Here is a 133,889-nt window from a genome sequence, read left to right on the forward strand (position 1 = left end):
CAGCTCAGAATCAGCGATCAGCTCAAAATCAGGATCATAGGATCATTTCAGCAACCCAAAGAACCATTCCTTCTGGTTACTGAACAGACACCATCTATAAACAAATAAGTTTGCATACAGACATGGCTATTTCCATGGGCTCCTTGGAAACAAAGGTACCATCTTTAAACTGCATTTAGGTTGGAGATACAAATGATTACTCTATACAGCCCAAAGATAAATGCTGCTTGAGTTTTCTAAAGGATGAACTGGTACTCAATCAATATCCTTGCAATGAATTCCAGTAAAAAAAAAAAAACAACCTCCATTAAATATAAACCTATAAATATAAATTTAAATTCCGTATGCAAACAAAATGCACAAAAATCAACGGGGATACCATTTCCTCCAGGGAATTGTGCTAAACCTCTGTTTACAAAAACAGTAGTACTTTAGAGCCCCCTCTTAAAAGCACCATCTCTCTGTTCCAAGGAAGTCATTCCTCTACTTTTTCAGTTTGGTGTGAATCTATAATGTCATAACAATGTTATATAATTCAAATACCCTCCCCCCTTCCCTCTTCCCCATTTTCAAGTCACCTAAACTGGCCCCTTTAAGGAAATTAAGCCTTCTCAGATTGTGCTCAAATGCAAAATTATTAGGCCTTGGAAAAAAACGTCCCCCAAAAGATAGGCCAACCTGAACTGTTCTAAAAGAGTAAGTCAAGTATAAGAACTCATTTCCAAATGACTTAAGAGGACCCCATTAGTAATTTCCTAAGACTGACCCAGCTGAGAGTTTGTCCCCTAAGAGCTGAACCTCTGAGGCCAAGAAGTAGGCAGCTGACCTCCCCCATCATAAAGCTAAATCCTGTTTTAATTCAAACTTCTCAAGAGGAGCTGATGGAATCTGTCTCCTGATGAATTATTTCTTCCCTTACTGAATTTTTAAAACAAAAAGATTGCATCAATTTGGAACACTCTCATTGGTTCTTCCACCAAAGCTGCTTTGTCAGGAAAAACAGTGGTACCAGCAATCTTGGTTTGATTTCCATGCATAGAACTCTACATGCAGAGTATTTCAGAAGATGAGGCTGAGCGAGTAATTCAGACCACAAAAATCGCAGCCAGCCCCATCTTTCTTCATTCATGGGTGAAATATTAAACCTTGATTTGCAATAACCACCCAAGGCAAGGCTTCCTCCTCCAGCCAGGCAGATAGAGCCATACTGCCTGAGGACCAGCCATTTGGGCACTGCTTCAAAAGGCACATTTACTCCAGTGGCAACTGAATTAAGGAGAATAAAGATGAAAAACAGTCAAGGTGGGATTTGTACAGCTCTCTCCAAGCAAAACCTGAATGAGTGAGAGGATGTCCAGCCTTGGGGTTATTTACCCAAACCCCAACATACTTGGATCAGATTCCCTATGAGGGAATAATAATTCACAGCTATATCATCACACCTCCACGGGGTCCTCAAGAAAAACACTGTATAAAACAGGCAGCCAGTTAGTCAATTTGCCTTCCAACCACCCAGTTCCAGTGTATGTAATGCAGAAGAGCTGAGATTTCAAAATAACAATTATCCTCCTGTTCCCCCAAAAAAGAAAAAAAAATTCAAGTGCTTAATCTGAAAATATTTCCACAGGATTTGATTTAAAAAAAACATTTGAAATAATCATTGTGCATATATATTATATGTAGATATATAATATATATTACTATTTAAATAATTCAACAACACATTGAAATAATTAAACTTATGTTCACATTTCCATGCATTTTCTAGCAGGTTAAAACATCATGATTAAGTTACTGGGCTTCCAATTCTTCTTAGAGAGCCCAAGAGCGTGGAAGCAGCAGTGGGCTTTAAAATGATTATCATTAACCCTCTTTCACTTGGGGGGAGGGGAGGGCGCAATCCAGGGGGATAGTTGTCCTAAAAGCAAGTAGTTGTGCGTTTAAAGAAAAGATAAAATCCCGCTGATTACCCCCTTCCCCCAAATCACAAGGCTGTCCTCTGTGTTTTTTCTCTTTTTTCTGAACCATATAACATGAACATTTCTCCCCCCCCCCCCCCCCCAGTGGCTTGATTGCTTCCCGGTCAGTAAAGGGCCATGCAAAGGCTTAGGTGGGGGGAATTGGGGTCCGATGCTGGGTGGGAGTAATCTCGCCCCCTACCCCCTGCGATTTTGCAGCATCCATTCCAGGGGAGAGAGGAAAACCAACGAAGCCAAACCTGCCAGATCAAGAAGCCCCACCCGGGAACTCCCATCATGGAGCCAGGAGGGTTGACCATGTGGCCGCCTGGCCCCCACCTCTCCTTTTCCTTTGGTCCATCTCCTCCTTTGTGCAGCCTCAGTCCTCCTTGCACAGATCGGCCACGTTTAGGAACTTCCTGATGACCAGGCCCAGGCAGAGCACGAGGAGGATCATGTAGCCCACCGTGCCCGAGAAGGTGGGCGAGGCGGGTGGGGCCTCGAGGAACTGGCGCAGCCCCTCCTCCACGTAGTGCATCTGGTCGTAGATGCTGAGGAAGGTGAATATGTGGAAAAGTTGGTGGCTGTGGCCAATGATGTCGAAGAGCCCCGGCTGGATGCGCTCGGGGATCTTGCTCACATTGAAGAAGGCGGCCACCACAAGCCAGAAGTAGCGGCGGTAGAAGTGCACGAAGAGCGTGGGGTTTTCTCCACGCAGGTCGAAGAGCCAGCTCTCCAGCATGATGGGGCAGGCCATGCTGAGTGGCATGACGAACACGAAGGTGCGCAGTGCGAAGGGGTACGTGCACCAGTCGCTGCGGCTCTTGCAGCATGCCACGGTGCACGCTACGGCCAGCACGAAGGCCACGGGCAGCACGAGCGCTCGGTATGCTGCGATGAGCCGCGTGCAGTCCACATGCCAGCCCAGGCGCTGCTGCACGTAGGGTGTCATGACGCTGGCATCGAGCAGGCTGAGGCCCGGCAGCAGGTAGTAGTAGTAGGCCACAGTGCTGCCGAAGCCGTAGTAGCTGATGGAGGCGTAATCCAGGTAGAAGAAGGTGGCACGCAGCCGCAACGACAGGCAGCTGAACACATGGGCCGTGCAGCTCATGGCGAAGGTCAGCAGAACGCCCGACGCGTAGCACCACAGGGGCAGCAGCCACGGGTGGTGGAAGGGCAGGTCGTCGCGGCCGCTCAGGAAGAAGAGGCGGCAGAATTTGCTCAGGAACAGCAGCAGCGGGATGAAGTGCGTCCAGAAGTTGAGCGTCTCGTTGGTGGGCTTGAGCACCGACGCCACACACTCCTGCGCTGTGCAAGGCAACCGCCGGTAGCCTGACAGTATAAAGCATTCCACGAAGTCGTCGGGCACCTCGTCCCAGCGCAGCAGCGGCTTCGGTCCGGGGAGGGTCGGGGAAGGGGAAGCCGCCGTCAGCGCCGGGGCGGACGAAGAGGACGCCGCGGCCGCAGGGTTCTTTGTCCCCGCACCCCGGGGCTGGAGCCGCAGAGGCATACTGCTGGCCCCTCGAGCGCGGCGGCGCCTCCTCTCCGCCTTCCCGCCCGGGGGCCTCCCGGCCCCAGCCGTCTCTGCTACCGCAGGTGAACAATACCTGAGCCTCCCGGTGGCCGCGCCGATCCAGAGCCGCAGCCGTGGGAGCCGCAGCAGCCCAGCTCCGCTCCTCTCCCCCCGGCTGCTATTGTCGTCTGCGGGGGCTGACGGCGACGGCGGGAGCTTTGAGGGAGTGGGGAGGGGTGGGGTGGGGGAGGGGAGGGCCGCCGCGCTGCGGGGGATTTATCTCTTCTCTGCCTTCAGCATCCTTCCTAGTGGCCGGCTCCCGCCGCCGCCGCGCAGCCTTTTGCTGCTTCTGCTAATGCTAAGGCTGCTGATGCTTTTCTACAGCGCTGCGACTGAGCATCGCGGTAACTGCAAGTAGAGAGAGGAAGGGAGGGAGGGAGGGAGGGAGGAGGAGGAGAAAAAGAAGGAGGGGGAGGGATGGGGAGGTGCAGGAGGGAGCCTCCCCGGCTAAAGTTTCACATCCCCTGGAGATAGAGTTTTCTCTTTTCTCGGATTCCGCCCCCCCCCCCCGTGCCCCCGAAGCGCATGCCCGACGGAGTTCGTTAATGATTCATGCCGAGAGAGCAAAGGGTGCCCCCCACCCCCTTGGGAGGAGGGGGCGAGGGTCAGACTCAGGTGTCTAAAACCAACAGCCACGCTGGAGTTCCACGGAGACAGTTTGGGTCATCGGTCATTGATGGAGGAGGGCTGATAAAAAGCGCTGCCCGTTCAAGGATAAAGCCCTGGCAGAAATTTGGGTCCAGTGCCCTCGGCAGTCATAACTGGAATGAATGAATTCTGAGAGATAAGAGAGAAGGGATCAGGCTCTGTGGAATTGGGGTGAGGTGGGCAGGGGCGGGGGAGGGGCAGCGGAGAGGAGATGCTTTAAAAGAGCAAATAATCAGGCCCGTGTCACAATTTAGAAAACAATGAAAACCAGGGACTTCAACATTTGTGACCTTGTCGCTGACCCTAGTTGTCCGTCTGTCACTCATCTGTGGTATCCATTATTCGGGACTGGAAGCTCAAAAGCGGCAAGAGAAGCTTTTGGCTTTTGTTTGACATTTTGGTTTTTTTTTTTTTTTTTTTTAGTATATTATTAATACCTATTCCATACTTTCAAGACCCTCCTGGAAATTTATCTCCTGATTAGCCCTTTCTGTAATTTATATCATTTATTGGTCCTTGTTCTTAGTATAGAGTCACAGAACACTAGAACTAGAAAGGACTTTATTTAGTTTGGTATTACAAAAGTGAAATTACAAATTACAAAACAAAAGTGAAATTGAGTTTGCTTTGGTCTTGTTTTTAAAACATATAAGACATAAAGACTCGGGGAATATTAGAAATGGAAAGGATTTTATTTGGTCCAGTAGCTTTAAATTACAAAGCTAAAGTGAAATTTAGCTTGGTTCAGTCTGGTTTTTAAAAAATATACAGACTCAGATTATTAGAAATGGAAAGGACTTTCTTTGGTCCCCTGCCATTTGAATTACAAAACAAAAGTGAAATTGGACTTTGTTTGGTCTTGTTCTTCATATAGATTCACAGAATATTAGAAATGAAAAAGACTATTTGGTCCAGTACCATTTAAACAATAAAAAGGGAAATGGAGCTTGATGGTTTCTAAAGTCCTTTTCTGAAATGAGATAGAAGGATCATAAATCTTAGGAACCTCAGAGGTCCACTGGGATTCAACACCAAGTCTTTTTTACTTTAAATCCACTGCACCATTTGATCCTTTATGTAAATAAATATGACACTAACTGCATTCATAAACAGAGCATTCTCCTCTTCCCACCTTTTTTGTTTTTATCCTACACCATAAAAGGCCAGTAAGGAGAGCAATTTTGATTAGGGTCTTGAAAGTATTGTTCACATACCTTAAAGTTTGGAAAGCATCTATTACCTTGGGGTGGGGGGGAGTATATAGTAAAGACATTTTATAAACATCTAACCCCCCCCCCCCACTAAAACCCTACACTTGGCATGGAGGTGATAGGTTCTTAAAAGCAATGTTTGCAGATGATAAGCCTTGGCAGGTCCTACAGAATGAAAAAGATTATGTCTGCTGTCCAAAGATCAGCCCAGCCAAGTCCGGGAGAAACTCCTTTACTGGTTGGCTGCATGATGATGAATTCTTTGGCAAGAGCAATTCTTAAAGACCATCTAAATGATTGTGGGTTCGTGATCTCTATTAGGGGATTGACAATCCAGTGATGAAATTACAGATACTATGTTATTGTTAGCTATGGTTACTTGGAAGTTTTGCCAAAACAAACATTGATTAAGGGTGGGCAATTCTCTGTTCTGGGAACTTGGGGGAAAATAAAGCATAAACTCAAAAAAACATGAGTGCAGATTCTATCAGATAAGGGAGATGTTACTTCAAAGGCCAGGAATCAGGAAGTCTAAGTCTTGGGACTTAACCATGGTCCACTTGCTTTGGACCTTGAAGAATGGGTACATCTGGAAGATAAAAGGTGGAGACAAGAACAAGGACGAGGGATGGCATTCCAGGTGAGCAAAGGAACGGAAAGGGGAAATCGTGGAGCAAAGAGAAGTACCTTGCCAGAAGTAAGGGTCAGTAAAGTGGGTTCAGGAAGACCAACCTGGCTGCACTGTATAGGATCACTGTGAAAATAATGAAAGCCCAAATTATCTCAGCTGGGAACATAAGGAGAAATTTGTTAGATAATTAGAAAATAGAATTGATTAAATTTGGCACGAGGAATGGAGGAGGAACCACAAACAATTCTATGTTTGTGGTCATGGGTATTTGAATGAATGGTATGATGGCTGATAGAGCTGAGGGATGGGGGGGGGGGGAGCAAGACCAAGAGGAATATGGCAAGGGCCATTTTAATCACTAATTTCAGTCAAAGAAAGTTTAAAATTTTAATGAAAGTTAAAATTTTAAATGTTAAAGGAAGTTTAAAATGAGTCTGAATTTTAAATAGAGATTTAAAGTGGGCGTGAATTAGTGGAGGGGATGTTATTTCTTCTGGGAGAAATCATAGGAAATATGCAAGAGTAAATCAAGAATATAGGAGACAATAGGTATAGGACAAATTGAAGTCGAAGGACCCATTAATTCATTTAACACGCATTTAATGAAGTACCTATTGTGTAGAAATCACCCAGTTTATGTAGTAGAGAAGATGCAGAGTCAAATGAAAATTTGTCTCTATGCTTTTGTAGGAAGGAAACAAGCAATTATTAAGCATTGTGTGCTAGGCATTGTGCAAAGCACTTTACAAATATCAATCCTGGATTGTGATATTCAGCAATCCTGGAAGGTGATATTGTCCCTATTTTATAGTTGAGGAAACAATGATTAAGTGACATATACGGTCACTTAGCTATTATGTGTGAGGTCAGATTTGAAATGAAGTCTTCCTGCCTCTGGGCCCAGCATTCTATTCAATGTTTTAGCTTAGCTGTTTTGTAGTTTTGAAAGGAGAAAATATTGACACGCACAAAAGATTAAAAAATATGAGTTATACTGTAGGGATATAGAGGGAATATAAAGTGCAATGAGAATATATAGGAAGGCAACAGAAAAAGGAGGAAGGTAGGAAAGAAGGGCAACGGGGAGTAATAAGACTGAATAACTGAATTCAGTTCAACAAGCATTTTTTGAGCATCAATGTGTTGGGCACTAACTGGAGGTGCTAGGGATGCAAAGAAAAAAAACTAAGTCTGCCTTCAAGAAGCTTAGAATCAGAGGGAAGGGAAGAGGCATTACAATGACAATACAAATTAAAATACAACAGTGCTTAAAGGAGATCCAAAGGAGTGGAGATTTGGAAGAGATGGAGGATGGCTTCACAGATGGTGGCCTGAGCTGGCCTTTGAAGGGAAAAGATTTCTGCAGATGGGGATGGCTATATTTGAAGTAATGATGTGCAAGTAAATATTTTAACAACTTGATGGGGGGAGGGGATGTATGCAGAATACACTTAAAAGAAAACAAAACCCTTACTTTTTGACTCAGTAACAACTCTAAGAAGGGCAAGGGCTAGGTAAATAGAGTTAAATAACTTGCCCATGGTCACACACCTGGGAAGTGTCTAGGACCAGATTGAAACCCAGCTCCTCTAGACTCCAGGGCCTGTACTGATGTCCCCAGAATACACTTTTTAGTTTAAACTGCATTATTACTTTCACCATTTCTTAAGTTTATATAATCCACAAAACAATAAGCCTTGGTTTGTAGCATTCACCCATTCCCAAAGCGTAAATGAAGTGAAATTTTAACATTATCCCTTCTGATTAGAGGCTGGTTCCTGGTTTTTGGTCTGAATGCATCTGATGGAGCCTTGTGTGAGAGCAGCCAGGTAGCCTTGGTCATGGAATAGCAAGTAGATTAATCTGGCTAGAAAATTGAAGGATAAAGGGAATAGTATGTGATAAATCTATAAAGACAGGTTAGATTCAGAAGTGAAAATGCCGAGATAAGCTTTATTCAGAAAGCACTTACTGGAGAGCTACTCCAGAAATTGTTTTCAGCAGAGGAAGAACACACTCTGATGCCTTTGTATATTTGAACAACAACAACAAAAAAAAATGCAAGAGCAAACCAAAAAGATGGAGAAGACAATAGATAATAAAGGACAAATTAATTAACCTGTCTATTAGAAAGATTCCTTTGATAGTTGAAGGATGAATTATAAGAGAGAATGGAAACAGGGAGACCACTTCGGAGGCTGTTGTAATAGTCCAGCTCTGGCGTATGGTGCTGAGGAACTAATCTAGTGTGGTTGTAGCAAACATAGGAAAGAAAGACACAAAACAGAAAGATGGCAGAGGCTGGATAGATGGGGACCTTGCAGTTGATCTTATTGGTAGGGAAGATGTGGAGGAGAAGAATGAGTCAATGATGACTCAGGTTTTGAGCCTCCGTGTCTGGGAAGTACAGTAATGCCATCAATAGAAATATCAATAATTGCAAAGCAACTGGTGAGTCCCAAGTGTTATGAGCCATCAAAAAACTTAATCATGCTATGAAATTTTCTCATCCTATTGGCACTGAGAAACCCTAGTATCAGAAATACTTGGGTGTGGATTCAAATCTGGCCTCTGACATGTAACAACAAATTGGGTGATCCCTGGATAAATGGCTTAGTCTCTAGGTACTCTAAGCCAACTCAAGAAGGCTTGCAAATTACATAAGAGTTGCTGAAGGGACTATCTATACCCAGGAGTACTTCACACAATGAAATTACAGGTCTGGACCCCATTGCCCCCATCCCCAATAAAAGTTATAGGAAATTGTCTTTGTATCTCTAGTGTGCTTAATAAATGCTTATTGAATGAAATGAGTTCATTATTACCCTGATTGAGATGATGGTGATTTAAGATGCTATAAATACAAGTGTGTCTCGGTTGTCTGAAGATACAGTATAATAAAATTTCTGCAGTTCAGACTAACAAAGCAGGTGGTATTGGAATGAGGCTAGGTTTACCTTTCTGACACTCATATATCCAGTTCCATATAGTAACTAGAACTAGGCTAACTGTGTGTTACTTCATAGAGGATCTTAAGGGACATCTTTAATGAATATATACGAAATTATTTGTAATTAACAGTGACTTTTGAGGTAGATAAATGGTTCTGAATTATAGTCATTCTCATAATTAGTTTAAACACGCTCCCAGAAATCTGTGCTCTTAATTGGCTTAGCAAACTAGCTCCAACAAGTAAAGCCAACTTCCTAGTGCAGAGGTAGAGTACAGCCCATATTCTCAACATGGACAAATTGGTGAACTCCTTAATAAGACCTTTTAAAAAAATTTTATTAGTACCTTGTGTTCTGTTGTCTGCAGCCTAATTCTTTTTGAACCAAACCTAATTTCTTTTGATCTCTGGACCTAAGGGTCTGAGCTAATTTGTAAAAGGGATTTAAGACTCGGGCATTACTAAGGCTTGCTTAGAAAAAGTAAACCAGAATCTAGCAAGTACGAAGAGAATATGAGCCTGGGCATTTGTTTTTAATACTCCTTGGCCAAGCACATAGTTATGTTTCTCTGGATAATACATTGGCCGTTTGATAAAGCCTGTATTTATCAACATAACAGTTATATTATCAGTATGCTTAGACAAAAAGGACAAAATGATAGGAAACACATTAAAATTATTTTTATTGATTGTAAAAAAAGGAAAACAATTATTGGAATCAAGAAAATAGTGCTATTGAGAGCTTAGATCAATTGTAACTGTGACCCTTTTATGATTTTTTAAAATTATGCATACTACCTTGGAAAAATCAAACTTCTTGCATAGCATTCTGGCAAGTTGGAAAATTGACTGATTCGAGCTTTGCCTCTTTTCTTCAAATACTTTCTTTTTTGTGTTTTAACCCAGTCCCTGGGAGAATAAAAATAATCAACAACTGCATTCTGGTCGTGGATGCCCTCTGGTGCCAAGCTCTATCAATTGCCATTGTTGTTATACTAAGCAAAGAAAGAGAAATCCATTGCAGTCTTTTGTTGTCCTTTTTTAAAGAAGGACAATCTCCTTTGCCATTGTTCCTGAGCTTCCTGTGTATAGTATCTTTCACCCTCCATTGACTTAAAAAAATGGGTTTCCCAAACCTCCATGATTTTACAAAAGTTAACTCAGTTGCCAATTAGGACTGTGTCTTTCTTCCTTCCCATTATCAATTAGGCAGGTGTCGATGAAACAGATAGAAACCACAGACTGATTTCCATTCCCTGGATGGTACGTTGGGAGATAAGGTATCCCTAAGTAAGGTAAACCAAGAACCAACTACACAGGACTTCACTGAGAAAATCACTTTTTGTTACATCGAGAAGCTAGTGCAGACCCTTAGCAATCCATTTTGGCCAGATCTCCAGTCAAAACATGATCAAAACAGAGCTTTACAATTGGGTTGTGTTTACATCAGTGTGGTTCCCTAGTTAGTCTCTAAATATTTGTGTCTCTGGGGCCCTTATCACCAAATGCAATCATTGGAAACTGTGACAAACTGGGCCAATTTATTTTGTAACCTGATGGTTTGGGGCCATTTCCCTATAAAGACAGCCACTGGTAAGGTAATAAACCTTTGCTTCACAAGCAAGTGGAAAAGTATTATTTGTAAAAATCCCCGAGAAGTTGGTGCTTCTCAAATAAGGTTAGTGAATAGTTATAGATAAAGCCCGCAGAAAACATTGTGTCATTTTTTGTTAACTAAGCCCCAAGAAGTCTACTGCACCCTGGTCTGTAAAGCTTTTGTAAATCACTGTTAAAAAATGTACTCCAAATCTTAGTTGCATGTAGTGAGGAACTGACCACTGTAAAAAGAAAACTACATTAGCTCTTAGACCCTTCCCCGGTGGGAGTTTGTTATCTACAGGGTATATTTCCCTTTGGTAATTGGGAAACAGCCACAACTCTAACCAAGAGTTTGGAGTCACCAGATGCCAAATTAGAGGTCTCTGTTTTGTAAGAGTGGAAAGCAACAACCCAGTCAGTGTTCCCAGGGAGAAGAACCTTGTAGCAGCATCACATGTCACCATGGCAACCCCTAGGGAAGCCTCCAGGAGGGATGCTCCTTTCTGAGACCAGGAGGAGAGAGGGCTGGGAATTGGCAGCAAAGCCTTTGGAGTTAAAATTCTCATCTGAGACTATTCTTATCCTTACCTGTCTCCCTGCTGGTGATATTCTGTTTTGCTCATCATGATTTGCTGAGTGTGTTTTTTCCCTTCAAGAACAGTATTCTTCCCCAGCCAAACTGAAAGCTCCTCTGACCAGTTTCTCCATAGCTGTTATAGGTTAACTTTCTGCTACTTAGTTCCTCTAGAGATTATATTTCTTGGGTTCTTTCTTTTTTTTAAGCCCTTAATTTCTGTGTATTGGCTCCTAGGTGGAAGAGTGGTAAGGGTAGGCAATGGAGGTCCAAGTGACTTGCCCAGGGTCACACAGCTGGGAAGTGTCTGAGGCCGGATTTGAACTTAGGACCTCCCGTCTCTAGGCCTGACCACGGAGCTACCCAGCTGCCCCTATTTCTTGGGTTCTTGATTTTTTCTTACTATTTTTCCCTCTCTGGCAGACTCTTCCATCTTGTCTGTTGTGTCCCAGGACACAGATCAAATACATAACAAATATTGTACTAGTGGGTGGAATTCCAGGGTACTAGCTACATCTAGAGTAAATTGCAAAATATAGTCAGCCAGTCAGAAAACATTGAGTGCTTACTATGAATCAGGCACTACGAACTAAGGAATTCATGCTCTAATGGGGAAGATGACCTGCAAAGAAGATATCGACAGAACAAACAGGAAATAAAGGAAAGGCACTAGGAAGTTAGCTTGGCATTAGTTTAAAGCCTCAGAAGAAACAGTACTTTTCAAGTTTGTCAGTATTCCTTAAGACCCAGTGTGGTATAATATGGAGAACACTGAGTCCAGAGCAAGCCTGGGGTTGTATTCTGCTCCTGGCTGACTATCTGTATATCCAAAGACATCCTTAACCTTTCTGGATTTCAATTCTTGCAACTATGAAATGTGATTTCATACCAACTGCCTCACAGGGTTGTTAAGAGAATTAAGTAAGATAATGTCTCTCATTTGGTTTTGGAGATGGAAGAGACCTTAGGGGCCAATCCATTCCAGAAAAAAGCATTATTATTGGGGTAGTGGGGGGCTAGATGGCTCAGTGGATAGAGTGCCAGCCTGGAAAGGAGAGGTTTTGAGTTCAAATCTGGTCTCAAACATTCCTAACTGTGTGATCCAGGGAAAGTCCCTTAACCCCAGCTTTCTAAGCGTTTGGTTCTTGGCTTCTGTGTTTGTTCTTTTCCACTTTAGGTCAATAAAGAGTGGGTTTCCAGGCTTCCACAGTGTCTGACTTTTGGCAGCCATTACCACATTGGTACCTAGAAGAGCAAGAAGTGACCCTCAGTGGTGACCTTTGTGGCCCAACCCAGTGGTAACAGCAATTTTCGGATAGGAATTTGTGCCAAATCTCAGCTATGTTTATATTTTTGTACTTGCTATACATTTGAAATAAATATCCCTTTTGTAAAAGATAATTGATGTTAAGTTGTCAATGGAAGTGAAGTGACTGGGAATGGGGAACAGATGGTGGGAGCTCAAGCCAATGGCAATAGAGAAACCACAATGCCAATCCTTCTTGGTGCCTTAGAATGCCAAAAGGCAGTTGTAGTTGGTCTGGGTCTAGGAGAGTGGGATGTATTGGCTATATTTCAAAAAGTATAAAATCTATTATGATTAATCATCAGGCCTCTCTCTTGTACATCTATTGGGATATGGGGAATTCTTGCTAGTCAAAGGCATTTCAGCCTTAAACCTAACCTTAGCTTTCTTTTCTATTACTTTGGGGAAGCAGTATCTTTTCCTGGTTAGGCTTCAGCATCACCTCAGTGGAGCTCGAGATCAAAATTATTGTCCTACTACAGGCCTAACTTCCCGTGCTTAACTAGCATGCTTCTGGACTGTGTTCATAGGAGATGCCTGACTATCTGTTCTCCAGGTTATCTACCCTTAGCTTCTTGCTCATTTTCTCTAAGATGAATACCTATTTTCATCAGCACTTTCTGAACGATGTTATTCTCAGCTCTAATCTTCTCTTTGCTTCCTGCCTCTTCGGGCTTGGTCATTCGCCCAAGCTCCTTCAAGTAGACTGTGAATCCAAGTTTATCCATTTTATTTCCACTCATCCTGCATTCTCTTGAGTCCTTCTCTAAAACCGTAGTTTCACTTAGTTGTTAGTCCCTGTTATCATGAACTTAGGTAGAACACATTAGAATAGTAAAGGCAACGGTCCCTAATTGTCTTCTTCTAAAGCATAATAAAATACTGAATTCTATACATTTAGTGTATCTTAACCATCTAGCAGTCTGGGGAAAGAGGGAATAACTGACAATCAGGTGCTATTTGATTGTAGCTGAGAAGTTTTGAAAGATTTGGATTATCTTTAGAAAGAGTAATCATAATATTTAGGTGTACATAATTCTTTTAGCATAGTGACTTTGATATAGTAGACACAGACATGGCATTTGAAAGTTTGAAGGTAGATTTGTATGTGTGTGTATATGAAATATTTTGGAAATTAGAATTGTTTTTTATTTATAAAGAACATGTTGAAAATGGAAAAGTCACTCAGTTTGTGGTCCTCCCTACTTGAAAATCAAAAGAGATAAATTATGTATTATAAATTAATAACATGCATATAATAAAATGAATATACAAAAATATAATTTGCGTTATAGGAAGTAGAGATGAGGACTCCATCTGAGGTGGCTTCCAAGAAGAGTGAGATCAGGAGCTCAGGTGACCCTGAAATGTGATTGATTAGGTTTAGACAGAATTTTACTTAACAGCTTCCTCTTTCCAAGAAAATTGAACCTGCTGTCACGGCAAGGACAAGGTCTCATCAAGATCACTAAGTAGGTCAAAAGTAAGCAGTCTTATTTGGAACTTCTGTGTTCTCAGCAGTATTTGAATGAGTGCCGTGATTGATTACCATGGGGGAGAAAAAAGCAGATTGTTATATCCCTGTATTTTCAATGGTATGGTGGGACTATTGACCTACAGCAAATATATTGGATGGCCAATGGTTGGTTTTAATTAAAATAGCCTATTATTGGAGCCACTTAATACTGTTGCAATTTTGATTATCTTCAAGGTTTGATATTTAACCATTTAATATTTATCAAAGGTCTGTGATCACCTAGGAGCGGATTATGAAACTAATATTAAAGCTAGCTATCACATGCTTTACCTAGTCCAAATTGTCAGGTGAGCATATGTCTCTGGTTGTCTTTCGATAAGCTTCTTTCTACATCAGCTGTCTTTCATGTGAGAGTCAGGAGAATTTCCTGTTAGCTCTACTAGTTTTTTCTCTACACTTGGATATGCTGAATAATTATAATATGAGTAATAAATAATTCATGTGGAAATATCATTTCTTAGTTTGCAGAGGGCTCTGTAAACACGATCTAATTTGATCCTCATATCAATTCCATGAGGTTAGTAGTGTAAGTACACTTGTGCCCATTTTATGGCATACTCAAAGGATGAGTTGAGGAAACTGAGGCTCAAAAAATTACATGACAATAATAATAATAGAGTGCTTTTAGGTTTGCATAGCATTTTACACTTGCATTAATCCTAACAATAACCCTGTAACAGAAATAATATTATCATTTCTACTTTTCAGATGAAGAAACTGAGCTGAGACAGAGGTTTAAGTGACTTGCCCTGAGACACAGCTAAGTGTCTGAGGCAGGATTAGAACTCAGGACTTCTGGATCTAATCTGGCACTCTATCCACTACCAACTAACTGACTTACTCAAGGCCACAAGACTATTGGTAGATGCACCCAAAACTTTTGAAAATCAGTGCCTTCCCTCAAAACTTCCTAATTTTAGAAATTTCAGCATTAACTCAGGACCCTATTTTGAAATGGGCAACAATATATTTTGCTTGAGTTTATGTAGACTTTTCTCTAATTAGTTGCTTCCCAGAGGCCGGCAGTCCCTAATAAAACAGCTCCCATCAAGACACTAAATCTAAATGGATAAGGAAATAATCCAAACCTTTAAAACAGCTCTGCAATTATGTGAGACTAACTTTTTTGAAAATCTTTTTTTTTAATCCTTGATTACATACATACACACCTATATGTACCTATCTGCATGTATATGAAGAAAGATTCAGCATATAACCTAGCACCTGATGATAGGAAAGGGTGACAGAGCTATAATTGTCATTTGAAAGGTCATTTCTAACAAAGTAGTTTGTATCAAAGAGAATTCCTAAATTCTCTTCTATTAATAGCACCATTTAGCCATGCTGCAACCCAAAGGAGACTGCTCCAGAGGCTCTCACACTACAGTTTTCACCTTTCCTGAAAATGTCAGCAAAAAATGGAATTCCTCAAAGCAATAAAAAATTCAGAGCCTTTTTTTCTAGCCTATAATGTGTTAAAATTTTAACCAAGGTCATTCTCCCTAAAGATTTGCTTTTGATCTTCTAAAGCAAAGTCCCCTCTGAATTTTGCGAATGTCAGGAATGTACTTTTTTTCTTTTGAAGGACATTGAGCCCTCACCTTTGCCCCACAGAGTACATGCTGCTGAGGGAAGCTCTGAGTTCACACAGAGGTTGGACAGTGAGTGATTCCCAGCCTATTTCCTAGTATTTGCAGGTGTTGTCATTTTGTGGGTGAGTGTATCCTCAGAGACACAAAAAAAGGACTAGGTTGGCACTGCTCACACTTGGATATTTACCTGTACACAGTGGAAATATCACTCACTGGTCTTGCCCTCTCTGCAGCCTTTGACACTGACCATCACCTCTTTTCCTTGATAATCTTCTCTCTTTTGGTTTTGGGGACACCTCTCTTCTGATTTTTCTATTTGTATGACAGATCTTTAGTCTCCTTTGCTAGATTTTTATCTGGGTCATGCCCATAGTCATGGATGTCCCATAGGGCTTTCCCCTGGGCCTTTTTCTCCCCCTCCCCCTACTATTTTACTTGGTGATCTCCTCTGGATTTAATTCTCATCTCTATGCTGATGATGCTCAAATCTACCCATCCAGCTTTTACCTCTCTGCTGACCTGCCTTTCAGACATCTCAAATTGGATGTCCGGTTGGGCATCTTAATCTCAACATGTCTTAAATTGAACTCATCTTTGCCCCTAAATATTTCCTGCTTCCCCACTTTCCTCTCAATGCTGAGATCAAGATCAATTCTTTCAGACCTTCAAGCTCCCAACCTGGGCAACATCCTGGTCTCCACTATCTATCACCCCACCCCACCCCCATCACTGTAGCCAAGGGCCATCGGATTTCAAAGTTGCAGTATCTCTTCTATGTCCCTTTCTTCCAATCCTGCCAGCTCTCTGGTGCAGACCTTCCTCGCTTCCTACCTGGACTATTGCATTAGCTTCTGGTGGGTCTGTCTGCCTCATGTCTCTCTCCACTCCAATTAATCTTCCTTAGATGCCAAAGTGATTTTCAAAACTTAAGTCCCACCATGTCATCAACCTCACAACCTCAGCAAACTCTAGTGGCTTCCTTTCTCCTCCAGGATCAAATACAAAATCCTTTATTTGGCATTTAAGGCCCTTCTTGACCTAGTCCATCCATCCTATCTTTCCAGGCTTCTTACACTTTACTGTTTTTTTCTGCCCAATCCTCTCTGTGTAGTCTTTGACCTGGTAGTCACTGGATTCCATGTTTCCTTACATAAGACACACCATCTCTGGGCTCTGGGCATTTTATTTGGCTGTTACCCAAGCCTAGATCTATGCTTTCCTTCCTCTACCTCCTGGCTTCAAGTCCTAGCTAAAATCCCACCTTCTATAGGAAGTCTTCCCCAATCCCTCTTAGTTCTAGTGTCTTGATCAATTCATATTATTTTAAACCCTTACTTTAGAATCAATATTGTGTATTGGTTCCAAGGCAGAAGAATGGTAAAGGCTAGGCATTGGGCGGTTAATTGACTTGACCAGTCACACAGCTAAGACATGTCTGAGGCCAGATTTGAACCGGGGACCGAATTCATCTCTAGACCTGGCTTTCAATCCACTGAGCCACCTTGCAGCCTCCTACTCTATTGATTATTTTCTATTTATTCTGCATATATCTTGTTTATACATATTCGTTTGCTTATTGTCTCCTCTTGGACTGTGAGGTACTTGAAAGGAAAGATCATCTTTTTCCTTTCTTTGTCCCTTCAGATTTTAGCACAGTACCTGGCACATAGCAAGTAAGTTTCTGAGGCAAGATTTGAATTCAGGATTTCATGACTTTAAGCCCATCACTATCCACCTAGCAGCCTCAGCCAGTTCTGGATGCACCTAACTATAAGCTAGGGCACACAATTTAATCTCATCCATCATGATGGTATGAGACTTCATCAGATGCTTTGCTCAAATCAAATAAGCTATGCTATAACATAAAACATAATTCAACTAACTCAATCCAATAAATTTTTATTAAATGTGTAAGACTGGAGATACAAAGACAGAAATGAAACAGTCCTTGCCCTCAAGCAGCTTACATTCTTGGGGAAGGAAGGAAGACAACATATTCAAAGGTAAGCAAATACAAGTTAATTGTAGGGAGGAGAGAACAGCCCAAACTGGAGGAATAGGAGACCCAGTAAGGAAAGTTTTTCTGTAAGAAACAGCATCTGAACTGAACCTTGAAGGGGAGTGAAGGCTTCTAAGAGGTGGAAAAGTAGAGGCTGAATGGCCATTTGTCAGGACTATTATAGAAGGAATTCCTACACTGGGCTAGAAGTTACATTAGAATTATATGCCAAACCTGAGACTAAGCTTCTCCACTGTCTCTTGCCCATCCTTATGCATGCTTGTGAAGAAAGGAGAACAAAACTAATATAGCCATTATCCAGAAGAACGGATACGGCATTCCCAGGCAGAGACTTCAGCAAAATGGAGAAGGTAAAGCAAAACTTTCCTTTGGTGCCCTTCTATCTTTCCTTTAGGCTTCTCCATTCCCTCTGGATGACTCCTTTTCCCTACCATGGTTTTTTGTTTGTTTGTTTGTTTTTCCAACATCCTAACTCTCATGTCGCTAGATTATCAACTAACACAGCTAAGGTGCTTAAAGATATTTCTCATTAATAACTTATTGTAATAGGACAATCCTGAAAATGAAAAGCCTCTAGGACTCAAAGGAACTTTGTAAGGGGAATCTAGGCAGCTCAGTGGACAGAAAGCCAAACCTGAGATGGGAGGTCCTTGGTTCAAATTTGGCCTCAGATATTTCTGACCTGTGTGACCCTGGGCAAGTCACTTAACCCTAATTGCCTAGCCCTTATCTCTCTTCTGCCTTAGAATGGATACTTAGTATTGATTCTAAGACTAAGGTAAGAATTTTTTAAAACTCTTCAATCTAAGAAATGACCAGTGATTGAGGTAAATTTTGGAGAACAAAGGGCTTTTCTCCACCTCACCACATGGGGTAATCCATTCCTACAGATAAAAATCACCATGACACTATCTCTACCAAGATATTATACATGTCCTAGTTAATAATTAGTCTTATGTAAATGTAGGAGAGGCATTTCAAAAATTAAATTTACAGGAAAAAGAAGTACATGATGGACATTGGATTCTAAACTATTTACATTATTACTCCAAATTCTCTTGATCTTTCTTAGCATGTAAGCATCCAAACATAATTTTGTATATATACTCATTTTCCTATGTCATTGGATATTATCTCATCTTCATGTGTTGACACAGAACACATATGCTTCATTTTAAATTTCTAGACAGTGTAGTACTCATCCTGGTTGTGTCATTTCATTGGTCTGAGGAGTTCCAGTGAACAAGCTCTGCCTATCAATGCAGATCTGCACTAGCTCTGAAACTCCTGGTCTTCATGAGTAGCCTAGGACTCCAGGAAGTTAAATACTTTCTGCTGACCTCTGGTCCTGAATCTCCAACTGCCTTGCAGACATCTAGAACTGGATGTCCAGTGGATACAGTAAACTCACAATATCCAAAACAGAACTTATCATCATTCCCCCTGATCCTCCCCATCTCCTACCTCTCCTCTTACTGTTCAGGGCAGCAGCCTCCTCCCAGTCCCTGTCTCTCACATCTTAGATCCAAGTGATTAACAAGACCTCAGCAATATTTCTCTGTCTCCCCTTCTCTGACCCTGTCAATACTCTGTTCCACAAATACATTCCCCTTTCATCCACAAAGAAAATTTCCAAAAAGTACAGGTAGGAACATACTGCACCCCGCCCTCTTAGCAATATAATAAAGTGGAATCGACATGAAATAATGAGGACTACCAAAGAAGCAAAGATAAGAGTCTTTAATTGGGGCAAAGGAATTGTAATTTGGGGTCATCACATAGCACCTGAACAAATTAGGGCTGGGAAGTTTTCTCAGCCCAGTAGCTCCCTTCCTCCCCAGAGCTATTCAATATAAATATATTATATCATATCATATCATATCATATCATATTATATTATATTATATTTATAAATACGCTAGGGAGGGGGGCTTTGCTTTTAAGTTATAACATAAGAAAATATGTATTTCATGACAACACTGTTATAAACTATATCAGACCATTTATTACCACATAGGGGAGGAGTGAAGGATGGAGAGAATCTGAATTGCAATTGTTTCGACATATTAATGACAAAAAAAATGAAAAGACAGAACTCCATGTCAGCTAAATAAGTGTAGGTGGAGCTTACTTCCTAAATTGTAAGTTGATTTGTAAATTTCCCCCAAATTCTTCCACCTCTGAATTGTGCATTTTTATAGCATTATGAAGCTTTATACCATAACCACAGAACTGATGCAGATTTTACGAAATACAGGTTATAAAGAGTTGGTCAAACTTGATGTAAGATATGAGCAAAACCTAGTGCTAAGGTGCAGGATCAGTAGACACCCATCTAACTTAATTTGCTAAGCCTTTAAAGCTTCAAAATTCTTTGATCAATGTTGTAGGCTAGAGATTTCTTCTCTTTGTATGGTTTAGCCCTCATCTAAAATCAAACTACCATACTTAAATGGTTATCAGAGTTGGTAAGATCTTAGGACTCTGCTTTTCACAGATGGGGACATCTTAAGAGATTCCTACTATTCTAAATGCATAGTAAAAACATAAATATATATATATGTATGTGTTTATACATATATATATATATATATTTTTTTTTTACAGTGACCATTTACAGGTAATTTACTGCCAAAAGATTTTTAAAGTGGTAGTCTGAAATTGGGTTTTAATTTACCCTAATCATCCCATTTAAAAGGACATTTAAATTGAACTCAAATATGGGTGTCCTAATGGCAACATTTAAAATACTAGTGGAGCTTTTTAGTTACCAGTCTTTTGCACAAACTTATTGCTATTTTCAGTTTGGTCCTTATTAGGTATCTGCGGAGGCCACGCTGTTTCTCAAACATAAATATACATAACACAAATTGCTTGCCACAAAGACAGACAAAAGTGCAAAACATAGCTGACAGCTGTCCCTTAAGAGGGTCTGCCAGAGTGACCACGTATAGTCCATAATTTCAATTGTTGGATAATTTCTTGAAGGGAGTAGATTTTAGATTCAGATTTATAAATATTAAAAATGATAAAGGCTGGTATAAATATATATATTAGTATTTTAATTAAAGCCATGTTTATAAAGTTATCAGACCACACGCTTGTAAGCATTCAAAACTGCCGCCTCCATTTTGTTTCCTGTCTCTACCTCCCAAATCTGCTGGCCAAGACCCTACTAGTAAAGAGCAAGCCTACTGGCGAAAAAGACCACTCCCTCCTAACCCAGGAGATTTAAACCCTTCCCTGCGTCAAGACGTAAGCCTTCCCAAGCCCAAAAACCGGAAACGGAAACCCGTTGGACCACGGGAAATGTAGTTTGATACATTTCCCAAATTTCACTTTTACAGATTCTCATTTAGATGTCTGAAGGAGTCAGTGGGGGAAAAACCAAAAGGGTGTCCCACTCAGGGCCTTGAATCTCAGGGGTAGCAGAATCAAAAGTCAATTAAAGAGTTGTTTTTGTCATTATTAAAGCATATCCTTTGGAGCCAGTAGTGTTAGGGGTCAGATTTGGTTAAATTCTGCCAATTATCCAAATATTTACAAATACATGGTCCATAATTTGGAAAAAATGTACCCAGCAGCCTTTGCTTTAGGGGAACCTATTGGAGTGGACCTCAGAGATCTTTTGCCTAATTCTAATTTTTTGGGAGTTCTTTTCTTCCTGGAGTTTTTATCTTTCCTTTTCCATTTAACAAATTCTATTTAAATAATTATTTTCATCAATATTTTTGTTTTGTTTTGATTTGTTCCTTGGCCTCCATTTCCATTTTATTCCTTAGGCAGTTTTTTTTTTAATTAAAAAACATTTTTTTTTTAATCCTTAACTTCTGTGTATTGGCTCCTAGGTAGAAGAATGGTAAGGGTGGGCAATGGGGGTCAAGTGACTTGCCCAGGGTCACAAAGCTGGGAAGTGTCTGAGGCTGGATTTGAACCTAGGACATCCTGTCTCTAGGCCTGACTCTCAATCCACTGAGCTACCCAGCTGTCCCCAGTAGTTTTTGTTTTTGTTTTTTTTCAATATATTTTTGTGCCTCTCTTTCCTTTTGGACTATTTTAGTTTTTAGAGAGTTGATTTCTTCAGGGAATTTTTTGCCTCCAGCTGTTGAGTTTTTCCTGTCAATGTTCTTATTATTTGGTTTTTAAGCTTCTTTTCAAATTCTTCCAAGGGTTCTTTCTAAGCCTGACATCCTTTTATACTTTCCTTTGAGACTTCACTTATTTCCTTTTGGGCATTGTTGTGATCTTCTGAATTCATATTTTTGGTCTTACTTGTCACTAAAAAACTATTCTAAGGTCAGGGATTTTTCGTTTTTGTTTTTTGTCTTTTGCTAGTTCCCCCCCACCCCCACCCCCACCCCTTTTACCTTATCTGTTTGTTGAAGTTCTTCTCTATTCCTGGGGTACTCTTCTCTGCTACTTGGGGTAGGACAGGCTGCCCTCACCCCTCCACCACTTCAGACACTCTGCTGCCAAGTGGGTGTAGGTTACTGTAGTTCCCATTCCCCCTCTCTGCTCCCTTATGGCCTCAGGGGCTCCACTGCCACTGAGAGTTTGTGGGTTTCTTGCCTTCTACATCTGTGTGGAGGGGGCTAGGGCTGCCTTGTATTGGTCTGTTCCAAGTTCTGCTGGTTCTCACAGATACTATGGTGCCTGGGCAGCTCTCTCCTTTTTCCTCGTTCCTCTACCTTTCCTTTGATTTGTGGTGATTCACTTTCTTCTTTGATTTTGTGGAGGGATTGGGGGAGAGGAGCATCCTTGACTACACCATCTTAGCGCTCAGTATGAAACTCCACTCAGAGGTTTTTTTAATAAACTTTCAAATCAAAGAGCCAGGAAATCAACCAAAAAGAGATGGGAGTTCAGAGAATTCAAGAGTATGCTTTTTTTTTTAAATTAGTCCCAACAAAAGTTTATCCCAAGGGGCAGCTGGATAGCTCAGTGGAGTGAGAGTCAGGCCTAGAGACAGGAGGTCCTAGGTTCAAACCTGGCCTCAGCCACTTCCCAGCTGTGTGACCCTGGGCAAGTCACTTGACCCCCATTGCCCACCCTTACCAATCTTCCACCTATGAGACAATACACTGAAGTACAAGGGTAAAAAAAAAAAAAAAAAAAAAAGTTTATCCCACTTTCTTATCAATCAACAAGAATTAATCACCAATTATGTGTCAGAGATTGACCAAAGTCAAGTTTATGCTTATTGACCTGTCAGTCAAATCAAGATTAGAACAGAAGGGGTCCCTGCTGGTACTGAGTGTCTAAAGTCAACAGTAGCAGTGATTGATATCTGGCCAGATCACGGGCTCCAGGCATGATGGACATCAGGTCTCACCAACTCTGAGACCTGTTCTATCTCTAGGCGATGCTGCCTTTCCCACTTTATTTTTATGAACACATTCACTTCTATTTCCTCATATAATTGACAGCACAATGTGAACCATTGTGCATTTATCATCCTCATGCTCATGCTCTATTCCTTTAGCACTTACTCTGTGGAAAGTGCTATCTCAGATACTGGAGAAAGTTCCAAGAAATGCAGATGAGTGTGTCCCTTCCCTTTGGGAGTTAAAAAAAATTTTTTTTAATCCAGATTACTTGTAGCCCTCTTTTAATTGTTAACAATGAAAAACATGTTTAATAGACAATGATGAACTCTGCCATTGACGTCAGAGCCCACATTAGGTTGAATCAAAACAGAAGCATCTCAGGTTCTTTCTTCTGGGATGTAACTAAACTGGTTTTCATTAGTCACTTTTAAAAGATCCTCTTGAGATGAGCCTGCATTGCTATCTCAATTGTACCGATGAAGAAATTGATGTAAAAAGGTTGGATAAAAAAATGTTTCTTGACTGTAACTCACAGTTTTATCTCCAAGCTGTTAACTCAGTCTGGCATGACACTAGAATTAATCATTTGACCACCCACCATGTTCTGCTCATGTAGACATTCTTCTTTTCGTGATCCCTTTACACAAATTCAAAAGATCATTTTAGAACAATGAAAAGAATGCTTGACCTTGGATTCCCACGCCCTGAGCTTAAAGGCCAGCTTTCACATCCTATTTGTGGGACCTTGTCAAGTTCTTAACCTCTACAAGCCTCAGTTTCCTCATCTGTAAAACAAGAGGGTTATGCTAGAATGATTACTAAGGTTGGCTTGAACCATCACATCTACTCCCTCCCCACCAGAAAGTTGGACTCCCTGAAACCACCTCTGGCCTTATCTTGCTTGGATTAAGCCTACTTCTTGACACTATCAGTCAGTCATGTCATTACCCTTTTTCAGCTCCCCTTTATGCACTCTGTTGCTCTTTCACAGTCAAGGCTCCTTGGGAGCAGATACTCTTTCATTCTAACTTTGTTTCCCCAGTACCTGATTAGCTGGCTAGTCAGTCAACAAACATTTATTATGTCCTGATATGCCAGACACTGTGATACCTATTAGAACCCAGGACAGTGCCTGGGACATAGTAAGCATTTAATCAATGTTAGATGACTTCAATTACTTGTTGAATTCAGTTAATGAGATCACAGTTCCATTTGAATAGCTGAGTATCCTACCCAGTTAAGACCCAAGTCATGATCCCTTTTCGCAAATTCAAAAGATCATTTTAGAACAATGAAAAGAATGCTTGACCTTGGATTCCCATGACCTGAGCTTAAAGGCCAGCTTTCACATCCTATTTGTGGGACCTTGTCAAGTTCTTAACCTCAACAAGCCAAATCTTTCAGAACCCCTAACAGATGGGTAGTAACAGAGTCTAAAAAAGTCTCCAATTTCTACGTGATGTATAGAAGAGTTCTTTGGAACAATGGCTTCAGTGGAAAGGAAGTCCTTTAGAGCTCCCAGACGCACTGCCATCTTCACATGTAAGCACTCATAGACAAAAACGGAAAGTGATTGCTTTTAAGCTTGACCACAGAAAGCAAGCCCATTAAAAGTCCCATAGAACAAAAAGGCTCAAAGTCACAAGATTTAAAAAAATTCTAACAAAAAGCCACCCCATTTAGTAATGTTAGGGTCCGGATGGATTGCCACCCAAGGAGCACACGGAGACAATGCAATCCAAGCAAAGGGAAATCTTTATTTCTAGTGTGTGCTAGGGGAGCTCAGCAAAAGAGTTCCAGGGGGGGCATAGTCAGAGTGAAGATTATATATGTTTGGGGTTCCGAGCTGGTGCTCAGGAGGTGGCGGGAAACTCAGGGGGTGGTGGGTAAGGTGGTGGGTGTCGGCAGATTCAGGGGCGCCCTGTAGTTCGGAAGTGGAACTTCTATAGCCTTTGTAGTTAGTGGTTTTGGGCTGTCTCCCCAAGCATGTAGGGTTTTTATGTTACATTTGGGAGCCTAATGAACACCCTATTGTTAGTGACTGTGGATTTCTTTAAGACATCCTGACCTGTTAGTAACCTTGGGTTTCTCGGAGCCATCCTGATCTGGGAGTCCCTAGCTTGTGTTTGCTTGTGGTTGCTTAGTTTCTGTGTCATAACTTTGGGGTTCTACACTAATGTCTCCTGTGAGCTGGCATCTAAACTTATAAAGTATTGAGGTGGGTATAAATCATTGACCTCATTTGCTATTTACTCTGAATTTTTCTTTTTAAATTAAGGGGAAGAGAAAGATTCAATCTTCTTGAAGGATAATTTTATAGAAAGTACAAATCCAGTGCCTACCGAGAACTAATGACACACAGTAGTTATTTAATATGTGTTTAGATAACTGATTGGAAAATACTAAACGTATATCAAGAACAATGAAATAGTCTTTAGTAGTAGCAAGTCACTGTATGGAGGGCAAAGTAAAGTTAAACAAAGTCACATAAATAATTGCTGCCCTCAAGGAACTTACATTATACTGGGGGGAGAGAGAAGAGAGAGATACAAAATGTCTGCAGATAGGTAGAATACAAGAAGGGAGTGGTAGGGCAAAGAAGAAATCTAGATAGAGAATCCTAGGAAAATTTGGGGAGAGAAGACACATTTTAATCGCTAAGGCTAATGCTGAAGGTTTCATGGAGAAGATGGCACTTGATCTAAGACTCAAAGGAAGATAAGGAATCATAAAGGTTGTAAAAGGGAATTCTTGGTTATCTTTGAGTTCACACTTGTTCACACTTGTAAAATGGGAATCCTTTGTTCTCTTTGCCTAGTTGGAGTTAACACTTTGGTTGGCAATAACTTTGAATCGACACAAGCTTGAACTAGGTGGGAGAAGCTTGAAAAACACTTAGTGAATTCACACCCTACCTAGTGCTAGGTGAGAAGCCAACAAGATACTTGGAGATTTCTACTCTTTTTTCTGATTCAAACAGTCAGAAATTTGTTCACGTCCTCAGAAAGCGTGAACCTTTTTGATGAGCATTCATACCTCCAGAAGGTGCGAACTAGTTCCCACAAAGACCACCCCCTGGATAGTGCTAGACAATTTGAAGCTGTGATTGGCCCATGTGAAAAGGGGCAGGGACAGGAAACCATCATAAAAGCCCTGAGAGGAAGGCTGGTGAAAGGCTGGTGAGGGCTTCTGGAGAAGGAAGTCTTCTGGCTGAGTCTTCTAGCTTTCCTGGTTCGTGGAGGGGAGTGCTCCCAGTATCTTCTTTGGAATTAAACGTGGTGAGTTTAAAGACTGAATCTTCTTGAACTTCCCTTTAATAAAGACTCTGTGAATGAAGCTCTGCTTCATTCACCTCCAGGCCTCTGGCCCTCTGACTCTCTGCTGAGGGTTAATTAGATCTACCTAGGGGATAGTAGCAATTTACCTACTGTGTTAGATTCCTATGTCCTTATTTCTTCTGCCTCTTCTCAATTGTAAATAAAAGTCAATTTTGAGGGGCAGCTGGGTAGCTCAGTGGATTGAGAGCCAGGCCTGGAGACAAGAGGTCCTAGGTTCAAATCCGGCCTCAGACACTTCCTAGCTGTGTGACCCTGGGCAAGTCACTTGACCCCCATTGCCTACCCTTACCACTCTTCCACCTATAAGTCAATACACAGAAGGGTTTAAAATTAAAAAAAAAAGTCAATTTTGACTTGAGGTTATTCCCTAATTGGGGAAATTTCCCCTGGTGACCACCTTTTAATATATTCAACCAAAAAACCCTGTTTCTCCCTTACAGTGTAGAAATACAAAGAGCGTATTCAAGGCATGAACAAGAGATGGCATTTCCATTTTGGTTAAGCCATCAAATATGTGAAGAAGAGTAATATGAAATAAATTTGGAAAAGTGGGTCAGAATTAGATTGTAGAAAGTAAAATGCCATTGTAAGGAATTCATACTTTCTTCTAGACCAATGAGCAATGCATTTCAGTTTTGAGTAAGATCTTGGTTAGAATCATCCCTTTGGAAGAAACTCTTGCTCCAGAAGTCATTCCTTTGTTCTCACCATCTTCCATCTCTCCCATTCCATTTCCTAATGCTTACAAATGTTCTCAAATCTTCCCAAATTTAAAAGAAAAAGCCTTCCCTTCAACCTCCCATTTCTGTTAGCTAACTATCCAATTTCTTTGGCTTAACTACCAAACTTCTGAAAAATGCTGCCTCATCTTGATGTCCATTTTCACAATGGTAACTTTCTTCAGCTCCTTGGCTCAAGTTTCCATTCTCTCCACTCTACAGAACCTATTCTCTCAAAAATTACTAATGACCTCTTAATTGTCAAATTAATTGGTCTATTTTCAGTACTCATCTTTCTTGACTATTCTATAGCATGCTCTTCAGGCTATTTAACACTTGTTAATGTTGTTCTCCTTCCTAATATTACTGCTACCACAAGACTTCATAATGAATGGAAGAAAAGTGAATGAGTGGAAAAATATTTATTACATGCAAGCACTATAATAAAAGTTAGGTATTCAAATACAAAAGCAAAGGCAGTCCTTATACTCAAAGACCTTACATTCTAGTAGGGGAAACAATATATATAAAGATGTGGTGGTCAACGAATGACCCTTAGGGAGGAGAATACAAGGTGGAAAGTCCTTTAGACTATAATGTCCATTGTGGGCAGCAAGTAGAATTGGTTGGTAAGGAAGCTGTTGGGGAAGTAGCTGGAGAAAACAGACACTCTGTTTAGAGACACCACATTCTTGGATTGGCAGGCTTGGAGTCAGGAAGACCTGAGTGCAAATTCAGCCTCAGATATGTACTACTATTCTCAACATTTTCCCCTAGATTACAAATTTATGCTATCATCATCACCAACAATGAAAAGGGATTTAAATCTTACTATACACTGTACAAATAAGGACAAGGGTTAGGTTAGAATCCTGTCTCTGCCATTTATCAGCATTTATCAGCTAGATAAGTCACTTCCCTTCTGTGGTCCTTATTTTCCTCAACTGAAAAAATGAGAAAGCTGGAAAATAGAATATCTACCATTTATATAATGCTTTAAAGTTGGCAAAGTACTTTCTTAAAACATTACCTCATTTAATACTCATAACCATTCTGTGAGGTAGAGACTATTATTATCACAACTTTATTGATGAGGAAACTGAAGATAAGAGGTTAAATGATTTGCTCTGGGCTACCTAGCTAGCAAATATTCAAACTGAGGTCTTCCTGACTCAAAGTCCATCACTCAATCCACTGTACCACTTGACTATCCATCATTGTGCCCTTTTTGTTCATCTACTGTAGATTCACTAACACTTCTGTTAATTGCTTTTGTATATCTTTCTGACTCTTCTTTGGACTTCAGCCAGACCTAGTTCTTTTTTCTGGATGGCTTTATTTTCCTGAGATATTAACGATCCTTTTATATTCTCAACAACTCAAAATCTGTTTCAGTCAATGCTGTTACCCTAGAAGCCAGTGGTTAGATTTCTGGTCTGCTGGGGCGCATGGAAAGGCCCAAGTTGAGAGTAATTTTCTGCCCTTGGAATTGTAATGATGAAACATGAATGGTTCATGGTTATGCCTTTAGTTAGAGAGAAAAAAAACAAAAAACACAAGGGAGATGGGATTGGAATGCCCAGCCCTGCACTTGACAAGGTACTTTTCTCTTGAAGGACTCCTAGAGCTGCCCCATGCCCTGAGGCCACAAAATAAAGGGACACAAGGAAATGCCAAATAGTGTCAACCTCATATGTTTATGGGAAATAAGATTTGCTCTATCAAATGTAGTCTTTAGTGGAAAAGCTGGGAAAAGGGATGCCAGATGTCCCCAGTGAAAAGAAAACAGGAGAAAGGGATAAAAAATGCCTACACCATATATTTGCCCCAAACAAAAGGCAGTCTTAGCTTTTGCTGCTTGACCTTTCATCTTTAGCCCATTGCCTTTGTTTATATTGACAAAATGACATCATTGGTGAAGAACCACCATTGATGCCATTGTTTCTGCTCAATTGTATTCCTGTTCTGGTAGAGTGGGAGGAGCCCTGATTCGTCTTTTTCTCAGTACCTTCTCTCCTCTCCTTTTTCTCCTGTCCCACTTCTAAACCATGTGACATTTCCTTGCCTTAGGAGATGAGCAAAAAAATCCCCCCAAATTCCAGAAGTCTCTATAAGTCCAGACCATTCTTCTTCACAGGAAATGGAAGTTTGTTTCTTCCCCTCCTTTATCAAGCAATTGGTATCCTTTCTCCTTTTTGAAGCTAAATTGAATCTGGACTCTCAATAGAGTCTTTCCCCTCATTTCTTGGGACCTTTCTTCCTTACTTATCTCTGTTGAACTGAACTTTTTCTCTAGTTCCTGTCTTCTATACTTCTATCACTCTCTTTTATATTTCTCTTTCCTTTCACTGCTACATTTCTAGGAGTGATTTATTCCTACTGAAATCCAGCTGTCAGAGGCCCAGGGGCCTTTCTGCTATTGCTGCCCTGGGAAAAGAGGATGCTTCAGTTAGCATGTGTTCACAGAAGTGGCAGAGTGATGAATCTCTTACAGGTGGATTCTCCTTGTGGAGCACCAGTACCTTGAATCTTTGTGCTATTTTTGTAGCCAGCATAGACATGACTAATGTTAACTCCTGGCTGCCCTTCTCTATAGGGATACCCAATTGAACTAGATAAATCCTTCAGGGAGGCACAGACAAACACTCATGTGCAGATGGGGACCCCTGGGCTTTCAAAGATGCTGCAAAATACCTCTATATCTCATGAGGGAGACCACTTACCTCTCTCTCTCATCTTTAAGCCACGCATGTCTCCTATTGCTATTTAGGAGATGGTAGTAGGGGGTTAATTGTTGTCACTAGCACTGGCCTTCTGCTAGTTCCCCACTGCATTATCTACAAACAATTTTGCCCTCACAAAATGGAATTGCCTGATTTGTGTTCATAGCTGTAAAGCTCCATGCACCTACGTGTTCCCCCGCTACTCTTTCCTCTGGCTTAATGCTTAATAACTAGTTCCCAACATGAGGGTATATACACATACACACACATACCCCGTAGGTATATACAGAGAGCTCTTCCATATTCTGACTTTCCCCATCACAGTTTCAATATGTCACAGGTAGGTATAAGAAATTAAATGGATTTTTGAGGGGAGTTTTGTGGAAGTAGCAGATAATGCAAGATCAGATGACAAAAGGTTTAGAAGCTTAGAAATGCATGAAAGAGATGTATAGTATTGTAGAATATCAACCCATTTTATTTTTTAATATCATAAATATACACAATTTCTTTTTTAAAGTTAAAATAAGTTTTTAAACTTTTTAGTTTAAGTTTGTGAAATGAACACAAAAGCCAACAGACATGAAGACTAGACATGGAGATAACTAAGTTTAGTAACTAATGAATGTGTAAGATTGTATGGAGTTATTTTTTAAAATGTCTTTTGTTATACATGCTCTGTGTTCAGTATTATTCTCAAATTTGTTTCATTTTTAAAGAAATGTTCATATTGATTTTATATTTTAAAATGTCTTTTTCATACGGTATTTTTACTTAACATTGACCTACATATATCTATGACCAAATACTTAATCCAGATTTTACAATAAGGTACTATAAATACCCCATAAAAGAAAAATCTAAAATTCAGAATTCTTCTCTGGTACAAAGGGAAGGCCAAAAATGTTCATGTGGATTTTCCGGTTCATGGGGATGCCACATCTCTGACCTTTAAGATATGAAGGGATACATATACATTTATATGTGTATAAATATGTATGTGTATATATATGTGTGTATACATTCACACAAAAACCTATGCATGTATGCTTATGCATACATAGATGTATATATCCCAGTGATACCACTGTTAGGCATATACCCTTAGAAGGTAGGACACAGAGGGTAACAGCCCATTTATATAAAAAAAAAAATGTACAGCAGAACTTCTTGTGGTAACAAAGAATTAGAAGAAACTGATGTTCAACAAGGCTTTTTAAATTTTACACAACTGTTGCAATCTGATGACTCTCCTCCCCTGTAACATATTAATACAGTCATGAAAAACAATGCAACATATTGACTAGCTCTAAAAATATATGCCTCATCACACCCCTGGGGTCTACCATCTTTTTCCCAAGAGGTGAGCTTCTGTATCATTTACTCCGGTAATAAGCATTCATTTAGCACCTTCTCTATGTCAGGCACTGTGCTAAGTTCTAGAGATACAAATATGAAAAAGAAAAATAATCCTTGCTCCCAAGGAGTTTACAATCTAACAGGGCGGGCTTGGAGGTAGTAACATCACACAAAGGAAGCTGAAAAGTCTGGGGAGTGCCCTGCCCAGGGTCCAGAGTAGTGCAGAGCCAGGTAGGAAACGAGACAGAGTTCTGAAGTTGGTCGGTGTATTGATTAGAGTTCTGAAGTCTTTCATTCCAGTTTTCCTTTCCATTAGTGTAGTCATGGTGTAAATTGTTTCCTTGCTTATCTTTGTTCTGCTTCAATTCTCCATCATCTCAAGCTTCTCTAACTTCCTCATATTCACAATATTTTATTTTCTACATATCATGGCCATGGTTTTCCCCCCACCAGCCATTCCCTTATTGATGAATACCCTTTATGGAATGTCATTTCCTTCCACTTCTTTGCTACTACAAAATTCTACATAAATGGACCTCTATTTCTGTCTCATCTTCTAGGGTTATATACCTAGCAGTGGTATCACTGGGTCAAACTGTTTGTAAAGTGTAGTGCCTTTCTCAGTGTAATTCTAATCTGTCTTCCAGAATGGCTGGACCAGTTCACATATGCCTCTTATTCTCAGAGTGGGTGTAATTTCAAAATCAAATATTTGTACAAAGTCAAGTCATTGGTTAATTGAAACAAAGGTCAAATAAACACAATATTAAGAGAAGTATTAAATATTAAGGATGAGAATAAATGAGTAATTACAGCCCTTCCAACTCGACTTATTTAAGGAAGATTCTGATGTTGGACAGGAAAAAGATACAAGTAAATTAGTCTGCCCTTACCCTCACCATCCCCCATTCTGATAGGAGAAGCAAAAATATAAAAGCAAGCTGAAAAGGTGGAAAAGTCCAAAGAGTCATATCTGAGCTGGGAGAGAAGCATGGCTAACCTGGTTACTTCCTTAAATGGAGGTTCTAAGCAGGAACTCAACAATCAGAAGAGGGAACCCCCCAGCAGTGTGGACATCTCCAAGAATGGAAGACAGCTGAAGTGGAGGTAGAAAAGTTTGGAGTCTTGGGATCAAAGCCAGTATAATAAAAGTTCTTCCTGTGCCTACAAAGTATTCAGAAAGTAATGAGTTTCCCTTTCCATGGAGGTCTTCAAGCAAAGGGTGTTTATTTGTCTGGAATATTGTTGGGGGGGGGGAATTCTTGCTCATGAATAGATTGGAGTAGATGGCCATTTGTGATTTCTCCAATCATCATTCTTGCTAAGTAGATACTCTGCTCAGTAGATGCTTTGGCTCGTGCCCTTCTCTCTTCAAAGCCAAGAGCAAGGCATTGTGTTACTATGGATGATAAAGGCAAATAGCACCTAAGGAGTGTAAGTGCTATATGTGTCCTCTATATTTTGGATATCTATATCTATACTCTGGAGCTATATACTTTGGATATATTTATATCTGTCTGTCTGTCTATCTGTATATATCTATCCATCCATCCATCCATCCTCTGGAGCAAAGCTCCAGTCAGCCCACCTAGGACCATCTCTTCTAGCTTAGCATTTGGCCATCAGTGATCTGACCCCAACCTAGCTTTCCCAGCCATATCTTTCTTGTTACTCTATCTGAATCCTTAATTTTTTTTAGAACCCTTATCTTCCATTCTGGAATTAATGCTGTGTATTGGTCCCAAGGCAGAGGAATGGTAAGGACTAGGCAAGGGGGGTTGTGTGACTCACCCAGAGTCACACAGCTAAGACGTCGGAGGCCAGATTTGAACCCAGAATCTCTTCTTTAGGCCTGGCTCTGTATCCACTGAGCCACCTAGTTGCCTCCTTCTCCATCTGGATCATGCACTCAGTTTCCTGTCCTCTTTGAGTTTCATTTAGTTCAAATTTGTCACTCAGTAAAAAATCCTAATAACTATTTTCTACCAACTCCTGGGATTCTCTTTTTTCTCAATGAGTTTAATGTCTGAATCATAGTCTTTCTATCCATCTCAGTTCCTGCACTCATTTTAGGGTGTCCTCAACTTTCTTAACTTTTCTGCAGGCTTGGACACTTAATCATGTATTGTCTTTGATGCTCTCTCTTCTCTCTGGGGTTTTATAACATTAGCCTATTCATTTCCTACCTGTCTAATTGCATTTGTTTAACTTTCCACTGTTCTCTCTCAAGCCCTTTTCTCCACCTATTCTATTTAATGATCTTGCCATGCCAGACTTCAGCCTTGGATTACTGCCTTTGTTCTTATTCACATGCTCCTGAACAAAGTAAAGAAAATCATGAAACCATGCTAAGTAGGTCCAGCATAAATTGTTGTTATAGAATTTTAACTGGGTCCTCACTGTGATAAAGTAATCCTTTAATATCTCCCTAATTGATTCACTCTGTCACTCTTCTCAGTAGCTTTTCCCAACATTTTTTTACTAATACTTAAATTTCCCATGGTTCACTCCTTTCCATTTTCTTACCTGGGATCCTTGCCTCGTATTTCATTAAAAATATTGAAGCCATTCTCTGTGATCTCTTTCTTTCTTCTCTCCATCTCCTCTTCTAATGTTACTCAAATGCCTTTTGCCACTGTCTCCTCCTTACCTCCACTCTTATGGAGCTGACGTTTCTTCTTGCTGAGGCCAACCCCTCTACCTGCAAAAGTGACATCATTTCATTGTCTTCTCCAGTAGATGTTTCCTTCTATCATTTCCACTCTCATTTATCTTCAATTTTCTCCCTGTCTAGTTGCTCCTTCCTTATTGCCCATAAGTTTGCCCAAGTCTTCCCATTCCTCAAAAAAACTTATTTTGTCTGTTCATCTGTTTGCTATTGTCCCATGTCTCTCCTGTTGGTTTTTTTTTTATATGGCTAAACTCCTTGAGAAGGAATCTATAATCTATGTCTCAACTTCCTTTCCTCCAACTTTCTTCTAAACTCATAGTTAGACTTGTGACTTCATTCAACTGAAAATTCTCTCTCTAAAGTTACTAGTGGTCTCTTAATTGGTGAATCTAATGGCTTTTTTCAGTCCTCATGCTTCTGGTACTCTCTGCAGCATGTGACCCTATTGATTACCCTCTTCTTATTGATACTTTCTTCTCTTTAGATTTTCTAGACACTAGTCTTTTTATTTTTACACCCTTACCTTCCATCTTGGAATCACTGCCAAGTATTGGTTCCAAGGCAGAAGAACAGTAAGGGCTCAGCAATTGGGGGTAAGTGATTTGCTCAGGGACACATAGCTAGGAAGTGTCTTTGGCCATATTTGAACCCACGTCCTTCTGACTCTTAGTCCACTGAGCCACAACTGCCTGGAGATACCACTCTTTCCTGGCTCTCCTCTTCCCTGTCTGATCACTCCTTCTTAAACTCTTTTTCTGAATCTTTCTTTAGGTCATGCCTGCTTTCCAATGGCATCCCCCAAGGGTTGCCCTGTGTCCTCTTCTCTTCTTTATACTATTGCACTTAGTGGTCGTCTCCTAAACCCCCATGAATTCAATGATCATCTCTAAGCTGATGATTCTCACATCTAATTATCCAGCCATAACCTCCCTGATGACCTCCACTCTCCCATCTCTAACCACCTAGTAGCCATTTTGAAGCAGATAGCCTGTAGATATCTTAAACTAACATGTCCAAAACTAAGTTTTTCCTCTAAACCCTCTATCCTTCCAAACTCCCCTATTTCTGTCAAGGGGACCAGGGTCCTTTCAGTCCCCCAGGCTCACAATGTCATCCTTGACTACTCAACTACTCTCTCAAACTCCATATCAATATACTTCTGAGGTCTATTGATTTTAATTTGAAAGTAACATCTCTTACATATTCTCCCTCCTGTCCTCTGATACTGCCACTTATCACCTTACAACCCAATCTATTCCAATAGTCTGCTGCTTGGTCTCCTTACCACAAGCTTCTCCCCATTCTAATTCACTCTCCACTCAGCTATCAAAATGGTCTTAATAAAGAACAGGTCAGAGTCTGACCATCAGACCATATCACCCTCCCCTTCTCATGATTTCCTTTTACTTCCAAGACAGTTATAAAATGGACAGTAGTACTTTGCATACTCTCTCCCTAGCGCATACTCACTCCCTCTACATCTCTGTCCACTAAAATCTTCCTTCACCTTGGACCTTACACACATCAGGTTCAGCCATTTACTATCTATATGATTTTGACAAATTGACTTGCTCACTCTGGGTCTCAGTTTCCTTATCTGTAAAAGATGGGTATTTACTTTCTAAGATTCCTCCCATTTCTAAATCCTATTAACCAATGGACTGAGTTCTAGCACTTGTCAGTAAATCAGAAGAATTATTTCTAAAATTTTATAGTTGAGAAAAATGATTAAAAATTTTTTTCCATTCTTAAACATGGCCTTGATACAATAAACATAGTTTGGAAAATTTCAAAATTCAGCCACACATGTATCATGTATGCCCTCTAGTGATTAAAGAAGACCAATTCCATGCTTCCATAGGTAAACCACTTTGTGATTTCACTTACTATTGTTTCATTTTTTAGGAAGATTAAGGGATTTTGATCAATAAAAAGCATAACCAGGAAGAAAGACTGGTAAGACTGGCAAAAATAGGAAGTAATGGAAGCAATATGGAAGCATCTAAGGTCCTTTGGCTTTTCTCAGCATTTCCTAGAAAGAGCTTCCACTCTCCTCTTGGCTCCACCATTTTAGGTAGTTGGGTGGTAAGGTTTGGCAAGTGAATTATCCAGTCAGATCAATAGTTCAAAGCCCTTATACTAATAGATTCCTCCCCTCCATTCCTCTGTGAGTAGTGCTGCCCCTAAAGTTTGTGGTCAGGAGAACTTCTGTCAGAAGTTTGAGATGCTCTAAGATAGTGGATCCCAAACTTTTTTGGCCTACTACCCCCTTTCCAGAAAAAATATTGCTTAGCCCCCTGGAAATTAATTTTTTAAAAATTTTAATAGCAATTAATAGGAAAGATAAATGCACCTGTGGCCCTCATTGCCCCCCCCCCCCGGATTGCTGCAGTACCCACCAGGGGGTGGTGGCACCCACTTTGGGAATCACTGCTCTAAGACATTGCCTGATGGAGATGTCCTGAAAACCCTGATGATGCTGTGGGGAGGGGGAATAGATCTGGGAATCATCAGCATAGTGATGCTTACTAAAACCCCTTGTAATGGATGAAGTTATAAAAAATATAAAGAGATGGGGTGGCTAGGTGGCTCAATGGATAGAAAATGAGGCCAAGAGACAAGAGGTCCCAGGTTCAAATCTGGCCTTATACACTTCCTGTCTAGACTCTGAGCAAATCACAAAGTTACAATTGCCTAACCCTTACCTCTCTTCTACCTTAGAACTAATACATAGTATTGATGCTGATGGAAGGTAAGAGTTTAAAAAAAAAAACCCCAACAAAAACCTATAAGTAGAAATGGACAGAGCCTTAGGAGACACTCCAAATTAGGAGGCAAGAGATGGACAATGAACTGATGAAAGAAATGGAGGAAGAAAGGTCAAACAGTTAAAAGGAGAATAAGGGGAGGAAAATGTTAGAAAAATCCAAAGAGGGAGAAGCTGGAGAAGATACTCAAGAGTGAAATACTATAGAGAGGTCAAGAATGAATATGGAGAAAAATCTGTCAGATTTAATAATTAAGAGATTGCTGGTAATCTTAGGAGATTGAGATTTAAAACATATTGCAGAAAGGGAAAAAAATGCCTGATTTTAGGGGATTAAGAAGCTAGAGTAGAGGTTAGGAAGTAGAGATAAAGACCTAATTTGTTGTTTTCCATGAATTTGGAAGTGAAAGGGAGGTTAGATATAGGACTATAGCATGGATAGTTAGTGTTTTTAAGAATTCAAGAGATCTGAGTATATTTGTAGATATAGAGAAGGAGAGATTCAAGATGGGGGAGGGATGATTCAAGGAGAAAGCTCCCAGAGAGGATGGGAAGAGAAGGGGTCAAAAACACCAGCTGGCCTTGGGGAGAAGGAGCACTAAGACAGAGATTAGACTCAAAGAGAAGAGAATGAAGGATGACATAAAATGGTATTGGGATGTTGGGGAGAGAGCTTATGACCACAGTCTTTAGTTTCTCAGTAAAGGAGGCAACAAGGTCCTTATATAGAGGGGGGAGAAGAAGGGAGATAATATAAAGGCTTGGGGAAGGTTTTAACTAACTTACTGTGAAAAGTGTGGTAGACAATCGGACAATAAGTAGCCAATAAACATTTATTAAGCATCTACTCTGGACCAAATACTGGATTAAGAGCTGGAAACATAAAGAAGAAAAAGGAATAGACAACCCCTGCCCTCAAAGAGCTTAAAATCTAATATAGAGAATTGAAAAAAATAAAAAGAATGGTCTCAAAGCAGTGAGGAACCATTTGAGATGAGACAAGGTAGTGAGCCCAGTTACCTTTGTCATGGGAATTCCTCCAATGGTAAGACCTGGTGCTTGGTAGAGTCCTGGCCAAGAGAATATGAAGCTGTGGTCCTAAGGCATGGGGAAGCCTACTTTGGGGCACCCATTGATTATGGGAGACTAAAGTCTTGTTGCTATTCTCATAGGATTTGGTGAAAGAAAGTTGCTGCCACAAGTAGCAGCAATCTTGAGCTTCTAAAATCCAGTCTTGGAAAGAACTATAGTTCTTATGGGGTGCTAATGGTAACTCCAACTGGCCCAAATACCTGCTGTTTAAAGCTGGGTTAGAAGTATATGACAACATATAGAAAGGAGTAGGTACAACCTCCAAGCAAGATGGCAGGTCTAGGGCAGAGATTTTGGGACCATGGTGGTTTCCAAATCCTGTCTCTAAGTAGGCTGGGAAAAGATCAATGGCTCCTGGGTCTGGTGATGGAGACTCCTAGAGGAGGAGGTACTGTGGTAGGATTTTAGCATCAGTGAAGGCTTCCTTTGTTTGGTCACCCAGTGAGAGGGCATAGCATTGTCCTGTGATGGTTGGCAGAGTCTAGGATAATAGTTTCTGATGGGGAGAGGAGGGAATCCCCAACTCAGTCTCTGAGTTGTGTTGGGATTGGGGTACTCTTAACTGTGTCTTTGTCCCCTTTGGGTGTTCTTTGCATGTGACTCAGTGCTTCAAGGGAATAAATTGGGGAACAATCAAACAAAATTTCTTAACTTGAAGTCCATGAAGTATTTTTTAATGTATTTCAAAAACTACATGTCAATATACTGTAACTGGTTTCTCTGTTTTATGCATTAAAAACATGATTCTGAGAGTCTAGAGGCTTCACTAGATTGCCCAAAGGGTCCAAGTATAAAGAAGGAGAAGGACTTCTGCCCTAGGTCAATCAGGAATTTCTTGCTCTAGAAGCCTCAGGCATAAAGACTACACCTGCAAATATGAAGGAATGATGTGGAGAGAAAAAAAGGCCTAGATAAATATAGCTCCCTTCCTCCCATCTACTCCTCTTAATGGTGCTTGGACTGGACTATCAACTAAAAATAACCCCAGGCTGGAGAACAACCCGATCCCAGGTTATTATACCTTGGTATTCGTGACTTAGCTATGACCCTTCCTTTCCCTGACATTTGTATCCATGTTATTGATTCATTCTTTATATTTTGTAATACACAAGGGGCCAAGATCTTGGGAGGAAGGTATTGAATATTCAGAATTTATCCCATTCTTAGAGATTTCTTTTACCTTAGCTCACTAAAGCATTTACTCATTGTCCATTCATCCTTTCATTTATTTCTTCATTCAACGAACTCAAACAAGTGGGCACTCTGACCAGTAGAGAATTCATTAATCATATATGAAAATAAGGGTGATAATGCAGTTAGTGGAAAGACTTAAAATAATTAGATTGATTCTGTATCATTTATATTACTCTTATTACCATTGGTTGATTTTGTTTTGTAACTGCCTAAATGAGTGTTTGACTCCAAACTTAGTTTGGAAATTCAGCTGGCTTGTAATGTAAAGTTTAGAAATCCAGTTCTCCTGTTCATCATTGTTCTATTCTTGCCTTAAGGAAATCTACTAATCTTGAGGGATGTGGGTGGATACCAGGGAGTCTGCTCCAGTATCTTTACATCCCCGAGCTTTCCTTCAAGGATGTCTGGTTTGCTATCCAAAGAAGTCTGGTCTACTATCTCTAACCTTACAGCTGGACTCAACAATGAGTATTTCTTAGTCATGTGAAGGAAGAAGGGGGTTGTTGCTGGCCCCTCACCCCAATTTCTAATCAATCATATTGTCCCCCATGCCTCAGTTATGTAACCAGTCATGTTGTCTTCACCTCCATGATTCTGCCAATCCTCTAACTAATTTCATTATTTTCTTATCTACCCTGTTTTGTTCTTTGTTCTAATCTTATAAAAATAGATGTCCCTTTCAGGGTCTTTTGGCTAACTGAGGCAGCCAACAGATTCACCTTATTAAAAGGTTCAAGTACCCTACTAATAAATTGTTACTTTGATCAGAGAGAATGTGCCTCAGTCTACCTTTGTTGATTTTCACTTGGGCCTGAAGCTTAGAATTGAGTTCAAATTCTGACTCTGATGTTTGCTTACTTACTACCTTATATGAATCCAGGCATATCACTCAACCTCTAGGAGACTCTTCAATTGGGGCAATAATAATTTTATTGTCTATCTTACAGGACTGTATGGGGATGGCATTTTATAAAACTTCCAGTATTATAGACATTTAAAAAAGAACAGAAATAGCTAACTGGGAGTTGATCTCCATGTTATATAAGAAAATAGTAAGGGAGTATCTGGCTGCCTCAGGTGGATTTGTCACCTGGCCCAGATCAACTTCATCCTCAGGTCCTGAAAGATCTGAAGGATGAGGTGACTGAGCCAGTCAGTGATATTTGAAAGCTGAATGGGAAAAGTATTAGAAGACTGGAGAAGGACAAACACTCCTGTTTTTAAGAGAGAGAGAGAGAGAGAATAGTTTGCAGACTGTAGGCCAGGGACCTGGGAATAATCTGGAATGCCTTGTTAAAGAGATGATCTGTGAGCATCTAGAAAAAGGAGTGTTAATTATCAAGAGCCAGCTTTGCTTCAGCAAGAACAGGTCATGCCAGATTAATTTGATTTGCTTTTTGTCAGATATGCTAAACTCATAAATCAAGGGAATATAGATATAGTTTAGCTGGACTTTGGCAAAGCAGTTGATAAAATATTTTTATGGAATTTATGGAGAGACATGGATTAGATGATAAAACTAATTAAATGGATTCAGAAATGGTTGAATGGCCAAACTTAAAGCCTTCATTAATGGCACCATATTAGCTTCCAAGGAAGTCTCCAGTGGAACATCCCAGAGAATTGTACTTGTCCCTGTGCTGTTTCACACTTTTATCAATGAATTGGATAAAGGTACAGATGACACACTCATTATGTTTTCAAATGATGCAAAACTTGAAGATTTAATTAACACATTGGATTATAGTCAAGATTGAAAAAATTTTTGAAAACCTAAAGTATGAGACTGAACTAAGAAGATAAGTCAAGAGGGATAAATGTAGAAACTTACAGTTGTATTAAAAAAAATCAACTTTACAAACACATAATAGGGAAGGCATGGGGAGATGGTAGTTTACCTAACAACACAATTTGGGGGTTTTATTGGGTTGCAACCTGAATAGGGGTTTATGAGTGTTCAAAGAGGAACAGAACCTCTGGGTGTGAGGGCTTGCTGATCCTTTTTCAGGACTGCTCATCCATGTTGGTATCCACCTTTCACCAACTGTCAACAACCTGTGGCTCCAAAAAGCTGTAGCATGCTCAGTGGCCATACCCTGGCAAACAATCTTGGCAGATGAACTAAACCAGGTTGAGAGTAACTGAAAGGCCACAAGCCTGAAGGTGAGTTAGGGAAGTGTCTAGGAAGTGGAGACTTCCTCTGGTGGAATAGGGCAGGTGCCATGGAGCTCTTAGAGCTTGGTCATCTATTTCATCCAAAGGCTTTTGCCAGTTGTCTTGACTTTTGTCTTGCCACTGGACTTTGATGACTCTGGAAGAGGGAGAGAGGCTGATAACTTTGTGTGACTCTGCCTCACTTAAATCCAGTTCTTGAGCCAGTCAAGACATTTCCCCATGATGCCATTGGTCCCCATTGAAAACAAAGGGCAAACAATGACAATAACCTGAATATGAGTCAGCAATATTATGCAGTTGCCGAAAATGTTAATAAGTATGGTAATTTAAAAAATGGATTTACAGGTGATTATTTGACATGTTTTGAGCATACTATTTAATTATAGATTTAATTAATATGAGGAGCATAGAGTAGGGTGTTTTGAAAAGAACATTACATTTGGAATCGTATCCCAGAATCTCAGAGTTGGAAGGAACCTCAGAAGACATCTAGTCTAACCCAAATAAGAATCTCTTGTACAGGATCCCCCCAAAGTATATTATCCCCATCTTAGAGTTGAGAAAACTTAAACAGAGATTAAATGACTTGCCCAGAGTCATACAGGATGATTTGAACTCAGGTCTTTCTGACTTCAAGCCTGGCATTCTATCCACTCTACCTCCTAGCTGTCATGTATGGTTCTTGTCCATGTCCTCCCAAAATATCATCACAAGTGATCTTTTGTATCATATGATTCATTTATGGTATCTTTATTCCATGTTCTTTGTTGATTGTATATTGCAGATTATTCACATCCCCCCAGTAAGCACTGCTATTTAGTTCTGGGTCTTGCTACCACATAAAAACACTGGTAAAATATTAATATTGAAAATATGGATCTTTGTTGTCAGGGGAAGTTTGGGGTTATGCAAAAGAACTCTATAATTTCCTTGGAGTGTTACAGCCTGCTTTGCTTTTCATGTTCCACTGTGATTCCAACTTGTCCATCTGTACTGTCTGTTCTAGATATACATACTGTTGGAAGGTTTCACAGGGTATCTCGCTATGCAAATGCATGTTAGCAATTGACTTTCTTCATCCATTTGGTATTTCCCGTATGGCTAGTCAGGACAAACATCTTTGATGGATCTCTTTCAGGAGGGTTTACAATGTTCTGGTGCTTGATGTAGTCAGTACGATTTTTCATCTTCAAACAGGAGGCTCAGGAAGACTTTTTCATCCATGGAGAATTCATTCCTTTTTGACTTAAGAGTTGGAGCTGGATTTCCTCTATCCCAGTTAGATATCCCTCTATCTATTCCTCTGGTGAGCCTACATTATTTGCTTTATTTCTCATCTGATATTCATTATTAGAGAGAAAATTATCTCTTCTGTTGTTATATCTTCCAAGGAATCCTGAGGAATCTTGATATATGAATGGGTGCTCTTTCTTGTAAAACTCCTGTTGTGTTCTGCTAAATCAAATGCTATTTTGTAATCACCGAATAGTAAGCATGATGGTATCTTATATTCTCTACATCTCTCAGTTAATTGGGAAATGATAAAGATATATGTATATGTATATATAGTTCCATGGTTTTTGATGTAATTTTTTTCTTTTGATTGAAAGAAGTCCAAGATTCTCCCTTCTTCCAGATATAATGTTCCTTCACTGCTCTCATAATTATATTGCATCCACTACAGATCTTTGGCTATACAAGACCTGATATGGCCACTTCCCAAGAGGAGGACTCTTATCTGGTCCTTTGAATAGTCCATCCATTGTTCTTGGTTCTGTCCTCTGGGGCCAAGCAGAACAAATCTAATCAGCTTTAGAACTTCTGATCCTATTTTTAGAGGAACATGCTATACCTCTATATTCTGCCCCCTTTCTTTCCCTTTCTTTCCATCTTTTATATGAATCTTTAAAAAATACAAGTTGCTTGATGCCTTCCCTATGAATACACATCATTGTATTGATAATTTTTTCCTCTTTCTCTTCTTCACTAAAATTATTTCACTTTTTCCCTTCAGATTTTATTCTTAAGAGATTTCTATCCTTTGAGGACTGGCTTCCTCTTTGGAATTCTAGTCCATAGGATCCTCCCTAAAATTCCTTTGAACTGTTTGAAATCTGCTCTCCAAAAAATCTAGGATGTGTCTGAGTGTTCTTTCATTTCAACTGCTCTATTAAAAATACTAAGATGGAGTGACCCCCTTTTTCCAAGGTCCCCATCATTTTTGTGTTGAGCAATCAGCTCTTCCTTGGTCACAATTAGTTCCAGAAAAGTACTTTTCCTCATTGCTTCCTGTATCTTTGAAGGAATAGAATTATCATCAAAGCAAACCAAGAATTATAGTTGCTTTGCTTCTGGCAGAAAGTGTTCCAGCAGAAGTCTAGATAATTGAAGATGTTTTTTACTTACAGCATCATGTCTCTCATCTCTTGTGATATTTCCCAAACTCATTGATTTTTGGGTGATCTTTCAATATTTACATCTATGACAGTAGTTCTGTTTTATCTAACTTGGTATCCACATGAATGCTTTCCAATCTTGGATTTCCTTATGTGATCCTATCTTAATAGCCAATGCTGTTTTGTACTCTATCCACTTTAATCTATTCTGTACCTGTTATTCTTGAATAAGGTGTACCTTTCCAAAGCCATGTTCTATTTATGGGTCAAAGGACTTATATCCAAATACCTGCTTAAGTACTTACCATCTAACAATGTTCCCACTAAACTAAAAAAAAAAAAAAAAAGACACAATACCCCCCAAAGAGAGCTTCTAGGTTGACAAAGATTGTGGAAGGTGAATGGAGTTGGTTCTCAGAAATGCTGTTATGTAGTTGAGTTGTGGCTTGCTTCCTGTGTTCCCAACTTCCCCCTTGCCTTCCACTATTAAAGTGCCCAGCCCCTGTCCTCTTTCAAATTCCCTTCCTTCTAAAAACCCAGAAAGGATCACACATTTACACTTATTGAATGACTGATTATCTTCCAATGGTAATAAATTTCGGTTTACCTCTATTGGGTAAAAAAAAATAAAATATACTTAAGCCTTTTAGTTATGGCATGAAACTCTGTTTTTCTTGTTAAAGAAATTTCAGGTGTCCCATAGCAAGTAAGAGAGATACTTATTGGTTGATGTGGGTTTTTTTCTTGTCTAGGAAATTGTACTAGACCAGTGATGGGCAAACTACGGCCCATGGGTCAGATTTGGGAGGGGGGCCTGAAATGTTCTATCCCACTGTGAGACATTATTACTAATCTGACAAATACGATGAGTAGGATACAATACAATGAAACTTCGAAAGAGTTGCTTTAGAAACAGAGTGACAGATGAGCATTTCCTTTCCTTTGGTCCCCTCCTTAAAAAGTTTGCCCATCACTGTACTAGACCTTGGAGATAGAGACTAGCCTTGAAGGTGAGCCTGATTTAGTCTTTTTTGGATGGCTGGGGATTGTTCCCTAATGACTTTGGGGACTGGGCTAGTGATGGCTACTACTGGCCTGCTGTGGAGAGTTTCTACAGAAGAAAAAAGGCTATTTTTTCTTCTTTCTATATACTGCCAACTCCTTTTCCAGCTGCATAACCAGGACCTGGGACTTGAGACCCAGGATGCTTTCTTATTGACAAATTGCATAGCTTGCTGAAAAGAGTGTACCAAGGATCAGAAGGCCTGAACTTGAGATGGATCTCCTGTCACAAATTAGCTACATGGGTGATTCTCTGCATCTTAAGAGTTTCACCTTCCTTTTCTTCATCTGTGAAATGAGGATAAAATAATAATTTTCTAGCTTACTGGGCCATCATCAGGATCAAATATGATAAAGATGATGATAACAATAATAGCTTTTATATGAGGTTTCAAGGTTTGCAAGATAATAACTATAAAATGCAACATTGTAAATGCTATAGAAATGTTAGCTGTTATTATCTCATCTGACAATATTTTATGCATACATCTCACATATTTATCACATATAACCACATAACTCTGGGAAGTAGATACTATTATTATTTCCATTTTACAGAAATGAAAGTGTTATAATTTTATATACATATATATATAACTATATAGAGAGATGTCAGTATTATTTTAAGTATTATTACAAGGCTTTAAAGTTAAATTTTGGCTATCATATCACAGGAGTTTTTTGTGAGGAACAACTGAGATGTAGTGTTTGATGTAGCTATCTATCTATCTATCTATCTATCTATCTATCTATCTATCTATCTATCTATCTATNGTGTTTGATGTATCTATCTATCTATCTATCTATCTATCTATCTATCTATCTATCTATTGCCATCTACACATTAGTTCATTACCACTAGTAATTCTAATCCTTCCTCTCTCCTCCTTCTGCCTTCAGATTCCTGAGTAGGGGGATGGAGAGCTCTTCTTCAGGATGTCCTCTCTCATTCTCTCTGCCACCACCCCCAGCCTGGAGCTTTCCCCCTCTCCCTTATTGTTCTGTCATACCTGGGACAGTCCACCCTCATGTAGCCTCTTTGTCTAAGGTCTCCAGAGCCAGGGGGAGGGAAAAGTTCAGTCTGCTGCTCTAGGATTCCTTAGGGGAGAAGTAACTCTTAGGGTAGGAATTTGAAGAGAATGAAACAATGGTGAAACAGATGTGGGCCATAGGAGAGACTCGGGGGAGACCATAGCTGTTTGGAGGTCCCAATCTAGGCTTTTTGACTTTGTGGGATTGAAAAGAAAAGGGAAGCAAATTCAAGGTACAAAAGAAATGACAGGGTGTGGTGCCTGGTTGGATATGAGAAGAAGAGAATAAAACATTACTACTAAGTGGTTTCAAGCTTAGGAACTTGGAAGAAAGCCCCAGAAAAGCCTGAAATATATAGTTTTCCTTATAAATAAAATGAGGGTACCAGATGAGAAAATATGGGATTCCTATGACTACCTTCAATTTAGGGCATGAGAAAGGAGGCCATTTAAGTAATTTTCTGGATCATTGGTCAGGGATAAAGACATAGATTTGTCTACCCAAACAGCAAAGCATTTAAAAAAATTTTACATATGTTATACATCCATATATATCCATATATACTTTTACAATTATCACCTCTTCCCTCGATTAAAAAAACAACCAATTAATCGTGTGATCTTGGGCAAGGCTCTTCACTCCTCAGTTTTCATTTATAAAATGGAGATATTAATACATGCGAAATCTTTTTTCCTCCACTGAACTGTGAAGAAAGCATCTTATAAACCCTAAAGGCATAGATGAAATACAAGAAGGGCCCTCAGAGATCATCTTGGCCAAAATCCCCATTTTACAGAAGAAAATCAGATCTAGGAAAAGTTGTGAATAACCTGAAAGGAGACAGTAAGTATGTCTGTAAAATGCGGGGCTAAATGAGTTCTCAAATCAGTCAATCGATAAAAGCATTTATATAAACACCTACTTATGCATATCCGAAAGTACCAAGTATATAAAGAAAGGCAAAATATAAACCTTCCTTTTGGGGGGCATACTAATGGGGAGACAACAAGCAAATAAATATGTAGGAACTGGTTATATATAGGATAAATAGGAAATAATTAACAGAAGGCAGGCAACAGGGATTAAAAGGGATTGGGATAGGCTTCCTGCAGAAGGAAGGATTTTGGTTGGGATTTGAAGGAAGCTGGGATAGCAGAAGTGAGGAGGACAAAAGCATTCAGGACATAGGCAACATTCAGAGAAAATGCCTGGAAACGGGAGATACGATAGAGCTCCAGAACTGGAGATGGGAAGGTCCTGGGTTCAAACTGGACCTCAGACTCTTCCTAGCTGTGTGACCCTGGGTAAGTCACTTAACCCCGTTACCTAGACCTTGCTACTTGGTATCAATTCTAAAATAGAAAGTAAGAGTTACGGAAAAAAGTATAAGGGAAAGGGAGGACTGGAGGTTTTGGTCAGGCTCAATTTAAGATAATTAAAATATTAAGATGTCTTCTGGACATCTAGATATCTGAAAGGCAGTTGGAGATTGTCAGCAGAGAGATTGAGGCAGAAGAAGTAGATGTGGTTATTGTCAGCACAGAGATGATAATTAAATCGGTGGGAGCTGATGAATCCAAGTGAAGTAGTATAGAGGGACAAAAGAAGAGGGACCAACCAGGGCCTAATCCTTCCTGGTCTAGACTCCATTTGCTAAGTACCTAGGCATGCAAGGAACATGTGCTAGCCTCTGGGGATGCAAAACTAATCTCTGACATTTAATATTACTTTTAGAGGATGTAAAACACTTCATCTCATTAAGAATAGCACAAGTCAATAATGCTGGCCATTGACTTGGCATTTGTATACTTGTCGCCCCCCCCCCCCCCCCCCCCCCCACATATTTTGATAAATGTCTTTCCTTTCTTTTCTTAAATCTTAACTTCCTGTCCTAGAATCAATACAATATATTGCTTCCAAGGTAGAAGAGCAACAATGACTGGGCAATGGGGTTAAAGTGATCCTGGGGTCACATGGCTAGGAAGTGTATGAAGTCCGAACTGAGCCTAGGATCTTCTGTCTCCAGTCCTGGCGCTCTATCCACTGAGCACCTTATCTGCTCCCAGTAGATGTCTATCAATATTAATTGGTTTCCTTTGCAATCCTCCATTTTATTTGATGCATTTCCAGATATAATTTGGAAGGGAGTTTGCATTATGCTCCCCCAGGCTGCCCTAAGAGTCCACGACACAAAGACAGATTAAGAACCCTTCCTTTCAGGAATGTGATCATCCCCATTTTACTGAAAGGGAACGGAGGCTATACTTTTTTAAATGATTAAGAACACAATTTGAACTCAGCCTCCCCTCCCCCCACCTCGCTTGCTATTCACGAGTCCAAATGGTTACTCCATAGCCCGGATGTTCCTTCCCGCCCCTTCCTAAAACGCCAAATCGCTTTAATTCGCTTTATTTTTAAAGACTAATTAGAGAGTGCCCTGCTCCAAGCTTTGCCCCGACTCCGGGAGCGCCGCTGGGGGGCGCCTAAGGAAGGGGACGTGTCCTGGCCTCATTGCGCCGAGTCCAGCACAGGCGCGCGCACCAAGCCCCGCCCCAATCCAGGCGCCCCCCCCCCCCAATGGGCGTCCGGAAGGCGGGTTCGGAATGCACGTGACGTCCGACCGTCTACATCTTTCCCGGCCTTCGGTGGGGGAGGGGGAAGCGAGGGACCTTCTGCAGTTCGCCCTCTCGGCTCGCTTTCTCGACTATCGGCTTTTTTACCCTGCAGACGCTTCTGGCGGGCCCCCGACGACGATCTGCACGCACGGTCGGCGCTCGACTCACTCCTGCTGCTGCCGCCGAGGAGGGGCAGGACGCAAGATGGCGGACAAAACGCCAGGCGGCTCGCAGAAATCCAGTTCAAAGGTAATTTCCGAGGGGGCTTCGTGGGTCGGGCGGGGGCGGAGGGGCACCCGGGTAGCGGGGGAGAATGAAGGCGATGGGCGCCCGCCGCAGGGGCTCAGGCCGACAGGTTAGGTCGGGCCCGGCCGGGGGCGGGGCGCCGCCGCGCCGTGGTGCGCAGGCTGTGAGGCCTGAGCTCTCTCTGCAGTCCAGCCGTGGTGGCGGCGCTGAGGGCGGGCGGAGGAGCGCGGCCTGGCGCGCCGAGAGCTAGCCCAGGATCCGGGGTGAGGGCGAGGCGTTCGCCCGCCGTCAGCGCCGCCGTCACCGCTTGCTCTTGGCGGGAGGCCCAAGCTCCGAGGCTCCCAGGGCGGCGGGGTCAGCGTCCGGGGGACGCGGGAATTCCTCCTCCTAGGTTTGGGCTGCCTGAGGCGCGTAACTGGGTGGAAAGCCTCGGAGGGCTGGTGTGAGGTTTCGGCGCCGAGGCTCAGGCCCAGGCGCGCCGGCACCTCTAGTCCTGGGCCGCTCCTGGGTCACGCCGGAGTTGGTTTTGCACGTGGGCCAATTAGCAAGACCGTTAGTCCCTCCCCGGGGTGCTCTGCGGAGGAGCGGCGTGGGAAGGCTGCCCGCCGCCTCCCGTGGCGTCTTTGAGTCTAGCTGGACTGGGCCTGGGGGCTCACGAGCAGCCGAGGCCCGGGCACCACCTCCCTCCCAAGGTCACCCAGGTAGAAAGGAGCAGAACTGGCCTTCTCTTTACCACCCGAGACTTCAGACCCCCAACCCAGCGCCCAGGCCTAATCGTGTGCACGAAAGCCTCGTTTACCACTTTTTAAGAGCTGTGAATGGGAGAAGGCATCGAGCCTTTTGTAAACGGCTACTATGTCCGTATCACAGGGCTAGACCCTTTACAAATATTACCTCATTTTAAGTCGTCAACAACGTCTCAGTCAAAGCATTGGATTAACTCCCAAGTCTCTGATTAGTTCTCACCAGTAATTTGGTTTTTCAGTAAAGGTGAGAAATGCTTGTTGTTATGAAATATTTGGGAAACATTTTGAGAAGCAACTCCTTAATGCATATTAAGAAAACAACCAAATATAATCTGTTTTTCATAATCAATACTAAGTGTCAGTTCCAAATTAAAAGAACTGTAAGAAGGCTGTGGGTTCAGATTTGGTTTCAGACACTTCCTAGCTGTGTGACCCTAAGCAAGTCACTTGACCCCTATTGCTTAACCCATGGCTCTTCTGCCTTGTAACCAGTATACAATCTTTATTCTAAGAAGTAAAGATTAAAAAAAAAAATCATTGAGCTGGAGGGGAACTTGGGTATCATCTCCAACCCCTTCATTTGCAGAGTAGCAGACTGAGGCCCAGAAAGACCAGTCAAGGTCACAGGTAAATAAGTGGCTGAGGCAGAATTCAATCCCAGACTTCAGCTTCAAAGAGAATTGGATTTTACTTGTTTATTTACCTCAGTACCCTTTTGCTTCTAAAGGAGGGGGGGGGGGGAGAATGATGTTATTGGTTCTGCGATATAGGTGGTAATTTTTGGTTTTACTGTCTGGGCCTTTTAACATAATTGTATGCAGTGGCAATCTCATATTTACTCGTAGTGACTATATTTCTGAAACTTTGCCACATCCCTACTGTAATCTATATTATAAATCAGATTATATCGCCACAATTCTTTACAGTATCCCAGTAATTTTAATTGTTTATTTTGAAACCTGACATCTCAAAATAACAGCTAGAACTTAATTCTAAACAGTTATCACAGTATCCCCTTATTAATTGTGAGGGGGTGGGGGGGTGGGAGGGAAGGAGATAAGTCCTTGAAGGGAGTGGCTGTTTTTGCCTTTTGCTGGAGTATATTAATTAAGTTCTAGCTGTTATTTTGAGATGTCAGGTTTCAAAATAAACTAAATCAAAACTAGAATATTGTAAAAACTAATTAGATTTCCTCTTGGTCTCCATTGGTCATAATTGGTCAAACTAGGAAGAGGTAATTTCTGAAAACATTTAACAATGCTAAAAATCTTTCTTTTTTTAAAAATGTGTTTATGTGATGTTGACAGTGGAAATTATTTGAGTATGCCCTATTTCCCATAGTTGTAAAAATTGGGAAACAACAAATAATTTTCTCTTACCTATTGAGTAACTGCTTAACATATTTCTTCATGTGTGAAAACATTAACTTTAAAGCCTCTTCCACCTCTACTGTTTTCTGATTTTATATTGATATTCTCCCATTCTTCTGAAAATTGTAGAGTAACATGCATGAACCATCATATCTTCCTTTGATATTTTCTTTCCTTCATAATCAGGCTACACCTGCCTTTGCTCATTTTTTTTTTTTTTTTTTTTTGGTCTTTAGCTGTCTGAAGAGGAGAGCTGGTTATAGCTTTGGGGTCATCTCTTTGCAGAAAATGCCCAGGTTTACATATTTAGCCCCGGACTCTCTTCAGAACTTCTGTTCCATGTCATTAGATCCTGATTGGACATTTCTAAGTGGATGTCTTGTAGAGACATCTCAAACTTAACATATTTAGAACAAAGCTCATCATCTTTCCCCCCGAATTCACCTATCCCTCTTTTGAACATAAATACAGAAGTATTTATACAAAAATACTTCTGTTGTGCTTATTAACATCTTTCCATTTACCCAGCTTCTTTACTTTGGTATCATCCTCAACTCCTTACTCAACTTTTACCCAGTGAATCACTAGAGCTTATCATTTCAGACTCCATGACATCTCCTACATCTCTATCTGCTTCTTTCTTCTTAAAGCCCAGGTTCTCATTCCGTCTTTCTTAGACTCCTAATTTTTTTCCCTCTCAGGTCTTCTTCTCTCATACATATTGTTCCATATCATCATATACATCATAATCAGCTTACTTCTTCACCCTCTTTCTGAGTATATTCCTTCTGTCTCCTACTTCCTACTACTAAGAGTAATTTTTGAGAATTAGAAATCCTCTTTCCATGTAGACTTATAAACATTTTTACCTTAATGAGTCCCTTAAATTTTCTCTTTCTTATTTACCTTTTTGAGCTCCTCTTGGGTCTTGTGTTTGGACTTCCAATTTTTTGTTTAGGTCTGGCTTATTCCTCAGGAATGCTTTGAAATCTTCTATCTTATTAAATGTCCATTCCCCAGTTTTGCTGGATAGGTGACTGAGTTGTAAACCCAAATCTTTTGCCTTCCTGAATATCATATTCCATGCCTTTCGATCCTTTAATGTAGAAGCTACCAGGTCCTGGGTGATCCTGATTGTAGCTCCATGGTATTTGAATGGTTTCTTTCTGACTATTTGAAGTATTTTTTCCTTGACTTGGTGGCTCTTGAATTTAGCTATTATATTCCTGGAGGTTGTCATTTGAGGATTTCTTTCTGGAGGTGATCTGTGAATTCTTTCTATTTCAATTTTATTTTCTTGTTTGAGGATCTCTGGGCAGTTATCTTTGATAATTTCTTATAATATGATGTCCAAGGTTTTTTCTTGATCGTGGCTTTCCTTCCCTTCATTCCGTGGTTGGAATTCTCAGCTCTTTTGAGACAGCCTGAGTGTTATCCTACATTAAATATATAATTTTCTAATTTCCTCCCAACACAGGTAGTCCAATAATTCTCAAATGTCTCTCCTAGATCTATTTTCTAGGTCAGTTGTTTTTTCAATAAGACATTTCATTTTTTCTTCTTTTTTTTTTTCATTCCTTTGATTCTGCTTTATTGTTTCTTGAGTTCTCATGAAATCATAAGTTTCTGGGTAGTCAATTCTGATTTTTAAGGCCTGGTTTTCCTCTGTCAGTTTATGGTTCTCCTTTTTCAATTGGCCCATTTCTTCTTGCATCACTTTCATGTAAGTAAGCAAGAATGTAAGATCTTTTAGGGTTATTTTGTTTTATCCCCAGCCTAAGCTTGCTTATTTATTTTTAAACAGACTGTTACCTTCTCTCATGGAATGGATACTAAGTATCCAAGAAAAGCAAATGAGATTAAGTGACTTGCCAGAGTCGTGCAGCTAGGAAGTGTCTAAGGTCAAATTTGAATCCAGGACCTCCCATCTCCAGGTCTGGCTCTCTATCCACTGAGCAACCCAGCTGCCCCAATAGTATTTATTGATTGATAATAGTAGGTATGGATTTTTAGCCAGTCAAATGTTTAGAGTATTACTATCTTCCTTAGAATTGACTTCCCAAAATTCACCAGTTCAGAAATCATTAGGACCTGTGAGCATTTCCTTATTTTGCTAAAGCTAGGTGAAGTTAGTTTTTGTTTATATCATCCCTTCCCTTTAGTGAAGTGTTTATATGGTAAGTAAGTAGCCCTAGATTACTGTGGAGTCCTTGGAGCTGTTTGCTTTTTTCTATATCCTCACTAAACATTGGAAGAGAAGGAACAAAAGACATTGAAGGTTTCCATTGGTTGAATACAACAATTGATCCTAACTTTTGTAGATTGATGGAAATCCTTGATTCATTTATCTTGAAAACAAAGACCCACTCTAGCCAATGTCTGCTTAGTGTGTTTTGCAATTGCAAATTTACAAGGCTAGCAAAGGAGACAAATATGCCTCATGTTCTCTTTTCAAAAGTAAAACCATGAAAAAACCTCTTGAAAAGCAGGTTTTTGTATGTTGTCAGGATTTAGTTTAACATTTTATATTCTGACTGTGAATTTAGTAGTGCACATAAATGGACGTATCTGGCATATAAGATGCCCTTAAGAAATGCTTGTCAGTGTTTCCTTTTGCTAAAAGACTTAAGACAAAATTTCAAGAGAAACAGCTAAGCTCAAAGCTTCCTGATTAGACTTTTTTTAGAGGCATGAAATTCTCTGTCATAATTGACATTCTTAACCACATCTGTGTAAGATGGCTCCATGGCTCCGGGATGCGCTAGGCTCCTCCACTGCCGCTGTCATTTGAAGTTGTCTTGCTGTTCCAATGTTAGGAATTTTCACCACTGGTCTAGTGGCTGTAACTGCTCGTGTCATTCACTAATGGACTATAGATCTTTATTCCTGTTGCTTCTTCTACAAAGTGTGACATTCTCTTCTCTATAACATGTAATAGAAAGCCTCAGATGAAGGAGCAGGAACATAGGAGCCAGGAAGATTTGGCTTCAAGCCTTACCTTTGCCACATACTGGCTGTGCAACTTGGGACTGGTCAAATTGAACTCCTCTGTCCTCTAGGCAACTCTATGGAGACTCCCAACCTGGGTTTTTTGGACCAATTTCAGGGGGTCCATGAACTTGTATGAGAAAACATTTTACAATAAAATTTTTTTGGTATTCATATTCACAAACAAAATGCATACAATAAATATTCATTTTGAAAACATTTAAAGAAGAGTATGTAAGGTTCAGATTTCCAGAAGAAAGTAGATACGAAAGTAGGTGTAGGGAATGTTGTACGTGTCTTGGGAAAGGATGTCATTGCTAAAATAAAGTTGTGGGATGGAGTTGATCTTGGACTTGAAGAGACTGGAAAGATTTTGGAATAGCTGCTAAGCCAAATGGGATAGGTAGTCAACAAAAGAGGAAAGGTACCACCTGAAGACAGACAGCATGATTTGTAGTAGACTGACCTTTTTTTCTTTTTTTAGTATCATGATCACTTTCCACCTTCCCATGAAAATAAAAGATCTTTAAAAAGAGAGAAGTATCATGTGTGTATGTAAGCATGCTACACACATATACATATATACAGAGTATGTGCACATATATTTACACAGACATTTATACAAGATACAATATAGTTACAAAGTAACCTTGGGGGAAGGCACTAGCACCTAGGCAGAGACACCAGGAAAAGTCTCATTTAGAAGGGGGTGCTTGAGCTGAGTCCTTTTTAAAAAAAAAAGTCATATTTTTATTTCATGATATATTTCCCAATTATTGAATTTTTTTAAACATTCATTTTTAAAAATTCGAGTTCCAAATTCTCTCTCTTTTCTCCTAACCCTTTCCAGCCCATTGAGAAAGCAAGTAGTATGATACCTTGAGCTGAGCCTTGAAGGAAACCAGGGACTCTTTAAGATGGTAAATCTGAGGAGGGAGAACATTTCAGATGTGGGGAAAGCTAGTGCAAAGAGACAAGGATGGGGGAAATGGAATGTCATGTACACAGAGCAGCAAGTTAAGTGTGTGAAGAGAGGGGAGTAATGTGAAAGCAGACCAGGAATGGGCCAGTATGTGAAGTGTTTTGAATGACAGAGAAGCAAATACATTGACAGAAAATAAAGTGATAGCTTGACTATATGGGCACAGATAGGTTGGGACTTATAGCTAGGGAGTAGTGTGAACAGCAAGATTCACACTCAGGTCTTCCTGACTACAAGTTCAGCAATCTACTTCTAACTGTGCCATTTAGTTGCCTAGAACAAAGGTCATGTGCTTCTGAGCAAAATATAACAAGTAGATGGTCCAAGGCCTCCATGGGTATTCTTGAAATGTAAAAAGGCTTAGAGGAAGTCCTTCAGTATATATGTCACCTCTAAAGGACATATGAAAGAATATGGTCAAAAAACAGAATGAGAAAGGGTGAATAGGTTGTAATCTGTGGAGAGAATACGTGCATTCATACATTTAACAGCATTTATTTAATCTTGAATCTCCGTGTAGCTTTTGGCATGCTCATTCACCCTTTTCTTGACACCTCAATTATTTTGCCACAAACTTCACCATGCTCCAGTCTGTCTTCTACTTCACCTATCAAAATAATCTTCCTTAAGCACAAGTCTCACCATGCCCTCTAACTTCTCAGTCATACTCAGTTAAACTCATTAAAAACCATTTTCAGGATCAAGTGTTAAAACCCCTTTGGACTTTTAAAACCCTTCATAACCTGGCCCTTCCCTACCTTTTCAGTCTTCTTATACTTAAAATTCTCCTGTGCATTTTGATCCAGTGACACTGTTCTCCAAGCTATTTGTTCCTCACATGAGATACTCCATTTCCAGATTCTGGGTATTTTCAGTAGCTTTAAATGCTCTTCTTCATTTATCTCCATTTCCAAGCTTCCCTGTCTTGCTTCAAGCCCCAGCTATAAAATACCTCATTCTACAGGAAGCCTTTCCTGTTCTTTCTTAATTTTAATGCCTTGCTTTTTATTTATTTCCAATTTTTCCTGGGTGTAGCTCATTTGTACATAGTTGTTTATATCTTCTCTCCCTCTCTAGAACATGAGTTCCTTTGTAGTGCCAGTTCTTAACATAGTACCCTGCACATAGTAGGCACTTTAGGCTTTCCCTTCCTTTCTCCATCCCCAGAGGTTGTTAGTAACATGTTTTTAAGTTCTCTGGAATCACGATTTGCTGTTGTATAGATCAGAGTTAATTATGTCTTTCAAAGTTTTGTCTTTACAAATGTTGTTCTTGTTAAATTGTTTACCTAATTCTTGCATTCCATTGATGTCGGTTCATAAAAGTTTAGATGGTTTCTCTGAAACATCTCCTTTCACACACCCCCCCCCCCCTTTTTAAAACACTTATTGGTTCTAAGGCAGTAAGGCCTAAACAATGATGGTAAAGTGGCTTGCCAAATGTCAAACAGCTAGGAAGTGTCTGAGGTCAAATTTGAACACAGGACCTTCCATCTCTAGGCCTGGCTCTCAATCGACTGAACTGCCTAACTGCCTATTCCCCTTTCATTTTACAACATAATCAGCATATTTTTAAATGCACAAAATGAAATACATGGAATTACAAAGGAAACCAATGATGCTGAAATACTGTTACCAAAATATTAAAACAATAGGTTCCTTCTTCATACATATTTAGAGTTTCAAATTAGTATGCCACTTATGATTCTCTCATTATTTTGACTTGAGAAAATGGAAACCAAATAAGAGCTGAGCAGTTTTATCTTTTTTCCCCATTGAAAATTATAATGATCTTTCCCACCCTGAAAAGTTGTTCTGGTTTCTCTATCTTTTCCCCAGTATAGATGAAGAATACCCTCCAAATCTTTTTTTGGTACATTACTCAGAATTCTCCTGCTTGTAACACAGGAATGCTTAAAGAGAAAAAATAATTGATAGGCAGCTTTTCTTGAATTGTGCTTTCCCATAGATATATTCCCTAACCTTACCTTTTCCCACCTTGGGATTGAAGTCACCAAATAGAAGACTATTTATAGATTTGATTTAGAATGTTTTATCATATTCTTTGTAGAATTTTTCCACTTTGTTCTCTCAGTAACTAACTTTGGTACATAAGTTGCAATTTTCTTTTTATGGTGGTATTTTTACAAGTGCTTATTAATATTGTAATACGTAGTGATCCTATGAAAACAATGTTTTTTGCTCCCTTTGGGGTGTACTTTCAGACTTTCTCTGACTTTCTTTTTTCACAATTCCAAAGACTATATCCTTCCTTCTACAGCTTCCTTCTTCTGGTTTATTTTTTTATGACAAGAATATCAAGATATGATTCATCTCTAGAAATAAGTGCACTCTTTGGATGAGGATCTCATTTTCAGAGTTCCAGTAGTCAAGGTTTATTGTTAGTCTAATAAAAACACTTTGCAATTCTGAGAATCCTTTTCCTCCCCTGCTATGGCTACTGTGGCCAACAGATTGGGTGGATCACTCTCCTAGTAAGTTTAGGAGAAATCTGGGTATTAAAGTTCTGGTCTCTGTCATTGCAGAGTCTTTCTGTATTAATGAAATGTCCCGATTATTTGGGGATGGGAGAAGCTTTCCTTTCAACTAATCTGAGCTCTTTCAAGCTTTAGTATTTTTGGTACTTCTTAGAAGACTGTACCATGGTTTTTTAATTCATTCCTAGATGCAGAGGCATTTGATAGGAGGTACTGATGAGAAATCACTCATGATTCATAGTTGCTGACATTGCCTTTTTAGCAAAAAAAAAAATACTTTGAACTTTTTATCCTCATGCATTTGGTTTCTAGTCCCTTGATCTTGAGAATTTATCCTTCATTGTGTTAATATTTATGTTGGCAACTGCAAGACTTTTTTTTTTTTTTTGGTGTATTTTTTCTGGTCTAGCTACTCTTCACAAATTTATCCTAAATATTATTACTATGTATCAGCTTAATATATGTTGCTGAGGTGTTAGATTTCAAATGTGATAGTTACTATTACTGATGAAGATTGAAGAATAGTTATTTTTAGAACCTTAAGAGTAAATCGGGCCCATTTTGCATCCTTTTTTTATCCTCAGTTTCATTTATAAACACTGGTTTATTTGGTTCTTACGATAAATTTTTTCCTTTTATAGCTCATCTTTTCCTTTGCTGTTTTTTGTTTGGAGAAGTAAAAATTGTAATGTTTCAATAATATCCTTCATATTAGTATTTGCAGTTTTGTCTTGCCTACATAGCCTCCCCATTTGCTGGCTGAGGTGATTTTTTTTTAAAAATTCTCTTGCTCTCTTGTTTCTGTTAGTCATTTTGTTAAACTCTTAAGAAAAGGTAAGTCAATATTTCCTTCATTTCCAATTTTTCAGGATCTACAGTTTGTTAAATAGATTAGGCTAAAGCTTTCATAAGTGCACCATTTTTTTCTTTATAATTTGGAGTTGGTTTTAATGATATGACTTGAATTCATGGATAGTTGATGGGAAATTATTTTCATCATCGTTAACCAATTGTACTCTGTCTCTTAAACTTTAGTCAATTTAATTTTCTGTGAACTTCTTTGGTATTTGCTGTCGGGCCCCTTCTAACTTTTTTTAAAGAATGGCTTCATTGGGAACAGTGACTATTAATCAATGGAATGCTGAACAAATCATATGTTAATGTAAGGAAATATTATTGGGCTTTAGGAAATGACAAAGGGGATGGGTTCAGAGAAACCTGAGATTTTTATGAACTGATACAGAAAGTGAGCAGAACTAAGAAAACAATTTATGAAATTACTTCAATATTGTGAAAAACACTTGACCAAAAAAGAACTCTCTTCATTGTAACTACTATAACTTCAGAAGACTGAAGAATACTTCTAACCTCCTGGCAGAAAGGTGATGGATTAGTCGTGCAAAATGGGAAACTTATTTTCAGACATTGTCACTGTGTGGATCTGTTATAAGAGAGGACTTTTATATTTAGGCTGGGGTTAGAGTTATGTAGGGGTGAGGGAGTAAATTTTTCAGTCAATAATATTGATTGATTCAGCATGGTTGGCAAATGATAAGTATTTATATTAATAGTAGTAATGGTAATGGACTAGAGCTACTGAATGAGAAGTAATTTTCCAGACAGTCAGTGTACAGATTTATGTTTACATATGTATACTTCTTTCTTTTTAAATTTAATTATAAATTTTTATTCCAAATTTTATAAAACCAAATAAAATAAGCGTTTCCATATACAAAGACAATGACTACAGAAATTAAATCACAAATCTCTCAATGTTTAACTTACTTGCTCCTTGCTTCCTACCTACATAATAAAACCCATTCAGAAGTATCCTGTTCTCCCCCTCCCCAGCATTACGTCTGGGAGGAGGGACATTTTCATACAAATTAAGTCTTTGATATTTTCATCTTTCAGTTCACTAGCTGGAAGTAACAGTCACAATTTATTCTTCCAGTATTAATTCTGTGGCTGTGGATGATGTTCTTTTGGTTCTAATCATTTCACTGCTCATTATTTCATAAGTCCTTTTCAAGTTTTTAAAAAATTAGCCTGCTCATCATATCTTATGGTGCAGTAGCATCCCATCATAATCATATATCACAATTTGTTTAGCCATTCTCCAATTGATGGACATCTCCTTAATTTCCAATTCATTGCCACCACAAAGAGATGTTAGAAATATTTTGGAACATATGGGTTCTTTTCCATTTTCCCTGAAACAGACCCAGCAATGTTACCTAGTTTTATAACTGAGTGTAATTACAAATTGCTCTCCAAAATAGTTGGATCAGTTCACAGCTCCACTAGCAGTATATTAGTGTTTACATTTTTCCTTATACCTTTTTGCTGTGTCATTTTAGCCAATCTGATGACTGTAAGATGCTATTTCAGAATTGTTTTGGTTTGCATTTCTCTAATCAGTGATTTAGAGCATTTTTTCCATATACCTGTATATGGCTTTGATTTCTTTACCTGAAAATTGCCTGTTCATTTCTTTGCCCATTAATCATTTGGGAGAATGGCTCTTACTTTTATAAATCTGGTAAAGTTCTCAGTACATTTTAGATATGAAACCTATATCTGAGAGGCTGTCTATAACCCCACCCCCCCACTTTCTGCTTTTCTTCCTTCTAGTCTTGGCAATATTTGTTTTGTTTGTACAAAACTTTTTTCAATTTAATGTATCATTATACATTTTACATTTCACAATGTTCTTCATCTCTTTTTGACTTATCAATTCCTCTTCTATCCATAAATCTGATGGATAATAAATTCCTTTTTCCTCTAATTTACTTGAGATAATTTCCTTTTATGTCTAGATTAGTGACCCCAAACCTTTTACAGATGGAGTGCTGCATGGCCCCCCCCCCATGCCCCTCCTCCCACCACATGTTGGGTATGCCCCTCAAACTGGGGTGGGGTGGGTAGGAAGGCCTTACCCTATACCAGGGAGAGAGAAAGGGCTCCCATTGGGCTGCTGGATAAGAGGGGAGGGTGAAGTGAGGAATTTCCTCTGTGAGTGTAAAGAGGGGTAGGGGAGTAGCCTGAGGGCTCTGCTCCCCTCCAGATCTGCCACCAGTGAGCCCNTATGAGATAGCACTTGAGCAGAAAATGCTAGATGAACTTGAAGTCTGAAGCCCTGGTTTTTCACTCACTATCTGCATGAGTTCAGGTCATTTTCTTTGGGAAGAGAAGAAACCTTCATTTTTAGTGCTCCCAATGAAGCATCATCATTGATGCTTTTACTCCCTCAGTAATGAATCAGGATGATGTGGTTTCCAATCTCTCCTCAGTTGTTACTAGTTGTGTGATTCTGGCCAGGTCACTTTAAAACCATTCTTATATTCATCTGTAAGAGTAATTAATTACCGTACCTTTTTGAAAGGATCAGATGGAATAATGTATGTTTTTATATGCAAAAAACATAAAAGTTATATTTTGTTTACTTTTATATATATTATATATGCTTATATATATATATACTTATATATATTTATATATATATACACACTTTAATTCTATGGAGAACACTATATATATATATATGAGTGTATATATATATATAAAGTTCATCCAGAGTAGAAATGGTTTCCTTTTGGTCTTTCTATGGAAAAGAAAAGGCTTTTTGATTTCTTCTTCTTTTTTTTTTTTTTTTTTTTTAAGATTAAAGTTGTGAAGCTTACTTTACAATCTCAAAGCCTTTTGGCTTTACTCATTTTCCAGCATACTTTTCCCCTTTTCCCACTGTTTTTGCATTGAAATGACCCAGTACTAATTTGGTTTGGATGATCTTGGCAATATCTTCCCAGAATTGCTGTACTACTTGTTACTTTGAAAAAATGTTGGTAAATATGACAAAACTATCTTGATGGTGGGTCTCTTTTTTATGTTAATCATGAACACAGACTTCAATATGAGATGACCAGATGTTTCATAGTCTATTTCTTTTTTTTTTTTTTTTTTTTTTTTTTTTTTAATTTTTTAAACCCTTAACTTCTGTGTATTGACTTATAGGTGGAAGATTGGTAAGGGTAGGCAATGGGGATCAAGTGACTTGCCCAGGGTCACACAGCTGGGAAGTGTCTGAGGCCGGATTTGAACCTAGGGCCTCCTGTCTCTAGGCCTGACTCAATCCACTGAGCTACCCAGCTGCCCCCTCATAGACTATTTCTTGTTACCTTTAGTAAACAATGAAATCAGAACCTTCATTTGCTTCTCTGAGTAGGAGTGACTGAACTGTACTCTGTTAGTTAACTACCCTTCCTTTTGTTTGGTAGTTAGTCCATTTGTCTTAGCATTACAATTCCAAGGTCTGTCTTCAGTCATTTTCTTACATTTTGGCTTTTATCCAACTTTAACAGAACTATTTTAAACAAACTTCTTTTGTAGGTTACTTGTGTTTCCTTTTAATTAAAAATTAAATTCTTATTTTGGCCCCTAATCTATTTTTCCCTTTAAAATTTTGAAATTCTTTTTCTTTCCCCCTCCTTTTCTTGGAAGCACCCTTTGGAAACCTTTAGTGACTTGGCTAATATATGAGGACTTAACATTTGTAAGTGTAAAACAAGTCTCAGAAGCTCACACATTTTTAACAAAGTGGTTTATCTTTAGAAATAAAAAAGTTTTAAGTAGTTGCCACAGTGAGGATGCCAGAAGAGCTCAGAAACAATATCATTGCTTGTTCTTTTTGTTTAGGTGGTGACATTTAGTATTCGACATATCTAGCAGCTTTGATCTCACTGAATACATTATGCATGCTACACAAACTAGGCTTCTGACTACTTTATAAGTCTTGATTTCTGTCATATCTTAAGTCCCAAACAGTCTTTTCCTATGTATTTTTTGCCCCCTCTGTACTAAACAGCAACATGTTCAGTTTGGGGGAGTTTGTCAGATTCTTTATAGACTTTCTATTCTACTTCATCCTGTACAACAGAAGGAAAAACACATATGCTCCTGTGTAATTTTTTTTTTTTGCTTATATTTGTCCTGAGTAAAAGGTGAGGATTATCAGTCGCCAGATCTGATGACCTTTTGTCATTTGTCATCTTTTCCTCTTTCGTGCACTTTCTTAACTCAAACAACTACTACTTTTATTTGTTGTTTCTTCTCATCTGTACTATTTCAAGCTACTTAGTCCAGCTGTTCTTGGTTTTTCTTAACCTCAGGTTGGCCTTGCCTACTCAGTAAATTCCTTGTTGCCTCTAAGATAAAATATAAACTCCTTTGTTTTTTAAACCCCTCATAGCTTTGCCCGAATTGCCCTTTCTATTTCCATGGAACTACTCCGTTTTCCTCATTCTACTACTGCTTAGCCCTAAGTGGTGGTTTTGCTATAGCTCTTCTTATACTTCATATAAGTGTTTTAAAATAAGAAAAAGATTCTGTGCAATGGAGATGAGGAGGAAAAGTGTTTAGGCACAGAGGATAGTTAGGGCAAAGGCAAAAAGCAAGATAAGGAGAAAGTAGAAGTTTTTAAAAAATGTTTGAGCCCTACCTTTGTCACTTTCTACAAAGAGGAAGCTTGCTATCAGTGGGTAGAATTCTGAGTCAGGGAGACCAGAGTTCAAATCTTACCTCAGAAACTTGGGCAAGCTAATCTTACTCTGAACCAGTTCTTGCAATTGTAAAATTGGGATAAATAATAGCATCTACTTAAATGGTTTAATATATTATTTTTAAAAGTTTTGTAAAGCTTAAAATGTGCTATAAATGCTAACTATTGTTTTTACCTGTGACTTATTACTACTGTCACTAGTACTACTGCTAGTTAGCCTCCACCTTACTCAACCTTTCTTGCTGTCTTAATTTCCTATTCCAGTGATGGGTAACCTTTTAAGATTGGTGTATCAAAATTCACCAAAAACCCAAGCATAACTTGAGTGGTGTGTCTTGCGGTATTTGTAGTTTAGATGTCAGAAATGTATAATTATAATATATAACTGTATTTAACAAACCAAAATAGGTAAATTAATATAGGTAGAATTGTCATCTATAGTGCACAGTGACTACACTACAGCAAATGTTTCATCCTCGTCATGCGGCCCCATATTTGTGTCATCAAAAATGGCTATGCGTATCAGTGCTGACATGTGTGTCATAGGCTTGCCATCACCGCCCTATTCTTTAAAATAAGGGGATTGTCAGAATAATATGTATGGCGAATTTTATGATAAAGTGTGGTAACCAACTGTGACTTTAGAGGGCTCGATCAATGAAGTATGTTCATATTTTCAGACATGGTCAATACGTTGATTTAATTTGCTTATTTCTACTTCCTTGATGAACGGAAGGTTTCCTTTTTTTATTTTTTATTTAGACTATTTTTCCATGGTTACATGATTCATGATTTTTCCCTCCCTTTTTCTCTTTTCCCTCCCAAAGCTGACAAGCCAGTTCCATTAGGTTATCCATGTTTCATTGTTCAAAACCTCTTGTTCATGAATAACCAATGTCTCATGTTGGGGTCTAAGGTGTAAGAAGACAAAGGGGAAGAGAGGGCACGTTATGAAGGATTTTGAATCTGAAACAGAATATTGTGTATTTCACCCTGGAGGAAATAAGTCATTAGAGTTTATTGAGTTAGGGGAGAGATGAGAGCCGCCTGCAATGGATGGTGCTGACATTGTCAGGAGAGAAAGGGATGGATTTGAATGATGCTACAAAAGATGACATTGACAAGCCTTGGCAACAGTTTGGATATAGGAGGTGAGAGACAGGGCCATAGAATTATTGCCTGCCTGCTCTAGAGAAATGGTAATTCTTAACTCAGTTCCTTTATTGATATTTTATTCTAGGCCAATGATGGCAAACCCATGGCATGGGTGCCAAAGATGGCATGCAGAATGCTCTCTGTGGATGCAGGACCCCCTCCCAAGAGTTCAGCACTAGAAAGGCAGAGGGACTTGGGTGGAGCTGCTTCTTCCCCCTCTATTGTGTCAGATGACATTTCCCCCATCGTCCCTCAGCCCAGCAGCCCAATGGGAGCCTACAGTGGGTAGGGGCTCATTGGCAGTAGAGCTGGAGGGGAGCAGAGCCCTTGGGCCATTCCCTTCCCCCTCTCTACACTCATTAAGGACATTCCTCATTTCACCCACCCCTCTGTCTAGCAGCCCAATGGGAGCCCTTTCTCCCTCCCCTGTGTAGGGGGAACAGGGCATAGTCAGCATGTTGCTGAGAGGGTCACAGCACTCCACTCTAAAAGGTTTGCCATCACTGTTCTAGGCTGTAATTAGTAAGGTCAGGAACACAGGTGTTTTAGCATTCGATTTGTCAAGAGAACAGTTCACAGACTAATTTTCACTACAAATATTCTTACTGTATATGCCAGCTTTCCTTTTGAGCATGGTTGTTAAGCCTAGAGGGAAGTTGTAGAATAGAACCAGGGACAGATAACAGTTTGGAAGAACAAAGTTGATTGAAGGTAAACTGCAGAGAAGAGAACTCTTCAACATTTTTTTTTAGTATTTTTGGCTAAATGTCCTGAAGGAAATAATTGTTTTTGTGCTAAAACCTTTCCAAATATTATCTCTCTTGATCTTCACAATAGCCCTATGAGGTAGGTGCTATTATTATTCTCTTACAATTTATAATTGAGGAAATCGAGGCAAACTGAAGTTAAGTGAACTGGCTGGAGTTACACTGGAAGCAAATGCCCAAGGGCAGATATCAACTCAGATCTTCCTGACTCCAGGCCCCCCAGTCCTCTATCCAGTGTACCACCTAGCTGCAACATTCTAGCTAAGTATGGTAAACCTCATCACTAGCTAGGTTGGCTGCACAGTGTTGAATTTTTTTAGGTCTAACAGTTCTGAGATATTATGTCATGAAGGGATTTATAGTCTGTATTGGTCAGGGGACTATCCGTGTGAATGAAATCATGAATTCTTTAAGAATGTACAGTATATACAAGAGACAGGTCCAGAAAAGTTCTGAAAATTTGATGAGAATCTCCATTAGGAAAAATCAGGTTTGTGGAGATAATGGCTCCTGAGTTTAGGCTTGAAGGAAGGGAAAGAACTTTTGACATAGAATATGTAAACTAGAGCTTTATATGAGATAAAACTGGAAAAAGGGTTGGAGTCAGATTTTGGAGAACTTTAAATTCCAAGTTATGGAGTTGTACTTTTCTTTATATGAAAGGCAGTTGCTAGCCACCTGAAAAATTTTAAAGTATGATTAATGTAAAAAGGCTTGTGTTAAGAAAATTAATGGCAAAATTATGAATTGCAAATCACAATGGGGGGAGAGGCTAACAGCAGAAAGATAATCTTAGAGAACTGTTAAAATAGTTGTAATTATAGGGACAATAAACAAAAAGGACATGTATTTGGTGAGATAAAATTGACTAGATTTTGCAAAATTGCTTGAATGGGGAAATTTGGGGAGAAGAAAGACCACTTGCAAGAGATTTGTTTTGGATATGTATATTAATTCAGATACCCCCTGATGGCTCCTGCCCTTCAACTCTAAATCAGCCTCCACTGATGAAATTAAAATCTGTTTGTAGTAGTTACTTATGTTTCAAGAGATTATTAAATGCTTTTTTGTTACCAGACAATTTGATTCAGCTTTTATATATCATTGGCTAGTATAGTTGGAAGACCACATTTTGGAGTTAAAAGAACTATATTAAGCACCAGACTGAACCACTGATCTTGGACAAGTCACAATTTCTTTGAGCCATAATTTCCTCATCTGTAACATAAAACTATTTTAAGCCCATTTCTTCTTGCTTATTTCAGGTGTAAAATGCTGGCCATCTTACAAATAAGAGCATCAAAAATTGTACTTATTTAAGACCACAGTCAATAACAGTAACCTGAGAACATGTAATTCTTTGGGTGGAATTAAAATTCTAATGAGTTATTAGCTGGCAGTTCACCGACTTTTAGAAACAGAAAGGCCTTTGGGGGTCAGATTAGATGAGCTCTCAGGGCAGATGAACCTGAAGTACCTGCCCTGTGCCAGGAACTGTGCTGGGGGCTCAGGATCAAAGGCAAAAGTTTTTTTTTAAAAGTCTTCCTCTGAAAGAGCAAATGAATATTATACTCCATTGGTTGCTGAAACAGACACTTGAAGGTGAAAGAGGAATCTGTTCTGTGGATGCTCAAAAGAGTTCTCATGCTGAGATTGCCACAGTGATCAGGAAAAGAAAAATTTAGATTTGCAAAGTCTGATAACTGATTAAAAATCAAATCCAGGCCAATTGCTAGTTCAGAGGATTCTTTGCTTTTTACTCTTTTATGGTACCAGAGAGGAAAAGCTCTTATACTATACAATATCGAATTTTTTTCTTTTCTTTATCTATAGTAAGTTGCTTTTATTTGTTGTTGTAGCAGTTTAGCACTGATAAGCAGATTATGTGGTTTTTTTTTTTTTTGCAGTAATTAAATAACTTTTTCCCCCTCTCCCATCTAATCACACACCTCTTCCATGCTAACATTAATGCACACATTTGATCATCCTCCTATCTCCTTGGCTTTATACACTTCAGTGGCTCTGGATTAGTTTTGAAATAAAATTTAAATGCTTGAGCCTAGCCTTCTGTTGCCTTGCTAACTTTTCTAGCTTTGTTTTATACTACTTCTAAACTGTTCTCTCATCTTAACCTGCCTATTTTAATTCCATATATTTGTTCAGTTCATCTCTTATTGATTTTGAAATGTTTCTTCCCCAAAAGTACAACTTCCTTCCTTGTTCTACACAAATAAAAGAAATTAATCTTTAATCTCATGTTTTTCTGTTTTCCCTTTTGTATACTTTGTTCATTCTATATTTGTATGTTATGTATGTAATATCAATTAACTGCTAAATTGTCAGCATCTGAATTTTCCTTTTTAGTATCCTTGGTGTGCCTAGCATAGTATTCCTTAGGTATTTAGAATATAATACATGCTTGAATTTTTAAACTACTGGGCAAGTTAAGAGGTTTTGACCTTTGTACAATTGACTTAAGATGTTTGAAATGCCATCTATTTGTATGTTAGAAGCACTGATCATACTTAGTTTTGCTAATTGAGAAGGCATGACAAGAAAATTGAAAGGGTAAATTAATTCTACCATAAGAATTGGTGTGTCTTATTTATAGAGTCCAAAAATTTCAAGTTGACTTTATTTTTCTTATGTTTATAGGCCAGATCATCAGATACCGTACATTCATCTGGCTCTTCAGATGCACATGTGAGTATAAAAGATAAGACTGGAATAATTAGGAAATAATATTCCTTTCCTCACAACCTTTGTGGGTATTACATTAAATTTTGATTGTGATATTATTTTCTTGTTGGTAATTTTCTTTTATATGTTTTTTTTGTAATTTTAGTAACTTTTTTAAAAATTTTGATCCTATTTAGGAGGAAGTTTTTTTTTTAAGCTTAAAAATCTTAAATAGTAATTCCTTTTTTAAGTGTCATATTCTCTTGAGGAAATTGTAATCTTTTTTTTAGTGTCTTGGACTCCTTTGTCAGTTTGATGAAGCTCCAGTTGACCACCATTTTTAAGAATAAATTTTTTCCTCATTTTATTTTTTTCTATTACATGTAAAATAATTTTAAAACATTCTTTTGAAGAAAAATTTTGAGTATTCATGCCCAAAGGACTCTTAAAACTGCATACTCTTTGATCTAGCAATATTATTAGGCCCATATCCCAAAGGGATCTGGAAAAAAGAGAAAAGGACCTATTTCTATGAAAATATTTAGAGCATCTCTTCATGGTGACAAAGAATTGGAAGTTGAGGGGATGTCCCATCAATTTGGGAATGGCTGAACAAGTTGTGGTATTTGATTATAATGAAATGCTATTGTGTTGCAAGAAATGATGAGTAGGATGATTTCAGAAAGAACTGGAAAGCTTCTGTGAACTTGTACAAAGTAAAGTGATCAGAACCAGAGGAACATAGTACAAAAACAGCAATCTTGTTTAATGAACAAGTGTGAATGCCCTAGCTATTTTCGGTAATATGGTGATCCAAGATAATTCCAAAGAATCATAATGCCAAATATTTGTTTCCAGAGAAAAAACTCATTGACGGCTGAATGCACACCAAAACATACTATATTTTGCTTTCTTTGTTCTTTTTTTTAATCTGAAATCTTCCACAAAATAATATGAGGAAGTGTTTTATTTGATTACAGATGTAAAATTTATATCAGATTGCTTACCCTCTCAGGGAGGAGGAGAAGTTGGAACTTAAAAAACAGAATTTTTTTTATGTAATTGGGGGGAAATATTAGTTATCTTTCCCTCCTTGGGGGGGAAGGAAAGCATTTTTATATAGATTATACATGTGTAGTCATGCAAAATATATTTCCACATTAGTCACGTTGCAAAAGAAAACAGACCAAAAAAATCTGCAAGAAAAATGAAAAAAGTTTTAAAAAGCATTCTTTGATCTGATTTCAGATTCCAGAAGTTCTTTCTCTGCAGGGTAGATAGCATTTTTCATTAGAAGACCTTTGGTATTGTGATGAATCATTGTATTATTGAGAATAACTAAGTCATTCACAGTTGATCATCAAACAATATTGCTTTACTGTGTACAGTGTTCTCTTGGTTCTGTTCACTTTGCTTTCCATAAGTTCATGTGTTTTTCTGAAAGCATCCTGCTTGCCATTTCTTATAGCACAATAGTATTTCATCACAGGGCATCCTATCAATTTCCTATCCTTTGCCACTATAAAAAGAGCTGCTATAAGATAAATGTTTTTGTAAATATAGGTCCTTTCCTTTTTTCTTTGATCTCTTTGGAATACAGATCTAGTGGTGCTGTTGCTGGGGCATAGGCTATGCATAATTTTTATAGTCCCTTAGGCATAGTCCAAATTGCCTTCCAGAATGGTTGGATCGATGATATTCACAACTCTACCAACAGTGCATTAATATCCCAATTTTTCCACCTCCCTTACAGCATTTGTCATTAGAATAATGTTTTTAAATGAATAAATAAGATTATAAAGCATACCAATTAGATTGAAATATAATTATAAAAATTGGAAAACAAAACAAAGTTCGTAAATCCCTGCTCTCGGTCATTTTATGGCATGATGGCGGGGGCCCTAGGTGCTTGAAGACCAAACTAGTGTAGTTTATAAGCTGAGACAGGCTAAACCACACTAGAAAAGCTTTACATATGGGCTTGGTGGTTACATTATACCATTGGAGGATCAGCCTGACAAACTTGAGAGGTTTATCTCCACATTGTCCACCAGGGCGATCATGCATTTTCTAGGCAGAGTAAAGCTCTAAGACTGTTTAAAAAAAAATTTTAAAACCCATTTTTTTTAACAAAGTTATGGGAGGGAAGTTTGTGTTTTCCCAAGCATGACCTTTCTGATGCAGAATATTATATTAATACAGCCATAGGTCCTTACAGTTTTGAAGTATTAGTTGTGGCAGTTCTTTGAATGTGGGGCCCAACAGTTTTTTTTGCAACGAGCAAGATCTCTCTTTTAGGTTTTAAAGCATCCAAAAGGGTTAGAGTGTTTCAGGAGAGAATTTTCCTTTTTGGGCTGCTTAAACAAGACTATGTCAACCATATTGGCCTAAATTATATGATAATCAGAGTTTAAAAGGACCTAAAAGTAATCTAGCCTACCTCTGTTCTGATGTAGGAATTTATCTTAACAGCATTTTGTGATTCAGCCTCTGCTTTGAATGTTTCCAGGGACTGACAGGAAGCCCACTATTTTGTATGGCAAAACACTTTTATTCCATTGTCAAATAACTATTAGAAAGATTAAATCTAAAATATGTTTCTCCATAACTTCTTATCATTTGTCCCAGTTATCCCTTATGCATGGTACATAAACAGGGGCATTGGATTTGAAGTCTGAAAATGTAGGTTTGAGTCCCAGTCTTTTGCATACTGGCTTTGTGACTAGATGAGTTTGTTTAACTTTGCTGAGACTCCGTTTTCTGACTGAAGTTTTTATAGATATCAAATGAGATAATGAGAAAAAATGTGAAGGGGAGTAACATATAATAAGGATGGAAAGGTATACTAGAGTCAGGTTGTAAAGTGTTTTACATGCCAAATTGAGTTTCTGTTTGATCTATTTGATCCTTGAGGCAATAGGCAGCCATCAGTTTTATTGAGGAGGGGAATGGCATGGTCAGGTCTGTATTTAAGTAATTCCCTTTAGCAGCTGCATGTAGGATGGACTGGTGGTGGGGAAAGACTTGAGGCAGGGAAACCTTTTAAATTGCAATTGAGTTCAGGTGAGAGGTGATAAGGCTCTAAACTAGAATTGTAGTTGTCTGGGTCTGGAGGAGACAAATATGACACATTTGTGGAGGTTAAAAAGAAATGTTGGGGGGGCAGCTGGATAGCTCAGTGGACTGAGAGTCAGGCCTAGAGACGAGAGGTCCTAGGTTCAAATACGGCCTCAGACACTTCCCAGCTGTGTGACCCTGGGCAAGTCACTTGACCCCCATTGCCCACCCATACCACTCTTCCACCTAGGAGCCAATACACAGAAGTTAAGGGTTTAAAAAAAAAAAAAGAAAAAGAAATGTTGGTTGGCTATTAGTTATGTGAGATATAAGTGAGGAGGATAGGAGGTGATACCAAAGTTTCAAACCTTCATGACCAGAAGGATGATGATGTGACAGTCAGAAATAAGGAAGTTAGGGGGAAGAGTGGTTTTTTTAGGGAAAGAAAATGAGTTGTTTAGCACATGATGAATTTGAGATGCCTTTGATTTTGAAATGCTAGTAAGCAGTTGGTGATGTGATACTGCTATAGCTTGCAAGAAACACTAGGGCTGGATACAGAGATCTGAGTATGATTGGCAGAGGTGGTTTAAGCCTTGGCATCTTATTTCCTAAGTGAAAGACTATATAGGAAGAGAAGGAGGCCAATAATGGAGCCTTCAGGACCTCCCCCCCCCCCCCCCCAAATCAGTAAGACTTGGGCTCTGGGCAATAACCATGTAGAGAAGACTGCGCAGTGGTCAGAGGTTCAAGAACAAGCCAGAGAATCATGTCACAAAGTCATAGAGAGGAAAGGATTATCCAGGAGAATAATTGTGAAAACTGACATTAATAGATCCTTGTTAAGGATGGCAAAGTGTTTTTCATACATTATCTTGTTTGAGCTTCACAACTATTCCCATAGGCAGGAGATATATCATACATTTTACAGAGGAGGAAGTTGAGATATAATATGCCTGTAACACAAGTAGTAAATGTACGAGGGAGAATTTGAATTCTTGTTTTTGCATGACCCTGCCTTGTTTTGGTATCCTTGAAATTATAAAGGAAAGGGGATTTTTAGGAAGATATGGACAAGCTTGAGAAGAAGGTATGGTGAAGTGGGATCTGTGTTTTTGTAGATGGAGGACCTTTGTTAGTGAAATATCACATATCCTTTAAAATATGGTGTAGCCCAGTGGTTCCCAAACTTTTTTGGCCTACCACCCCCTTTCCAGAAAAAATATTACTTAGCACCCCTTGAAATTAAATTTTTAAAAATTTTAATAGCAAGTAATAGGAAAGATAAATGCACCTGTGACCATCATTGCGGCCTCCCCCCCGGATTGCTGCAGCACCCACCAGGGGACAGTGGCACCCACTTTGGGAATCACGGGTGTAGCCTAAAGTCCTACTAATTCTACCATTTCCACTTGAATTGCTGTCAGTTTCAAGTCTTTGACTCATGTATCAAATCTATAACAAACTGGACATTGAGTGAAAACAAGGAAGTGTCATGAAATAAAGAATTATTAAATAAAACTAAATTTTGAGTTTATGACCTATTTTACATAGAAAAGTTTCCTTTTACTCTATATAGGTTGTTAAATGTAAATTGTATTCAGTCTTTTATTTAATACTCTTTAGATCTATGTAAAGTGAATCATAAGGAGGAATGGCGAACAGTTATTTATTAATAGATAGCCTTCTGGTGAGCAACTTTTAATCTGCTAATAGGATATACTGATTTATACTTTGTGTCTAGTTGTTAAGGAAAAATATCTTGTGAGACCTAGCACTTTATATAATCTTCAGATATGATTTCTCTTTTTTCCTCTGAAGATGGATGCAGCTGGACCTTCAGATACAGATATGCCAAGTCGGACACGACCTAAGAGCCCGAGGAAACACAATTATAGGACAGAAAGTACCCGTGAGAGCCTTTGTGATTCTCCCCATCAAAATTTGTCAAGGGTGAGTTAGTTATAAAAAAATAACATAGAACTCTTTTGCTCTCTGTTTTAGGATTGATTTTCGCTTAAAATTCTTCATGCTGTTTAAATTTCAAACTTGTATTTTAGTCTTGTTTTTGATTTTGCATTACTTGATTATTTTAATGTTTCAAAAGGGATAGAATTCTCTACATTAAATCTCTCAGTTACAAAGTGTTGTCTTGACACTCAGATAAGTATAATTCCTGAAAGTTTCCTCCCCAAATGGTCATAATAAAACCATGAGCTGTTCCTTATTTTGAAGACCAAAGAAGTCTTTGTAATGTCATGACCAAATGAACCAGACTTTCCTTTCTCCAAGTTACTCAGAATAAATCCAATTGTTACTCTTCCTCAATTGCCTGGGTTGTAGTACTTTGGATAAAGTCTTTTCATAAACAACATTCATGGGAAAGAAACGCCTCCTAAATATGTTGTAATGCTTAGCACTCTACTTTCCATAAAAATCTTTCTCTTTGTCATAATAAATGGAGCCATAACTATAATCGTTGTGCTGTGTGTTTACCCACTCACACCTCTCCATCTTCATTACATAGCTCCTGCTTTTTCATTTGTGTCTGTCTGTCTGTCTGTCTGTCTGTCTGTCTGTCTGTCTGTCTGTCTATCAATCTATCTATCTATCTATCTATCTATCTATCTATCTATCTATCTATCTCTGTCTCTTACACGGAGCTGAGTCTCTCACCGTGGCTGTGACTATGGGTTAGCCCCAACACCTGGCCCTCACATCCAGTCATTTGTCACCTGACCCTAGATGCTGTATAAATTTTTAAAAAATATTTTTTATTTTCTCCAATTATGTATAAAAAAACAATTTTTAATATTTAAAAAGTTTTCAAGTTCTAAATTCTGTCCCTACTCCCCTCCCTACTCTCCTCTCTGAGATGGTAAGCAATTTGATATAGGTTATACATATGTAATCATTGAAAACATATTTCCATATTAGTCATTGTGAAAGAAAACACACCCCTATCCAAAAAATGAAAAATAGTATGCTTCAATCTGCATTCAGACTCCATCTGTTATTTCCCTAGAAATGGATGGCATTTTTCATCATAGGTACATTGGAATGGTCTTAGATCATTGTCTTGCTCATAATAGTTAAAATAGCCATTTATACTTGTTCATCAAATAATATTGCTGTTACTGGTTCTGTTCAGTTTGCATCAGTTCATGTGAGTCTTTCCAGGTTTTCTGAAAGCATACCACTTGTCATTTCTTGTAGCATTGACAATCAAATACCACAGCTTGTTCAGCTATCCCCAGATGTTGGATATCCCCTCAATTTCTAATTCTTTGCCATCACTAAAAGAAAACTACTATAAATATTTTTGTACAAGTGCATTCTTTCCCTTTTTCTTTATCTCTTTGGAATACAGACTTAGTAGTGTGGTATACCTGGGGTATACACAGTTTTATAGCTCTTTGGTTGTAAATCATATCAGTTTATAACCCCACCAGGAGTGCAGTAGTGTCCCAAGTTCCTCAAATCCCCTTCAGTATTTATCATTTTCTCTTTCTGTCATATTAGCTGATCAGATAGGTATGAGATGGTATCCTTGCCTCTCTAAGCAGTAGTAATTTAGAGCATTTTTTCATATGACTATAGATAGCTTTGATTTATTTGTCTTAAAGTTGCCTATTTATCTCTTTTAACCATTTATCTTTTGGGAAATGACTTGTATTTTTATAAGTTTTATTAAATTTACTATAAAATAAAATTTTATAAATGTTTGAGAAATTATGCTTTTTTCCTCAGAGATACTAGTTATACATTTTTTTTAGCTTTCTACTTTACTTTAAAAAAAAAGTTTTTTTTAAATCCTAACCTTCTGTCTTAGAATGATCACCGTGTATTGGTTCCAAGTATAAAGATTAAAATTGATATAGGCTGATATTATGAGGAAAAATAATATTTTAATTAGGCCCATGTTGATAGAATAAAATCGACCACGCGCCTATAAAAAATTCAAATTGCTGCCTCAGCCATTTTGTTCCAAACCTTCCCTACTCTTCTCCGACTCCTGGGAGTGCGCTCAGGTAGCAAAGAGGAAGTCAAAAGCCACTTCCCAATATTTAAAGCTGGCGGGCTTTACCTTGAAGATATCATCCAAAACAGGAAACCCATTGGACCATGGAAAATGTAGTTTCAAAGTCCCCCACATGTCCACAGGAAGTTTGTCAAATACTTTTAAATGAAACCCCCAGAAATTCTAAATAACACACGAGGCAGAAGTACAGTAAGACCAGGGCCATTTAGCTAGGAAGTATCTGAGGTCAGATTTGAATCCAAGACCTCCCATCTCTAGGCCTAGCTCTTAATCCACCCTGAGCCACATACCTATCCTCCTGCTTTCCTTTTAATCTTGGCTTGTATTGGTTTTATTAGTGAAAAAAACTTTAAAATTTAATATAATCAAAATTACCCATTTTAATTTTTGTAATGTTTTGTTTGGTCTTGTATGGTCATAAATTCTTCTCTTTTCCGTAGATCTGACAAGTAAACTAATCCATGCTTCCCTGATTGCTTATGGTATCACCCTACATGTCTAAATCATTAACCCATTTTGACTTATCTTGGTATAGGTATACAGTGTGAGCTGTTGGTCTATATCTAGTTTCTGCCAAACTTTTCCAATTTTTCCAGCAGTTTTTGTGGAATAATGAGTTCTTGTCCCCAAAGCTTGGATCTTTGGCTTTTATCAAACACTAGATTACTGTGATCATTTAGTACTGTGTATTATGTACCTAATCTATTCCACTGATCTACCACTGTTTCTTATCCAGTACCAGATTGTTTTGATAATTACTGTTTTATAATAGTTTGAGATTTGTTATTGTTAGGTTATTGTTTTTTCACATTTTTTCTCTTTATTAATTCCCTTGCCATTCTTGACCTTTTCTTCTTCCAGATTAATTTTATTATTTTTTTCTAGCTCTATAAAATTCTTTTTGTAATTTGGCATGGCATTGAAAAGGTAAATTAATTTAGGTAGAATTATCATTTTTATTATATTGTCTTGGCCTGCCCATGGGCCTACCCAATGGAAATATTTTTCCCATTGTTTAGAATTGACTATTGGTGTATAAACTGTTTTGTAATTGTGTTCATATGGTTCCTGAGTTTGTCTGGGAAGGTAGACTTCCAGATATTTTTTTTTAATTTTTTTTTTTGTTGTTTAAACCCTTAACTTCTGTGTATTGTCTCATAGGTGGAAGATTGGTAAGGGTGGGCAATGGGGGTCAAGTGACTTGCCCAAGGTCACACAGCTGGGAAGTGTCTGAGGCCAGATTTGAACCTAGGACCTCCCGTCTCTAGGCCTGACTCTCCATCCACTGAGCTACCCAGCTGCTCCCAGATATTTTTTATTGTCTGCAATAATTTAAAATGCAATGTTTCTTAATCTTGTTTCATTAACATTTTTGTGACTAGCTTTCATTAATGTATCTTGTAAAAAAAGAATAATTTTTCAAGTATTTGCCTATATTAACTTATTTCTGGAGGTTTTAAATTTTAATTTGTAGTGAAATATTAAGGTTAACAATTTTGAATTATTTGAAACATACATACTATCAAACTTTTACCTTTACAGATAGTTTATGGGCTATTCCTTACCCTTAAAGAAAACAAATAAGAACCCTGCTCTCTTTTCTTCCTGGTGTAATTGACTCACAGAACACTGTCCAAAAACCAGATTATGGTTGGCCTCTTAAACTGATATATCAGTATCATTTCAAGACTCTTCTCCAAAATAATTTGAGGACACTTTTAGTTAGATGGAAACTCACATTGTGTGTAGTTCTGTATCAAAAAGTTTTATGCAAAAATAAAAACAAAAAATAAACCCAGCTACCCAGATCTATTTCCTTCTTTAGAAGTTTACAATCTTAGCTAGGAAGGTATAACAACAATAAAAATTTTAGACCAATATGTGATTAGTGCACATTATAAATATATTAGCTATTCAAGAATAAATGTAATATGGATAAATAAGAGGCAAGAGTATATTTGGAGTGGAGATAAAGGGAAATTTCTCTGTGCCTATATTAGATTAAGTAACAAGAAAATAATGAATTCTCCTTTGATTACTCTTGGAAGACTTTAGAGATAATAGCTTATGGAATGTGTCCCAGAGGTGGTCTGAAATACGATTTTTGAGTATCATGACTGTGTTCCTTCCCTCTCTTAAAGCCCTATTTTCAGGCCTTGTGATGATAAGTTCTAGGTTCTCGAAGGTGGAAAAAACATTGAATGAGGGTCCCTTAATGGACTGTATATCTATTATTGTACCACAGCAACAGCATTATCTTCAGGTGATTATTTGATTGCTCTGTAATCATGACACTAATGAATGATTAAAACTTGGGCCTAGGAACTTCAAATTCAGGTCTTTCTACAAAATTTATCTTTACTCCCATTTAACTTTTTTCTGTCAGTACCCCTTCGCCCATCCCTAGCTCCATTTTTGCTTTCTTCCCTGGTCACTTAATACTTACAAGGTATAAGCTGATGATTAGTATGATCATGGTGTCAATATTTATCCTTTTCTTTTGGTTACTTAAATTGAAAAAAAGAAAGCCTTTCAAGACCCAGAGAAATAAAGTCCTCTGTATGGAATGACAGGCATTGTGGCTGAATGGCCTCTCTGCTCTCCACTGTTTGTTCTCTTGCTTGAGTTTGGTCTCTTGTGTTGCCCTATGCTGGGCTTTCATCCAGGGAGGCCTTCTTAAGAAGGCAAGCATTAGGCTTTATTTGTGTGTGGTAGGAGGGAGGAGGAAGTGTTGTTAGATGAGGGAACAGAGGTGAGTGCTCATATTCTGGGAGAGATGGCTTGGGAGTTGGTTCCCTCCCAGCTTCCTGCCATTGACTAAAGAAGGAAGGATTAAATCAAAACTTGGCAAGTGGTGTAGTGGAACTGCTGCTGGCTCTTAAATGCTATGCTTATGATTTGCATGATCTTGGGTAAATTACTTAATTTCCCTTGGCCTCAGTTTTCTCAGCTGTAAAATGAAGATGAGGTCCTTTTGGTGCTGTGATCAGAAGATCCACTTCTGTTTAGAAAATTGGGAAAAGATAGGAATGCATTGATTTAGAAAAGGCTGAAAATCAAGAATGGAATGAATATGCCAGAGAGACAAATGGAGCAAAATGAAATTTAAGAGGAAATAAAGTGAGGAAGTTTGGTACCCAGTTGACATCTGTGATGAAGAATTTTGCCAGTGGCGGTGAAGATAGACTTGATGCATGCAATCTTGAGATGTTAGTTTTTTTTTTTTTTATTTTATTTTTGTGGAATGAAGGAAGGAGTACAGATCAGAACTTTAGAGTGTGGATAATATAGTCCAGCAAAAGGATTTTTTTCTTTTTAAGAAATGAATATGGAATTACATACCTAAATTTAAAATTTATGCAAAATATTTTTGACCTAGAAATAACTACTGATTGGAGTTACTATGATTAGTCTTTTATGAAAGACAACCTCTTGGATAGTTTTGGATATTTTCGAACACACAGATATACTACTGTTTTTAAGTATTTTTGACAAGATTTATGATAAAGTTGTTAAATATTTATATATGAAGTTACTGAAATAATTAGCTTTTTGTTTTACTGATAAGGAAATGATTGTCAAGGCAGTACACTATTATAACTGAGTAGTTAAATAAAGGACAGTGCTTAGTAAATATTCTTAATACTGATAAATATTTTGATTTCCTTTGTGCTTAAACATTTAATACAGATACAAAAACGACATAGTTCTGACTTTAAAAGCTATGTGATTGGACAATTTAGACAAATGAAAAAGCTATCCAGTTTTTTAAGTGAAAAGTTCATTTTAAATAATGAGAGATTTCAGTATTAAAAAATTGTAATTAAAAAATTTTTAAATAAGTTTTTATTGGTATATTTTTTCATATTATCTCTCAGCCATCCCCTAGAACAGATGCTATTTTTTAAAATACAAAAAAAAGAAGAGGAAAAAAAATCTACATAATTGAGCAATACATTGAAAAAGGAGCTGAATACATGTGCAGAATACAATATTTGTGATTTCTCGCCTGCTGAGAGATTCTGTATGTGTCTGTATGTGTGCATGCTCTTATATTCCTTTTTAGTCATATCATAAAATTTTATTATCAAGCTCTTTTAGGTCTCTGAGTAAGAGTTATGGGGTACCCTGCCTACTGTTCACATCGTCTCTAGAATTTCAAGTTGATGGTTTAAAATGAAGAACCTATTTTGTGATATTTGGAACATTTTCATTCTAATGATTTTAAAGTTGAAATTTTGTTTTCATTGCCTCCTATTTATGTGGTGAGTGAAAAAGAAAATGAGGAAACAAAGGTTTGAGCTTCTGAATGTATTGATTTATTAAGCAGTGCATGGTAGTTGCCTAACAAATAGAGACTGACCCCTAATGAAGGGGGAGACAAATTTTTATACATGAAGAACAATCAAATAAGGCCAGTCAATTAAAAAGAAAATGCATCATTAAGTAATCTGATTTCTAATTGAAGCAAAGATTAGGGTCTTTATGAGTTGGGAGAAGAAAGAACAGAACAGTTATCTGATTTCAGAAAAGGAAGTGTGTTGCTCCCTTCAAAAGACTGTGTACTATCAAAGGGACATGGAAACAATAACTGATCAATATGGACCAGTTTTCCGATAGAACATAGGGATTGTTTGACATATATAATCATGAGAAAACTCATATCAGTCTTGGATCTGCCTGGGTTTCTGTAAAGCATAACCTAGATCTTTGGTGAAGGGACTCTTAAGCAGCAGTTAAAAGTGGTTTTCTTCTAATTCCCACAATTAAATAAAATTTTATCACAAGGTAGAAACTGGATCAGACCATAATTGAATAGAAAGGGAACTAAGCTAGCTCCAGAATTGTCACTTAGGTAGTCAGTGTGGTTCACTCAGTTCCCACAATTTACCATCTACTCTCCCAGTCCCTTGTGAAGAGTGAATCAGGGGCAGCTGGATGGCTCAGTGGATTGAGAGCCAGGCCTAGAGATGGGAGGTCCTAGGTTCAAATCTGGCCTCAGACACTTCCCAGCTGTGTGACCCTGGGCAAGTCACTTGACCCCCATTGCCTAGCCCTTTACCACTTTTCTGCTTTGGAGCCAATACACAGTATTGACGGAAGGTAAGGGTTTTAAAAGAAAAGAAAAGAAAAAAAAGTGAATCAAACTCTTTGTCTATCAATCAGCAATGTTTAAGTTAATCAAAAACTTAAGTACTCCTAGGTCACTAAGTAGAGGTACTTAAGTTTTTGATTGATAGACAAAAGAGAGTTTGATTCACTTTTCACACCCCTCAATTCTCTCATTTTAAAATTCACCATTCTTTCTTGTCTGGTCTCTGTCACTCTTCTCAGATCTTCCTGAGGGTCTCCTTCCCACTGACTTTTTTGGTGGAGGGAGAAAAATTCTGCATGTTGGGTCTGTCCATTAATCCTTTTCCACGTGCAGAGGTCTTGGTCCACTTCTGTGAGGCAGGGAGTCCCCTTTGGGACTTAAGACAGGTGTTCTGAAAAGAGGTATTTTAAGACTTGTTTATGTAAATATTTAAGCTTGTTTTTCTTTGTATAGCCACTTCTGGAAAACAAGCTCAAAGCATTTAGCATTGGGAAGATGAGTGCAGCTAAAAGAACTTTGAGCAAGAAAGAACAAGAAGAATTGAAGAAGAAGGTAATTTTTGTTCATTTCTTCAGTGTTTGCTGTCCCTGATGTGACTATGATAATGTCTAGGGAGATAGGGTGGAGCTCTGCAATTAGAGCACAAGCAAAATTGGTTTAATTTCAGAATGAAAAAACAAATTTTACATTGATAAAGCATAGTTTTTTCTCTCAAGGGTGAGTTAGTTCATACTTAGTAACTCCTATAACTGACCACACAGCTAGTGATGGATGAGTAGAAACCATTTTGTCTGCTTAGGGATGGGAGATTTCAGCTGCTAAATATATGCCTGGTTGAGGACTTAATAGAATGTATAGTAGGGAAGCCCCATGCTAAACTGTTAGTGACACATTAAATTTACTTATTTAGGAGGATGAGAAGGCCGCGGCTGAGATTTATGAAGAATTCCTTGCTGCTTTTGAAGGCAGTGATGGTAATAAAGTGAAAACATTTGTGAGAGGTGGTGTGGTTAATGCTGCTAAAGGTAAGTATGGTAACTATAGTCATTTAGTAACCATAGATTTTGATCTAGGTAACAAAGAACCAAAGTGTGTTAAAGTGTTTTGTATTTTCCCATTTTTTTCTCCATAGGAATCTGAATCCATATTTTCATTTATGTAAGCAATTCTTGGTGAAGAAAATCCTACTAAAGCATCTCAGCCCTTTTTTTTTTTTTTTTTTTTTTTTTTTTTTTTTTTTTGGCCAACTCAAGTTTTCAACTTGGAGTTGCCCAGAGGCACTGAGACTATTAAGTGTCTTGTTCAGGGCCTAATTATATAATAATTATGTGCTCAGGGTAGAACATGGTCCTCTATATATGTTACTGAATCCAAGGCTGACTTTGTAGCCACATTACCTCTTAATTTAAAAAATAGCGTAGCGTTATTACATATTGACTTTGTATTAAATCTCAGAATTCTCTGTTAACACAAATAATTTATCTGCTAGAGTTAAAAGCATAAAGTGTTAGATCTGGAAGGACCATGGCTACTTCTAGAGCTTAGAACAGGAATTGGCCCAGACAATAACTTCTTTTTATATGCTTCAGTGCTTCAATAAACTTGGGGTTTTGCTGGTGATTTCCAGGTTACAGTACTGATGTGCCTCAGTAAATAATTTTCACAAGCTGTGGTGGCTGAAAAAAATTCTTCCATTTTTAGCTAATCCATAATTGCTCATGAACCTCCTCTGACTCCTCTGAGCTGGTCCTCTGAAAATGTGATCCAGTTTTATGCAAAGCCTTTCAAGTTTTTTGTGACTTTACAAAGCTTGCATTTATAGTCTTTACCTAGGGCCATGCTAGTAGCTTGAAAAGATAACAGAGGGGGCAGCCCAATGGATTGTCCAGACTAAAGACAAGGAGGTCCTGGGTTCCAATTTGGCCTCAGATACTTACTGGCTGTGTAACTCTGGGCAAGTCACTTAAACCCTATTGCTTAACCCTTACTTCTCTTCTACCTTGGAACCAATTCACAGTATTGATTCTAAGATGGAAAGTAAGAGTTAAAAAAAAAAATCAAAGGAGGACTTTAGTGAAGATACATTTATAGTTAATAAACTATTTCGCTTACAACTAGTATAAACCTCATTTTAGAGATTAAAAAAAACCTGAAGCTCAGTGAAATCAGGTGACTTGCCTAAGTTATCATAATAACTGGTTATTTGCAGAGTTTGGCTAAAACTCTTAATGAAAAGATAGTATAGTTAATGAACTAAAGGCATAACTAACTTCAGTTTTAGTTTTCTTGCATATATATTGGTTGAAATTATTGTATCAGCAACAATTTCAGATTTATTTCAAAGTACCAAATTGAAAGGAATACATGGCATAATCCTGGTAATAACCTGGTAACAAAAATTATTCTTTGAGGTTATGAAAGGGGTCATTAAAACCCATAATGAATCCCCAGGCTTCACTTCTACATGCATTTCAGTTTCCCTTCTATATTTTCTGGAAAAGGAAGCAAATGAAAATTGATTAATTAGAATTTTCTTCCACCTTTTAGTACCCTCTAATGCAGTGAGCGGCGGGCTAGAACATTTCAGGGGGCCGCATCTGGCCCGCGAGCCATAGTTTGCCCATCACAGCTCTAATGCATTGATGGCAAACCTATGGCACGGGTGCCAAAGATGGCACACAGAGCACTTTCTGGGCATGTTGTGTCATGTCCTCCTTGCACCCCAGTTTTGTTGCTAAAATGGCAGAGGGCCTTGGGTGAAGCTGTTCTCCTCCTACTCTCCACTGTGCCTGATGACATTTTTTCATTCCCCGCCCAGCAGCCCCCATGGGAGCTGGGAGTGCACAGTGGATAAGGTCAGGAGTTTCACAGGTGGCAAAGCTGGAGGGGAACAGAGTACTCAAGTCGCTCCCCTACCACTCTCTACACTTGTTGAGGACACTACTCACTTCACCCACCCCTCTGTCCAGCAGCCCAATGGGATTACTTTCTCCCCTGTATGTGTATGGAGCACTATACTCAGTTGGGGGTTGGTAGGGTGGGGGTGGGGCCTAGCACACCATTTCTAAAAGATTCGCTAACACCGCTCTAATGGATTTGCTAAATAAAAAAGGAAATAACCAAAGCATAAACAGTAAGGAAAGGAAACAGCCCCTGCTTCACTTTTTATTTGGGTACTTTTGGTTTGCATATTTCAAGTTTTCTGTAAATATTTAATTGGCAGATTTAAGGTGCTTAAACTAGCAAAATCTGGGTTCTTAAATAGTGATAATCAAGACCTGACACAATTTTAATTTCTACCTTTTTAGTCTTACCTCACATTTTGTTTCCCTTCTAGAGCTCAGTGCTCTAGCCATTCTGGTTTATTTGCCATTCCCCAAACATGTTCAGGATTTTGTTACTTTTCTCCACCAGCTTGCAGATCTGCCAATTGAAATTCTTTTCTGCTGAATGCAAATAACATTTTCCTCTTGTGCTTTCCTTGTTTTACTTCATCTACTACATGTGAACCTTTCTTTTTTGGGCCCGGAGGTGGGGGTGGGGAGACATGATATTTTTGGGTACCGCTTGTGCACTTGTTTATCTTTGTTCAGATCTCTTTATTCTTCTTACTAGATTATAAAATCCTTGTTTTCCCCCACCCCCATCTAACACTATGCCTTAAGACATTGTATATACAGATCAGTGCTAATGGAATTGGAATTTTATGCAGTTAAGTATAAGTGGGAAAGCCAGTGCTAATTAAAGTTCAACAATTTTACCCTTATAGCATCAGTAAGGAGGTCATGAACAAGTCATCTCAGAGTTGATGCTGTTTGATCAATTTTGTTAGCTTTTGATAGGTGTGCACCATATCTTATGCCTATTCAGCCCTTAAAAAATTTTCTAATTTCTATCTGGCACAGTGGTTGGCCCATAGTTTGTACTTAACAAATACTTGTTGGCTGGTTGAAAAATAGATTTGAAACTTACTATAAGGTAAACTTCTCAATTTCTTAAATTATAGAAGAACACGAAACAGATGAAAAACGAGGCAAAATTTATAAGCCATCCTCAAGATTTGCAGATCAAAAGAATGCACCAAATCAGTCTTCCAATGAAAGGCCACCATCCCTTCTTGTGATAGAAACTAAAAAACCTGTAAGTCATACTCAGAAATTCCTGACCTTTCATATGTGTGTGGATGACCTTGCTGAGACAACTTTCTATACTTCCACTGTAAGCAGGACTTTGGTATTTTTTTGGAGGTGGTGAGTTTTGACGTTTTCTAACCCAATAGCATTCACATTCAGATTATTATATATTAGCATGTGGCACATGACTACTGATAGGCTTTAAGCAGTGAACAGTTTACACTCTTGTACAAGAATTTGCATTTTTCTTAATATTCATACATTTGATACTAACCCAGTTGTTGAGGCTTTATTAATGTTTGTTAAGAATATTTGATTGCAGTTCAAGATATACCTATAGATTATTGACTATATTTTAAACAAGTAAACCAGATGTTTTTGCATATAAGCAAATATTATGCCCTTTCGAGGGGGGGGGATAGCAACTTATTCTCATAGCTCCCATTATTCAAATGTTTTTGGAATTCCTTGTATGGAATATTCTTCAAGAGCCTTTGGTACATTCTATATCCATTTGAGGGTGGATTGAGTTTTGAAAATAGTCAAAAGTTCCCCAGAGCTAAGTCTAGTGAGTAATAGGGTGATTAAACAGAATATAAATATATTCTCTTTGTGCAAAAACAGACTACTAGGATAAAGCAATCAGTTGATTTTGGCTCTTATGTTTTGGAACATTTTTACCTTCTAAAATGGTTTGGAAGGCAGTTCTTAAGAGGTGATTAAAAATATTTTAAGCAGTATCTTTTGGATAAGTGTATAATCTTTCAGAATCACTGCTTTGGATCACAATGCCTACTTTGATGTATTAGTTTTAGTATGTTTCTTAAAAATAGCAAAATACTTCAACTGTATTGGGCTAAAGTTTTACTTTCACACCATTATTTTAAGGATAGTGTCAAAATTGGTTTTTTAGTTGCAGATATTTGTCAGTTATTTTTTACCAGTTATTTTTACCAGTATCATCTTATTAGTGAGCAACATTAAAGAAATCAGTGGCCAAGAGGTAAATATGGTTTAGAAATGGTATAATTATTGAACCATTCGTTTTGTTAAACCTTCCATTTTCTGAAGCATAACCTGTCATATCCTTCATAGCCACTGAAGAAAGGGGAGAAAGAAAAGAAAAAGAGCAATTTGGAACTCTTCAAAGAAGAACTAAAACAGTAAGTTTTATAGTGTGGAGAATAACTATCATAGGTATATCCAGTTGATGCGTGAGAATGCAAAGACAGGCCCCCCACACAATATAACTTTGTAGTTATTACCAAATAGTCTGCCATGAGGATTTTTTCTTCTTCTAAGATTTTATGATTATGTTTTGTGGGGAAGGGTTTGAAAATGAACTTATAATAAAATTCACAGTTATGCCTCTTGGTAATTTCCCATCTATGGATTGAATTAAAATATTTTACCTAATGGCCGGAGTCCTGTTTGCAGTGGAAAATTGTATTTTTGAGGAAAATAGGAGAGGACCCAATAAATTCAATAATTGTAACTCTTAATTTCCTCTCTGTGCTTTAAAAATAATTCTTCTGTTTCAGGCTTGATATTAGTAATATAACTGGCAAAAGTTGCCTTTGTATATAATGAAAGGACTCAGTTATCTTGTATGGCAGCTATAGTTCATAATCAGGCTCTTTTGTTTCTAAAAGTAATTATGACTATCGCTATAAAGGCAATAAAAAAAATCACCGTATTTGAACATAGTAGATGAATAATTTTTTTGCTTAAAATCAGTAGGATCATAATTTTTTGACTCATTGCTAGTGATTTAAAATATTTTCAACAGAATTCAAGAAGAGCGTGATGAAAGACATAAAACAAAAGGCAGGCTAAGCCGTTTTGAACCCCCTCAGTCAGATTCAGATGGCCAGCGTCGTTCTAGTAAGTAAAATTTATTTTAATAAGCATCTTTGACAACATAATAATGTAATTAAAGGTAAAGATATTTTACTTTTTTTATTTTTTTAGTGGACGCACCTTCCCGAAGAAATAGATCATCTGGTGGTAATATAGTTTCTTGCTCTTTTGTATGGTATAAATTTTGAACAGTGTTTTTATCCTGAGGGTTACAATCTTTTTTTTTTTTTAATTCCCCTGTTCTAGTCCTTGATGACTATGCACCCGGCTCACATGATGTGGGGGATCCAAGTACTACAAATTTGTACCTAGGAAACATTAACCCACAGGTAATAATATAGATCTATATTAAATATCACTGTATATTTCCTTTTGGAAGATAGCAGTACAAGCCTAAAAAAGTAGGTTGGTAAGCTTTGAGGCAGTTAATCTAAGAGATTTTCATTGATATTTGTTTGAATAGTGTTTTAGTTCTATTATTAAAAAGAAAAGATATTTTATAAGTCATTGCCAGTGGCCTCCAGTAGCAGTGATTTATTCTTTGGGTCTCAAGGAATAATCCAAAGAAATAAACAGTCAAGAAATAATCCAATTTATTTTCTCCTATCTATGTAACTTTCTATAGCAAGCATTACAGGAAAATCTTTCCTCCTATTAGTGACACTTATGTAGATAATAGTAAATAATTTTCATTGCAAATTCTGAGTGATGATACTCTTTTGTTACATTAAATATTGCTTCAATAAGTGGACCATTAATTTGGAATTGGAAACACTATAGCCTTCTATATCTTAAGATCACTTCACAATGATATCATTGTAACATAATTAAACTTCACTATGACCAAACTTGTTAGCACATTATTTGGTTGTTATTTTGTGTCTTGTGTTGTATCTCCATCAAGTTGACCCTTACGTTTTACTTTTAGATGAGGAAATAAGGGATATTTTGTCATTTTTGCATCTTATAGTATGTTTATCATTCTCCTTTTCCATTTGTTGATGTCTGTGTTTTAAAGTGTTAATTAAAAAAACAAAACCAAAAACCCAAACCCCTACCCTTCTGTCTTAGAATCAATTACTAAGTGTCAATTCCAAGGCAGAAGAGAAGAGTAAGGGCTAGGCAGTTGGAGTTAAATGACTTGCCTAGGATCACACAACTAGGAAATGTCTTTAAGGCAAGATGTGAATCCAAGACCTACCATCTCCAGGCCTGGCTTTCTATCCACTGAGCCACATAACTGCCCTCTTAAGTGTTAAATTATGAAAGGGGGGGGGGGGAGAAAAAATGAACTTTTTCTTAAGTCTTTTTTCCAAGTATCCTTTCTACTTAAATAGCCATAATTATTCTACCATAAAAATACAGCTTTAATTCCTAAAGCACCTATTTCAATAAAATAACTCCTACTTCCAGAAATTTGAAAGGAAGAATGTGGGTAGGAGTGAAGGAATGAATATGAGTGAAAAGTAATTTGTTTTGGAATTTCTTGCCTTTACTGTGTGAATACTTTTGACTGTTTTCAACCAAGGCAAACTGAGCTGTGTACAAAATTCTATATTGTCATCTTAGAAATTGAGAATTTTTTTTTTTTATAGTTCATTAAAGAGAATTCCTTTATAATCAAAGTGTTTCAATGTTCCATGAAGGTTCATTGTAATAGAATGTGATTCATTTGAAGTAAATTACAAATTCTATTTTAAAAATTCATATTATGAATTAATGAGTTTTTATTTGAATAAAAATACATTTGTCTTTTTTTAGATGAATGAAGAAATGTTATGCCAAGAATTTGGGAGGTTTGGACCATTAGCCAGTGTCAAAATTATGTGGCCAAGAACAGATGAGGAAAGAGCAAGAGAAAGGAATTGTGGTTTTGTGGCCTTTATGAATAGAAGAGATGCTGAGAGAGCTTTGAAAAATCTAAACGGTGAGTAACACTAATCTTTCCAGAAAGTTTAGAACCATTTCACTGTTTAGAAATTTAGAAATAAACTTTTAAAAATTCCAAATACAATTTCAAAATATTTGGTTTTGTTTATATGCCAATACTTAATGAAGCAACTCTTTTATTTTAGGAAAGATGATCATGTCCTTTGAAATGAAACTAGGGTGGGGTAAAGCCGTACCTATTCCACCACATCCAATATACATTCCACCTTCTATGATGGAACATACTCTCCCCCCTCCACCATCCGGCCTGCCTTTCAATGCTCAGCCTAGAGAGAGATTAAAGAACCCCAATGCTCCAATGTTACCTCCACCTAAAAGCAAGGAGGATTTTGAGAAGGTAATTTTAAAAATGTACATAGGGCCGCATCTAATTTGTAAATACTAAATCTTATGGTAGTTTTTCTTTTCAACAATTTTATAGAATTGTGTGTGCTTATCTGTTTGGTTACCCTTAAAGTTACATATAGTCTGCTGTTCCCTGCCTTAGCCCATGAAACCCCAGTATTGAAATGAGGCCTCAGGAATATCAGGCCATATTTTTGTTATTGTCACTCCTTTAAATCTAGTTATACTCTTCCAATCTTCAGTTATTTTTTCCTCCCTCTTTATTCCCTGTTGTTTTCGGGTTTATTATTTAGGTGCTAGTATTACTGCAGTATATAAATTTATTTTGTTTTAAGAAACATCTACTTTGTAATTAGTTGGCTTAGTTTTCAATTAGAATGACCTCCTAAATAGTTGATTTGTTTAGATGGCAACTAGCTGACGTAATATTTAAGGACCAACTAGGTGTCAGAATATTTTTAGGGTATTTGTGGTTTGTTAAAGCAACTAACTATAGTAAAAACATACTAAAGGGTGAGTATTCTTTACTTTTTTATAAACATAAAACCAACTTAATTTACAGTTATAAGAATTTGTTGGTTCTTTAATGAATTACACTTAAAATGGCAGGGCTGGTTTTAAAGGCTTGGGAACAAAGTAGTAAACTGTACGGTCCAAGGCAAACAGTTAATGATTTCACAAATTAAAATCCTTATCTTAGACTTCTCAGTGTAGTACCGATTCCGGGCATTGATGTGCATTCTGGCAGGAATGTTCTGATTCTTGGCATTTAGTGAACATTCATGGTTCACTGAACACATCCATTTGCATATATGTAATTGCTTAGTGTATAACTTCACAGCAGTGATTGCCTGCAAAACTTATGATTAGATGTGTAGTATTTTCAATGCATATGTATATTTTTGCTTGTTACTTGTTAACAATACTCACATATTCTATGTTTATTATCTGATGTGACTTCATATACAGACTCTGTCGCAAGCCATAGTCAAAGTGGTTATCCCAACAGAAAGGTACATGTTTTTCTTTATTATTACTGATCTAAATATAGAAAATATCCCCTTCTGAATTAAAAAAATGGTGTTGAGGAAAAGGTAATGGCTTGACTGAGCAATGGTTCCTTCCTCTTACTTATGGGGGGGAAATTGGGAATTTTACTAATTCATAATTTATACGTTGCAATTTTATATTACTACTTTTCTCCCTCTTCAGTATAATTTACAGAATTATAGTTTTTGTAGATTAGGATGTGTTTATTTTTATTTGACAATGGTGGTCAAATCTTTAATGGGCCTTTTGCATACTATGGATGCTTTAGATTGTGTTAAGTTTCTGTCTCATGTACTATCACTTTCTTTAATTCTCTGAATTAAATGCATGTAATGTGCAGCCTTGGTTGAGAAGAGCTTGGTAGAGTTATAGATTTATTTCGTAGCTCTTTAAATGATTTAAAAAAACTATTCTGGAACATTATGCACAGGGGAAGCAATTCTTCACTGTGAAGAAGACAGTTGAGTTTCTTCGTTTTTTCTTTTTTTTTCCCCCTTTTCTCTTTATAAAGGTAGTGTTTAAAAGCAGAGGTGTTTCTCTAGGTATGCTCTTGCTCAGTCAAGCTAAGCCTTTTCCCAAACACAGGAACACAACACTGGTTGGATAATAAATGAACACAAAAGAATACCAAATTCTCTTTGACATTGGCCTTGGTGAGCAACACCAGCTGAACTGTCTGCGGCAGCGGGGGACCAGGAAAACATCATGGGATGGATTGGGAAAGTATACAGTTTTTGACCAGACATTGGTACGATCGACTCCAATAAATGTGGTTTTATTATAACTGAGAGACATTTTTTGTTTTTTTGTTGCCCAGAGTAAGATAATTGACATTTTTAAATGATGCACTTTAAACTGTCATCTTTTTGTACTACACTGTTTTCATTCTGTTGTAAAACAGTCCCTTTTTTAAAAAATAAAAAGAACAACAAATTTTTAAACACAATTTTTAGAGCAAGGAGTTTGAGTAAGATTGTTTTAATCAGCACAAATTTAGGCTAGTGCAAGGAGGAGCAGATTTAGAGTGTTTTTTTTTTTTAGTCATTAAATTATTGAAAGAAATTTAAATTTTTGATCATGAATGTTTAGTTATTTATCAAAGTTGCAAGCCTATTTAAAACTATAGTTTTTCATGTTATTTAGAATTCAAAGAGAGAGGTCTTTTTGCTTTTTGTAGCATTTCAAAAAGCTTATGGAGAAGGATTATCTTTGTGTTTGGCTTAGTTTATTTCTTTAAAAAATCTTAATTGGTTGAGTGTACTTTTGGTGAAAAAGTCTCAAGACTCACTATTAGTATGAACCCCTAGTTTAAAGTTGATAAGCCAGTTTCTACTTAGAATACTGGATTTACCAGTATTTATCTTAAAAGTTTTTCATTTAATCTACATGAGTTTCCTGGATGTGTAGAATATAATTAAACATTTGATGATGGGAATCACATTTCCCATATCTTTAAGATGACTGACACTAGTAGGACCTTAGAAATTAAATTATAATTTTGTTATCATTTCCCTCTAATCTCCCCAAAAGAAAACCATTAACTATATGGATATGGAGAATATTTTCAGTACTTGAACTTAGAACTACATGTTCTTGCAGGGTTCTTGTTCTTGTAAAGAAGTAAATACTTCTGCTCAGAAAAATAACTTTTAGGCTAGGTTATCAACCTAACGGCTGCTTTGGGTCATTTGTTTTAATTGTTAAAGCAAAAACGTTGTAGTAACAGTTAAAAATCTAGGTAGCCAACCCTTTTGTTAGTTTTAAATCTTTTATGTAGAAGTTTTTTTTCCTTTTAGTCTTAAATTTTTTTTTCACTTTTGTAGATATCTTAGTGTCCAGTTTAAGTAGGTTTGTTTGAGAAATGTGAGCAGTTAAGCAATAAAATTATATCTCTTGGTGATTATGTTTATGTACTCTGAAGTAGGGAAATGATATAAAGACATACAAATTGATATTTTCTAAAATAACTATACATTTAAAAATATATATGTTGTAGCATATATGAGAACACATTGTTCTGGCAATGCTAATAGGATAAATAAATTTTGTCTTTGCAGTGTACCAAGAGCCAATATCCTTTTGCTTTTCCCAATTAATACTTGTTAATGCTTTGGCCAAGAGATAGCCAACTTCATTTACCTAACTCCATATCCTGTTACTTTTTAAAAATATCTCCAAGTGTAAATTGAGTTGTGTCTGACAATTTTAAGATACAGTGTCAGATTCTTAAGAAATAAAATTTTTCTTCAAACTTGGCTAACAGACCTAGAGGCAAAAGGACTGTTACATACTTTGAAATTTAGCCCAGATACTTCAACATAAGTTATATAACCTGGGAAAAGATCCTTATATTTTTCTCCTTTTGGCAATAATTTGAATAGAGTGGGAAATAGCCTTTGTTTATTACTTCATTGCCCATAAATTATTTTAAACCTAGAAGCCTCTAATCTACATACTGGAGAATTCTTCATTTATTTCACATAACATATATTTGTGTTATTGACCAAAGGGATGTTGCCTCTTTAAGGGTCAGATTCAATAAAAATTCCATCTCGTTTGTATGAATCAGAAAAGTATTATATGCCTAGTTCTATAATGGAGCATAGAGCTCATAAATGTATTAAAAAAATTTCTGTAGCATGGAAATTAGATGGTCTTCTTATTAAATCTGGCCATATGCTTGTAGTTTTGAATTTTTAGTAAATTGTAGCCATATATGATAGTATCTACAGAGAAAAATGACAAAATTAATTAATTTGCTTTTTGCATTTATCTGATACTAGTTTAGAAATAACTTTCTTGTAAAACTAGTAAGATAGCCTGTAAGTTTTCAGTTTCCAATTTTTATATATGAGCAATACTCCTCCTTTGTAGTCATTGATTCATAATAGCCTCTTGAGTTAAATTTTGTAAATTAGGAGTGACATTTCAGAAAATTTACTCTTTAATATTATCAGGATGTGTTGTGGTTTCCCTCCCCTCCCCTTACCATGCCCTTCCCTTTTCCCCGTAATGCAAAGCTTTAACATTTGCTCCAAATTACTTTTACCTGGTATAAAATTGTGTATTAGTGAGCAAAATAATCGTTTCCTGCACAGTTAAAGTTACTTAGGTGAAGTTTAGTTTTATATAGTGGTAGGTCTGAATCCATTTTTCTTTAACTGTGTTGTTGTTATAGGAATTTGCTCGCACTGATACATCGAATGATAGAGTTTGTTGTACGTGAAGGACCAATGTTTGAAGCTATGATCATGAATCGAGAAATCAACAATCCTATGTTCAGGTGAGTGTATGTTACCTTTGTTGCATTCACTATCCTTGGTTGTTTAATCAAGTTTCAAAATTTAGCTTAATTATATCACAACTAAATAATAAAATATGAAAGTTTCTTTCACATGCTCTCGTTTTCTTAGAGCAGGCACAACCTTTTTTGTGCCATAACCTTTCTGGTCTAAAGAATCTTATGTGTACCTCTGAATATTGGCAGATGAATAAAATAAAACATGTAGGATTACCAAAGAAAGCAAATATACTGAAATAATGCCTACCAAAATACCTGAAAAATTCACTTACTCCAGGTGAAGAAACTATGACTTAGAGCAAAAATTTTATAAGTTATAAGTTATGATAGGGTAAATTCCTCTGACATTATTATTAAAGGAAGGGACCAAAATGATGGATTTCCTCCATGTTGACTTTAAAATAGCCTTGGGAGGAAAAGGAAAAACAGCCAGGTATTATTTGCAAGGTAGTATGCCTGGTTCACTTGAAAGAATGTGACTGTGGAGTCTAAGCACCAGGGTATAAGTCTCAACTCTTACTACCTTGTTTTCTTTCAAGTCTTTGGCAAATTAGGTAACATTTCTGGGCCTTAGATTCATTATCTATAAAATAAAGAGATGCACTTAAATGACCCCTCAGGACTCTCCTACATCTTAATTCTTGGTCCTATAACCTTTTGACTTATATATGCTGAACGTTTAAAGATCATACTTAAATGTGGAGGTTTTTGCAGGGCAAAATGAATGGATAAGGAATTATGTTGGATAAATGCCTTCAATAGCTTGATTTATTTCATTAGATTTAGTTTAGAATGAATGAGAGTATGGTAGTTTGTGTGACTTAATTAAAATTTATTCTTCTGTGGAAAATTTAGTTATGTGTTTTATGACTTTGTCAGTTTAGCAAGATAATGAGATTAGACCAGTTCTTGATCTTAGTATCTTTATAATACTCAAATGAAATCTCTGATTTGTATATACATTTTTTTTAGAAAGAACAGTCAAATCATACAATTGGAAGTTTAAATTGCATATTTGGTTGTGTGTGTGTTTTTTTTTTTTTAGGTTTTTATTTGAAAACCAGACTCCAGCCCATGTTTACTATAGATGGAAGCTTTATTCAATTCTACAGGCAAGTAGAACCAATTTCTGCTTTAGTTTTTACTATATATAAAATTAGACCAAAATGTCATATGTTTGGGTGACTTTTTAGGGAGATGCTCCAACTAAGTGGAGAACAGAGGATTTTCGTATGTTCAAAAATGGATCTTTTTGGAGACCACCACCATTAAATCCATACTTGCATGGGATGTCAGAAGAGCAAGAAACTGAAGCATTTGTTGAGGAACCTAGCAAGAAAGGAGCACTTAAAGAAGAGTAAGCCTCTCTCTCCCTCTTCCTTTTTCAGTTTCAGAACAGTTTTTGTTCCCTAGCCAAGAATATTATCTTAAAATTGTGGTCTTTTAATTTGAGGCTCCAGGAAAAAGAGCATAGAAAACCACCCATTCAGCTCACATCCACCCTTCTACCCAACTAAGAACTGAATAGTGTTTGCCATTGGCCTCCACTGCTTCTGTGATAAATGTGTCTTCACTTGAGTACATTTTTGTTGAATGCCACCATGATGCCATGGAAGGAATGTTGTGTTCAGAGACAGAAGACCTAAGTTTAAATCCTAGGCCTGTGACTATAACTTATTAAATCTTCAGGAAGTTACCATATCCTTTTTTTTTTTTTTTTTTTAATGAGAATTATGCCTCATGACCTCAGGTCCCTTCCATCTCTAAATCTTCATGGTTCCTAATGAAGATCCTGGTTAAGATGTAGGTTACTGTCACCCTTAGTAACTACTAGTACAAGACAGGATATAGATTCCATAAAGGAGGTGATGGATTCCATTTTAATGTTTGAACCTGGGATTTTGCACTCATACATTTAGAGATAGAAGGAACCTGAGAAACCGTCAGTTAAAAAAACTCCCTCGGGGGCAGCTAGGTAGCTCAGTGGATTGAGAGCCAGGCCTAGAGACAGGAGGTCCTAGGTTCAAACCCGGCCTCAGCCACTTCCCAGCTGTGTGACCCTGGGCAAGTCACTTGACCCCCGTTGCCCACCCTTACCAATCTTCCACCTATGAGACAATACACCGAATACAAGGGTTTAAAAAAAAAACATACTATTAAAAGTTTCTATAATAATCACAAAGGTAGAAAAATATTTAATCTAAAAAAAAAAACAAAAACTCCCTCATTTGGTAGATTAGGAAACTGAGACCAGAGAGAGGATGGGACTTGAAACACAGAGCAGCTAGGCAATGCTGGAGTCAGGATTTGAATCCTGGTTCTTTGATTTCTTCTTTACTTCATTCTCTCATTAAATTGAGTTTATATTGCTCTTAGAACAGTTTAAAAGTGTCAGTCCATAGATTGTAATTGGTCACCCCTGTGGCTTAGAACATCATAGCCACCAAGGCTGTGTACTAGACTTGGTAAAGTCAAGGTTTTCTATCTAGAATTGGTTATGAGTCACATCCAGCTGACTTAGCTTTTACATTGGCTACTTTCTAAGAGGAATAGTCAGAGCAAGAGAGGTAGTGTGAATAAGGCCGAGTTGGGAGTTTGTCTCACATCTTCCATTTATTACCAGTATGACTGGGCAAATAACTCAACTTTTGGGCCTTCATTTCCTCACCTTGTAAAATGAAAGGATTTGACTAAATTCACCTATAATCCCTTCTATATCATATGGTCCTATAACCCTCATTAGTAGTCAGAGCCTCATTGTGGGTCCCATTGTGCAGTAGCTCCCCCTTCTGCCATACAGGCATTTTAAGGTATAAAGGAACCAAGAATATCTTTGCCCCAAAAAGCGATCTTCTTTTCATCTTGGAACAATGGGCATAAAGCTTTTGCTGTCATTCTTTTTTTCTTCATTGTATCAGGCCAGTTTGCCCTGTTTTCTGCCAGTTAAATTTTCTGCAATATTAGAAAATGCCGTTTTATGCGGGGGGTGGGGGGGCGCACCAAAGGATCTTGATTGGAAAAGCAAGCATTTTTCATAATTTTCTGCAAATCCCTTGTCAGACTAAATCTTTAGATATAAATGGTTTCTTTTACAGATGTGCTTCAAGTTCTTGTCTTAAGTTTTTATTGCTTGTTAGAAATTTTTTTTGCTTCTATAAAACTCATATGATTAGGAGGAGTTGCTTTGGCAGGATTGAGCAAGGAATGGGCTACCAAAAATGTCTACGGTATGGAAGGTGGCCACTGTGGCTACTTGGAATCATAGATTTTGAAGCTAGAAGATAGTTTCTTTTCCTTATTTGAAAGGGAGGACATTGGGACTCAGAGGTGAAGTGACTTATCCCAGGCCACGAAACTAATGTCTTAGAGCTAGAACTTTATTACTGTTGTTGATATATCCAAAAAGTTCTGCAAACCAAGTAGAAAAAAAGGGGGGCTATTCTTTATTGTCTATTCTATATACACTCCAAACTTGATATTGCTTTTGGTATACCAAATTATTTCCAAATAGTGGATTAGTCTTTTGTTGGGTATATGTGTTTCTTCATTCAGATGTACTTCTTAATCTCTCTTTGTTTTGCCTGCTTCCAGGCATGCCCAAGGGAGCACTGAATTGAGGCACAAATAATGTTGATAGTACATAGGAAAAAAGGAAAAGAGAGAACTGACCTGTCCTTGCTTCTCTGGTCTCTTTGAATAGGGGCTCTGGGGGGAAGCTAGCTTTCAAAGGGGTTAGTCTAAATTATTTTTTACTTAAGCATTTTTACTTAGTCCCTGTTGCTTTTATCTAGGAAATATCTAGGGAAAGCATTTTTACTAAAATTTGTATTTTGGATGTCTTAAAAGTTTTATTTGTGAATATGCGACTATACCATCAGTAACTTTTTAATGCTTACCAGCATGATTAAGTTACATGAAAATATTTAGCATTTGGAAGGCAAGTTTAAAAAAAAAATCATTTATTAAGCATCTACTATCTGTGCCGAGCACTATGCAAAGTGCCGGAGATACAAAGCAAAGAAAAAATAGTCCTTGTCTTCAAGAATCTCGCTCTCCAATGGAAACCAAAAGTATTTGTAATTTGCAAAATGATTATTTCAGGCAGAGAGACAAATTAGAAGAAATCTTACGTGGACTAACTCCTCGAAAAAATGATATTGGTGATGCAATGGTTTTCTGTCTTAATAATGCTGAAGCTGCTGAAGAAATTGTGGATTGTATTACTGAGTCACTGTCCATCTTGAAAACACCACTACCTAAGAAGGTATGCAGACATTTTTCTTGAACTTTTTAAATAGGTAGCGAAATAAAAATAACCTTATGTTGGTTCAAACTTCTTTCTATTTCTTGAAGTATTTTGTGACAGGAAATTATATTTTGCTCTATAAATTTTTTCTCCCAAGAAAACTGTTTCATACTATATTAAGTTAATAGCAGAGAGCTTTTATAATTAATTTACATGTTAGGTTGGAAAACCATGTACAATGCAAGTTAGACTTTTTTACATTTTTGCTAAGGTAATAATTGTAGTGAGCAGGTTTTTATATCAATGATAAGTTACTTGGAGGGAAGCATTATTATCTGTTATTCTTTGTCATCATATCATGGAAGAAGAAGCAGTATGCCCCATTCCAGATGATTGGCTGTGAGTCATCTAAACTAATTTTGTTAAGGTTATATTTGTGTATCATTTTTATTGTTTTTTTTATATTATAGATTGCCAGATTATATTTGGTTTCTGATGTGTTGTATAATTCTTCAGCAAAAGTTGCCAATGCTTCATATTATAGAAAATTGTAAGTATAGTATTATATACCTGTAATTTTAAGACATGAACTTATTCAGTTTGAGCTCATAAAAAGATACATCTCTATGTTAAAATAATTCAAATTTTGTAAAGTTTCATAAATATGGAGGACATTACTTTGAATAATACTATTTCTTTGTCACTTAGTCTAGTTATAATTGGTCATAATACTTACTGGTCTGTAAGTCTTCTAGAATTATAATACAATTGTTGATATGATTAAAATTAGTTGCTTTTTAGACTTTGTTTTTGTTGATTCCATTTTACTTATATCCATGGCATCCTAGGATTTGGAGCTGTAATAAACAGCTGATCCTTTAGTCTAACTTCTGCATTTTACTCATGAGAAAACTTCAGACTCAGAGCAGGCCATTTAGGGTTCCTTTGGCTCCAAATCTATTGTCCTCTGTGTCCTATGTGGTTTTTAAATTTCATTTTCCTAAGGAAATTAAATCAAATAGGCAGGTATTAAGAAATGTTTTACTATTTCCCTTATAGAAAATAAACTTATTCTGTTTTTCTAAAAACAGGTTTTTAAATAAATGTTAGGCCTGTTAGTTTCTTTTCAAATTGACTGGGAACATTGCTCCCTTGAGACTAGCAATATTAAATATTGACTTTAAATCACTGTTTTACTCCTTGAACTAAAGAATTAAGAGGTGCTTGTAAGATTTTGTGACATAATGGAACCACTGAATTAGAAATCAGAAGATTTGTGTTCTGGTTCTGAATTCTGAACTGCATGACTTTTTAGCCAATAATTTAAAATCTCTGAGCTTCAGTTTTCTTATTTGTAAAATGAGGATAATAAAGAATTTAGTATGGCCTTGTCTACAGTTCTCTTCAGGAAAACCAAGTTTCACTGATTCCAATGACTTGAGTTTTGGGAATCAAAGTAATATCTATGAAAGGACTTCATAATAAAATATGCTACTAAGGAGATGGTTAGAGAAGGAAATGGCAAACCACTCCAGTATCTTTGCCAAGAGAATCCCAAATGGGGTCACAAACAATTAGACATGACTAAACAACAACAATGACTAAGGAGATAATGGTATTTTTTACTTAGTATGTTGGCAGAAATTCCAAATATTATTAGTCCTTTAAAATGCACAACGCTTATATAGTTTAATAATTAGTTTTTGGTTTTTAATTATTTAAGAATTGGGATGGGTACTCATTCACAAGGATGGAGAAACAGTTGTGTTTTAGGACAACTTCTTTTTAGTGTTTTAAAAAATGTTATTTGAATTACAGTTTTGAAACAAAGTTATGTCAGATATTTTCAGACCTCAATGCCACCTACCGTACAATTCAAGGCCATTTACAATCTGAAAACTTCAAGGTATGTGTACAGATTTTATATTTTGGGGTGTGTGTGTGTGTGTGTGTGTGTGTGTGTGTGTGTGTGTATTTTTTTGAAGTCCCCAGCTATTTTGTTAGAACCTTAAAAATCTGAATATCTCACAATGTTTTTGTGGTTACTCTTTTTATGCCAATTTTAGTGGCAAAAATGAATTAAGATTACATTGGCTAGCTTTGCCTAATTGCTCTAAAATATTTTTCATTAATTATCTTGAGTAAAAAAATATCCCCAGCCATTATATCGTAGATATTCATTACAAAGCTTAAGACCACCTGCTTTGTAATAATGACATATGTCAAATGCCTGACTTTTCAAATTTTGCTTATTTTAATTCAGTAAAATTTATCATACCCTGTAGCACAATGGCATACAAAGATAAAGATATAAAGTTCAATATACCAGTTATGTTAAAGAAATATCTGAGTTAGATTGTAGCAGAGTGAAAGGGACCAGGAATTAGGAAAACTAGGGTTTACATCCTGCCTCCAGACACTTAATTAGCTTATGTATCCAGGGGCAAGCAAGTCACTTGACTTCTCTTAGCTTCCATTTCTTCATTCATAACATAGAGATGATATGAGCAAATGTCTCATAGCATTGTGAAAAGTCAACGTTAACATAATGTTTAGACCCTTGCAAACTTTAAAGTGCTATAAATGTGCTAGTGATGATGATATATGATATGTATCTAGGTAATGATGACAGCGTGAAGGAAGAGTAGTACAAGATATTTTATAATGCATCATAGAAAATAATATCTTTAGGAAAATTTGGCTCTTGTTTACCACCTTAGAGATGATCTCAGAAGACCCATATTGATGGGATTTATCTTGCATTTCTACTTGTAGTTAAGTTACTTTTAGTGGGGGTAATGATTCCATCAGACTCCAGTTTGATGGAATTATTCTTGATACTTCAGTTCATTGGACACTAATTATCGAAATTAACTGGCCTTCTTAGAATATTCCATTCTAAAGTTAACAAAGAATTCAATTTGGACCTATAATAAATTAGATATAAATTCATTTGAAACCATCTCAAAGATTATTACGATGCATTTTTAAAAATAACTACCTTCTGTCTTAGAATCAATGATAACTATTGGTTCCAAAGCAGAAGAGTGGTAAGGCCTAGGCAATTGGATTAAGTAATTTCTTCAGAGTCATATAACTAGGAAATATCTGAGGACAGATTTGAACCCAGGGAAAACTCCCTTCTTCAGGCCTGGCTTTTCACTTGTTTTTAAACAATCCATTATCTCTGATCCAAATCATTGACATTTAGAACTAAAGAAGAATTTGGGAATGCAGAAGGCAGAAGAGGGCGAGAAGAGATATTGCATTTCTTGTTTGGATTCCAAAAGATTTAAATCATTATTAATTGTAACACCTTTACTTTTCAGTTTTCTTGATTGATAACTTCTGTTTGATAAAGTGGTTTCCTTTTTTATTATTTTTAAGCAAAGAGTAATGACCTGCTTCAGAGCATGGGAGGACTGGGCAATTTATCCAGAAACATTTTTGATCAGATTACAAAATATATTTTTGGGACTTGTAAATATTATTGAAGAAAAAGAAACAGAGGTAGGTGTCATTACTTGTCTTTCCTGTGGGGGAAGGGGAGAATAGGAGAGGTGGCAATGCAATACAATGTAATATGAGGTTGCAAAGAGATGGTTATTAAGTAATAATGTTAAAACAGGAGACATTTTAAAAAATGGACCTTAATTCATATTGGCAAAGTGTTAATGGATCAAGAAGCCAGAGAATAATTTGTATCTCTTCAACCTCTAGGAATGGGACAGGGCAATTGAGAAGCGTACAGTTAATCATTTTTTTTTTATCTAGAAGAAGGCAGTAGTCCTCCCATTCCCTTTTCATCTCCAGAGTAGCTGCTTCCTCTTTCTCAGTACTTCTTGGATCTAAGTATGTTCTCCTAATGTTCTCTGGCCCATAATTTTCATTTAGTTTGGCCTACTGTAGGGAATTGGACCTGGTCAGGTAGGTTGGGATAGGTTTGCAATTTTTACTTTTCCCTCATTTGAAAGAAATCCCTTCATAAAAGTATGATTTTTAAGGCATTAAACTTATTTTTAATTTGTGCTAAGAGGATACTTGGGATATTCCTATAATCATAATTTTAGCCCTGGAAACAATTCTGGAGGTCCAAGGATAACAATGGGATTAGAATTTTTTAAGAATGATTAAAAGTAGCTAATAATTTAGAATCTTGTGTATAAGTTAACATTGACCTCATTGATTATTCAGCAAGCATTTATTATTAAGGTTCCAAGGGTGCTGGGGTTATAAATACAAAGATTGAAAGAAATCTTGACACCCGTATTTGAGTGTCTTGTATATGAGAAATGCTGCTAGTTGTCATGTAACAAGCATAAAACACAGACCTTACTTTGAGAAGTTTAAAACATAGACATGAAACAGGGACATATGAAAATATAGCATATTATATATTCTTTGATTGTTAAATAGTAAGTACCAAAAGACTGATACAAATCAGAAGTAGTTCAGAGGAGGGAAGAAGGGAAAGGGAAGAGAAAGTTTAGTAGGACTTTGAAGAACAAAAAGAATTCAGTGCTCTTGGTAGGTTAGCATTTGCATTTCACAATGTGATACCAAATAATAGCTTAATATAGAATTAAAATAGTATAAATAGGGGCAGCTGGGTAGCTCAGTGGAGTGAGAGTCAGGCCTAGAGACAGGAGGTCCTAGGTTCAAACCCAGCCTCAGCCACTTCCCAGCTGTGTGACCCTGGGCAAGTCACTTGACCCCCATTGCCCACCCTTAACCAATCTTCCACCTATGAGACAATACACCGAAGTACAAGGGTTTTTAAAAAAAATAGTATAAATATTTTTCTGTTGCTTATGAGTAACCATAAGTATTTGTTGAATTGTTGAACCATTGATTTATTTGCCAACTAAATTTATTTCCTTGTACATTAATACCTTGCCATATTTATTTTGAGGAAAAGAATGTATTTGGCAGTTTTGTGGGAATGGACATGTGGCTATTTTACTCAGGATTGTACATACATAAAACTGGTGAATTTAGTTCAACAAATCAACAAATATTTATGGTTAGTCATAAGCAACAGAAAATATAGCTTATGATGACTTTAATTGAATGAAACAAGCTCTAACTAAATGGATGATTTAATTGGGTCCTTCTGTAACTTTTTATTGAAAAAGAAACTAATTCCATTTTAAAGTTATGTACCCAAAGAGTTTTACTACACCATTTCTTTTCCTGTTCTGTTGGTCAATAGACCCAATCTTAATTCATATGTATTCTGTATAATTTGATTCAGCAAATATTTATTAACTACCTACTTTGTGCTTAGCACTGTACCTTGGATATACAAAAATAAAAATGGATCCTTACTTTCTAGGAGCTTGTGTTCTACTAAATAAAATCCATCGATCTCTCCTAAATGTGAATATTGGCGTCCATATCTCACTAGGTTTATACTAACTTATAAATAATCTTATGAAAGATCCTGTAGAAGCTTAAGCAGCAGTTGATAAGAAATAGAGAAAAATGTTAATGTGTCTATGTGTTTCCATAGGAAGTACCAGATGATCTTGATGGTGCCCCCATTGAGGAAGAGCTGGATGGTGCACCTTTGGAAGATGTTGATGGAATTCCTATTGATGCCACTCCCATTGATGATCTTGATGGAGTCCCCATAAAGTCACTTGATGATGATCTCGATGGTGTGCCTTGTAAGAAACTTCTAACATTTATTTTTCTGTGTAGATAAGGAAATAGGTTGGCACATAAAATTATATATAAATATATGTATATAATTATATGTAACTATATATAAAATTAATTTGTTTAGATGAAAAATTTCAAATAGGATTTTGTGGTGAGTATTTTAATTTTATTTGGATTTATATTTTTAACTTTAAAAAAGTCACAAGTTGCATGCACACACTCATGCATGTACTATATGGAGAAGTAACCTTGGCCTTTCAGATAGGGAATCTGACCTTAGAGTCAGGAAGACCTTGGTTCAAATCTTGCCTTTGCTACCTGGGCTACTCTTAAGATTAGAAGTTGCATTTTGCATTGATAAAGGGAGTTTTCTTACAGGTCAAGAATTTAGACCTGGAAGGGATACACATGATCTATTTCAACCATCATATTTTATAGTTGAGGAAATATTAAGACTTAAAGAAGTTTAGAGACTTCCCCAAAGTAAGACATAGTGGCAGAATTGGCATCGAGACTATGTTCCTTTAATTGGAAAAAGCTCTGGATTCCTAAATAATTTGTACATTATATGTATGTTTGTATGTATGCATATATGTGTGTGTTTTTTTCCTCTTAGTTGTCAAATATGATTTCCTTGTCATAGTCCTTATCTTTCTCAGACTTTTTGCAGTGTTTGATATTGTTGATTTCCCTCTTCTGTAGAATCTATTCTCTATGGTTTCGTGACCATGTTCTCTTATGTCAGATTTGCAAATCATTTTGCACGTATATTTTCTTATCTGATTACCAACCAACACAACTCTAAAATAAAAGCTAAGAGTACTAATAGCAATGCAATTATACAAGACAATTCTGAGGGACTTATGAGAAAGAATGCTCTCTACATCTAGAGAAAGAACTGTTGGAGTAGAAATGCAGAAGAAAACATGTTTTATCACTTGTTTATTTGGATATATGATTTGGGGTTTGGGTTTTTAAAGATTACTCTTATTACAAAAACAAATAATATGAAAATAGTTTTTGAGTGATAATACATGTATAACCTAGTGGAATTGCTTGTCAACTCTGGAAGGGGGAAGGGAAAGAATATGAATCATATTACCATGGGAAAAAAGATAAAATAAAATAGCTAATAGTAATAGCTAGCATTTATATGGTACTTACTATGTACCAGGTATTGTTATGTTTTACAAACATCATCTTTTTTTGATTCTTGCAACACCCTGGGAGGTAGGCATTTTTTTCTTTTTAAATTGAGGCAACTGAGGCAAACAGAGTGACTTGTCCAAGGTCAAACAGCTATTACATGTCTGAGACTAGATTTGAGTTCAGGTTTTCCTGACTCCTAGTACACTATTCTACCTCCATTTCTGTCCAGCTATGATAGATGTTATTTTCATTACCCTTTTCCAGATAAGGAAACAAGGCAGAAAGATTAAATTACTTATTCAGCAAGTCAGTAGATTGGTTGAGGTGGGTGAGAGGAGCATATTTTCAGAAATGAATGTATTATAAAAACAAAACGTTAATAAAACATGAGACAAATATTTTTAAACATCATTGATGAACAACAGGTACTTTTTAGGTTTGTAGCATTACTCTATTTGCTTAGCTCCTCACCTAATAGTGTGATTCTTTGCCTTGACAGTGGATACCTCTGAAGATTCAAAAAAGAATGAGCCCATTTTTAAAGTGGCCCCATCCAAATGGGAAGCAGTAGATGAATCGGAATTGGAAGCGCAGGGTGAGCAGAATGCTAATTACTTGTTAAGCTTTTTTTCCCAAATAAATAATAGCTAGCATTTATGAAACACTTTACAGTTGTTGTCTAATGGGTGAGGGTAGAAGCAGTGCCTGTTGTGTTCATGTAGCTGAAGTTTAGAGTCAGAGATATGTAGGGCCTCTGTAATTATTCCCTGTCTTAATTTCAGGCCCTTGTTTAGCTGGCTAAAAATCTCGAGTGACATAATTTGAATGGAAAATTAAAGTGCAGAATCACAGGATATTTGGGGACCAATTTCAAATTCACTCTGGCCTTTAGGAATTTGGAGTTTTAAGGTTGGAGGAAATGAGCCTCCACTCTTGGTGAATCCTTGCCCCCATTCCTGTCCTCAGATTCACTTTGTGAATGCTCCCAAAGTAGGGTGTGCTTATGAGGTGTGCCCATCGGGGTAAACAAGGTGCTACTATATAGTATGTCTGAAGGAATATGTGGAGTTTCTGATCAAACAAGGAATCTTCAACAAAAGCATGAGAATATTAGTTCCTTAGTTAATTCAGATAGAAGTGCAATGTAAGTTTGAGTAAAGAAATAAACTTACATATTCCCATGAGGGATGGAATGCATGGAGCACAAAGAAATGGCTGTGAAAACTATCCCGACAAAAACTAGTGTAATGTAAACCAGTGGCTCCAGACCTGGAACTCCGTTCTGCTTCTGCAATAATGTGAATTTGCCTTATGGAATTACATCCTTTTTTCCTTTATTCAGCGGTAACAACATCTAAATGGGAGTTATTTGACCAGCATGAAGAATCAGAAGAAGAAGAAAATCAAAAGTAAGAATCTAGGATCTTAATGTGCTCAGTTTCTTCTGTGGGGGCCCTTTTTTTCATCAGGGGATATAGATGAAATAAGTGAAGAGGGGGGAAAACTGTAAAGGGATCATGTTCGAGTCCTCAATTATTTTCCCAGCACATGAGGAGCTTTTGGCTTCTGGTCCTAATGCTTCTAATTTCCACTAGCTTTTTAGTTCTGTAGTGCATTTGTTTTCTCCCATCAAGTTATGAATCTCACTTTGCAGTTAACTATGTTAATTGATCAGTTGCATTTCTTTCAGATCTCTTATCAAATATTGTTTTGGGCTCAGTGGAAAGTGATTTTGAAAGACATAGAAGGATTAGTAGTATCTTTCTCTATGTTATGTGGGAGCTTACATTCTAAAATAGATTATTTAAACACACATAACATACCCACATGAGTGTGTGCACTTAAATCAGTCATTTTTTTTTTTCAAGATAACTGGAAAATCAGAGAGCTCTTAACCAAAGGAAGAGCGGAGCTAGTGTTTTCTTATTTTTGTCAGGTGGATTTTGATTTTTTTCATGGATTATCTCACTTATAACACTTAAGACTGAAATTTAAAGAGCACCTTGAAGACCAAGGAGCCTAAATTAACGTAGTGCATTTTCCTTTCTGTAAGGAAAAAAGAAAAAGAAATAGGATGGAAATTTTTATTTCAAAGTAAAAATTATAACAATTTTGTATTAATTGATATGCCTAGTCATTCTAGTTTTGAGTAATTTTTATTTTTGTCACATCAGGTGGAAATTGTAGTAATCCATATTTCAAAATACTCTTTCAGACTGTAGCTTGCTAGTATAATTGTTGCTTATAGCAATTTCCATAAATCAACCCTTTCTCCATGGCAGTATTGGGAGATTAAAGATCTCTATTTAAAAATAAGAAACCTTTTCTTTTCTTTTTTTTTTTTTCTTTTAAATGAGAGTTTGAATAAGAGTGAGCCAAATCTGAGAGTAGATGGCTATAGGATGGGGGGGAGTATGGAAAAATACACAAAAGTAATACCAGTGTCATTCAGGTTTTGGGGAAATGTAATAATCACTTTCATGAAAATGAAGTTTTTCATAGTTAAAAGAGATGATGTTCATACATTTCTAAAATTATTAGCCACAGCAATGCTAATCAGCAGTAACCAACTATATGAAATAACATTCCCAGAGCTAGGATATATCCTGCCAGATACTAAAGAATATGGAATAGCTTCTCAAAATAATTAACCCATGTTGACACACTTGCTTGGTAGATTGTTTCTTTTCTTTTCTTTCTTTTTTTTTTAAACTGATAGAGAAGCCTTTATTACTGTTTTCTGAAGCATGAAACTAATATCCATTGTCATTACATTCTGATGTATATTTGATTTTGTTACTCTGAACCATTGACCTAGTTAATGTGTTTGAGTGTTGTAACCATCTTAAATTGATGAAAGACTATGATTCCAGTGACTGTTTCTGATTTTTTAGCAAGAAACTCAAATAACATCTATTGAAGCTTAATAATTTGAAAAATAGCAATGAATGTGAAGTTAGATTTAAAGATAATGATGCCAAGAAGTTAAGTGGCCAATATTTTAAAATTTACTAATTATCCTGATCTGTTGCAAAGATTTGGTTGATGATTCTCTTTCTTTTAACAAAAAATAATTTGCCTATTCATTTTCAATGAAAAAGTTTCGTGGATTTCTTAGAGACTGATTAAATTAAAAGGGCCTGGAAAATGAATAATTGTGCAGATAGCTTCCTTGTGTGTATGAATGGCAGTAATCTAGATCACCTTTTTTGTTTTCCCATTTTATTAGTATTATCAATAGTGCTTGACTATTTTGCATGTGCTACACTACTGCACTCTAGTGGCCGAATATGGAATAGTACTTTACTCTTAATTTTATGGAGTATAGAATAATGGTTACTGTAGCACTGAAGAGGAAACTTGATTTTAGAATAGTGAGTTGGAGCTTTAGAGAACTTCCTTTGGTTAAGGAGGTGGGGTATAGCATATGCATGCTGATTTGGAGACTTGAGGGACCAATTGAATTTGAAGTCCAACTTGCTTCAAAAGCAGAAAAGCAAGAAGAGAGCACTTTGAGATTATAAAGAGAACTAGTAAATAATTCCGTCTTTTTAGATGGACTTTATGGCCTTTCAAAAATCAAATCATTCCCAAGGTTCACTTGTTAGATGTTTGGACTTTATATCCTACACACAAAGAATCTATGGTTCATTTCTAAAATGCATTTAAAATAACTATATTCTGGAAGCAACTATCAGAATTTTTATGCTTTTAGAAAGGGAAGAAAGGCTCTAGTCTCTTTTCTTCCCTTCTCCCCTCTCCCCTTTTCTTTATAGTATACAGAAGGGAATAATGCGAAGTAATATTGGAAATGTTGGACAGAACTGGATCTTGTGTGAAGGCAGATCTTAGTGTGATGCTTAGACATTTTCCTAAGGAATATTATTTTGTTGGAAATGTATGAAAAGTGGATTTTTTTTTAAAGAGGAAACTGGAGTCAGACACTAGCTAAAGAGGCTCTTAATGTAACCAGGGTGAGAGGTGATAAAAACCTGCAATAGTGATGGTAGTGCAGATGCATAAAGGAGATTGTGGAGGTAGAACTGAAAGGACTTGGCAACTAATTTAGATATGATGGTGGATCAGATAAGGGAGATGGAAGAGTAACTATGTTTAAAACTTGTAAAGTATATTGAAAATGTTTATGTATAAAGATACCTGGACTTTTTATACTCTAGAAAAACAATTGACTTGGCTACCTACTCTTTTAAAATGTAAGCTCTGTATTATAGATCATCTTTCTTTATTACTATATTGACATGAACTGCTACTTTACCCTGTGTTCTTATTTATTTTCAAGGTTTTTTTTTAAAGTATATTATTCTTTTGGAAAGTTGTGAGGGCTTTTTTGTTTTTAACTCACTCTGTTTTAATAACAATTCTTAAGACAGGAGAGCAGTAAGGGCTAGGAAGTTGGGTAAGTTAAGGGACTTGCCTGAGGTCACATAGGTAGGAAGTGTCGAGCTAGATTTGAACCCAGGTCTTCCTGACTCAGGCCTGGCACTCTGTCCACTGTGCCATCTAGCTGCCCTGAAAACATTAATTTTGATGACTGTTTTTGCTTTTCTGTGTATCTTTAGTGCTTAGCACTGTGCTGTCACATAAGTAGTGGCACATAATAAGGGACTTGTTTTGTTTATCATAAAAATTAGACTAATTATAAGCTTCTTGATCCTTTCTGCCACTTGGTTGCTATCCACTACCATCATCCCTCCACCCAGAGATTCATCCTGAGGCAGTGATGGATACAATCACTTTCCAGGGATAGAAAGCAATATTAACAGTTTATTTAGGGCAACGTTTTGTGGGTAATGTTTTTTAAAATGTTAATATTTCGTATTAATACCATGGCTCCTTATAGATTATATGAAACTTAATGTTTGAGACTTCCCAATGATGTTTGGATTGATTATCCATTTGATTTGGTAGTTTTTCAAGGGATATATGGGAGAATATAAACAATAAAAGCAATATATGATTAAATGTGATTTTTAAGACTAGTTGAAACCAAAAGTCTTTTTCAGAAAAGTTTCAGAAAACTTTAGAGAAAACAACCTTGAAATTATAGTTAGTGAGAAAATTTTTATTTTGTGCTACCCTGGTCAGAATTCTCTAGAGTACAAAAATTAACATATATCACAATGGAAAAGTCACCAATTTAGTAAACATTTATTAAGCCTTTGCTAATAATGCTAAATGTTTAATGGTAGGGAAGAAAGAAAGGGAAGATGAGACAAGAATGAAGTAGACCATGCTTTTGGAGAGTTTATGTTTTATTGGAACAATACAGAAACAGATACCATGTCTTTTGGAGGGATGGAGAAGAGTTCAGATATAAACAGAGAGACCGGATCAGAGGAATTTGATTCAAAATGGAGATAGATCTGGCTCTGACAGAAACTGAAATGCAAAGACAGGTAGACAGAGAAACAAATACAGATATAGGGAGATGGTATACAGAGATCAACTTGAAGAATAAGGACATGAGAGTTGGGGGGGAAGGAAAGGAGTAAGAACACAAGAATAAGCTATGGCACTAATTTGAATTTGCTAATATATTCTACTTATTCCCAAAGTCAAGAAGAAGAGAGTGAAGATGAGGAAGATACTCAGAGCTCCAAATCTGAAGAGCATCATTTGTATTCCAATCCAATCAAAGAAGAAATGACGGAGTCCAAGTCTTCTATTAAATATTCTGAAATGAGTGAAGAAAAACGAGCTAAGCTTCGAGAAATAGAGGTATTAGCATGAAATATGACAGTACAACCATACCTTTTTTTAAACCCATACCTTTCATCTTAGAATCAGTACTGTGTTTTGGTTCTAAGGCAGAAGAGCAGTAAGGGCTGGGCAATGGGGGTTAAGTATCTCCCAGCTAGGAAGTGTCTGAGGGCAGATTTGAACCCAAGATCTCCTGTCTCTATAACTTGCTCTCAATCCCCTGGACTCCCCAGCTGCCCCCAAACCAAACTTATTTTTTAAAAGCTTGTTAGATAATTTTGGTTATAAAGAATAGCTGTTTTCTGATTCTGAATGAACTCTTATGAGTTAGATAGTGCGTTGTGACCCAGATTAATTCTTTTTCCATGGTGTCTGACCTGTGAACTGGGAATAAAAACATCTCTTCTTATGGCACATAAACAAAGGTGATCTCTCTTCAGGAAATTGTTATTTTAGTGGAGATACTAGTTGGTAATTGAATGTGTTGCAGCAAGGAAAGGCATTTGTTTTGGACTGGAAGGAACTGGGTAATTGGACCCTGAAAAATCCAGTTTGGGTTTCAGTTTTGCAGTATATTCTTCCTAGTATAACCTTGGACATGTGGCTTTATCTGTCTGGGTCTTAATGTCCTCTTATGGAGAATGAGCAAGCTAGATGGAAGACACTTCTTGGGTGTTGAGACTTGCTTTGCCCTTTTCACTTGTTTCTTTTCTGCCAGATAAAAGGGCAAAGTCCTCCCAAGTCTCTACCCTCAGATTGTGGCAAAGGCTTTTTAGGAGTTACTAGTGTAGGGAAGCCAGTAATGGAGTCTCAAACTTGAAAAAAGCTTAACTTTCTTATGTGGTTTGCTTTTACATTATACCTTTTATATTTGTATTATCTTATTTCCTTTTCCTTAAGTAGTCATTGCTGTATAGTTAGGTTATTGCAAGATTTTCCCCACCCATTTCTCATACATAGTTAATTCAGAACCCACTGATAACATTTTATTATGAGCTGTGCAATATCAGTTGGTGTAAACTTTGGGTGGAGAGATCAGTGATTTTCAGAGTTATTAGGTTCATGTGATTTTACTGTGATGTATGTAGGGAAGTTCATAATATCTGACATTGTGGAAGTGGCAAATTCCTCATCTCCTTTCTGAAAAGTGTGACTTTGAAGGACTTACTTTATTAGTGCCTTTTAAATCTGACGTGGTAAAATACCCTTCACAGTACATATTGAATAGTTCTGGATTTTCTTTTGCTCTTTGAATTAAATTACAAATAAGTTTAAACAAAGTAAATAGGTTTTAAAAATCCTGAGCTAGAAATTTCACTGAAGGAAAATTTCATAGTAAGGCCTGAATTATTTGATTAAAATAAACTTTCCCTTCTAAACAAACAAAACTGCATTTGGCAGGTGTCGAGGTAGAGTAGTCTGTGATGAAAGCATTATCTGGCCACCCTGAGGTGCCACATGGCTGTTGGGCCTGTTTGAATGTCACAGTTGGTTTATCAGAGCTATTTCTGATGGGAGGGAGGATGTCTCCAGTGCTCAGTGTACTTTTCTGCCTTAAACAGAGGATCCTGACTGTAATTTACCTTTTTTGGATGACTTTGGTGCCTTCATTATCACATTTAATGGTGGACTGGGATCTGTCACTTCTCAGTGTTCCTGTCATCCCTCTTTCTTTTTAAGTGATTGCTTCTGATTGGCTTGAACTGGGAACAGAATTGTAGAATCAAAGAATTTTAGTGCTAGAAAGAACTTTAGGGGACTGTCCATTAAACTGTAAACTCTGTGAGATTAGGGACCATGTCTTGATACCTTACAGCAGAAAGTAAGAACTTTGTGCAGCTTAGAGCTGAGGGAGCTGAAGCTCAAGGAGAGGTGTCCTGCCTGTGCTACATGCACTGCTGGCTTCTCCGGGACTTCTTAGACTTTTTCTTCTTCAAATTAAGCCTTTCATGTTTTAAAATTCAAGAATCCAGAATGTTCATCTTGGAACCCTTCAGTAACCAGGCTTGATTAAATGAGTAAACCATACAAGTGGAAGGGTCGTCTTGTCAGCTCAAGTTTTTTAGGAAATATACATGGTATAGTGGATTTTAGATGTTAGGGATGTATCTCTGTCAAAATAAAATCTCAAGATACTTTAAAAACAGAATTTTAAAAAAAGAATAGGAGCTGAGAATCCTCAGGACCTGTCCCTTTGAATAAATTACATGATTTTTAGATAGGACTTCTGACAATTGCCTGAGGTATTCAGAGGCTTTTGTCACTTCTGGGATTTTGAAGAGGTTATGTGGTCTAGTGGGAAGAATTTGGGTTTGAATCCAAGTTCTACCTCCTGACACTGAGGAAGTCACCTTCCCTCTCTAGATCTTGTTTCTTCTCTAAAATGAAGGGGTTTAGACTAGATATCTTCCAACTCTTAATCTTTGATCCCCTTGTGTTTGTCCTGGAGGAGAAATTATTAAAGGGGACATGATCATATTAGAAAGGCTTTGTACATAGTATAGTTAGAAGTGGTTAAGGAAAACTATATAAAAATATATACACCCCCTCCCCCCGAATTATTTAAGGCAACTGTGTGAGAACATGTGTTATAAAAACAGTTTTAGTAGATTTAATCCTAACATATTCATCTAATAAAGGCCAATGTAATAATTCATTAAGTCTGGTAAAGCAATATATTATGTTTGTGATTTTTCTTCTGTTCCCAACTCTGATATTTCCCAGTATACTATTGGTGGACTGAATTCCATTTGTATTGTTGGGGGTGATGTTATGAGAAGAATACTGGATTAGGAGTCTGGAAACCAGGGCTCTCATCCTGCATCAGCCATTCATTATAATTCCTCGTTTTTCTCTGGATTTTGTTTTTCTTATCTATAAAAACAAAAGGTTAGGAAGAGGAGATTCTTATCTCAAATTCCCTTGTAGGTTCTAAAATTTTGTAAGTACAGCATAGCAATCAACAACATTGGGCAGGTCACTTCACATCTTTGAAATAGGGATAGGGACTGTATTTGTTACTTTGCTGGAAATAGGGGGCTCTTCATAAACAGTGCTTTCACTTATGAAGGTCATTGGTGCTGCCCTCAAGAGTTGTGGAGAATTGTCAGGCACCGAGAGTTTCACTGACTTGCCCTGGGTCACATAGCCAGTGGCCTCGTGAAGTCTGCTTAATATCCTATAGGTATAGTCATTCTTGTACTGCTTTTCTCATAGGATAATTATGGGAAATGCTTTATAGACCTTAATGCAACCTATTAACGTGAGCTGTCTTTTATAGGTGTTAGAGAATTTAATTCTAAAACCATTACATTGTGCTTGTGATATGAAAATTCTTTTCTCATTCTGCTAATTTGATCTCTGACTTTCTGTCTAAGATCATAGTTCTCCTTTTCATCATTAAGCATTTATTAAGCATCTTCTATGTGCCAGGGGGACTGTGCTAGGCACCAGGGTAACAATGAAATAATCTCTATTGTTGAAAAACTTAACATTTTTACTTTATGTGTATATTAAGAAAGTCTTTTTAAAGAAATCTTTTGTAAATAGACGTATTTTTTGTTTTAGTTATTTTTATTCCAAATGTTAGAAAATCAAGCATATCCGTATACAAAGAAAAAGATTTTATATAAATGAAATCACAAATCTATTGCTTTTCTTCATAACTATATATGAAACTTTCAAAGCTTTCCTGCTTTTGATGTTTCTTTCTGGGTATCCTATTCTCCCCCCCCAAAATTATTTATTTATTAATGGGATTTATCCACATGTGTCCTAGTCCCTCTCCCACTCTCCCCGCATACAGAAGGTATCATCTAGGAGGCAGACATGTTCATAGCCAATTTTTTCATGTTTTCACCTTTCAGTTCATTCTCTGGAGGTAACAGTCACAATTTATTCTTCCAGTATTAATTCTGTAGCTTGTATGATGCTTTCTTGATTCTACTCATTTCATTGTTCATTATCCTGTGCAGCTTTTTTAAAATTAGCCAGCTCATCATTTCTTATGGTGCAGTAGTACCCCATCATAAATCACATATACCACAATTTGTTTAGCCATTCCCCAGTTGGTGGGCATCCTCCTAATTTTCAGTTCTTTGCCACCATAAAGAGAACTGCTAGAAATATTTTGGAACACATGTGTTCTTTTCCAGTTTCCCTGATCTTGGGAAACAGACCCAGTGCTGGATGTAAGAGTATACACAGTATTATAACTCTCTGAGTAGAATTACAAATTGTTCTCCAAAATAACTGGTTCAATTCACAGCTCCACCAACAGTGTATTGGTGTCCCATTTTTCTGTGTCCTCTCCAACATTTGTCATTTTAGCTGGTCTCATGGATGTGAGATTTCAGAATTGTTTTGGTTTGCATTTCTCTAATCAGTAGTGATTTAGAGCAATTTTTTTTTTCATTTATCAGTTTATGACTTTGAGTTCTTCATCTGGAAATTGTTCATTTCTTTTGCCCATTTATCAATTGGGGGATCAATTTATTCTTATAAATCTGACAAAATTATCTATATTTTAGATATGAGACTTGTATCTGAGATGCTGTCTATAAAAATTTTCCCCCTCAATTTTCTGTTTTCTTTCTAATCTTGGCAACATTTGTTTTACTTATACAAAATTTTTTCAATATAATGTACTCAAAATTATCTATTTTATGTTTCATACTGTTCTCCCATCTCTTATTGACTCATAAATTCCTCTGCTATCCACAAATCTGATAGGTAATGTTCCTGTTTTTCTAATTTACTTATATATCTCCTTTTATTTTTGAGATTATGTATCCATTTTGATCTTATCTTAGTGAATGGTTGATCTTTACCTAGTTTTTGTCAAACTACTTTCTAGTTGTCCCAATAATTTTTACTAAATAGTGATTTCTTATCCCCCAAACCTAGATCTATGCTTTTGTCAAATATGATGTTACTATACTCTTTTACTGCTGTTTGGTGTTTGTCTGTTCTGTTGTTGTTTGTCTGTCTGATCTTTCTACCTGTCTATTTCTTAGCCAGTACCAGTTGGTTTTTTATAATTACTACTTTATAATACAATTGATATTCTTGATCTTCTGTTCTTCCAAATGAGTTTTGTTATTTTAATTCATAAAACGATTTTTTGGTAATTTAAATGGATGGCATTGAATAAGTAGATTAGTTTAGGTAAGATTGCCATTTTAATTATATTGGCTCTGCCCATCCATGAACAATTAATATTTCTCTAGTTAATTTAGATCTGACTTTGTGTAAAAGGAATGAATACTTCTTGGCAAGTCTAACTTTTCTTCTTCTACTTTACAGTGTTTTCCTGGACCTTTGGTAGCAATAAGTCCTCTTCTCTTTTGTATCTTCAAAATCTTCTTTTCCATGTCTTTGTTACCAGCTACTTAAAAGCCTGTTTAGATCTGCCTTATCCTAAAAAAAGAGAGAGGAAGAGATAGTTCTTAGCAATGATAACTTTTTAAATGTAAGGATAATTATTCCCCTGAGGTTCTAATTTAGATTGTAAAAAACACTTTCTTTAGCATTGGAAATTATATATTTGACTTCAGATTCCCTAGGTCTCATTGTAAGGATTCAGTAGTCTTTCCCCTTATTTGATATATTTCATACTCCTGTCTATCTATACACATATTCTAATTTACATTTTATTTTTGGGTTTCTTAGCTCTCACTATTCATTTGCAAATTTCTGATGTGCATAGGTAGTGACTTTTGAATGAATGAATGCAGTCATTTTAAGTGAAATTTTTTTTTTAAGAACAACTTTTCTCTCTGATAGGATTTTAAAGTAAGTTCAGGGTAAATTCAGAAGAGTAATTTTTTTTGTAAAATCCAAAAAAAGCAAGGACATATACATAATATTGGGCAGGAATAAAATATCACCCTTTATGTGTTAAGGAACTGATGTGAAATTGAGCAGAAACCAGATATGAAACGCCAGAATATTTTCTAAATTCAAAACTATCTAATTTACTCAAGCATTCCTGGTTAAGGATGGAGCTATCCCAAATGAATGTATTTTCTAGATTGCCGATGCCTAATTATTTTGGGTGTCAAAACTTTTAAAAAAAAAAAAAAAAGAAAGAAAGAAAATCTTTTTTAAAAAAACCTTAATGGAATATAAATGAATCTTGATGACTACAGAGCCTTCACAAATATCAGTTATTGTATTTAAATACTTTAATGTAGTGATGCCCATAGAACATATTTAGATGTATAGAGAGATGCATCTTGGACCCATCCTCAGTGACCTCACATTATGTTTTTTTGAGTTTATGATGTTTCTTCTTTCTTTGATTTCACAACTATTAGTATAGTCTAGTATTCTACTTTTCACCTTTTCATTTGTGGTATATGAAACTAGGTAACCAGATTTGCTAGAATTTTGTGGAAAGTAAGAGTAAATTCTCTGTGGGAGGGCCTGAAACGCCATTCTGTGAGGTAAAATACATAGAGTTTACCCAGCTGTGTGACCCTGGGCAAGTCACTTGACCCCCATTGCCCACCCTTACCAATCTTCCACCTATGAGACAATACACCGAAGTACAAGGGTTTAAAAAAAAAAAAAATACATAGAGTTTATACCATGTGTGCTAAGATCCTCATAGGGATTTGTTTTAATAAAATTAGGACTCTGGTCCTTAGATTTTTAATAAAATGTGTTAGAATTACTTGGATAAGTAAAAGAAGAGAGGGAGAGAGAGAGGAAGGGAGGGAGGGCTGGGGGTGATCAGGAAAGGCTTCATGTAGAAGATTGTGCTTGAACTTTCATGAAGAGATTCTCTAAGGTAGAGATGAGGAAGGAATGCATTCCAGTTTTGGGGGCATCTAGTGCAGAGACAAAGCTGGGAGATAGAATGTAAGGACCAGAGAGAAGGCTAGTTCAGAGGAATTAAAACAGTCTGGGAGAGGGAGTAAATGTATAATGGAGCTGGAGAGATAGATTTGAGCCCTGTTGGGAAGGGCTTTCAAAACCAAGTGAGTTTATATTTGTTCCTTGAGGCAGTAGGGACCTGGTAGACTTGATTGAGTTAAAGAAGTGATATGGTAGTGGGAGTAGAGGGAACACATTGGATGCATGATAGAATTTGCACATTGACATTGCAAACTTGGGAAGACTGGAAGTGTAGTTGGTGCTTTGATAGAAATGAAGAATTTGAAAGGGAGGAAGGAGGATTTGGAGGGGAAAGATGATGAGTTCTTTTTTGTACATGTTGAATTTCAGGCTTAGGATGTCCAGTGTGAAATGGCCCAAAGGTAGTTGATAATGTGGAAATGAAATTCAATGTAAAGACTGAGGCTAAATCTGCAAATTTGTGAGTCATTGGCATAGAGTTAATAATTAAACCTATGAGAAATGAGAATAGTCACCAAGAAAATGTAAAGAAAGGGAAGAAAGGACTTTAGGGAGTATTTCCCTTGGGGATTGTGATGTGGGTGATGAGTCAGCCCAGAAGACTTGATGGTTGCCATTGCACTGAGCTTTGCAAAACTCTTTACATAAAGTGGCAAAGCTGGATACAAATCCCCAGGGCCTTCCTTCCCTCTCAAGGATGAGTCCTCTCTGTCTTATCTTGAACTTGTTTATCCTGGAGTTGACTTAATTACTAATTAGTTATATTTGTATTGGTCTTCGTAAGCCAGATAGGAAATAATGACAGTGGTGCTTGGCCTAAGGAATCCTTTTCTGATTGAGTTTTTGGTAATGAAGACTGACTTTGAAATGCTCTTTTATTCCACAGCTCAAAGTGATGAAGTTTCAGGATGAATTGGAATCTGGGAAAAGACCGAAAAAACCAGGGCAGAGTTTTCAAGAACAAGTGGAACACTACAGAGACAAACTTCTTCAAAGAGTAAGGAAAATTAATGCATTTTGAATGGTCTAGAAGTTTTTTAATATCCTTTTAAAAGGAAATTGCAAAAAAGCATATTTGTATTTTCTTGAGTTGTAAATATTCAGAAGTATTAGACAAAATTTGGTATATTTAGAATTCTATATTAAAAGAATTTCGAAATGGTTTCATAAAGGGTCATTGTAGCCCTATCGCCTACAAACTAATAATATTCTTAAGTACATCTGTACTGACCCTAGCAGTGCCAAAGGGTAGTGATTTAATTGTGACAATATGAAACATTGATCCTAGGCTTATTATAGAATTGTCACAAAGAACATGATTGTGGGAAATTCTTACATACAGTGTCTTCAAGTTGGAAAGCAATACTTAACTCTCAAAAGCCCTTCTTTTGATGTATTTTCTTTCAAAAGGATCCTGCATAGCAACTTTTATTTTTCTTCAGATTTTTACAACACTGGAAATTATAGTATGGTCAGTAATGGTGCAGTTTATGCTGTTATTTAAAAATTAGTTGTTTTAGGCATTCATTCTTATCTTTGTATCCCCTCTACCTACTATATGTTTTGCATATGGGTACTTCACAATCTTCATTGACTTAGAACAAGCAAATAGAAAGATTCTTCAACCAGTTTATCTCTTCCATGAAGTTGATATAAGAATTTTAGTCTTGTCAGAAAAGTCAGTATTTAATATTATATCAACTGACCTGCTATTTCCTCTTTTTTCCAAAATTTTTTTTGCTTATATTTAAAAGCCTGCTTTTTTGTAAGTGTAAGACTTCTTAGTGTAAGAGCATTTCAAATGTGTATTTGAAAATCATAGAAGCATAAAGGTTAATAAAAACTTAGTTTATCATTCACATTTTGTAGTATGATAGGAAAAAATGAATAGTTTTCTTGGATGATTATCAACATAATTTTTCTACGATGTTAATTCAGCAATGTTATATTTTTCCTTGCATAGAAATTAGTAGTGGATAAGTGCAATTGTATAGAATTTAAAATTATCTTTTGTAAAATGTGACAAATACTATTAAAATTTTTTAATTTTAGGAAAAGGAGAAGGAATTGGAAAGAGAACGTGAGAGAGACAAGAAGGATAAAGAGAAACTGGAATCCCGATCCAAAGACAAGAAGGAAAAAGATGAATGCACACCTACGAGAAAAGAAAGGTGCAGCCTTTGTTACTTTGTTCTCTGGAGAAGGTTGGAGGTTTGGATTGGTGTGGCTGTTATGTGACACTTTTCATAGACTTCTTGACTTAAGAAGGATTTTTGGGGCCATCTAGTCTAACATTCTTATCTTACCCATGAAGACACTGAAGTAGAAGGCAATCATGGCCAGTAACCTGGAAAAATGATGATGGTTTTGGTCATAGGCTTCCTTGGTTCTCCCCACAAAGGGCAGAATTAGTTGAAAAATAAGGTAGAGTGATGGCTTAGTTACATAGCCATCTTTCCTATTTTGAGGTTCAGATTGCATCTAGTTCTTACCTCAGAGGAGGAATTTAGTTACAATATCATGTACCAAACCTGAGACTCAAGTGGCCTAAACAACTCACTAGATCTTCCTTATCACCCAGATAAGCAGCTCTCACAGATTAATGTACCAGTGATGACTGCCTTTAACCTGGAAGTGGGGGTAGGAGGAAAGAGTTTGCCTTCCCTTCAGCCCAGAAGGGCTTCAGATGTGAAAAGAAATTCGTACTTGGGGGTTCACCAAGTTACTGGCTGTAGAAATTTGCTTCTGTTTAAGCCCTGTTGTAGCCCAGAAGTTCTTATTAATTGTAAGGGACGTTGAATCAGGAGATTTTGTCTTCATCATCATCATTCATCTTAAACAAAAGATTGATACTTTTCCTGTTGCATCAGTAGAAAAAGTAATCATTTATGTGGAACTGTCTGCCCTTTGTTTATGTCACTGCTTCACATGAAGTCTGGATCTGCATCATGTTTGGTATAACACATTCTTGCCATTAATGTTCTTGAAGAAAAGACTTTTTCTATAATATGGCATCAATAAGAAATGATTATTTGGTTTTAAAGGCCTTATTTTTTGAAGGAGAAATCACTTGGTATGTTGGCCTTGAATCTGCAGATACAGAAGTAACATTGCCATAGCAGTTGAAAGTGGTAGTAATTAATATTGAATGCACACACAACTATCTCTTGCCAATTTATTGAATTTTTTGGGCTTTTTCATTGCACAGGAAAAGGCGACATAGTACATCACCCAGTCCATCTCGGAGCAGTAGTGGTAGGCGAGCAAAATCCCCGTCTCCAAAATCAGAGCGATCAGAGCGATCAGAGAGGTCTCACAAAGAGAGTTCACGTTCCAGGTCATCTCACAAAGATTCTCCTAGAGATGTTAGTAAAAAGGCCAAAAGGTAATTTTCAAGTCACTTCTATAAATTCAAGCCATAAAAATAACGCATTTTGCTGTTTTCTTCATAATTCCATAAATAATTTCATTTTTATCATCCAAGATTTTTTTTACACTATTTAAAAGGAATTTCAAACATTCAGGAGAGTTGTCAGTAAACACAGTTTCTGTGGATTATTTTGCTCCTGTTTTCTTCTAAATACTTCTAAAACGCTATGCTTTGCATTTTAGATTCTTTTTCTCTAATGAGTAAGCATGAGGAAAGTCTTGAGTGAAAAGGGAAATCATTAACATCAAGACATTAAATTCAAAACTTTTCAAATGAATCCAAAAAAGAGGTTTCTTCTTCCTTGCCCACTGTTCTCCGTAGTTTCTGTAGTGTGCTTATTATTAGCCTTTGCCTTAAAAAGAAAGATGAATCTAACTTATTTTATTATCCTGGATCACAATCTTGTAACATAGCAGCAGCATCACAGTATGAATATAGGGCTGATGCCAATATTTGCAGAAAGGAAATTTCTTCTCTTCTTCAGTTAATGAATTTTTTTTCAGTTAATGTAATTTTTTTCCTTTTTTTAAAAACTTCCATCTCCACAGACAATGCAGGAACATCTCATTTTTTGCACTTGATGGAAATTTGCCAAATAACTGAAATATTTTCTTTTTAGATGTCAAAGAACTAAATACAAGTCTGTTAATAATTTGTCCAAACTACCCTACCCTCTGCCTTCTCAAAGCATTCTGGCCACAGTTTTAACATATTCTTGGAGTATAGGGATGCATGGCAATGATCATCGCAACACTGTCTGTAATCAGTTATGTCCTCAACCCTTCTGGACAAGCTAACTGGCTCTAGGCTGCTGTGTTCTTTTTTTTAATTATTATTAAATTTCTTTTGTCTGATTTTTATAGTTTTTCTCTTTTCTTCCTTACCATCAGCAAATAATTCTTACTACTGTCCATTTATTTTCTTCTAGGGTCTTTCCTTAACCTCCCTCCCCCAATATATCTCCCTTTTCCAGTCTGAGGCTTCTTATCTGCTGTGGGATGGGAATCTGTGTCCCTAAATAGCTTCTGTCCAGTGGAGGAAGCTTATGGATTTGGTCCCACATGGACTTTGGGGTCTTTAGTTTTGCTGTTGCTAAGAGTCTTTGTTTTCTATCATGTGCAATAAATGAATTGCATTCAGACGTTAGTCAAAATGACAGTATTATTCATAGACCATCAGAGATTTAGTGCTTGAAGGACCATCTAGTGTATCCTCTCTCATTTTGCAGGAGAAGAAACTGAGTTGATAGAGATCAACTGTTTTTCCTGTGATTACATTGCTAGTTAGTATTTCCAGACAGGATTTGAATCCAAGTCTTGCCAGTTCCAGGGCCATTGCTCATTCGTGTGTTGTATGAGTTTGTGTTAAATAACTTCTGGATTTTGTATTACTATTTGTGTGGAGATTAGAAACCAAGGTTATTTTGAGCTTCTTAAACTGTAGAACTCTGTGGTAAATTGTTTCATTCAAAAATCTGTTATCTTATGGGCAAAAGTTTATTTTGGATTGAAAAACTTTATCTAGTTGGTCTCATTCCTTCAAATACATAGTACTTTAATAACCCATGCCAGATGATTTTTACAAATAATGAATTGAAATGGGAATTGAGAAAGAACTGGTTCTTTTCTTATCCAAGGAGAAATTTTTATTAATAATGAGCAATGTGTTTTAATATTGATTGGTACCACAGAATTCACTTTCTTGATTTAGTATCAAATTAAAGTAACATTCTCTGGAAAGGTATGGCATTCTTCATAGAGTATGGGATAATAGTATTTTCTTCATCTTGAGGTAGTTTAGACATTTAATGGCATTTATTATAACCCTTTATGACAATAGAAGCAATTTGGTTAAATGATTTTTTTGTTACTCTAAATTGTTGAGTACTTTAAACTTAAAATAGAGTTCTTACCTAATATATTCATGCTTGCTTCTATTTTTGACAGATCACCATCTGGTTCAAGGACACCTAAAAGGTCTAGGCGATCACGATCTAGGTCCCCTAAAAAATCAGGGAAGAAATCCAGGTCTCAGTCTCGATCTCCGCACAGATCTCACAAGAAGTCAAAGAAAAGCAAACACTGACAAAAAATCACATTTTTTACAATGCTGTCGCTTACTGGAAATGCGGTTTTGTTTTTGTGCCTGAACAGTCTGTTTAAAAAAAAAAAAATCAAATGAAAGAGCATTCCTGAATTTTTTTTGTGAATGCACGTGTATACTCATGAGTAACTGCATCTGTAGACCTGTCATTGTTTTATATTGTACAAAAATATCTTCATTGTGGCTGTTTCTCAAAATGAAACATTTTTTGTGTTTATGAATTTCATCAGAAATGTGTGTAACTGATCTGCTGGCAGTAGTGATATTTTGTTTTAGGATGTTGTGACCTAGCAAAAATAACACACAGATGTTTTTCCCCCTTTTGTAGCTTTGACAATTTGAATTAGATTTCAAATAAAATCTCAACAGAAAATTAAGATGTTGTTTTCTTGCCCCATTGGTGACAGCGAGTTCCATAAAAGTCTGCTAAGTGAGTTTGCCACCACTCATATGCTTCTCCTCTGTGATGCACTTTACAATCCCTGGCGTTCTAAGTAGCTATCCCTTAGTTATATTAAAATAACTGTTAAAATTAAGGCAACTGAGAAAGCTCTGTGGTCATTGCTCCTAAGAGGGTTCTGAAATAATCTAGATTTCCTGGACCACTTTGGTGCCCAGAGAGCAAAGAATCATAGAAATGGCATGCTTTGTTAGGCTATAGACTGCCCACAGGCAAAGCCCAAGTCGATAGGATTGTCTTTTTTACAGAAATAGTTTTAACACAACACACATATTTAGTATAAAAAATGTTTTTAAATATATGGAGAGAATTTAAATCATGGGCTTAGTTGGGTTTGAGCTGTTGTCTAAGAAATTCAGATTAAGATAGGAAGAAGTAGCTTGGAGACCAGGTTTTTCTAGGCTTTTTCTCCCTTTCTATGACAGCCAAAGCCTTTCTGCATTCTTTTTTCATGCCCTTATTTTAAGGTTGGTATCATAAAATATTCCAATAAAATTTTTTTTTTACTGTTAAATCACCTCAGTTTGAAAAAACGAGAATGGTTTTCAGTTAAAGTAAAATAGGAAAATAAATTAGCTTTTCAAAACTCCTGATCCTGAGTGTCTCATCCAGGATGCAATGAAAAGCTCATTTAAACAGCTGGTCCCACTTGGAAGTTATAATCTGCTCTAAGCCGGGAGCAATACTTCCTCAGTCCAGCAGAGCAGATATTTGTACGATGTTTTTATATAATAAGCATAAGAGCCTGGGATCATTTTAGATCTGAGGTCTACAATTAGTCTGTTTTTCCTTTAATGGTTTTCTTTTGGGTGCTTAATTGTATAGTCATTTGAGGTGTTTTTTTGTATTTTTGTTTTGTTTTTTTTTTTTTGTAGGGAAGTAACTACTCTGATGATGGATTGTCTTGATTAGGATACTTTTTAAAGAAGCTTTATTTTAAACCTGTTTTCCACATTGAAAAAAAATTCTTGGCAGGCATAGAATTTTAAATGTACCATACCTGTAAAGGGAGTAAATGTATTCGTATCAACTCAGTGTTGGCAGGCCACTTCTAAACTGTGCAAACCAATAACAGGTGGCAGTGAGCCCATCAAGATTATTTTCCTTAATGGCTCTTATCAACCTATAAATATTGCTTAAATAGGCATTCCCTTATCTTTTATGCTTCTGTTCAAGCATTTTGGTAGGGAATGTTAATTGTTAAAAACCCACTCTGAACCATTAAGAAATGCTAAAAATTTGGTGCTGATTACCATTTTTTAAAAAAATCAACATAAGTAAGATTTTCTATTCTCACTTACTCCATACCAGGGAGAACTTAATTTTGTGAAACATACCTTGCTTGGAAAAACTTTAGGGACAGATGAATCTGTGCAGCACTGAATACAGGTAGTTTGTAGCTTCTGCATTATCTTGGGTAGTAGGGAACCTGGGTACAGGCTTGCAAATAACATTGTGCCAAGCAAATAGCTAGAAGGAAGAAGAAGGGGGACAGAGTGAGAGAGAGAGAATGAGAGAGGCAGAGACTGAGAGACTGAATGAGAGAGAGAGGGTAAATTGAGGGAAAAAGGTATTTGTGAAGCTCCACTTGTGGCATTAGAATCAAGCAATTCTCCATCCCAAGCATAATTATTTTGCGTTATTTTTATAGTAGATAAGACTGGCCTCCTGCCTTTGTTGAAGACCCTATTATTTTAAGGGTTGACATGCCGTGTGAACAGCAGTGGAGAGTGTTAGGAGTCTAGCTATTTTGGTTTGTTCTAGAGCACTTTTGCTAGAGTTGTTGAAATTTTAAAAGGTACTGGAAAATTAGTTGCTTCTTATTAACTTTCATAAAAAGTTAGAGAAAGTAAACCTATTTCTAATCTTCAGACTTGAGGATTTGATAGTATGAAAAATGAGCCCATCCTGAAGGAGGGAGGTATATTAGATTTTTGGAAAATCACATTAATAATCAGATGCCCAAAGAAGGAAGTTCTGAGTTACCTGCTGAAGTTCCACAAGTAAACTAAAAGGTTTTTATTTACTACCTTTCATTAACCGGAAATATTCCCGATTTTCTCATTCAGATCCAGTAACTATGTATCTTCTACAGCCATTAGGAAAGAAAATACTTTCTTGGCTTCTCCTGTTGTAAGGAGAGTCAAATTCTCTCACTACTGTTTCCTGATATTTTGAAGGAACTCTTCCCTACTGGGTTTATGCTAGTCTAACCTCCCATTGTTGTGTAGCTGAAAAAAAAAAAGTCAAATTCAAAGACAGTCTGCTGCTTCCCCAAAAGAAACCCCAAGGAAATAAGCATGTCATTTGGGCAACATTTTTCCTTGTTCCTATATATGCTGTTGGTAAACGGCTGGGATTTTCTGATAAGAAGTATGTTTAGGAATTGAGTCTGGCCCAAAGGATTTTTTTTTATTGATTCATAATTTTTAAAAAATTTGTGTATGTGCTAAGATTTGCAAAAATTGCACTGACCTAGTTTTATTTTGTATGGACCATGCCTATGGGATTAAATTGAGACTTGCTCCAATTAAAGAACCTAGTGGGAGAAATATTTGCTTACATACTTTTATGTAACAGCTGTTTTTTCTTTAACTTAAATTCTTTACTGTTGAGAATAATTTTTTAAAATCCTATTAGTAATTAGACCTAAATTCCTTAAAAAGTTTTGACTTTTATCTTTATAAAACTTCAAGGTTCAGAGAAATGGATTTAAAAAGAGCCAAAAGGATATTTTTGCCACTGTGAAAAAAATAAACAGATTATTTATATTGCCAAAACTTATATTGCCAAAATGCTTCATACTGGTGATCAGAATCATATGGTTTCCTCTGCTAAAATGGGTGGCTTTTAAGATTCTACAGTACTACTATTCTAAGATATTCCAGTTAAGAAATATGTATAAACACTGAAGAACTCAGGCCGATCAGTTTTATGCATTTGAAACACCTTTAGATACTAAAAAGCATTTTAAACGAATAAGACAACTACAATGAATTTAATGCAAACATTTCCGAATAGCCTGTGCTTTTAGAAAGTATATACATACATATGTATACATGTATGTATATATGTATGCCCTTTTGAGTTTAAAGGAATACACTTTGTAAAAATTCCCTTTCATGGTAAAGGATTTGTCTAATATTCATTCTTTACATGTAAGATTTAGAATAACTTATTTGGGGATTAGTTCATTATAATAAGTATTAGGTCCCCGACCTGTTCTCTTCCCCCCTCCCACTCCCCCCCACTCACTGTCTTCCAAGAATGATTTTAAGACATAAATGTAAAGTCCCAGGGGAAGTGTTCTGAAGGTAACCTAAGAAACTTCCAAATGAGCCTCATCCCAATCTGAAAATTGATTGCCTCAGTGTTTGACTCAATACAGCTGTGAACCTTATGGAATTTTAAGTATCAATGCATTGTATGTATAATTGGTTATATAGTTTTTTTTAGGTGAATAGGTAAAATTTGGCCTAAGCTCATTTTCATATGCCTATTTGTGCTTGGAGTATTGAAATATTTTATTATTTTAATTCTGCAATCCCTTGTGTGTCATGCCTCTGGTGGTGGTTTTGAAACACCAGGGAAAATAGGGAGTTTTTTAGAACTGAGGATAATGTAGTTGGAACCAACTGAGCTGAAATAGTCTCCTTAATTCTCTGTGCTCCCTTTCTCCCCACCTCCCAAGATGATGTTTCCTTCAACTGAACTTCTTCCATAATAGAATCTCTTAATACAAGGATTAAGGTTCCAAGTTTATTAAAGGAGATGTTCTCCATATCAGACTGTCACTTTATAGTTTTTCTACTTAAGGATTATACGACTGAAACAAAATTGTGAAACTTCCCTTTTGTTGTTTGTTGGGCATAATTACTTTAATAAAAGTACATTTTTTCATATCAAATTTATACTGTTCATGTAATTTTATCCATGTAGAACTTGAGCCTTTTTAATGCAAGCACAGTAAGCCATATCTAATTAATTTCAGCTGTGTGCCTTCAGCAATTGAACCCTAAAAAGATCTTTGTCCTTTGTGAAGCAAGCACTGCACCATTTTTTATCTGTCGCAACCAGAAAGCTAGCCCATTTTTCATGGTGAGAATCTTAGCATACAACTTCCAAGTATTTATTTTTGTGAGCTTAGTCTCCCTCTCACCCCCCCCCCCCCCCAAAAAAAAAAAAAAAAAGAATGCTGACTTTTACAATAGTAAAACTCATGACTGGGAATTTTCAGGTTTCTCATTGGTTCCTTTTTGGGCTCAATTTTGTTTTCTTTAAGGATTTTGGCATTTGAAAACAGTTACTTCCTTACAGGGCTTGGAAAATAACTGCCAAAATGGCCTATCAGCATTTTTTTGTATTTTGAATAAAAACGAAAAAAGAAAGAAATGTAACTGATCATAAAAACATGCGTAAGCACTGTACACTCTGGCTACATCATCTCATTAAAATGCCTTGCCGTTCCAACACTTTTGGTTTCATGCCCTGTGTTTTTTTCTCATTGTTTAATTCCTTACTACAATACTGGGTTGAAAAATTATTTCATAGTTTGGGGGTTCCTTAAAGTAGATTTTCAAAAGACGCTCTAATTAGTTTTGCTCTTATGCTTCCCCAGCTATTAGCATATGCCCTGAACATAGTAGGTGCTTAACATTTTTGGAATTAAATTTGTAGAATTATTTTACTGGTATGACCACCATTGAAAGTATCTAGCAGCACGATTCAGGATCAAACGTGTCGAAAGCTTCTTATGTGAATAGAGAATTCACTCCTGCCTTTCAGTTTTTCCCATCTTTATATTGCAATGAAAATAAATTCTCAGACCCAGGAATTGGTAGCATTTTGGAGCAAACATAATGTATTCCTGAAGACTAATGTGAATATTTGTACCTATAAGAAATAGATCAAAATAAAGAATAACAAATCTATTGACTGTCCGTTTAGGTGGAGATTTTCCTTTGAAAAACTTTAAAAATCTATTCAGTTTCTATTTGGTTTAATAATTTGTCACGAACACCTGAACTATTCTGGCATTTTTGTCTGCAAGTCACGGCAATTCCTAATCTGCCACTGTTGCTTTCGGCGTTGACACTGAAGTCTTAATCTTGGCGAACAGTCCTCCACCCCATTCCTAGTCCGTTGCCGTAACCCTGAGAACGATTCTTCAGTGTGGGTCCAGCTGTGGCCGGACCTCGCCAAGTGCAAAGGATCTTCCACACAGACCCAGTGACGGACTTGGGAGGACTAGCTTTCGGGGGTCGTACTGTGTCCTCACACGGATGGGATGCGAGCCTTGAAGGGTCCAGAGAAGGCTCTGGTCACCCTGAACAGTTCTGTTTTCATTTCTGGGCTCACCAAAGAACTGGAGCCTCCAGACCTGGGGCAGCCTCCAGACGTCAACTGGGCTCTGCAGATGCTGCCCGTGGACCGTCAGCTTGAGTGAGGGACCGGGAAGGGGAAGCAGAATTGTTTGACTCCAGTTCAAAGTTTTAAAAAATGGTGTGTGTTTATACGTGTGTGAGGCGCCTGCGTGTGGCAGACTGCCTTGTGTCTTTGTGTTCACATGCTTGTCCCCGAAGGAGCAGACAGAACCCAACTGTGTGTGCTGGGAAGTGAGCAGTTTGTGTTTTCAGATTATGGGGAAAGACGGGATTAGATGTTCCCTCAAACAACAGTCATTGCAGAATACTGAGCTCAAGCCACAACGCACTTGGAAAAGACGTTAGACTTTAAATTCTGGAAGTATGTGCTTGGGAGCGGCGTCCTGGGCGCTCATCATGAAGGCCGTGGGTGCCCGGCAGCCCCAACGAGCACAGATGGCCAAAACCGGGATGGAGGAGGCTACCTGGGCTCCCCGGTCCGCCGTGGTCCTCACTTCTTGTCTAGGGCTCTGGGCTGCCTGATAACTGCAATATTCCTATTCCGTGAAAGAACTATCAAGAATAATGTTCCATTTCAGCACACTGTATGTTGGATGGTGCGGTGCCCCCTGTGAGTCATTTACGAGGGGAAAAAGGCGTTCCAATGCTTTGGGGCCACCCTCTCGCCTTAATCTTTTAAAACAGCCAAATCCTTCAGTTATTCCTGGGAATGTCAACATTCAGGAACAAAGTTCCCTTGCCCTGAGAGATGGGGATTCCTTCACTGGGAGCTGGAAGGAACCCCATGCCTGGGAAGAGTCTACCCCTTGTTTTACAGAAGAAGAAACTGAGGCACAGAATCATAGCTAGCTAGCAAACGGAACCCAGATGTCAAGCTGCTTCCAAATCCAGAATTTTTCCTTGGAAGCAGGGGTCCTTAACCCTCCCAGAGACCCATTTTTATAAGAATTTCCCCTATATTCATTCTAGTTTCCCAGCTAGAATTAAACAAGTAACTTCATAGATCATAGCCTCCCTAATCCACAGCATGGAGCCCCTCCTCTATTTTCCCAGGTTGCCATTTTTTTTTTTTTGTTTTGTTTAATCATCCATCCGTGGCCGATACTGAATCAGACAGAGGAGTGTTGAGTGGAATGTCGAATGTGGTCAGTCAGCTGCTGCAGTACATGAAGGATGTCCCTTGTACTTGTTTCTCCAGAGAAGGGATCTGCCTCTTGAAACATGGTTTTAATTCCACGTAGATTGCCCAAGAGCAATATACCCAATTCACAACTGAAAATAAATGGTTATGAATCACGTAGACATTGTTTAAGCTTTTTTACATCATCCTATTTATGAGCCACTTGAAACTTTTCTGTAGAGGCAGCCGGGGCGGACAAAGAAGGTTGGATTTGGAACTCAAAGACTTGGGCTTGAAAAAACTCATCACCTCTGGGGGGTGGGGCGGAATCCCTAGTTCTCTCAGTTTACCCCTTCTGTAAAATGGAGATAATACCTCAGGGAAGCTAGGATAATCACATATGAGAATTCCCGTAAAACCCTTTTATACAACCATTTATTAAATGGCCAACTTGTGCCAAGCACTGTGCCAGCTATTGGGCATACAATGACAAAAATAAAAGAGATTTTATTTTCAAGGAGTTTTTTTTAAGAATGGAGGGAGATGACTTGTATATTTGACAAAGTAGGTAGGCACAGGGACAAAGGAGAAGGCACCTAACCAAGGTTTTATTAGGAACCCTAATTGTAGGCTGGCTTGGGGGTGCATAGAGAAAGAAGAGGAAGGTGCCTTGCTGAGTGGTGGGGATTTCTGTTCGCCCTATTTACCTGGGATAGAAGAAGCCATGCTTATAAGGCTGGGGGAAAAAAAAAGCTGGAACCAGGTAGTGGAAAGTGCTACGTGCCAACGTCCTATCTTGCAGCCTTGTGAAGATAAAATGAGATAAACCATCTCGGTATCTTGGTAGGATTTCTGAAGGACTTTTCCATTGGAACAGCTATTGATTGATCACTTATCACACAGGGGCCCTCGATAAACAGAACCTTGGCCTAGGGATGACTTTACGAGGAGGGCTGAGTTTCCATTATAAGGTGGAAAACGTCTGGTGACCTCAGCCTAACCAATGCCGTGACTGCATTTGTTTTTACTGAAAGGTGCTTTTACTTATGTTCTCTCTACCTGGAACGAAGGAACGAGAAAGCAGTTATTAGGCACTTTCTGTGTATAAAGCACTGTGTTAAGCCTGGAAGTACAAATAGAAAAGTCAGACGTCCCTCGTCTCAAAAAAGTGTTTTCTATTTATTGGCAACTTAGATCGTGCAAAGTCTTCTCTTCTTGGAACTAAATGTATAAAACTAGGTGGTTAAAAAGTAAGGCTTGGTCTTTTGTATCTTGGTTAGAATTGTGATATTGGAAATTGGGGCGTCCTTGAACGATCTTGAGGTCTCTGGTCTAAACTTCCTGCGGACATTTAAGACTCTTAAAAACTACAGTTCCCATGATTCCTCTTGGAATTTCCCATGATTCCTCTTGGAATTTCCCATATCACAGAATTAGAATTGAATGGGCAGAGCATCGAAGCAGATGGTAGTGCTTCTTTAATGTCTTTTCCCCCAATCGTGCGTTTTAGAACCATTTCACAGTGCCAAGGACTTTGGTGGGGAGCACTTTCTTCTCTGGGACTTGTGCAGCACCTGCGGGTTGTATCTCCACGTGATGGTCATGGGGGTTGACCAGGAAGTCAGGACCCGGGGTTTCCGGGATTGCCCTTGTCGGGTTTCCAGGTCAGGGTCCTGTCCTCTCTCCGTTGGGGTCTGAGGACTGATGGTGGCGATGATTTAACTCACCTGCAACAGATTTCCCCCATCTCTTCGTTAGGGTGCCTTGCCGGTCAACCACGTTGGCTTTTCTGTACCGTCGTTGGTGGGGATAGTTGGCCACTTTTCCCAGAGGATGGCTTGCCTGGATGATGGCGGCAGGGTCTGGGTTGGAAGAAGGGCCAGTTTGTGGGATGGTAGTGTATCTTTCCAGGTGCCCTTCGACATAACCCGCCTGTCCGTGGCCAGCAGTTGGTGTTAGTGGTTATGAAGATGGCGGACTCCTCCATGGCGTCTTCAAGGGTTGGGGTGGAAAATGAGTTCGTGGTTTTGTGAGGGCTGCTATTTCCTAGCCTCTCGGGCTCTCCATTGACGTCTCAGGGAATAAGAACGGCAGCCCCTGCTACTCCTGTGAGTATCTGTCACAGAAATTTGAGGCAAAGGGGATCTTTGCTGTTATTTAGTTCTCTAATCTTAGGAAAGTGGAAACGGAGTCCCAGAGGTGCCCAAGGATGCCCAAGTAGTAATTAGCAAAGCTTGGGTTTGAACCCAGGGCTCCAGGAGGCAAATCCAAAGCAGCGAATATTGCCTCTTCTAAACTCCTATGTGAGGCAGCTAGGTGGTACAGTGGCTAGAGCATTGGATCTGGAGTCAAGAAGATCTGAGTTCAAATTTGGCCTCGGACACTTATTAGCTTTGTGACTCTGGATAAATCACTTCACCCACTATTTGCCTCAGTTTCTCATCTGTAAAATGCAGACACACTAGAGAAGGAAATGATAAACTACTCCAGTATCTGCCAAGAAAACTCCATGGACAGTATGGTCCACGGGGTCCCATAAGGAGACACCACTGAGCAACAACAAACACTTCCATACGTTATCAATTAGTTGACTGTGCTTGTTGAAATTTGTCTGGCTTTCCCCCTTATAAATAACCTCATGCAAAATCTCCTGAATGTGACTCTTCTCATAGCCCAAGAAGAGAAGAAAGAACGAAGGAATCTGCTGTTCCTGGTAGGTAGATGATCCATAACATCCTTCTATTCAATCAGGAACAATACATACTGAACATCTTGGACCAATGTTTATTTTTTTAAAAGAGCGGCTAATTTATATTGTACAATCAATGTCATTGCTCATCCCTTCCTCTTTAACAGTTATATCAATCCTGGATGAAAGCTCTAACAATTAGTGCGTTATACCTCTGTTCACAGACTGAAGAGTGAAAAGAAAGGAAAGGATTTGTCTTCCTCCTTACTCACTGATTCTTTTACTAAGGGATTACTGAGTTGGTTTGGGAGAAGGAAGACCCCCCTCCCATAATAATGGCCCTTGCCTTGACCATCGCCAACTCCTTTATGTTATCACTTGACCCTGTGCTACTTAAGTACATTCTCATCCAGGACTTGGATAAAGGCTCAGATGTTACGCATGCCTGTGCAGTGTTCAGATGGCACAAATCTAATTGAAATATGTTTAAATATTCTTTATTTACATTTAAAAAGTTTTAAAATAGTTTAAAAAATGACCGAATCAAAATTCCAAAAGAGCTTGACCAGGATCTTTATTTGTTGTTTTCCCTCTGTTATAATGTAAGCTCCATGAGGGCAGGGACTTTCTTTTTGTCTTTCCTTTTGCTTGTTTTTTGTAATCCCAGCACATGGCGTTGTATTTGGCACATAGTAAGCATTTAATAAATCCTTGTTGATTTGTTTTGTTGACTTGACAATCCAGAAAGCTGTGTTAAATCTAATAAGATGACATTTTATAGGGATAAATGTCATCATACATGAATTCAGAAATCAATTTCCCAAGCATAATTCAGGGAAGATGTAGAGACACAGTTGTTCTCTTGGAAAAGTAATGAAGGTATTAGTGAATAACAAGGTCAAGATGAGTCAACGATGAGATATGGTGGTCCCAGACTAATAGGATCATTGATTTAAAATTGGAAGGGACCTTTAATGTCTTTTTTTTTTTTTTAGTTTTTTTTTTAAACCCTTAACTTCTGTGTATTGGCTCCTAGGTGGAAGAGTGGTAAGGGTGGGCAATGGGGGTCAAGTGACTTGCCCAGGGTCACACAGCTGGGAAGGGTCTGAGGCCAGATTTGAACCTAGGACCTCCTGTCTCTAGGCCTGACTCTCAATCCACTGAGCTACTCAGCTGCCCTCTGGACCTTTAAGGTTTTTGAAACCAATTCTTTTGCTTTAGAGATGAGAGAACTGAGGTCCATAGGAGTTAAGGGACTTGCTCATGCCATAGAGTTAGTGTCCGAGGTAGAATACAAATCCAGATCGTCTTCACTCCAAGCCCATTATCATATCTAGTCTACCGTTATCCCTACCTGTAGTGTAACTTTAAGAAGCATGGTGTCTTGGCCTGGGGAAATGATAGTATGGCTCCACTCAGCCCAGGCTCCATCACAGCTGGGATATTGTATTCAATTCTGGGTATCATGTCTATGAAAGGACATTGGAAAGAGCATAATTGCCCAGAGGAGGGTGACCAGGCTGGTGCCTGATGGGAATTGTCTTGAGGCCAGTAGAAGGAACTTGAGATCCTTAGCTTATCGAAGAGGAGACTTGTGTGGGGAGGGACGTGTTAATTATCTTCCAATATTTGAAGGATTATCTTGGAGGTGAGAGGATAGACTTATTCTTCTTGTCCCCAGAGGGCAGAACTAAGAGCAGCAGATCAAAGAAGAAGAGAGCCAACTTGAGAAGTTGGGAGAAACTTCCTAATAATTAGAGATATCCCAAAGAGGAATGGCCTAAGGGAGAGGCGAGCAGATTGGGGAGAAGTTATAGTGGGATCTTCATTGGAGGTCTTCAAGCCAATTGTTGGATGTGTTCTTGATTAGATGCTGGTTGGACTGGATAAAATCCAAAGTCCATTCCAGGTTTGAGATTCTGTAATCTGGTGACCACAGTCACCCTCGAGCCTCCTTGGTGTTCATATACCTGCCTAAAAGAGGCAAGAAGGAGACCTAAGATCCATCCTTGATTGAGCCCCAGCCCACATGCCCTGCTTGCCATCTTTGGACAAGTGGTCATTTCTCTCTGGCTCTTTGAGCAGAATCTCCTGCTTTTCTCTTGGACAATCAACAAGCATTTGTGAATCCCAGCATTACGCTAAATGCTGAGGTTGCCTAAAAAAAGGGCAATCTGATGGTTAGGACTGTTCCTGTGCGAGTATGGCTGTTTCTTAGATGGTCTTGGTATTAGGGCATTCCTCCATGGTTTTTGCATTTTGCGTGATTGGCTTAGATGAAGACTGACGTGCTTCACAGAAGAAATAGAACATGCTCCTCTCTTGCCCCACCGCCTCTAATGATGTTCCTATTGATGTTTATTGATTAAGAACACGACAAAATTGGCTGCTTGATTGACTAGGATCAACTTTTCGGTGGGGGTATGAAACTAATTACTTAAACTTTACGGAGTTAATTAGCTACAAGAGTGAAAATAATGGCATCCCCTAGAGCAGGATGCTAATAAGGCCCAAGATGTGTGTTTGTTTTTTTCTCTAGCCACAGATGGTGCTCCTGTATATAGAATTGTATGTGTATTTTATATGTATCTGGAAAGAGAAAATGAGTTTGTACCTCAGCTATCTGTCTCTCAAATGTGTACTGCTGGTCGCAAAAGTAACCAGGCAGAAGTGTGGATGGGTCAGTGCAATCCATCACCATTATTAACCAAATGACTCAGAGCACATATCCAGCTGATAAGGTAGGGACATCCTCTCCTGGAAATAGAACAGCACAGTCAGTGTTCCCCTAAACCAAGATATTATGAATATCAATCTAGAGCTGTATGTTTAGCGCCTAAAGTAGGTAACTCTTCTTAAAAAACAAAAAATAAAAACAAAACAACTCCCTTACCTTCCATATTGGAATCAATACTGTGTGTTCCAAGGCAGAAGAGCAGTAAGGGTGAAGCAATAGGGGTTAAGTGACTTGCCCAGGATCACACAGCTAGAAAGTGTTTAAGATTATATTTGAACCTAAGTCTCCCATGTCCAGGTCTGGCTTTCAATCCACTGAGCCACCTTGCTGCCTCCTAAAGGAGATAACTTTTCTTTTCTTTTTGTTCTTCCTTCCTTCCTTCCTTCCTTCCTTCTTTCCTTCCTTCCTTCCTTCCTTCCTTCCTTCCTTCCTTCCT

General features: G+C 37.6%; 2 protein-coding genes across 4 annotated transcripts; one reads left to right on the forward strand and one right to left on the reverse strand.

The window, feature by feature from the left end:
• Positions 1-1,776: 1,776 nt before the first annotated feature.
• PAQR9 (progestin and adipoQ receptor family member 9) lies at positions 1,777-3,523 on the reverse strand. The gene has a single exon (XM_044667610.1). The coding sequence runs from the start codon at positions 3,466-3,468 to the stop codon at positions 2,338-2,340; it is 1,131 nt and encodes a 376-aa protein (XP_044523545.1). The 5' UTR covers positions 3,469-3,523; the 3' UTR covers positions 1,777-2,337.
• Positions 3,524-48,025: 44,502 nt separating this feature from the next.
• LOC123242776 (U2 snRNP associated SURP domain containing) lies at positions 48,026-121,440 on the forward strand. Of its 3 annotated transcripts, none has more exons than XM_044670841.1 (28): positions 48,026-48,318; positions 67,033-67,080; positions 71,935-72,066; positions 79,704-79,802; positions 80,161-80,275; positions 83,257-83,390; positions 84,479-84,546; positions 85,173-85,267; positions 85,355-85,390; positions 85,490-85,572; positions 87,005-87,170; positions 87,319-87,530; positions 88,508-88,551; positions 91,767-91,871; positions 92,935-93,001; positions 93,083-93,246; positions 95,991-96,153; positions 96,606-96,685; positions 97,954-98,041; positions 99,523-99,645; positions 101,648-101,804; positions 103,448-103,543; positions 104,291-104,357; positions 108,525-108,687; positions 116,417-116,527; positions 117,583-117,701; positions 118,739-118,915; positions 120,907-121,440. In XM_044670841.1, exons 1-28 carry the CDS (start codon positions 48,058-48,060, stop codon positions 121,043-121,045), a joined length of 3,312 nt encoding a protein of 1,103 aa, XP_044526776.1. In that variant the 5' UTR covers positions 48,026-48,057; the 3' UTR covers positions 121,046-121,440. The 3 variants fall into 3 exon arrangements, with proteins under 3 accessions (XP_044526776.1, XP_044526777.1, XP_044526778.1); XM_044670842.1 differs by having other exon boundaries at positions 85,355-85,387; XM_044670843.1 differs by lacking the exons at positions 48,026-48,318; positions 67,033-67,080; positions 71,935-72,066; ... (7 more) ...; positions 87,005-87,170; positions 88,508-88,551 and having other exon boundaries at positions 87,401-87,530.
• Positions 121,441-133,889: the final 12,449 nt, after the last annotated feature.

Source organism: Gracilinanus agilis, chromosome 3 (assembly GCF_016433145.1).
Source record: "Gracilinanus agilis isolate LMUSP501 chromosome 3, AgileGrace, whole genome shotgun sequence".
Lineage (NCBI taxonomy): Eukaryota > Metazoa > Chordata > Mammalia > Didelphimorphia > Didelphidae > Gracilinanus > Gracilinanus agilis.

What these genes read in the sequence shown, in the direction of transcription:
- PAQR9 (XM_044667610.1), bottom strand. Translation starts at nt 3,468, where the DNA reads ATGCCTCTGCGGCTCCAGCCCCGGGGTGCGGGGACAAAGAACCCTGCG.
- LOC123242776 (XM_044670841.1), top strand. Translation starts at nt 48,058, where the DNA reads ATGCACGTGACGTCCGACCGTCTACATCTTTCCCGGCCTTCGGTGGGG. An exon ending in TTGAAGAAAAAGAAACAGAG is followed by an intron (nt 99,646 to 101,647) that starts GTAGGTGTCATT and finishes GTGTTTCCATAG; the next exon opens with GAAGTACCAGATGATCTTGA. An exon ending in ACACCTACGAGAAAAGAAAG is followed by an intron (nt 117,702 to 118,738) that starts GTGCAGCCTTTG and finishes TTCATTGCACAG; the next exon opens with GAAAAGGCGACATAGTACAT.